This window comes from Rattus norvegicus, chromosome 11 (assembly GCF_021556685.1).
Source record: "Rattus norvegicus strain SHRSP/BbbUtx chromosome 11, alternate assembly SHRSP_T2T, whole genome shotgun sequence".
In the NCBI taxonomy this organism is placed as follows: Eukaryota; Metazoa; Chordata; class Mammalia; order Rodentia; family Muridae; genus Rattus; species Rattus norvegicus.
Window position 1 is genome coordinate 75,782,197 of NC_141544.1, and position 122,679 is coordinate 75,904,875.

The window sequence follows — 122,679 nt, forward strand, 5'->3', positions numbered from 1 at the left end:
ACTGGGGCTTAGGAGTTTAGCAATTTTGAGAGAATATAATTCAACCTAACACAGGCTGTATTTTCTAAGGGAGAAAGTAGTGGTTTGAAAATGGGACAGAATATGGGTACTTAAGACTATAGGGGGCAATCTTATCTCAGAAAGGATTTTAAAATATCTATAGAAAGATTCTAAATCACAGACGCTCTGCCTAGTGTGTAATATTAGGTACCAAATCTGTAGACATTTGAAACCAGTAGGTCCGGAGGAATTAGAAAGGACTCCTATAAAATCAAATGAACCTGTAAAACATGGAAACACAGAGGCGAACACAGATACGTAAACACTCATACGTGTGTGTGTGTGTGTGTGTGTGTGTGTGTGTGTGTGTGTGTGTGTAAACGCACTCGCACATCTTTGGAAAAGTCACAAGCTCATCAGACTATGTATATTTGACTAACTTCGTTTAGGATCAGTATGAAGAGTTCAATACTTGTGTACTAACCGTTGAAAACTCAGAATATTAAAATTTTTTTCCAAGTATGATTTTGGTTAACTGGGGTCACTGCCCCCAAACTCTACAACTTTGTGAATGTGTGTGTGTGTTTGTATGTATATGTGTATGTGTATGTGTATGTGTATGTGTATATACCCAAGAGGCTTAATGAGAAACAACGGGAATATCAGCCCAATCGAAAATGTTCACAGATTGGGGGCAGTTATACAGAGAAGGTAATGAGTCTGTGACTGTTTTACCTCCTATTTTTATATTAACTTCCATATGCTGTTTTCCTGGTGTAAGAATAAAAGCAGAGCCTGGGATCTATGAGACCTTAGAAGCGAGTGAGCCACGACTAAAGCCACCCCCAAAGCACCTAGGAAAGGCAGACTCCTTCATGTAAGGAAACTGCTCCGTGAAGGGACTGTCTTATCCTTTCTGAAAATTCCACTAGGTTCTAGCCACTTAAATATAAAGTGAATTATCTAAACTCATAGTGGAACTGAGAAAGGTATAAATAAATGAATATAAATTAATAGGCTTAAAGCTTACAAACTGGCTTATAAGGAACGGGGCAGGGGGGAGAAGACACACACCAGAACAGGAAGAACTGCAAGAAACAGAAGACTCACCATGTAAAGGAAACAAACGAACAAACAAACAAGAACAAAAAACAAAAACAAAATTTAAAAAGCACTCCTTTGTGTACGTAGTAGGACCTGTGTAGGCATAGACTAATGGACGGGCCTTTCCAAAACCTTTGTAATCCTCACACCAACTCTACGAGAGGTATTCCCACCACTCTTACTAAGAATGAGAACACCTCGGCTCTGCAAGGTTAGAGAAATTTGCCCAATCAAGGTCTTGGGGCAAAAAGTCAGAGTGTCTGATCTAGGACCCAGGGCCCCCTGGGAACAGCAACCTGGGCTGGAGAGGAACAGCTTCCATCCAGCCCCAGTTACACCTGCATCTCTCAGCAGGAGGACAATCACATTCGAGCCAGAGGAAGGCTGGAGTGGAAGGGGTGGAGAGTGCGGATGAAGATTATGGGGCGTCAAGGCCTAACAACAACTGTGTATGAGGAAAACAATTTTGTTGAAGAGGGCTATTTATAGGGATGTTTTTCCTCAGCAGTCCCTGCCCCCTCGCCTTTCTTTTGTGTTAAAAGGCGCCTGGCAGATTGGTAAAGGGTTACAAGCAGTGTACAGGAAACCGTGGAATACAATGAACGGGGCGGGGAAGAGCCCCACCCGCCTAAGAAAATCGTTTGCTCCAGTGTGGAGGGACCCTGGAGGGAGACAGATGGGGCTCGGAGCCCAGGCTCTGATCCTTCTATAGTTTTCTTTTTCCAAGTCAGAAAAAAAAAAAAAAAGGCAATGTGCCCAAAGGGTGCAGAATCCAATGAGAGAGGAAGTTGAGGGTGAAGGAGGTAACAGAACCAAAGTAGGTTTACAGAACTAAGTCAAAGAGGCAAGTGTCTATCCGAAGAACTCCCCCATTCAATGAAGAATGGTTCTCCTACTCTAAGACTCTGTCTAGTTTGAGAAGTCAAAGATATAGCAAAAGAGGACCAGACAACATCTTGAGACCCTCAGGATAGACCTGCCAAACTTCTGCGCCACTCTTTGTAGAACAGCCCAGCCATTTTTCTCTCTGGACCACAGATCAAAGGCTTCAGGCCAAACAGAGCCAAACTCAGAGTGGGAGCCCAAGGCGAGGTAGGCCCCGTGCAAGTTCAGATGTGGGCCGTGTAGGTTCCGATGTGGGCAGAACAGCACATCAGCACGGACATTTGGCTCTTCTGGCCTCTTGAAATCTCTTCTCAGTACTTGACTAAGAAGGGAGCGCCCCTGCGGCTCTTTGGCAGCTTCTGGTGTCCATATTGGTGTGGGACAAGTGAGTTCTGTGCTCGCTCAGTGTCTGAACTGCTGAAGACTCGTTTAATGCCAAACTGCGCATGGGTCAGATGTTGCAATGTTTTTTTCTTAAACATCCAGGGGAACACAGAAGAGCGTCAGGCCATTTAGCTTAAAACAAAACAAAACACAAACAAACAAAAACAGTAACAGTAGTCAATGTAAAGATACTAAAGAGTTAGTAAAATATTGGTGAGGACACTTTAACTTCTGAAATTATTTCCAATAGTATATGTAGATAACGCATCTTCCATGAGTCACCTTCTACCCGTTTTACATTTTACATTGTCAAAGAACACTTCTCCCTGAAAGTTCTGATACAGCCCTGGGTGTGCTAGGAGGAGGTTGAAATTTACCCTCACCAATGCCCAATTCTTAGGAATTTGATGTGGTCATTGACCCTACCTTTCTACATCTAGACTTCTAAAGTCTGCATGAGTGCGTGTGTGTAAGCATATGTGTGTATCTGTGTGCATGTGTGTGTGTGCACATGTGGGTAAGAGATAATAAGAGATCTTTTTTTGTTTTGTTTTTCATTTTCATTTTCATTCATTTATTCTCTCATATGTTATAGCCCAACCTTAGTTAATCCTCCCTCCCCACTCCCCCCATTGAAGGAAAACAGAAAACAGAAGGTCTCCCAGGGATAGCAAGGGATAGTGTCATATAGGGACAGAACATTTGTAACCTAGTCTTTTCTGACATTCCTCTTTCTTTCCACCCTTTCTATCCCCAAACTTCCTGGTTACTTACTTTTTCAGCACGGAAAGCAAAGCAACATGCATAGCTCTCGCCTTGAGTAATGCAGCTCTCTAAGTCTTGAATCCAAAAGAACTAGGCAGGCAGGCAGGCACACAGACTACTCCATACCACTTTTTTTTTCCTAAAGATGTATTTAAGTTTGTGAGCACACTGTTGCTGTCTTCAGACACACCAGGAGAGGGCATTGGATCCCATTACAGATGGTTGTGAGTCACCATGTAGTTTCGGGAATTGAACTTGGGACCTGTGGTAGAGCAGTCAGGGCCCTTAACTACTGAGCCATCTCTCCCGCCCCCTCCACACCGCCTTTGAGATGGGGGAGACCCTTTTATATCCCTTTACTCTCATTCTCAACACCACTCCAGTTTGCTCGTGGGAGTCCTGTTAGAAACAACACTGGCTTTCAGAGTCACGGAGATGGCAGAGTACTGGGTGACGGTAAGGAGGGAGTGCTGATTCCACTTCCGGTTCCGGTTTATTTTTTCTTATAGAGTTCTTTGCCTGTGCTTTATTAGGGAACGGTAGTGAGCCTTCTGCAGTTCGCACACCCACTAAGATGGTTTGGTCCCCCTCACCTGGACCTTCAGAGGCAACCATTTGTAACCTAAGTTTAAATGTCGTGCACCAGGAGTACTGTGATGGAGCCTGGACGCCAGCTTTCTGAAGTTGAGTCCCCACCCAAACCCCCTCACCCCCGGTCATCCTGGATTCTCTGTTGGCCTCAGAACCTTGGAGTATGGAGGACCAAGTGAGTCACAAGCCACTGTCCAAGAAGAACTTCCGTAGCAGTTGATCTCACCCTCAGATCCCGTCTGAGCACCTTTAAAACGGAGATGGCTGGAAGCAGGAAGAGAAGGAAGTAGGGAAGAAATGCATCCGGCTAGACGACGAGCCGACATTATAGGACCTGAGAACATGAAATTCAGGTCATGGGCAAAGAGTCTTAGGAGAGAGAGCACTGAGTTGGCCACCTGGAGACGAAGAGGGATGGTGAAGTTGCTGATATTCGGCCTAGCTTTGCGGGTGAACTGGCTAAAGGCTGTGACCTCGAGTGATGCTAAAGCCTCTCGATACGGGATGCCCGGTTCCTGCTTCCAAATGGCAGAGAAGATGGCCACGCCCCTTGGCAGCAAATAAAGTTGATGACGTTGTCGGTAGCCATCAGTCCTCGGTCGGTATAGGTAGGGGGAACATAAGCAACCACAGAACTATTCAAAGGTTGAGTCTCCATAAGCAAAAATACTTTTCCTGAAAATTCACACAGGGCATAACCTATGGCCAAATAGTTTATTTTCATTCCTTCAGTGAACATTCCTACCCTATCACCGAATAACCTTGCATCCTAGGAAAACTACAGTACAACAGAAAAATCCTGGGACCCAAATCTGATCACACACACACACACACACACACACACACACACACCATGGTCCTGCTTAAAGTAAGAGAGACACAGAGAGAGACCCTGAGAGCTCTTGCTGAAGTAAACCACTAAGCAAATGTTCACAGAGACCATTACAGTTCCACGAAGAGCTGATTCTCTAGAAATAAAAGGAAAAATAAGGCATAATATTAAGTAATTCAAGCAACTTACAGGATGCATAGGAATTGCCGCTGTGGCCATCTGAAACTATTGATAGATTTTTGAGTGAGCAAACCCATAAACAACAGCCCGTGCTTCAGGAGGACCCATCAGGCTTCCAGTATGTAGGAAGGAAGAGGTCAGAGGAGCTTAGATTAGCAAATGGTGTGGGGGTGGGGGGTGTCCTAACCACTGAGGAGTGGGTGTTTGCCACCAGGGAGGCAGAACCCCAATTGAGAGGCACTGTGAAGGGGACATCCTTTTAAGGCTGGCCTAGCTTGGAAGTAGGAGAGAAATCAGTGAGTCAGTGGTTACTTGACAGTGTTTCATCAAAATGGCTGAGTCTGTGGTGGTGTCACTGAGAGAGACGGGAAAGTGGAAGTAAGGAGGACTTGGGAACTGGGCACCGACTCCAGTGGCCCCAGAGACCAGATGGGTACAAAGGCTGAAAGACAGGCAGAGGTAGTTCCAAGGTAGAAGGCTCATCTCTAAAGCTGGCCATCATGTCTTAGCATCCACACTCCTTGCTGGGTGGGAACACACTTGTGGTATAACCAGAGCTTCCTTCCCTCACAACTGAAATCCAGATTTCTTATGGAGAAATAGCATAATTCTTTAGTGTTGGCTAATAATTTTTTTAAAAGAATATGTTCCAAACAAAACACATCTGTAGGCCAGATTTGTTAGGGCTGGCTATCAGGTTATGTCTGGACATAGAGAGAAGGTCAGAGTTCAGAGTTCATAAACTCCCATGATGACTTTTAAGGGGAGTCAGTAACTAAAATACCACACACAATACTTTTGCCAGCTATATGCTACCCTTAAAGCCTATATATGGATTTGAATATATTCAGGAAGTTTAATCTAATCTTCGAATCGTCAAGGCACAGGGTTTTAAGTGTTCAGTGTGTGCTGAGTACACACGAGTCAAGGAATTCCAACTAAGGGAAGGAAAAACATTCCGGCCTGAAAGCACACGCCTCAAGTTTTAAAACAACCTGGGAGACTGGCAAAATGTCAGAGCCCCTTAAATCTTGGTTTCTTTGCTCAAATCTCTTGCATTTAGCCAGGTCGCCGTGTGCGTGTGTGTGTGTGTGTGTGTGTGTGTGTGTGTGTGTGTGTGTGTGTCTGAACTTGAATTTGTAACTACAAATATAACTTCCCGGGAAGTGGTTACAACGCTGCACCTCTCTCTCGCCCCGAGGATATCCTAACCTCAGCGTGGGAGAGGAGACGTCTGGGCTTCAGGGACCGCAGACCCGGCAAAGAGAGGTGGGAGTGGCCAACGTAAAGGCTCTGTGGGTCAGGTTTCTGGAATCCCAGTCTTTGTTACTGTCACTACACTTAAGTGTTGGCGGAGGAGAAAGGCAGGCACTGAAATAGAAAGTGTCAGGACTGGGATGACAAGGAGGATAACTCCGTGAGCACCCATCCGAGCCCTCCCTGCGGAGTCCGGCGCCGCCTCCTCCTGCGCTGTGCAAAGAGCCGGTCTGGCGGCAGGAAGCAGGGCGGGCGGCCGCGGCTCCTCGTGAGGCCGATTTCCTCCGGGGCGGCCCTGGGCGATACTCTGGACTCGTAGAGCCACCTCGGGAGAGCGCGATCTCTCCCCCAGCCCGCGCAGCTCAACCCACCCACTTACTTCCTTCGACTACGCGCACACACGCACACACACACACACACACACACACACACACACACACACACACACACTCAGAGCTGCCAAAAATTTCCAACCTCCGCCCCCCTCCCGAGCTGACTTCCTTCCAGCGCTTCCTGAGCTGGACGATCCTGGGATTTGTAAGACAGGAAAAAAGGGACGGCGCGAGGGCGGGCGAGGGGACGGGATGCTCGCTGTTCGCGGTCCTCCAGCGGTCTGAAGGCAGAGCGCGGGCCTAGGGCGGAGCACACTCAGCCCCGGGGCGGTCCCCTAACCGCCGCGCCCCGGCCCGGGCTCCTCGCAAGGCTCAGCCGAGAAGCGCGGGGAGACTCCGCGGGAGCCCGAGTAGGGAGGTGACACCCGCCCGGGGCGGTGCACGGCCCGATCTGCGCGCCCATGCCGACCCCCGGCGCCGCTCTGCCCCGGTGACCCGACCCCGAAACCCTCAACAGCGGTGCGGAGTAAGAGAGCGCAGACGGAGGGGCAGCCTCTGTGGGGCTAACTCATGAAGAACAAGGGTGCCAAGCAGAAGCTGAAACGAAAGGGAGCCGCCAGTGCGTTTGGATGTGACCTGACGGAGTATCTGGAGAGCTCGGGACAGGATGGTAATGTACCCCCCTCCCCCCACCTTTTTTTCTGTTTAAGAGCGATGGATTTCTCTTGGGGTGTGCTGGATGCAGTTCACAAGTTAATGTGTTCCAGGCTTGTGCGCTCACTGTACTTTAATAGAAAAGAAAAAAGTACACGGGTCTTAACCATGCCGCCTCCACCCCACAGTGCAGGAGCTGGGTCTGTCCTTCCGACGTGTCACAGGAGCGGCTGATGAGCAGTGGTGTAGCTGTGGCGTTAACTGGTTATTCCTGAGGTTGAACTCCGGGAAGGAGGCTCGGCTCTTAAACTTTGGGTGTTGGAAGGGAAAGATGAGGTGTGACTGACGTAGGGCGGAATCATCATCGATAGGTTGCTCTGGTTATATCACCGTGACCATATTAAATGTGTCTCCTGTACTGTAGGGTTTCACTGGCTCACATCCCTTTTCATTAATGTGGTAGGAGGCAGTGGGGTGGGGGTGGGGTGGGGAATCCTGGCTGGGGGAGTGGTTGCACAAACAGTTTCTGTATTTCTGACTTGATGCCAGCTATACAGCATCTCCCCGGACCCCGACCCTGCCCCCCCTCCCCACCAGACCCTTTACCTTCTCGTGGCTTTCAGAGGGGCGCTTGGTGTGTCCTGCGACCAGTGTGTTGTAAAAAGGTCAGAGGGCCTCAGCTTTAAAATAGTTTAGGATACAGAAGTGTGTCTCCGTTTTCAAAGTCAGCTTGGAAAAAGAAATAGAGGAGCCAGCAGAAACAGTTTAAACATTTCTCGCGTGGGGAAGAATGAAAACAGCCTATGATGTGATAACACCATTGGAGGGCAAACGTTTTTAATATAGGAAAGGTGGGGAAATGGGGCATTAAATGACTCCTTTTGTAAAGTTGACTGGCTCTGCACTTAGCCGTGACCAAAAAAAAAAAAAAAAAAAAAAAAAAAAGCTTCTTTGGAAACTTCAGAGAAAGAGAAAAGATCACACTACACACATATCTATCATACATAGATATCTATCATTATACATAGATAAATACAACAAAGGAAAACGGAGGACTGTGTAGCTGCTCAGAATAATTCTGCCTCCGGGAAAACCCTCCCCAAAACAACTGGATTTGTCCATATCAAGTGTGCGTCCCAGAAACAGTGCAAGGCCTTTGTTTCACTCCCCCTTTTTGAAGACTCAGCACCCCTAGTAATTTGCAGTGGTGTGATATTCTGTGGTATTCGGGAGTCCAGAGTCTGCTGTGTCATTAGGACAAATGGCTTAGTATTTCAGAGCTTCAGGGAACCACTGGTTTTCAAATCCGACTCTGAAATTGAGGCATAACCAAAGTCAATTCATTTAAGTCTCAGCAACACTCGGGAGAGGTCTCTTTGAAGTAAAATCACTTGGACTGAGTTGCTTTGTTTTGTTTTGTGTTAAGCTTGACGGAGCCACAAGTGCACATCTTAACCACGATGGTTAAGAACAAATGTTTGTCTCCGCTTGCCTTTTACAGGGCTCTCTTCGTATTAACCAGTAGGTACCCTAGGCATGCTCCTGGGATACCACCTTCTGTGACGTTAGAGTTATTCTGAGTATTACACACACACACACACACACACACACACACACACACCACACACGGGCACAATCACACAGACACAAGCACACACACATATTCATAAAGGCACAATCACACAGACACAAGCACACACACACAGAGGCACAATCACATAGACACCAGCACACACACACACACACACACATACACACACACACACGGGCACAATCACACAGACACAAGCGCACACACACACACAGAGGCACAATCACACAGACACAAGCACACACACAGAGAGGCACAATCACATAGACACCAGCACACATACACACATACACACACACACATATACAGGCACAATCACACAGACAGGAGCACACACACACATATATACATAAAGGCACAATCACACAGACATAAGCACACACACACATATACATAAAGGCACAATCACATAGACACGAGCACACACACACAAAAGCTGTGAGAGTTGTAGAACGGGCTTGCTAGCCACGGCCCATTCTTATAAACTCCTAGGTTAAGGAAGAACCTGGAAGCCCCAAGGCTCTGGGAAAGAACTTCAGAAGAGCCCTCAGGCAGTGCCTCTTTCAAACCTGTTTTGTATGTCAAACTTCTGTGTGCTTCCCATCAGAAAGGATGAAAGGAAAGGATGTTCCATAGAAAAAGAGTGCTTGGAACTCCAGGCCTCTCATCCTGCCAAGGAGAGGAGGAAGCTAAGAGGAGAGCTCATCTACATAGGGACACAAGGCTCATCCATCACGAAGGATGGAGAGGACCCAGACCTCTTTCTGGTTCCTGTGTGTAAATCAACATTTTCCTTTAATGACCCCCACGCCCAGAGTGAAAGCAAACAGCTCTGCAACAGATCAGCAACCTTTAAGACTGGACGTACCTGAATAGAGTTTGGTTTTTAAATGAAAAGCATCTGGCAGTCTTGATGGCTGCACTGTCACTGTACAATGTGGAGATGAACCATAAATAATGAGCTGTTTATATAAACAAGGCTAAATAGGATTTCTGCCTCCACAAAGGGATAACTCATTGCTTTCCTGTGTGTATGTTATGATAATGACGATGATGATGGTGATGGTGGTGGTGGTGGTGATGATGGTGATGATGATAGAATTGATTAATGGTTTTCTCTAAATCCATGTAGAGACATATATTAGTTAACAGTCAAGACCAGGACTCTGAACTAGGTGAAAAGAGGTGAGGAGGGTACTGCCCTTTTGCCCACGACTTTGGGAGAGCATCTCAGGATGTTGGAGGTAGTAAATCAGAGTGGTAACCAGGAACCAGGAGTCTGGGAAGGACCTTTCAAGAATCATGTTCTGACCACGAAACTTTGGGGTCACAGGGCAGAGGGCACTGGATCTAGGTAGAAATGGAAGGGAAATGGATTTCAGTTTGGGAGCACAAGAATAAAGAGGAAGTGAGAGACGCCGTAAGGAGCAAGTCCAAGCTGGAGTGGAGGACCGGACGCTGGTGAGCACCAGCTATGCTAAGCTTGGGTCCTCTGGATCTGATGGGGAAGCTGCACCCTGGGTGAGAGCTCTAGGGGGAAACACACAGAATGGCTGTTAGCCACTTCTCTAATTCACCAAGCCCAGCCTTGCTACCTCTGATCAGACAAATCAGACAAGGCAGGGTGAACAAGGGAGAGATTTTTTTTTTCCAGTCTGAAGTGACTATTACTCATGTCCAGCCATCATGCTTAATCTGTGTGAAGCTGATGAAAGCTGAGCTGCCTTTTCATAGAAACGCACACGTACACACCAAATACACACAGTTCGGACAGTAGCCATACAGACGTCAGGTGCAGACCCTGCTGTGATCCCAGCAGCACAGAAGCCTGGCGTGACGACTTCCCACTTCTCCCCTCAACACCGCCCCACCCATGCGCTGTGGATCAAATGGGGATTCCCCAAAGGTAGCCTCCAACCCAGAGCTACCCAGCCTTGTTTCCCTTTCTTTGGCCACTTTTCTCTTGCTTGATAAGAAAAAACACCGGGGCTGGGGATTTAGCTCAGTGGTAGAGCACTTACCTAGAAAGCGCAAGGCCCTGGGTTCGGTCCCCAGCTCCGAAAAAAAGAACCAAAAAAAAAAAAAAGAAAAGAAAAAGAAAAAGAAAAAACACCATAAGAGCCTGTAAGGTGGCTGCTGGGGGACCTTTTCACTTCCCCAGGAGCAGAGTGTCTGCTGCTCCTTCTGAAGCTCTCACCGGGGGGGGGGGGGGGGGGGGGGGGGGGGGGGGGGGGGGGGGGACCGGCTAACTCTCACTTCCTGTTTGGGATCCCTTCCCTACCTCGGATGCAAGAAGGAGTCTGCTTTTCTCTTTCTTGTTTCTGATCACTGAATGTGAAGGTCATTTCTTGCAGCTTAAAAAAACGCCTTAGATCATTGTCACCTGTGGCACTAGTGTGTGAGTGAAGCCCGTGGAATGCGCGCATGGTCATTTCCTATCTCTCCCCATGAGCCTCTAGGTCTTCAAGGGGGACAGGGAGGATGATGGGACCAGGGGCCAGGGGGACAAGTAAGAGTTGCTAAGAGAGAAACTGTCTTGTCCTCTGGGCTGACCTCTTTAAGAGCTGAGACTTCCTTACCTTTCTGAGTCATAGGGAAATTTTATACTGGCCTGACCCTAGTGCCTTAACTGCGCTCAAATGATGGCGACAGATTTCAACCAGCTAGAAAGCTTACTAAAATGCTGTCGCCACTGCAGGTGGTAGCACACACCGATAGTCCTAGCACTTGGCAGGTTGAGGCAGAAGGATCGGGAGTTTGAGGCTACCCTGGACGACATGGACAAATCCTCTCTTCATCTCTCAGGGAAAAAAAAAGTCAGTGCAAGGCCCCCATCTCAGACCAACTGAATCCAGATCTCTCCCTGATGGTTTTTGGTACATGGGCAGGGTGGACAACCACTGCCTGCATGCAGTGCATCGTTTGTAGGCTATGCTCTTTGCATAAGTAGAATCCACTCCAAATGCTCCAAAAACCGTGTGATTCTTTTAATTGCTGAAGATTTTTTTATCGCCACCAGGCTGAAAAGATATATATCAATCAAAACAAAGGTTTACTTATAAGTATAATGTATATTTAATTTGAAAGGCCACAGAATGTTCGTAACAAATCACTGAGCAATGCAAGCATTCGTTCAGGATCAAGTCCTAGTGTTTCAAAGGATGTGGACGAGCGGTGGGAACAGCAGTCGATGCTTCATTTCATTTTACTTCCGAAGCTTTAATAGTCCCCTCACTTTGTTTGTTCGTTTCCTTTATTTATTAATTCGATAAACAAAATTCTATCCCGGCCGTGTTTCAGATGCAGTGGGAAAGAAAGATGGGCTCTGGGTATAAGAAATGCGTCGTCTAGGGGATGTGACCCAACCTACATACACCAGATGACTTTGAAGTCAGCCGCCAAGGCTAAAGGGGCAGCTGTAGGAGAGAATGTGAGTGCTTTGGTCTCCCCATTAAATAGACAAGATAGGGCACAGACACAAACAGAGCAAGGTCATAGCCAGAAGGCAAGTGCTTTTCTGTTTAAGATGTAGTACTGAATGGAGGACAGGGCTGTATCCTCCGCAGCTTGGTCTTTTCTGGCACATCATTCACTCACCTTCCCTACCTAATTCCTCACCAAGTGAGTCTGAGCTATAGAAAGTTCTAGAAGTTTTCCCCTAATCCAAGTCAGGGGACTTTGCTGGAGGCTTCCTGTTAAGGCTTCTGAACTCCCCTACCTAGAATCTCAACTTTTCTTTTCCCCAGATGACTGACCCTGGAGAAGTTTTGCTCCCTGCCTCTGGGCCTCAGTTGCTCCTCTTGTAATATAGAGGTAATAGGACGCATGAGCTAATATGGATAAAGCACCTATCTGGGGACACCCACATGCTAACATGTTACTGTCACAATAGCCTGAACTTACCCTACCACAACCACCAAGACTGATCGAGGCTCTCATGAGGAGAGGGCATTCATCCGTCACCCAGAGGGACTGGAAGCAGGATTGTTTGCCATGTTGGTGGAGAGTCTGGTTGATGTAGGGACTTCCCAGGTTTGCTGGGAAGACATCCTTGCACAGGCCAAATGCTCAACCTGAAACAACCGTGCTTTGGAAGATCTAAGAGCCCGGAATAATCCCAACACTCAGGAGGCTCAGGCACAAGGATAAACCTGGGACCCAGCCTGGGCTATACAGCAACTTTTAAAAGACCAGTAACAGCCAATCACTTCTCTGAGGGAGAAACCTGGTCTTTGTTGGGGAGACTGTGAAGACAGAACAGCGACCCGAGGGGCTTGAGCATAGAGAGGCATCTCCGACTTGGACTGCCAGGTTGAAACTGGAAGAGGCCAAAGGGGGAGTGGGGAGGGAGGCGTTACTAAGCCCAGAGCAAACTGCCTGGCCGACCCTCGCGCCAGCCGGGACTACTTTGTTTCTGGGTATAACAAACAGCCCACACAGAGAATGGAAACATCTACTTCCACCTACCACATGGCCCCATCTACAGGCTCTTCAGATCTCTGCCAAGAGCTCCTTGACCACAGGATCAGCTTCTCCCATGTCCACCCCTCTGGCAGACTCCCAGATGCCTTCCAGCTTCGGCTAGTTCCATGCTGTTCCCCACAAGGAAGCCCCTCCCCTCCCCTGACTACCTGGAACCAGAGAACCATCTGACTGACAGGGGAGAGCTTTGGGGTCACTCATAGACCCAAAGGAGTAGAGGGAAACAGACAGAGGAAGAGTGCATCGTACCCAAATAGAAACAAGTTCTTTAGCACCAACCAGACTTCGGTGTTGCAGTTTGAGGCCAGCCAGGAATATATAGCATCGGTGGGCTAGCCCTGGAAGCTTTCTTGTTAGGGGAGGAAACACTGAGAATTCCAAAGCTTGGTTGACCAAGACAATTCTCAAGCGCTTGCCGGGACAGTTTGTTCCCAGAGTTCGCCTCCCTAGGAAAAAGTCTTCCTCAGATTCGATGCTGTGTGTGGCTCCGAGCAGTGGGTGGAAGAAGTGGGTGGGATTGAAAGTTCCAAGACTCGGGCTGGGCATGGGAACCTTTAACAACCACCCACTCTGCCACTGGATATTGTAGTTTAATGTTTCTGGAAGAAAGTAGTGATAAAACCACCTGGTCGGGGCTTCCCATTGCTCATTCCTTCCAGAACAGGCTGCTGCCCACGCCGAGCTGCCTGTCCACTCTAGCTCAGGGGTCTCAGGATCCCACTTCCTTATTGTGGTTGCCATAGGCCAGTCTTGAAGCCAGGAACAGGGAATTAGTTCTTTTCCCACATATTGTGCGCCACACGTTTAAATCAAAAGCAGCATCCCTCTCCTGCTTCTCCCCCTCTCCAAGTTAATCTTAGGAGTGCATGTGCCGACCAGTTCTCGTAAGTATTTCTCCCAAGGCTCCAACACAAAGGCCATGCTTGAGTTGAACTGATCTTGGCACCTTGCTCTCAAAAGGCCGGCCTTAAGTGTGGTGTAAGGCGGGGCCACAGCCTGCTGGCACTCTAGGAGCCTGGATGGCCCCTGTTGAACTAATTAATGTTCCCTGAATGCAACCTTTGATAAAGGTTAAGATAAAGAACTCTGCTCCAGTGGAGGGGGTGGGGGAAGGCTGGAACAGTTGGGAGAAGAATGAACGATAGCACTTCATTATTTTAAGAAGCAAGATTTTATATAGAAAGACAAGAACGAGAGGCTACTAGGTAATTAAAGGAGGTGGGGGTGGGGTGGGGATGAGGGGAGGTTTCTTGGAAAAAAGAGAAAGGAGTCAGTGTGGAGTCTGAGCTCCAAACCAGACCATATTGCTCTCTTTATCATTAACAGGAGTGAACATCAATATTGTCTTTTTTTTTTTTTTATCTTGTGCCAGTCACTTTGTGCATACAAAGGAATATTTTCAGCCTCTTTAAAAACCGGGCATTTTCATAGTCACCCATTTTACAGAAGAGAACTGAGTTCTGGGAGGTTAAATTATTTACCAAGATTGTCCAAATGGGAAAGGAGAGATTTAAATCAGGATCTATCAGACACTCAAGCACACAGTCTTACACTGGAATCATATCTTCCAGGAGAAAATAATTCGTAATTTTGCACTTAGCCAGTTTTGTCTCTCGCAAAGCCTAAAAGATATGTTGTCTTTTGCTTTGCTTTCTCCTAGCCCAAACCAGAAATAGTCATAACAACTGGTGCCCAGAAAGCACTTTGTCCTCTGCAAGCCGATGTGTCCATTTGAGAGCGCGCGCGCGCGCACACACACACACACACACACACACACACACACACACACACACACCCCTATCCAAATCCACAAGCTAGGTTCCTCCTTGCCCGCTGCAACCCCAAACCTCTTCCCTCCGGAAATACCCATGGCCTTAGAGTCAGAGGCCCCCTATCCCTTGTCCATTCTGCCCACTGTCTGCACTGCTCCTAGCTGTGTGTAAGCACCTGACAAGCTCAGCTGAGGTAGCACTTACACATGTAGTAGGTCACGCCTGTCTGTGTGAGCCTATGGTGGGCACATGATCGTTGCTTGGTATCCAATTAGGACTTATCGTCTTTTCTAGGAGTGGTTGTTGGAGCCCTTTTAGGTATTTCGAGATGAGACCTCCATTCCTATGCTGTATTATCAGGAATCGCTAGTCCCAGATAGAAAACAACCCAGGCTTTGCATGCTACAGTAACTGCCTCTTAACCCCTTCACTCCTTGGTGTGAACCAACTGAGTTCAAGTCTCAGGCACTTTTTGTTCTAGTGCAAGCGTGGCTGGTACATTAGGCTCTGGTACCACACCCATGGCTTGATGCTGGCCCCGCATGCCTCTAGAGGGGAGATGGTTGAATGTTACTCATACCCCAGAAAAGCAACATATACCAGCTCTCACTGTTCCAGATGCTAGAACACAGCTGGGAAGAGCTGGCAGATAAATAAGTCAACAGTGCTTGGGAAAGGCCACTGCCAAAGGTCTCTTTGCCACATGAAGGTCTCTTTCCCTGGAGTTTTATGATTTTTTTTTCTGGTTCTTTTTTTCAGAGCTGGGGACCGAACCCAGGGCCTTGAGCTTCCTAGGCAAGCGCTCTACCACTGAGCTAAATCCCCAACCCAGTTTTATGATTTTTATGTTTTGTTTTGCTTTGCTTTTTAAAAGTATGTGTGTAGGCAACGGGTGCTAAGTAGGGAACCCATGATCTTGCACATGCTAAGCAAACACTGTAGAATCAACCTGCAGTCCCATATTTAGGTCTTTAATCAGAAACAACCTTGGTGGGGACTTTGAATCATAGCATCAAAGATTTAATAGAATGTCAGTGTGCTAGACCCTACTGCAATGGTTCTCAACCTGTGGGCCTTGGCCCCTTTGGGGATTTGAATGACCCTTTCACAGGGGTCACCTAAGACCATCGGAAAACATAGACACATACATTATGAGTCATAACAGTACCAAAATTACAGTTGTGGAATAGCTACGAAAATAACTCTATGATTGGGGGTCACCACAGCATAAGAAACCGTATTAAGATGTCATAGCGTTAGAAAGGTTGAGAGCCACTGGGCTTACAAAGGCGTTCTCAAGTTTGCCTTGGCCTACATGCGATCAACAGGCAAGAGTACAGCTTTCTAAAATGTACCAGGAAGAATGAGGTAAGGGGTAGAGTGAGTGTGCAAGCAGGGCGTGCTAACTGACACGTGAGGCAGCTGACTGACAGCTGTCGTCAGATAGAGAGGGTGATTTGTAGTTGGGAAAATTAAAAAAAAAAGTCATCTGAGGTGAGGAATAGCAGAGGGATATGTAGAGGGGCTGCCAGAGTCTAGAGGTGGGAAACTGAGACTCTGCCTGATGCTTGCGACTGGTGACAGGCTCTAAAGCCTGGGGAAGCTTAAACTCTGGAAAGGCAGCTGAGGCCCTGGGAGGACAGGAGCCTGGCTTCAGGGCAGGAGCAAGAACACAGCCTTCGGTGAGGACACAGCAGCTGGAAGGGTGAGACCTGCCACTGGTTTGGCTGGCTGTGCCTGAACCCTTTTCTTGTCCAGAAACAGAAAAAGAAGACATTTTACGGAAAGATAAGGTTTTTAAAATGTGTGTGTGTGTGTGTGTGTGTGTGTGTGTGTGTGTGTGTGTGTGTGTTCGTACATATGTTAACTGTGCAGGCTCTGGTAGCACCCACCTATAGTTTTAGTGCTCAAGATGCTGAGGGAGAGAGAAGATTTAGTTTTAAAGCCAGCTTGGACTAGAGAGTGAGTTTAAAGGCAGCTAGGAAGCCAGTCAGGGCTATATAACAAGACCCTGTCAAAAGAAAAAGGAGGGTAAAACAAACAAATAAACAATGAACAAACAAACAAGAGCCAACTAAGACCTAAGGAAAAAATAAAGGAATGAAGGAAAGAAAGGGGGGAATGAATAGCAAAAGTGAACAGTCCTGAGGAGCTAGATCTGTCAGGGAAGTACTTGCCATGCACGCAGGAGGTTTGATCCTCAGGACACGTGTTGTTGGGGATTTGTTTTGTTCAAAAAAAAAAGAAAAAAATTCCGGGTGTGGCTTCATGTGGCTCCCAATGGCTTGTCAGCCAGCCAGCCTACTTGGTGAGCTCCAGGCAAGTGACAGACCCTGTCTCAAAAACAAGATGGACAACTGAAAAATAGCTCCTGAATTTACATCTTCTGCCTTCCACGTGGCACACATGCACACACACACACACACACACACACACGTGGCACATGCACACACGCACACATACGTACACACATGCACACACACATGCACACACATATACACATACACATGCACACACACACATATACACACGTGGCACACACACGTGGCACACACGCACATGGCACACACACATGCACACACGTACCCTCACACACACGTGACGATGAACCTGCACAAATACAAAGGAGCACACACATACTCAGGAAAAGAGAAGATACTGCCCACCTGATTCTGTTCGTTTCTTTTTTAAGATTATTATTGTGAGTGTGCACAAAGAGGTCAGAGGATAACTCTTGGGAATTGGTTCTCCCCTTCCACCATGAAATCTGCTGATCAAATTGCCCTATTTAAAAAATAATTTGAATCTTTTTCTGAGACGTGGTTTTCCTCACTCCGGCTGGTGTGAATATATATCTTGCTGGCCTCTGCCTCCCAAATGCTGGGATTAAAGGCCTGCACCACCATACATGGCTAAAGTCTGTAGCTATATGGCATAAAAATATTCAACTTCAGCCTCGTCCTACTGTAGACAGTTCTACTCTTTGTCTATTTGACAAGTGAGGGCCAACTCAGACGGCCACTTACTAGTGTGCCCTAGCCAGGAAGTGGAGGAAGCGGACCCTTGCCATACCTGATGGAGAATCCCTTTCTCTCAGTGGTTTTGTTCGCTCTGGTCCCAAATAGCTGTGGCTTTGCTGGCCGTGGGCTACGCAGAGTTCCATTTTGCCATGTGCTGCCAAACTAGCTTCAAGTGGGATGTGAAATAACTTATAAAACCCAGACAACAGAGTTCCCACTCCCAGGTTTTCAAAGCAAACCATGTAGGTACCTAATGGCAACATTGGGAGAACGGCAAGCCCCCCCATAGCCCTAAGTAGCCCCTTCCACCACTTCTTAGCCATCTGTTTCCTGCATGCTGAGTGTTGCAGGGAAACAGTGATGTCAGCTCTTCCATAGAAAGCGGCACCTCCCTGTTGGTCCCTCCCCTTCAATGCACATTTTTGTTCCCCTTTCTGGCTTTTGTCTTGCTGCTTGCTTAGGGACTCGGGCGCTTGGCATCAGTCATTGGCTTTCTTAATAAGTTTTAGCTATTTAAGTTTCATTGTGGCCTTCGAAGTGCACACGTCTCTTCGGGTCCATATTTGGAAAATCCTTTGTTGTTTAGCTAATGGCTAGAAACAAGGGGCTTAGCGTTCATGGAGAGGGGCCATTTTGCTTTCTAGAGAAAGCAATGTTAAATGCAAGACTGTGGAGCCAGCAATGGAACCCTGCCTGGGTCCCCAGTGAGGCAGCTTGAAAATTTGTAGTGACTTGGGCACAGGACCTACAGCTTAAGGTCAGGAAACTACACCTATGACGTCATCTGCGAACATCCTGTATTCTCCCATCCGAAGCTGGACTTTTAAATGGGACGGATTCCACCTCCCTTTGCTTCGTGTCCTAAGAGACAATCTGGCTCCGAATGAAAGGGATAGTCTCTAGGGAAGGCATGAGTTTTGAAATATGAACCCGAAGAAGGGTTTTAAGCCATAATTTAAAAAACAGTTCTTTTAAGATTTAATTTAAAGACTGGGCACGGTGGTGCACACCTTTGATAGCATTTGGAAGGCAAAGGCAGGAGGATCTCTGTGAGTTCGAGGGCAGATTGGTCTACATACTGAGTTCCAGGACAGCCAGGACTACTCAGAGAGACCCTGACTCAAAAAGAAAAAAATAAAAAATAAAAATGAATGTTAACTAAAGATTACTCAAAATACACTTTTAGAAATACTTTTAAAATTCCATGTTTGGGTCCCTTAAAAACAGAATGAACATGGAATTAAGATTTAAATGGCTGTTTGCCCAGGTCCTGCAGGCCGTGGCTCCATGGAGATCACGTGATCCTGCCCATGGGTCCCGCAAGTTGCGGTAGGGACCAGTAGGAGCCATGCTGGCACCTCATGCCAGGATCTTCCTCAGAGACCTGCTTTCCAGGGCTTGTTTTGATGAGCGCCAGGTGAAGGGGCTGCTGGGAAAAGCGCTTAAGTGAAACCACGTGACTTTATAGTTCTCGGATCTCTTTTACTATTGCCCCCAATGTCAACAGGGGGTATGAATTTTTACTTTTTAAGTCAGAAGAGGGGAGGAAAAAAAACTTTAAAAACTTTTATGGGAACAGAGTGTCTGGAGTCGTTGAATTTTGTTTCCAACTTTATTTTGGAGGGAGCCTGGCAGTTTGCTTCCCTATGACGTCAGACTCTCCTTTGAGTCATTTTCAAGGGTGAAGGAACCAAGGCTGCCTTAGCGGAGTCGCAGAGGTGCGAGTGGCTGGCTGTCTTCAGCGTGGTATCAGGAAGTCATATCCCGGCTCAAGCTGGTCACTCAGAACCCGGTTCCAGAGTCATGGAAATTGAGAACGCCTCAGTCTCACATGTCTCTCATGGCTGCTTCTTTTCTTCTGTTAGATACCCACAATGACTTACTTTCTATGGCTGGCTGCATTTAAAAAAACCAACTTTAAGAATCTTATCTGTTGGTAAATATATCTGGGGTGGGAGCGTGACAAACTTCTCAAGTTTCGTATTTCTTTAGTAATCTCCCAAAGAAACAAGTCTTAAAACAAAACCCCAAATAAGGGTGGGGGTGTGCTGTGGTAAAAGTTTGTAATTACAGTGACGGCCATGCTGTTTCCCTCCAGGCTTTAGGAGAAGGGAAAATCTGAACACGAGGCCTGTGTCCATCTTTAATGGAATCGGGAGAAAGCCTCGGCAAGCGTCCCTTTGCATGTGCCTGTCTGCCTGTCCCCCAACATCAAAGTGGGCTGAACTCCCGGTCTAAGTGTGAAATAACCTGATGTAGAACAGACCCCCACACACAAGCTGAGGGGGCATGTGCTGTACTCTTTGGCAGATGGCAGAGTTTCCCAGCAAGCCCTATGCATGGTGGGTGTGTGTTCTCTGTGCTTCTAAGGGGGGACACGCATTCAAGGTGATCTAGACAGTGACCAGTTGTAAGTGCTCCGGGAGGCAAGTGAAACTGTCAAGGGTACTTACTGTGGTGAGCAAGGAAAAAGCAGCTTCAAGCATTGAGGTAGCCCTCCTGCCTGTAGTTCCTTCGGTTCATTTCCCGTTGCTGCCAAAACCCCTCACAAGAGACTTAGGGACATAGCAGTAGTCTACGGCACACTACCTTCCAGGTCTAGAAGTCCAGCACTAACCTCACCACACCACTGAGAAGTGTGTTCCTTTCTAGAAGAGCTGAGAAAGAATCCATTTCCTAACCTTTGCTCCTTGGAGAAGCTACTCACACTCCTTGGCTTCTGAACCCTTCTTCTTTAAAGCCAGTGACACAACTTGCCGACCACCAGGCTCCTCTTCCCATGGCTGGAAAGGGGTCTCCAATTCTAAAGGCCGTTGGAACTGAGCCTGTCTCTGTAACACTATCTCCCCCTCCATGGCTAAAAGGACTCCAGAAGCTAGAGCGCAGGGGTCTCTGAAAGGTATCAGATTCCTAACCAGCTTCTAAAAAGGCATGGCGCCGAGTGGACTCTTACCCAACAAATTCTAGGATCTTCCCCAACCCCATCACTGGTGCCTGTGTGATGTTAATCCATGTTTTAAGCTGTTAAAAACACCCTTCTATTGTGAATTCCTAGAAACAACAACAACCACACCTTGTTATGGTCTGGGTCTGTGGAACTGGATAGTCTCCTAGTTGTGTGCCTGCACCGGGTGCTGTACCTCTTGCTGCCTGACAGGGCTCTGCTCAGCCAGAGGTGCTGGGATTCCGGCTGCTCTCTCACTAGGCCTTGCACAGTGATGACTCACGTGCCTCCGAAAACAGCTCTGCGAGACGGGTTTTACACTTCTATTGGCACACACTGAGCACACGTATCTATGGAGTACAGTGATACAGTGCGAGATCTTACTACAACCGGCAGTGATCAGATCAGGGGTAGTGGCGTGTCTATCACCCGAAAGGTTGATCCGTTCTTTGTTTTAGAAACATCTGAAATTGTTCTACTGACTCTTTGAAATACATAGTTGATTATCGTCAAGGATAATTAGCCAACTGCGCCACGGAACACTAAGCGGGTCCTAACCAGCTGTACTACTCCACCCGATAACTGTCCTCTCTCGGACTCACATCTTTCTCAGCGTCCGGTCTTTCTACTTCCCTGAAACCAACTTCTTTAGCTTGAAACAATAAACAGTGTTTGTCTTTCTCTCCTGGGCATATTTGACATCGTATCCAGGTTAATCCTTATTGCCAAAGTGGCAGGATTTTTTCCTTTTATGGTGAAATAGTATTCCAGTGTGTGTGTGTGTGTGTGTGTGTGTGTGTGTGTGTGTGTGTATTCTTCAGCAGATAAGTGTCACACATACACACACAATACATATACACACATATATATGCATATGTACATATATACACATACATATATACACACATATATACATATACACACACACGTGTGTGTGTGTGTGTGTGTGTGTGTGTGTGTGTGAGAGAGGGGGGGATTCACCTGTTAACACCTAGCTTAGTACTATATCTTGGTTATTATGAGTAGTATGGTTCAATAAATGTAGCACTGTAGAAATTTCTTCTACATACTGACTCCACCACCACCACCCATATATATATATGTATGTATTATATATATATATATATATATATATATATATATGTAACCCCTGAACTGGAACTGCTGGGTCATATGGTAATTCTAGTCTATTCCTCTGAGAATTTCCATGCAGTTTTCCAGACTGACTATACGGTTTCCTTCCCACCAGCATTCTGAGACTTCCCCTCTCCGTATACCCACTGACATTGCTTATTTTTGCTTGTTTCATGGCAGTCATCCTAAGTGGGGTGAGATGGTAGCGTATGTGGCTTTGGTTCACATTTGCCTGATTTGTGATATTGAAGATTCTTGTATGCACTTTTAGCTCTTCGCCTCTCTTTGGAGATGCATATATTCCGGTTATTTGCACTTGGTTGTCTTTTGTTGTTCTTGTTTTGTCTTGTTTTGGGTTTTTGTCTGAGACAGGGTCTCATGTAGGCTCAAGCTCACCATGGAACCAAGACTGTGACCTTGGACTTGTGGTCCTCTTGCCTCTACCTCCCGGTGCCAGCATTGCAGGTGTCTCTGTGTCCAGCTGGTTCATTGTGGAGAATTGAACCCAAGGCCTCTCGCACTCAGACAAGTCCTCTGTCCACTGAGTCACGTCTCCAGCCCCGACTCAGGTCCTAATTAATAGGATTGTTCTACTGCTGTTTTTGGAGTGCCTTGTGTGTTCTGGATATTGACCCCTTTTCTAATGAGTGCTTTGCAAATATTTTCTCCTGTTCTGCATGGTGTATTTCCCTATGTTGAACACTTCCTTGCCGAGGTCTCCTCGGCTTTTGTCTTTGGATTCTGTGCTTTGGGGACCCTGTCTGAGAAATCCTTGACAAGCCTAATGTCCTAAGACCTCTGAGTCATTTTCTTCTAATTATTTCATAATGGGGCAAGGGAGATTCCACATTTGTCCTTAACCCATTTGGAGTTGATTTATTGTGAGGTGAGAGTTGTGAGGTGTCCCGTTGTTATGCATTTATGTTTCCAGTTGTCCCAGCACAACTGATGGAAGACTCTGGCTGTATAGTCTTGGTGCCTCTGCAAGAACTTAGCTGTCTATAAATCTGGATTATTTCTGGATCTGCATTCTGTCTTGTTACTTTGAGTATGTGGTTTGGGGGGTGTGTGTGTGATTATTTTTGATTTGATTTGTTTTTCATTTTTTTAAATGTCAAACATGCAGTTTTGGTCACTGTTGCTTGGAAGTATGGTTGGACGTAATAATGAAAAGTCGGTTTTATTCGTAGCCTCACTTCTTAGGCTTTAGTTATTTATGTATTTTGTAGTGGTAGAGATAGAATCCAAGGCACCGAGAAAGCCAGGAAAGTTCTCAATCACTGAGCTAGACCCAGTAGTTGTTTTTAATTATGGCAAAATGTGCATAACATAAAATATAGCATCTTTACCCTTTTGAAGTATACAGCTCAGCGATAGGGAACACATTCACATTCTTGCACAATGGCCACCAGGCCCAACTTCTGAATCACTTCACCTTCCCTCACTGAGCCCTGCCCCTGTTAAACGCTAACTCTCTGGCCGTCCCTCCCACAGACCCAGAATCCCCAGTCTAGTTTCCACCTTCAGGGGTGTGGCCCTAGAGACAGTACAGGTAGGGGAGGGAAATAGTTATCCATTTGTGGCTGTATTATTTAACTTACAAGGGCACTAGTTTTCAATGAGGAAAGAAAAGACCACATAAGTGGTACTTGGCAAATCTAAGTTCAAAGTTAGGCCCACGTCACTCTGTTTGACTGTGTGATCCCTTCTAAACTTCCCCTGTAGGCAGGTAGAACTAACAGCCAACGACAGTGGAGAACTTAATGTCCTGCCATTCAGGCAGCCCAGGTTCAGATGAAGGAGCCAAGAGAACAACATGGCTCTATGAGTGATACATGGAAAACCCCCAGCATTTAGGAGACTGAAGCAGGAAGATCTCAAGTTCTAGACGCTCCTGAGCTATGTAGATTATAGCAGATTCCAGGCCAGTCTGTCTGGGCAATAGGACCTCGTCTGGAGGGAACTGGTTAGACTTGACTTGGTAGGACCTCAGGGGAGAATAGTTGGAGATGCTGAAAGAGCATTCCAGGATCACCAGGTGGTGTACGAGAAAGGAGATTCTCAAATACTCAACCAGATGATTCACCTGGTTCAGACCTTGCCTTGATGAAGGAATTTATAGACCCACACTTAGAGAGCCTCTGAGTCCTCATGCCTAAGGTGAGCCTTACAGGCTCAAGGGCTCTGGGAGATTAAAGGCACCATCAATCATGTTCACCTCAGCGGGAAGTAAGTCTTCTAATCCGCTTCAGCCTTCCCAAAACAAACTTAAAATGTACTAAAGAGATGAACTTTGTAGAGCAGCAAAGTTACTACTGAAAGACAGACACTCGGGTGAAATGGAGTGGGGTGAGGTATCTGCCAAGTCTTAAAAACCCACCAGGCAGAAAGCGATAGGTAGAAAGGCCTGGCATGGAGAATCCAGACTCCTCACCTCTACATCCCAACGTTGCTATCCACTCTGATGCCCGCACAGGCCAGCTGGACACTCATTCCCACTCCCAAGGCTTCCGCCCTTGTAGAGACCTCTCCTGCCTCTCACCTCCCACAGCTGTCCACTAATTATTTCCTTCCTTGAGTCGCAGCAAATGAGCCCGTTGCAACTGTGACCATTGACTCCTTCTCTGCAGTAGGCCTGCAAGGTTAGTTTCTTCCTTGAGGCTCTAAGACAGAGGAGTCTATATCCATGTCCATCTTCTTGGAGCCATCCCTACGCCTTGACTTATGGCCCCATCATATCACTTGTGTTTGTCCCCTGCCTTCTTCCCTCAAATCTTCATCTCCCTCCTCCACTACATAGAAAGACCCCGTGGTCACAATAAAACCACTCAGGTTACCCAAGAGAACTACCTCATCTCAAGTGTGTTTAGTTGGTCACATGTACAAAGTCCCTTTTGCCATATAAGGCAGCAGCCAAGGATTCCAGAAATAAGGATGTAGACCTCTCCTAGGGGAAGGGGAGAATTACTCAACCAACCACAAACTTTTTTTCTCCTAGCACATATGGTCAGTTCCGTGATAACAGTAACTTGGTGTTATAGGTGCAGGATGAGAAGACCATCAAAAGTGACCAACGTTTGTGACACACTTACCATGCATCAACCACTGAGTCAGAAGGAACAGAGGAATGAACAAGCATTTTCTGTCCCTAAGGGAGAATCATAATCTCATCCCGAGCTGTTCTTCACACACATCCCATTCGGAAGTGGATAACATCAAGTCTGACTCAGAGGAGTGGAATGCTGTAAGAAGAGTGGTCTCTCCCTGAAGGGAAGATACTCTAGATTAGAGGCCCCGGGTACACAAAGGCATAGAGGTAGAACAGTCACTCCAGACCCACATTCTCAGGAGACCACTAGGGAGAAGGAACTTCCTTGCCTGGGCTATAATTGTAGGGACGGGTACCATGTGACCAAGAGTCTTCCAGGGAGAAGAGAACAGTTGGAACAAACCTGTCGCCTTGATCTCACATGATGAAGGACGAGTCTCAAAAGACCCACACTTTAAAACTACCATGTCCCTTTTGTGGTTTCTGTCATTGCTGCTGAGAAAGCATTGTCCCCAGTCAAGGAATAAACTTCTTTTGATTGGAGGGACGTCTGCCTCAAGCGATTAGAAAGCGGAGTTTCAAAGCTTGTCCCATGTATTTGATTTCACCCTGTCTTGTGGATGATAACCAGAAGGATGTTTAACTATTCAAATCCAAGTCTCCTTGGAGGTGGAAAGCTATGTACTTCCCTCGGTCTGCTTCCTGGTCAGCTCCTGTGCCATCCCCCATTTTGCCTTCCAGTGCTTTTAGAATTGTTGTCATGCCTTCATAAGCAAATACATACTGTTCTTTCTGACTTTTACCTCATTTAAGCTTGGCCTTCTGTACTCCTGGTCCACTCAGGTGGCTGTCCCCACCTCAAGGCAGTGTCCTTCCCCCCTTCCCTATCTTGGTCTCTTGGGAGACTTGAAGGTTCCTTGGAGGTAGACCCCTTAGTCCAGTGCCCACCTCCTCCTCTCCAACTTTAAAAACTCAAAGTAATTAAGCCTTACTTCACCAGAGGGCAGGTACTCAAAGCGTTTTTATCATGTGTTACTAAAATACAGAGCGCAGAAGGGCTCAAGATGGGGCATGATGGTCACGGGAGGGACCTCCAAAATAGCATTTACTCTAAAATCTCGTCACGGCTTTACCAAAATGGCTCTAGCTTTGTCTGTTTCACTTCCATCCCAGACTTCACACGTCTTGGTCCCCAGGGTATTCAAGGTTAGGTAATAAGACCTTTAAAATGTGAGCCCGGTGGCAGATCCTGAGGTCAACCGATGGTCTTTTCTCTTGAGGCATCATGGGACATCAGGCTCTTGAGCTTCCTGCCTCTTGGTGGGATTTGATTGCTTCCTCTCACACAGGATCCCACTCTCCCATTGTAAGGTCCTTACCAAGGTTGAGTCATTACTAGCACCATGCCCACGAACCTCCATAAATGGTCATCCAACTTCTTTATGAAGTTAGCCTGTTTCTAGTGTGTTCCGTTGTAGTAAACCAAAGACTAATGCAGCTCCTCTGGCAGCTCTTTCTGTGACTCCGTTGGCTTCTGGGTGAAATGTGGAGAATCTTTTTTTTTTTTTAAACATTTTTTTCAAAGATTTATTTTTATGTTTGTACACTGTAGCTGTCCTCAGACACACCAGAAGAGGGCATCAGATCCCATTACAGATGGTTGTGAGCCACCATGTGGTTGCTGGGATTTGAACTCAGGACCTCTGGAAGAGCAGTCAGTGCTCTTAACCACTGAGCCATCTCTCCAGCCCGTGGAGAATCTTGATACCTGAGGTAAACACCATGACCAAAAGCAACTTGCGACGCATTACTTCCACTTATGTGTCCCAGTCATCGTTCATCATTGTGAGGGGAACTCAAGGCAGAACCAGGAGGCAGGAACTGGATCCAAGACCATGGAGAAGCATTGCCTCCTGGCTTGCTCCCCATCACTTGAGCAGCCTTATTTCTTATAGCACCCAGGATCACCTGCCCAGGGGTGTAGCCAACCATAGTGAGCTGAGCCCACCCAAATCAATCACCAATTAAAAATAACGCACCACAGACTTTCTACAGGCCAAGAGTCCCTCTTTGGGGCTGGAGAGATGACTCCATGGTTAATAGCACTAGCTGCTCTTCTAGAGATCATGAGTTCAATTCCCAGAAACCACACGGTAGCTCACAACCATCTGCAATGAGATCTGATGCCCTCTTCTGGTGTGTCATTGACAGTGTGCTCATATACATAGATCAAATAAATCTTTAAGAATAAAAAAAGAGTCCCTCTTCTCAGATATGTCTCTAGTTTGTATCTAGTTGACATAAAGTTGGCCAGCACACATAAGGAAATATGCAGGATATAATTTTAATGACTCGAGAACACAAGCTACAGATGCCCACCATCCCATTTTCCTCTTGTAAAATTACTAAAGTCGTTGTAAAAAAAAAACTATCAAACAATATGAGAAGATTTGGAAAATATGGAGTCCCGTCTCACACAGTTGCCACTCCCTTGGTCAGTTACCCATCTGGGCTGATTTATGGAGCAGAACCTTTGCATTTCGGAAAGCCTCATGGTGCCTTCAAATGTCGCCGTTGTTAGCCACATCTAACTATTGAGCCGTGAATGGTGCCAGGGTTACTGAGGGAATGCATATAGTGCATGGGGCTGCTAGCCCTTGCGTTGTGCTGTGGGACAGATACTGTCCTTTGTGCTTATACTAAAAATATACATATAAAATGGCTGTCATCACCTCTTCACCAAGAAATTATAGGATGCTGTCGTAGTCAGAATGTCTAATGCTGCCATGAAACACCACGATCACAAAACAAGTTGGGGAGGGGAGAGTTTATTTGGCTTACACTTCCATATCAGTCGCTGTTCTTTGTCAAAGGAAGTCAGGACAGGAACTCAAACAGGGCAGGAAGCTGGAGGCAGGAGCTCATGCAGAGGCTACGAAAGGACGCTGCTTACTGGCTTGCTTGCTCCTCATGGCTTGCTCAGCCTGCTTCCTTATAGAGTCCAGGACCACCACACCAAGGGGTAGCACCATGCACAATGGGCTGACCTCCTCCCCACTGATCACTAAAAAATGCCCTGCAGCTGGATCTTCTGGAGATCCCTCCTCCCAGATGACTCTAGCTGTGTCAAGTTGAAATAAAACCAGGCAGCACAGATGCATATGTTTTGAAAGGTGCTGATTTCCAATAATCATAAATTTTGGAGAACTATCCGTGTTTACAATCGTAAGTTCATGTTATTTTGTTTTGTTTTGTTTTGTTTTACTACATGGAATTTTGCTGCACAGTTTTTTTTAAATCAAGTACCATTTTCCTATTATTAAAAATATAAAAGATTCTAAAGTGTATGAAAAAAAAAAAAGCAATCTCCCTCCTATCCCAAAATATATATCCTTCCTATTCCTCTTCCCCAAAACAATGATGGTTATTTTTTAAAGTGATATTTCCATGGCTACTCTGCATATATGGACAAGCAAATATAATTTTAATAAAAATATCACAATGTATTTAACTAGTTCTTTATTGTGGATCATTGTTTCATAAGTGTCCTTTAGACACCTTTCATTGACTAAATACAAATACATTGATCATTTATTGAGCGTGTCACGTGGACCATTTGTGCCAGTAATTTTTATTAGCTTTAGTTTATTGGCTATTTTTTTTCTTTGGTTCTTTTTTTCGGAGCTGGGGACCGAACCCAGGGCCTTGCGCTTCCTAGGTAAGCGCTCTACCACTGAGCTAAATCCCCAGCCCCAGTTTATTGGCTATTAATTTCTGTTTTGCTTTGCTTAGGATGGGGGTCAAATCTGCTATCCACATGCTTCAAATTATAGTTCGAACTTGGTTTTCAGGACTTATGACAGATGTTATCTAGTCAGTCAGGTGTTCTATGAGCCAGAGTCTAAGGGAAGAGGTCAAGGCAGGGGCTGAGGAACAGTTAGATGTATCCATGATATCTTGATCACCAGGTTATCTGAACTAACCGGGCTCCAACCACGGAGACCCGGGCAGTGTGACAAAAGCAGGTGAAAAGACTTGGCAGCTCAAACTGGAAGAATACACTGAAATTGAACGTCTCTGTCTTTAAGGGAATTGCAACCCTAGTGTGCATTAATATAGCATCACAGGATGTCCATACACAAAGATTCTTACATGGTCAAAATGAGAGTGTCTAAACAGACTGTGCTACTAAGCCCTTCAATGGCTTCCCGACATGCTCAGGACGAACCCTGACTCCATCTACACCAGACCTATCAGCCTCTCAGATACCTGCCTCTTCAGCAGCCTCCGTGGACAATGCTTCCCAGCTGAGTGTTAGCATTAGTCACACTGGAGCTCCATAGGTGTTCCCCTCACCTCCAGCCTCCATACATGCTCTTTCCCCTATGTGAACAGTCTCTACACCATTCTGTGGAACTCTGACTTGGGCCTCAATGACCCTTACAGACTTCAGCTTACACATCTCCAAGATGTCTTCTCTCACTGCTCTGAGGAAGAAGAAATGCCCAGGCCCAGGCTTTCCTGATTTTACCTTCACTCTTCCCCTAAGGTGGCTCTCCTCATTTCCTAACACTGACTGAGCAGAACATGCTCTCCTCCAACCTGCCCCCTACCTCATCTTAAACCCTCAAGAGGATCCTTGGTCAATTCCATGAGGCCAGAAACCATGTGTCCTGGCATCATTGCCTGATCAATACTTGGAAAAAGGCTTAGACATTGAGTAAGTGACTGGATCTAGAATAAGGCCATACTGTGTTGTGCCTGTGTGTCTGTGAGGTGAGGGTGGTAGAGGTGTCTCTGTGGACATTCAGGCCATGCGCATGCACCTGTATGCATCTGTGCAGATCCCTGTGGCAGCCGGAGGCTGGGGAAGAATCTACTGATGGAAGCCAGGCTGAGTCTTTTGCTGCATGTAATCGTATCCGATCTTAGGCTAGTAGCTAATGTGCTTCTCTGATTATCCGGGTTTTTTTTCTGGTGGCTTACACCTGAAAACAGTTCTTCCCTAGGGGAAAGAGTGGCACACCCACAGAGCCAGTGTGACTAGTGCTAACACTCAGGTAGAAATCCATTGAGGCTGTTGAGGAAGCAGGGAGCTGAGAGCAAAGGGCTGATGTGTCTGGAAGATTGAGATTTCAAGGTCATTGTGGGATACATAGTGAGACTCTCTAGACAAAACAAGCAAGATAACTAAAAAGAGGGCTGGAAACTAGATAATACATGCAAGACTTGGACTTTCTCTTCTTTTAAAGATTGATTGATTGATTGATTGATTGATTGATTGATGTGAATACCCTGCCACTGTCTTCAGGCACACCAGAAGAGGGCATCGGATCCCTTTACAGATGGTGGCGAGCCACCGTGTGGTTGTTGGGAATTGAACTCAGGACCTCTGGAAGAGCAGTCAGTGCTCTTTTTTTTTTTTTTTTTTTTTTTTTTTTTTGGTTCTTTTTTTCAGAGCTGGGGACCGAACCCAGGGCCTTGCGCTTCCTAGGTAAGCGCTCTACCACTGAGCTAAATCCCCAGCCCCGCAGTCAGTCAGTGCTCTTAACCGCTGAGCCGTCTCTCAAAACAGAAAGCAAGAGAGATGGCTCAGCGGTTAAGAGCACTGACTGTTCTTCCAGAGCTGCCCTAGAGTTTAGACTTTTGCTCAGGAAGCACTAACTGGCCCCAAAGGCTGTACTTTACTCCTGTGCTGTGAATGTGATGCCCCCCGAAAACACTGCCATCCCCACTGTGGAAGGAAATCCAAAGAGCTGCTTTCCCTACTGTAACCCCACACAAGCCTATACCTTCCCCAGCCTCGCCAGCTCCACCGTCTGCGCCAACAGGGCCTCTGAGTGTAACATCAGGTGTGCAGTCAGGGCAGCTGTGGGACCTCCTTCTTAACAGCGGGCTGGGGTTACCCTGCGCCAAGACAAACACAGACACAAGTGAGCGCGAAGCTAAATGTGGCGTTTTAGAGCTGAACGGATCCTCCTCCCTAGCTAGCCAAGCCTCTCCTTTAAGGCAACCTGGGGCCCTGGAGGGTGAAGTCATTTGCTTGAGAAGACGCAGCTGCCTTTTTGGCTGCCTGTTGGTGTTGGCCAGCAATTACAGGTCAGTGAGTTCCTCAGGAGGACCAGGGGTCTAGGGAGACCGGGCGTCGGAGGATGGCGCCTTTAGATAGAAAGGGGGTAGTTGTCAGCCTACCTCATAGCTTGAGAAAAAAAATGTTCCTTGTTTTAATTAGCCAGTTAAAAGGATGACATAATATTTAATGGGACCGAAATATATCCAAAACATACTAGGGTTTAAAAAAAAATAAAAGCTTACCCTACATAATGTAATTCCATTTTTACCAGATATATAAGGAGATCTACATACACACTGCCAATGCCTTCCTTTGGATGGATGCTTCTCTCTCCTGCGTACGTTGATGTGTTTGAGTGTTCCCTGAATTTGCTGTTACCCTTACCCAGGAGCACGAATAATGTAGAGTTTGAAACTTCACCAAAAGTCGTTTCCACCTTATCAAAGCATACCTAGTCCCCTAATTTAGTTCAACATAAAACTAAATGCATGCTGTGTGTGCGCTCCGGCACACGTGCTCGTGTTTGTGGAGGTCAGGGAGGGACACTGGGTGTCCTCTTCTGTCCTTGTTCCCTTGAGATGGGACCTTTCAGTGAAGCTGGAGCCGGCCGTTTTCCAGCTAGGTGTGCAGCCAGTGAGCCCCATCAGTCTTCCCGTTGTCACCCCCATCTCCCTACAGCTACCGCACTGAACTCCTTAGGTGGGTGCTAGAGTTCTCAACTCATGCTGTCATCATTTATATAGCAAGCACTCTTACTCAGCGAGCCATCGCCCAACCCAGAATTAGTCCAGCTTCCGTTATCCCAAAGTGATTTCTGACCTCTGTAGCAATACTCCTCAGGGAAGCCCTTGTCTATAAAAAGCCGAAGCCCAATTTTGGACTCCTATTTTTAAAAAACTATTAAATTTCCACTTGACTCCACAAACTCACGTCCCTCTCTGACTTAGCGGCAGAGAACAGATCCTCTCAGGTGCACGTGCCAAGTTCAAGTTCCAAAGACAAGGTCCTGGCCTGGGATGACGCCACAGAGACCCGGCATTCCTCCTGCTTGTCCTGTCCTTAGGCCCTTCCTAAGGCATTAGCCTGACTCATGGTCCCTAGAGACACCGCTCAGGACTCAGGGTAGAACAGTTTCAGAACTTTTGGCCCAGCACCCTCAAATCCCTGAGGATGAGAGGAGAGCTTTGAGATTGTAGCAGTACAAAAGCCTGTTTAGCTGGCTGTTCTTGCCAATAGCCAGCTCCTGACATTAGTAAGAGACTTGCACAATCCTTACAGAGTATAGGACAGAGATGATTGGATTCGTCAATAGGCCATCCAGGTTAATAGACGGCTGGAGAACAGGCCAACACGTTGTGGTAGGAGAAACAGAAGGAGAGGCCATTTGCAGACGATAGCCCTGAATCTCATTTGTTCTTCAAACTTCAACAAAGTAGGTGAGGCCGGTAATTATTAGACTCCATACACAAAGAGGACATCTGTTCCCCAAGGACACAGAGCTGGCAATACCAAATCCACGCCCTACATTCCCTCTCACAGGAGGGCGTAAGGTCTATCTATGTAGTGTGTGCATTTAAAGCCCTTGTAGGACCCAGAACATCTGTGTACTAGTCCCATGACTTTGACTTGGTTCCTCTCGCTCTATCTCAGCCTCGTCTTCCTCCTCTGCAAAAGGAGATAATGATCCCACGCCTCCGGAGGCCACAGGATCTGGCAAGACAAAGGCACAGAAATAAATACTGTGTCTCGAAAATCCTGAGTTGCAAAAGGAATATGAAACTCGAACGGTTTCTTCGGTTGCAGTGTGGAGGGGGGATGTTTGGGGGAGTAATTCTCTCCATGCAGAAATGTTATTTTAAGACTGGATAAACTTAATACGGCTCATAACAATCCAATACTCCCCGCCCCCCCAGGCCATTTCGCTAGGAAGCCAAACCTTCTATTTTCACACCCCTTGTTCTGGTTAGAGTAGACTCAGCTCCGAAGAGAAGTAATCATGTTTCCAAGAAAACGTAGAATTCTTGGCCTGTTGCCCTTCCTCTTGGCAACCCCTGACTTGCAATGGGCTTGAGTTAGGGGCTTGGAGGAATAGTTGCTGTGGGGCCCTGCTCTAATCTTAAGAAATTGGTTTTGCCTGTTTATGTTAAGGGATATTAAGGACACGTAATTTTATTTCTGAGGTAAGCTGGGCCACTAGAGAGCCCTGAAGGGAGGGCTTGAGGCTCCTTAGCCCACTTTGGCCGGTCAGCCCTGCTTGCCAGCATTCTTTGTTTTAGGCTTTGGAAAACATTTATCTAAACCAAATATTGCATGCTTTTCGTCAGAAGGTTCGGAGATCACCTCCTGCAAATCAGAAGTAAACCTTTTTGTGTGAAGGTCACCCACCCAGCCAGCCACTCACCTCCCAGCCCTTCCTGGTTTCCCTCTGCTCATCTCTTCAGTCATTTCCTTCTGGGGGGGGGGGTGTCTGCCACCCTCAGGTTCACATCCTGGAACTTCTTTTCCAGAGACACAGAGTCAATGATTCGTCAAAAACAAACAAACAAACAAACAAGCCACAGACAGCACCAGTCTAACATGCTAGCGTATGCTTGGTATGGTGCTTGGTATGGTAATAGAGATTTTATTTTCAATGGACACAGTAAAGAAATAAGGAGGAGTCATAGAGCTGGCATGATTCATTTTACTTTTACTGTTTTAGTGTGTGTGTGAGTGTATGTGTGTGTGTGTGTGAGTGTGTGTGAGTGTGTGTGAGTGAGTGTATGTGTGTGGGGGTGTGAGTGTGTGTGAGTGTGAGTGTGTGTGTGAGTGTGTGTATGTGAGTGTGTGTGTGTGAGTGAGTGTATGTGTGTGAGTGAGAGTGTATGTGTGGGTGTGTGTGAGTGTGAGTGTGTGTATGAGTGTGTGTGTGAGTGTGTGCATATGTGTTTGTGTGTGTATGTGAGTGTGTGTGTGAGTGAGTGTATGTGTGTGTGAGTGTGAGAGTGTGTGTGTATGAGTGAGTGTGTATATGTGTGTGAGTATGTGTGTGTGAGTGTGAGTATGTGTTTGTGTGTATATGAGTGAGTGTTGTGTTTGTGTGTGTGAGAGTGAGTGTGTTGAGAGTGTGTGTGAATGTGTGTGAGTGTGTGTGAGAGTGTGTGTATGAGTGAGTGTGTATATGTGTGTGAGTATGTGTGTAAGTGTGAGAGTATGTGTGAGTGTGTGTGAGAGTGTGAGAGTGTGTGAGTATGTGTTTGTGTGTGTTTGTGTGTGTGAGTGTGAGTGTGTGTGTGAGAGTGTATGTGAATGTGTGTGAGTGTGTGTGTATGAGTGTGTGTGTATGAGTGAGAGTGTGAGTATGTGTTTGTGTGTATGAGTAAGTGTGTGTGTTTGTGTGTGTGAGAGTGTGAGAGTGTGTGTGTGAGTGTGTGTGACTGTGTGTGAGTGTGTGTGTGAGTGTGTGTGAGTGTGTGAGTGTCTGTGTGTGTGTTTCAGGGTATGTGCTCCTAAGTGCAAGAACCCTGGAGGTCAGAGGTGACAGATCCTCTGGAGCTGAGGTTACAGGAAATTGTGAGCCAGTTAACGTGGATGCTGAGAAAGGAAGTTGTACCTTCTTTGAGAGCAGCATTGCTTCGCCACTGAGCCATCTCTCTGACCTCACACTTCTACAAGTATTTATTATTCCTTTATGTTTTCCCCCATCTCCTATTTCCCCTGATACTGGGAATGGAACCAGGGCTGTGCACATGCTGTGCACATGCTCGGCCACTGGGCTACATCCCCAGCCCTCTCTCCATGTTTATTTTTAATTTGAAATATAGTCTAAGTTGCCTAGGCTTGCCCTGAAGTCACTCTGTAGCCTACCACGGCTTTGAACGGGATGTGATCCTTCTGCATCAACCTCTGGATTAGGCCACATCATCATGCCCTAGAGAGAGAAGTGTCTCTTACGTGAACATTAATAACACAGAGTAACTTTTGTTACCAAAGATATGTCACAATGAATGTAAGAGGGAAGGCAAGAGCTAAGAAAGAACAGAGGGAAAGGAAAGGGGCAGGAAAAAAATTGAAATTGAAAACAGATACAGGGAATAAAAGTAACTTTAGAATGCTGGAAGAGGTCAGCCGCATGGGAGTCCTGCCCTTGTTAAAAGGCAGTTGGTATGATATACAGCAAGATTCTTCTCTAAACATCACTTACCTTTCTTATTTTTCTTTCATTTTACGTGTGTGTGTGTGTGTGTGTGTGTGTGTGTGTGTGTGTGTGTGATTTGAGGAGAGTGATTCCTGATGTTGTCTTATTTTTATGTTTGGTCTATGTACTCCAGGATGGCCTTGAACTCCTTTCTTGTCGTCCAGAGTGCTGAGATTGTAGGTGTCCACCCCAATGTCTGGCTGAACTTCAGTTTCTTCATGTGTAATATGAGGATTACTATGTTTTCTTGGGGGACTGGGGGAATAATTCAGTTGGTAAAGTACTTGCAGTGCAAGCAATGAAGATATAAATTCTATCCACAACACTACATTAAAAAAAACAGCACTGGGGAGGCAGACAAGTGGATTCCTGGGGCTCCCTAGCTGGTCAGCTAAGCCTAGCTGATGAATCCTAGATCCCAGTGATAAACCCTGACTTAAGAAACAAAGTGTACAGCTCCATAGAAACACCACCTGAGCTGGGTTGTGGTAGCACACAGCTTTAATCCCAGTGCTTGGGAAGCAGAGGCAGGCAGATCTCTTGAGTTCAAGGCCAGCCTGGTCTACACAGTGAGTTCCAGGACAACTAGATAGCCAGATCTACCTTTGGAAATCTAGTCTCAAACACAGAGAGAGAGGGGGGGAGGGAAGGGAAGGGGAGGGGAGGGGAGGGGAGGGGAGGGAGGGGAGGGAGGGGAGGGGAGGGAAGGGAAGGGAAGGGAAGGGAAGGGAAGGGAAGGGAAGGAAAGACCACTTGAAGTTGTCTTCTGGCCTCCGCCTACACACATGAACATGCATGCATGCCCATGTACATGGCAGACCTCACGGGGATGTTTTGAGGATGGCTTAAATCATGCATTGGATGGAGCTGCAGTTCACTGAGGAAGCACCACTTCCCCAGGTCAAGGCTGCCACCATTTTATCCACTGCTCTTTGAACAGTCTGAGGGATTAGGATCTGTTCCTCTCTCAACCTACTTTCCCTCCCTCCTTCCCTCCCTCCCCTTCCCTCCTTCCCCTCTTGCTTGCTCACTCTGTTCTGCTCTGCAACTAAACCCGGCTGCTTCTACAGTTTTAAATGCTAGGTCTCAATGGTTTGTCAATGGATAAAAATTCAAGATCATAATACATTATCTCCATTAGGACCCTTGGGCGTATAAAAGAATATTTTTAAAGACAATATTATTGAGCAAAGAGTTGAACTCTACTATTTCTGGAAAATGCCATTCAATAATTTGAATTTTTAGTTAAGTGAAACTGTACTCTGAAATCAAGGATCAGCTTGGTATACCTTGAACATTATCATAACTATCTAAGGAGATCTCTTATTTTCTTACCAAATAATTCTGCTCAACTTCTTGGAGGTGAAGAGGTAGCATCTCTCTCTCTCTCTCTCTCTCTCTCTCTCTCTCTCTCTCTCTCTCTCTCTCTCTCTCTCTCTCTCCTGGCTAAGAGAAATTTCCAAATTTTTAGAGACTTCAGCATTTAGTCCAAAATTGTGAGATCAACACTTTGCGGGGAGGGGGGCAGGTAGGGAATTGGTTCTAGAACCTTTTAATTCTTGTACGTTACTGAAGAGATATTGAAAAACAAATCTCAAAATTCTGAGTTTAACATTCAATTTCCCAAACATTCGAAGAGTGGGCTCGCTGGTATACCATAAGAGCAAGATTTCAATGAGGAATTTCTGGAGGGAAAATGTGAGAAGTGATACAAACAAGGTACACTACATTCCAACAACAGACAGACAGACACCCATCCCTTGCTCCAGTGACAGACAGACACACCCATTCCTTGCTCCAGTGACAGACAGACACCCATCCCTTGACTTGATCTTTTTTTTTCCACATTCAGGTCAGATGGCACCCTACCCCCCCCCCCACCAAAAAAAATGCCTTTTCAAAATAAGCAGTGCCTCTGGTCTAATCTGTCTTGGGACTCATTGTTAAAAATTCTTCCCTTGCACCGCTGCTGCCTTTGGTCCAATATCAAACAAACTTCAACAACTGGGGAGCAGATGTTTGACTAGAGAGAATTCCACAGCGGAACTCAAACGTATTCCCAAACAGAACAAGACACCAACCACAGAGATTGCTCTTCTGCTAGGATATCACAAGATAAAAGCACACCCCCTCCCCACGTACCCACACTCTCAAACCCCCTCCCTACCCCACCCCACCCCTGCTGCCCCAACTTCATTCCATATTTTCAAAATGTGATCTTCTGAGAATTGGTTGTAGATTTATTTGTTTTAGGACCAAGTCAGAAAATTCTTTAGTTTTGTGGAGCCCGGGTTAAGTTGGTATTTCCATTTTAAGCAAACAACTGATTGTTGTGATGATTCCTGTACCACCCTTCAAAATGTTTTTATGGAAGTTGTTAAGAAACCACCGCACACCGCAGCAGCAGAAGGTGTCTTAAGGAATCTGCGTTTCTCTGAATTCCACTAGAGGCTGGGTGGCAGACGAGACAGTTCCGGCCGTCTTACATACAAAGTCATATCCAATACAAAACATAAAAATATAAAGTGTAGAAGTTTCCTAGTGGGGACACCTCCTGGCTCCTGGAGGGTACCCTTTCCTTTCAAACGTATAAACTTGTGTATGGTTCCTGCTACCCCTGGTCATCTCTTTCAGTGATTGGGAAACAGTATAGGAAGAAAGAAGCAGGCAGCTGAGTAGAGTTGATTTTAGCTAACAACCTAGGGAGCCCTTCCGCTTTATCCCTGAAAGCAGAGTAGCCTTCAGTAGATGAAGGAGGCAGAATAATAAAGGAAAGATCTTTCCTTTTTTTTCTTTCTTTCTTTTTTTTTTTTTTTTCAGAGCTGAGGACCGAACCCAGGGCCTTGCGCTTTCTAGGCAAGCGCTCTACCACTGAGCTAAATCCCCAACCCCAGGAAAGATCTTTCATTCCTACATGTATGTATGTACACACACAGTACTCTCACACATACATACTCACACACACAAACACACACACACTCAAACACACACTCACATGCACACACACTCAAGCACACACTCACACTCAAACACACACACATACACACACTCACACACACATACACACACTCAAACACACACTTACACACAAATACATACACACACTCAAACACACACTCACACACACACACTCAAACATACATACACACACACACACACACACACACACACACACACACACACACGGGTAGAGAGAGAGGAAGGGGGAAAGGGAAAGGCAGACTGCCCCATGTTTGATGAACTCACTGTGAGAAGGGAAGTCAAGAATGGGATCTCCCTCTTTTTGTCTTCTTTTAAATTATATAGAATGGTTTCATTAATGGGGAAATAGCTCAAGTATTGCTTCTCTCACCCAGGAGAACTAAGGGAGGGGAACCCACTGAGAGTTCCTGAAACTTAAAAGAGAACTCTGTCTATGGCCTGGTAAATTCTACATGTACCCAGAGACTCCAGGACCTTGGTCCCACTTCTGCTGAAGTGCTGCACACGTTTTCCGAATTGTTATATGTAACGTTGGCTACTTAAAGGACATGCTCCCTTCTCCATACCCCATCAGAGCTTCACAAAAGCTGAGACAGTCCTTAAACCAGGGGAAATGTATTAAGCAGTATACATACTCCTGCTGCGACTCCGTGTGCAGACATTGAAGCCGTCCTGGTTTCTCCTTCCTCTCCCTTTAGAATAGCAGTAGGCCCTCAATATGGCGACCACTTGATTGGTAGGCTTTTTCTGACCTCCAATGGGCCTAACCATCACCTTACTTAGGTTGACATAAAAATTACTTGAATCTTGGGTTGGGCAGATAGTTAGGGTGATAAAGTGCTTGCTGTGGAAGGACGAGTACCTGGGTTCAGATCACCAGCACCCCTATAAAGCGCCAGCCACTACGTCTTTGCTCCGCACACTGGAGCAGCAGAGGCAGAGAGGTCCCTGCCGACTTCTTAGAAATATTCCGGTTTTTTTTTTTTTTCTTCAATCTTTTCCCCGTACGATCTTCTGGCTCAGCCTGGCCTTTCTTCCTTCCTTAAGTCACTTTTGTGATGTATTCTTTGTCCCCAAACGTTCCGTTCCAATCTCCTCTGTGCGTGAATCAGCATGTCCTGGGGATGAGGAATCCGCTAGGATCTCATTATTTCCTGTTTATGTGTTTAAAGCTCAAATGCTCTCCCGTGCTTGGCATACCTCGGCCCGCCCTTTCATGTATGCCTCTCGTGTCCCTCTTAATGTCCACGTACTCTTTTAGGTTATAAAAAGTGTCTAATTGATATAAAAATTGCTCGAGGACAAGTTCATTTTCCCCCAAGGGTTAATAAGGTTCCTTTCCAGCAGTGATTTCAAGTGATTTTCAAAATTTTTAATGAATCATGCTTTCCTCTTTTAATTAATACATGCTTATCTTGGATGTAAAACGCTTAAAAACACGTCATGGAAAGGAAAAAATTCAGGGCAATTATATCACTTATAAGTATAATGTGATATGGTTCTTTCTATTCCTGGGTATATGTGTGCATTCCATATATATATATATGTATATATATATGTGCACACACACACATATATACACATACATACATATATGGAATATATATGTGTATTCCATATATATATGTATATATGTGGGATATATATATATATGTATGTATGTGGTATATAACAAAGTGTAACTTATTATTTTGAATCTACATTTCTTTCCATTATGGTCTAAGTCATTTTTTTTTAAAATTAAGTTCTACATATAGCATTAAGGCCTTGTAATATTACATATAACATTATACATAATATAATTCACATTTCTCCCTGCTATTAGCTATTTCTCTGATAATTGTTTTAATATCATAAATAAGGCCACAGCAAATATTCTGTATGTGGCCCATTTGTTACAAGAGTTCTTTAGAATCAATTACCACGAGCAAAGTTACTGGATTTCAAGTTACATTACTAGTCGGAACTTTCCTGGCTATGGGTGAAAGAATTCTAGCATGAAAAAAGGCTGGGGTTGGGGAGGTTGTAGGGGTCGCTGACAGAGATAATTCCTTCTTAAATTAAGAGGTCTGGGATTAGGAAGATGGGACCGATTTATATTTTCCCTGTCCCTACAACGAGGTAACAGCATTTATCTTAGAGATAACTGAAGGTGCAAATGGCCCTCGGATTTTATAATCAAGGCTTTGTTAATGAACTAGCTCTGCCTGGTCCGTCAGCTTTGGATGCAATCCCTCTCCCAGGTCTAGCTCCCATACTGTCCTGCTTGCACCCAAAGGTTAGTTGTGGAAGCCTCCTTGTGCCAGGTGGCACCCAGCACCTCATCTTTGTCCTCACTACTGCTCAGCCCAGCCATCCCCCACGGCCCACTATAAAAGAACAGTTTCTGATGGAGAAGTGGCTGAGGTAGGAGGGCGGGTCCTGGATTGAGCTTCCCTTTCTTTCCCTGCTTCTGGGTCAAGAACCAGGAGAAGCCATGCGACCTGCAGAGTCTGTGGCTGTCGCCTCACAGCCTGCCGTGGGCCACGCCTCCTCAGCAAAGGCTTGGTTGGTTTATTTGATCCGACGCCACCACCCCAAGTTAAAGGAGAGGAGAAACCTGCCTGATGACACAGAGAGAGGGGGATGCGTCCTGATTTAAGGAAATTGTTTAGCTGTCTCATGGGACGTAGAGTGAACTGCAGGAGGAAAATGAAAGGAAACCACTGACGAGGGCTCGGGGGCTGAGGCTGGGGCCCAGGCAGTGAGCTAGCATACAGGTCGTTCCTGAGGACGACCGATAGTGTCAGTCTCCCAGCCACGAGTGTGTGTGCCAGGCAATGTTTCCTGGCACTTGGGGTGAGGATTCTTTTCACCGTGAAAGTGTTCAACCTCAGATTCTGTCTCCTCCACCCTTCCTTGAATGGAAACTGCATTTCTAGTTTATGTTCAGGCTCTATGCTGTTTCCTCTTCCTCTACCCTCTTGGGTTCTGGGAGGAAGTGAGACATGCGCTCACGAACCAAAGAAAAGTGAGCAGGGGGGCTCTGCTGCTTAATTTCTGTTTCAGGTTTCAGCGGGTGGGGCTCAAGAACGACCGTCCCCGCAGTCCCCTTTTGCCCAAACCCTAGCATCTGGTCGTCTGTACCTGAGGGTAATCCTAGACGAACACTCTGCCCTTTCAGGTTCCCATTTTTAGAATATGCCTTCAACTGTAGCCCTTGGCGCTATCTATAAGGTACCAGACGTTTTCAATTCGATCCTTCCTGGACTTTTGGATGACGGCTCTCAAATGCAGACCTATAGGCAATGGAGAGCAGTATGTGCTTACCTGACTGTAACCTCACAGTGTTAAATTAGGGTTGCCCTTCCATACAAAGAGCAGTTCCTAAACTGCCCATTCTGATACGAAATGGTGGTCATTGTCATTATTATTAGTTGATTTCTTTCTAAAAATAAAAAATAAAAAAAAAAGCTTTAGCAATCTTATGTGGATTTCCCCCCAAACCTTTCAAACTTGATTTATGAAACAAAAATGGTTTGAATACAGTTGCCTCATTCACCACCTGGTTCCTATGTGGGCGGAGGAAACTTTCTGTGCTTTCTCAGTTCTTTGGTTTAGATCATAGGTTCTTAAAACCCAGTCACATAACTGATGGGGGCAGGGGGCAGTGCAGAAACTCTGACAACAGTGAAAAGTTTCTGAACACACAGCATGCAAAACTTAACTCAAAATCAAGCAGGGAAGAGTCCAAAGTGTTTCTGGTAGCACACGTGTCACGTCATGGGATGTCATTGCAGCCCTGGTTCCGAACGTAGAGCCCGAAATGCTTACCCAGTGAGCACCACAGCAGTCAGAACCGACAAAGACAACCTGAAACACCTCACCTCAGATTCAAAAATGTTCGTTGTATGTGGTGGAGTGCAGTGTTTTTAACCAAACACAACACAATCTTCTGCTCGTGCAGAAATATAATGGTTTAGTTACCAGAAACAATGATTTTTTTCTATTTTTAATATTTTCCTACCATCATTCCTCAGTATGGAAGCGTCAGTGTATCACTGGACACATTGTCAAAATGCTTGATTTTAAAATAAAAAAATGCCAAATTGCTGACTTGCGTTTTATACAAAAAGTATGAAGGAATGTTTTACTCGGATTAGGACAGAATTTCCAATAACTTCTGAAATGAAGCTGTAAACACCTCTGCTATTCTTAACTACGTATTTACAAAGCACTGATGATTATGAAATCAGATATCAGTCAACCTGAAAAACATTGGAGAGGCTCTGTAGCCAGGAGCATTAAATATTCAGCCATGATGTAAATTTTCGTGCAAAAGCAAGCACACTCTCTGATTAGTAGGCAAGTTTGCTCCCACCTTTAGTAAGTGGTGAGATTATTTGTACCCAATAAATATTTTTAAATTATATTTAAATTAATTATTTTAAATATTTTTAAATTAATATTATTAATTAATAATTTAAATTATTATCAGCTGATGCTTAGTTTGTATGCCTGTTTTATATACTTAGGTATGCCTGGAGTCAAATAAAAAATTCTCAAGAAAACAATAGTTCAAGAAGACCCAGTCCAGATTAGAGCAGTACAATTAGAGCTATCCTGACTTCCAGTGTACAGCACCAAGTGGTGACCTTTTCTCCTGTACCAAGGACTGATTCCAGAGCTTCAAGCTTGCTAGCCAAGGGCTCTATCACTAAATTATATCCTCAGCTTTGAGAGGTAATTTTTTTTCTTTCTTTTTTTTTTTTTTTTCCGGAGCTGGGGATCGAACCCAGGGCTTTGCGCTCGATAGGCAAGCGCTCTACCGCTGAGCTAAATCCCCAATGAGAGGTAATTTTTAATGGACTACTGCTTTATAGAAAATTGAGATCCTTCTTTCAGTAAGCCAGGGACTTTTGATCTTTCAGTTAGCACATCACAGGACAATTACCTGTAAATGCTGTGCTTTTCCTTAAAAGGAAAACCCGGGTGATGTGGGTAAGCAGTCAGGACGACTCCTCAGTAGTGGCTAGGCGAGAGCTGCCATGGTGTCATTTTAAACTGGACCTCATTGGTTACTGTTGCTGAATATTCTTCTTGTGTTTGGTGCTAATTCAAGTCACTCTCAAGTCACACAATCACTTCCCACTAATAATGAGTGGACAAGAGTGACTATTGCATGGCGATACTCATGCCAATATGGAGACCACATGCATAGACTCCCTCTTTGGATGCTATGATAATATTTTGCCTAAAGTTCTTGCTTACATTTTGCAACAAGTATCTTAGGAGCATTGACCAAGAGTCCACCCAACCTTCCATGTCTTTTTACTCTCCACTTAGTAAAAATAAATAACGCGTTCATATACGGAACTTCCCAAGACCCTGTCTTCATGAGGTGAACTGGAAAGACCCTGCTGCTCCCTGTTACAGAGAAGATATTTAAGTGACTTGCCAGAGGCCTTACCACAGCCCGTGACTGTGTCTCCTCCCTCTGGTCACTGCTGCTGCTCTTTATTCTGTGAAGGCTTCTATGGGGCCAATCTCAGAGCCTCAGCCAGAAGAGGAAGGGTGGAGGGGAAGCCAGCTAATGGTGCCATATCCCTAAGACTCTAACGCAGGGGAAGAGTAAATGACGTGGCTTTGAGACAGGCTGTTTGACAGCCTGGGCGAACATGGGTGCGGAGAATCTGAGGGAAATGAGAAAGGAGCCGCTGGTCATTCCCAAACTTGATGTGAACATTGGAATCACCTGGAAAGTTTTGGCGGGGGAGAAACACCTCATTGCCCGGTTTCACCCAGACTGACTAAATTGGAATCTTAGAAAGTGGAAGAAGACATTGGGATTTTGAAGGTTTTCCTGGGCCTTTACGGGGCTGTGACATTCGATGATGTGGGCAGTCTTGGAGTTCATGGCCCATCTGATCCTTTGTGGATGTGTTACTATTGAGTTCTGGTTCTGTAGACAGGGTGAGAGCCACTGCCTCCTAAAGTTGGGCGGGGGAGGGGGGTTGGGGGAGGGGAGACTGCACACCGGGTGCTGTGCAGTCAGCAAAGAAGGAAGAATTTGGCTGGGCTTCATAAGGTGCCGGAGATCAGATGCAGAAGAACATTCTAGACTCTGTGGTAGGGTCAGAGTCCTGAGGGGTGGGGGCTTGCAAGGAGGGGACAATGGTTGCTCAGGCATAAATAAAGTGATCTGGGCTACCTGATTTAGCACTTGGCAGTGAAGTGCCTATTGTTTGGGGTACAGATGTGTTCTTTCCTCTTCAAGGTCCTGGTGTTCAGGGCGGGTGCTTCGGTTCTGTTTGTGATACATGGTGCTAAGCGCTCGGCAGGGCTTCAGAACATGGCTGGGTGTCATTTCTGCTGACCCCCCTGCCTGGTGTCTACTGGGGTGTGGTATTAAGCCTATCACCTCCTCAAGGGGCTCCGACTACTTAAACAAGATCTCAAGGGACTTACCCACCACAATTAAGTGACAGCACCCTCTTTCTCTTCCTCCCCTCCTCCCACACACTTCTCCCTGCGGGAATCTCCCCTCCAGAGCTCATTGTCATTAGCTCTATGCTGTATCCCGTGTACATTCACCTCAGCATCTTACTCGGTGCCACCTCCTCCATTAAATGCATCTCCATTTCCTGGGCAAGGGCGAATTTTGCTGGTGGTGCTTGATACAGTTGGTGTCAGCACAAGCAAAGTTCAACGTTCATGGACACGAGAATCCAAGACAGTCCGTCTTGCAACCGTTCCATCAAAGAAGAGGAAATTAAGACAGGATTCGGTCATTAGGGAGGAGCACTTGAAATAGCAAGTGTATAAAAATAAATTCCCTCTTCGTGGGTGGGGCGGAGATTTGCTTTTAAATGATCTGGGTTCGAAGCCCAGTGCATAACCAAAGAGCGGTGCTGCTTAAAAATTACTCAAGGCAAGCCTCACAAACCTCGTCAGTGATTAGTATTAAAATGATCTAAAATATAATTACGTCTCGAAGGAAGAGAAAAAGGTAAGGGCCACCAAACAGAGCAGGTTATCTTCAAAGGAGTCCTTAGGGGAAAGACAATGGAAAGGAAGAGGCGTTTCCCGTGGGAAGTTGACTGATGGACTGTGGCGCTGGGTATTGGGAACCCCTTGACTCTAGTTACTCATACATCATCCATTCCCACCTCTGCTTGGGCATCTCCAGTTCACCCCCTCACAAAGCTGACAGCTCCCTCATGAGCCGCTCCAAACACAGGCAAGGCCTTCCCTCTGTTGAACGGGTAACAGTACCCATAGATGAGTTGGGGGTGTTCAATCTACCCCACTGGAGAACTCATTCTCGGGGCAGCATCTGAAGAACCCTCTTCCCTCTCTGCCAGCCCACGTTAGCCACACAAGCTGGCTCTCAAAGCCAACCATCTCCGGTTTCTTGGGTTTTTCAGTATAGGAAAGGTTTACACTTGGCTTTTGTTCGTTTTTATTTTCTTTTGTCTTTGTTTTTTTGTTCTGCACTGGTTTGTGTTCAAAGTCAGTTGACCCTTTAACATTTCCAACTCCTCTGCAATGGCCAGTCGTCCGTACCGCTCTTTAATTGTGTCGCCCAGAAAAGCAGCCTGAACAGCACAGGGTGCCCCACTCCGTCAGTTTAGACCCTGTATTTCTGGTAATGCAGCCCCAATATGGATCAATATCTTCGTCAGCCGTATCTCATTCTGCATATTGTGTTCTCCTTAACTGCTGTCACCTTTCAGAGAGTCGTTTATACCCTCAGAGACGAGGACAGGGTGATGGCAAAAGTTGCATGACCGCTTTTATGACAATCAAAGATACACGAGGACAGTTTCAACCTGAACGCAAGTTTGCGCCAACATATAATGAATTGCAGGCTTTGGAAACAGTCAGCCCCACGTGGAAGAGGAGACAAAATTGCTGCTGTTCTTATTTATTAAAGGAGATAATAATACCCACTCTAAGATTTCTGTCAGGAAGATATGAAACCATGTGGGCAGTAACTGATATACAGTGGATGGGCGATTTAAACAGATGCCCTGGAAGATAATAATCACGGTTATCAATCCAAGAACACGCTATTGGGTAATTAAATTGCCAGTGCCGGGACCTTAACACGTGATCATATACTTAGGAAGGCATCTAAAGCATCCTACAGACAAGCAAGTGTGAGCCTAGAGTGCACAGCCTTAGGAGAATCCCTGAAACCAGACACTGGGGCCCTGTCAGTCCGTTGTCATTTAGGTCATGGTGACAGTTTCCAAGCTGGCCGTTCTATCTCCTCTACCCCACTGAGCCTCGTGTCGACCGAGCCTCTATATCAAGTGACCCCAGGTTGCTTTTGAACGGTTGCACGACCACAACCACACATACTTGCCATACAACGGCAACAGTGTTAGAGGGCAGCTGGAACCCTTGGGCTGCTTTCTGCAGTGGATCCACCCCTGGCCCAGCCTCTTCCCATCCCTTTCCTCTCTTCGGTGGGCCCAGAAGCCAGCTGTCCATGGCCTCCCTCCACAGAGTCTCCAGAGACAAAGGCCTCTCACAGGCCTCCCACCCCCGTGCAGCCGTATCCAAGGCTACCATCGGGGAACTTGGGAACAGGCCTTGGCTCTCAGACAGAGGATGCCCCGCGTACCCGCGCACAGAGCTGGCGCTCATTCCTCGGTGCCATGAAAGGACAGACTGTTCTGTGACTGACCATGAGCGGATGGAGAGGCGTCCCTGCACAGCGCGCTCCTTGGAGCACCGCCCAAGCGTCATTGTGCAAGGCCTCCCTGGTGCTAAAGAACGGGGTAAATGAAGACCCTGTCTGGGTACGCAGGCAGACACTGACCAGTTAAAGAGGAGAAGAGAATGCGGCTGTGTCTTCGCCGGGCGGCTTTTCCGCCATCGTCTGTGACTCAATGAACCAGTTGCTTCATATAATCAGCTGGGGCAGTAGATACTTCAATTATCCGATTATTCCAACTGATCCCGTGCCTCTAGCCAGTGTGGTGATGGGGGAAACGAGCAAGCAATGCTCAAAAGGAAGAAGTTCACTTCGGGGAAAATGAGGAGATAGGTTTCTTTGTTTCCCCTTGTGCGACTTCCTATCGTTAGAGGTTTCCAGAGATCTCAGAGAGGCGAAAGATGGTATAGCCCTTTCCACTCGTTGTGAGCCACTAAGCCTAATGGCTTCATGGGAAGGGCCGAGGCTATTCCCGGGTCCTGTGAGCACCCTATGGTTTGTGTTGCAGTGGCTGGAAGACAGGGTGCATTGAGATAGTACCACACGTTGTCTTCTGAGAGATGGGCCAGTATCTCCAGCCACCAGTCTTCTTGGCTATCTTTAGGGTCGTTTCATCATTGTTTAGTACAGATATTTATTTTCTATGATCACATAATAATAAACTCTAGTCAGAATCAGGAGTTCTAAAAGCATAACTGTCCGATGATGCTAAGTATGTCACCTCCCTCTCTCGGAACCCTTGCTTCCCTAGCTGTAAAAAGATAAAAATGAGGGGCTGGGGATTTAGCTCAGTGGTAGAGCGCTTACCTAGGAAGCGCAAGGCCCTGGGTTCGGTCCCCAGCTCCGAAAAAAAAAAAAAAAAAAAAAACCAAAAAAAAAAAAAAAAGATAAAAATGGAGACCATCTCTGATAACCATGCTTGTACAAAACACCGATGCCCTGGGAGAAGGGTTTCGGGCTTCTGGGTGTCTTATCTTTCACACACTTAGGGAGAAGTTGGACCTAAATGTGTATGCTGTGCGCACGTTCTGTGTAACAAATCCGTGGCCTGCGTTTTAATGCGTCTGTGGGTTGTGTGCCTTTGAGAGCATTAAAAGTAATCTCAGCTGTCAAACGCTCTCCCAGTTGGGCCCCGAAAGCTGCCATCCTTATCAATGGCTCCTTCACATCCACCCCGCCGCCGCCGAGCATTCCTCAGGAGGTGGCATGGCGGTGGGAGGAGCACAGTTGTTTATAATTCTTCAGATTAAAATGTCATTGGGCGCAACTCTGAAACTGCTGACATGTTTCGAATGTCCACTTCTAATAGCCTGCTCCTAACCAAACAAGCTAGACCACGGGGTCCTGGAGCCGCCCCAGGGTCCCTGCGCCGAATAATGGGACACTGTGTCTGCCCTCAGTCACATTTCTGCAGGGCTCCATACTTGACATGAGATAGCAGACGTACTTGTGTTTGTAAGGAAAGGGCAGCCAAAATGAGCCCTTTTGCTGTTTCCTTCTATGGTAGACCCCTGTGTCCATGACCGGTGCTCACAGCTGCCCAGATGTGCTCTGACCTTCAGAAAGATGAGAGAGAAGACAAAAAAAAAAAAAAAAAAGAGGGGGGGGAGAGTTAAGCAAAGTGACACTAACTACCTAAAGGCTTTACATTTTAAAAAGCACTTTATATAAAGTATTCTCATTTTAATCAAAACAGTGAATGAGCAGGGCTCTGACTCCATGCTGGGCTGAGGTACAAGTTTGGGAAGGTAAGCAACTCCCAGGGACTCCCAAATGCTAATTCTATGCTAATGACAGTGATCTGAGGTTTCCGAACTTACCAACAATGCTCCGGGATAGTCAGCCATCACAAACGACCATTTCGAAAAGCTCGCTATTTCTAGAATAGACTTTAACAGGGGCCAATGTCACAGGATCATAGACAACAGAGTTCTAGTAAGGGTTAATTGACTCTAAAGACACCTCACAGGGTAGCTGACTCTGGGACACATTCTAAAGTCAAGGGCCAACAGCTTTGCTCAGTCACATGTAGAGACACAGGATGCTGACCACCTCAATGCAGCCTCTGCCCTCATAGGAGTGCCACTTGACTGGGTCGAACAGCAGCTTCCTAACGCTGCCTTGAAGTTCCGTTTTGACCTGTGGAGTCACGGAGACTATAAGTTTCCTTAGTTCTATTTGAAACCCTCAAGTATCCGACATAGAACTTTGAATTCAGAATTTACTTTTCCAGGCTCCATAGCCTAGCGTCCTTAACCCTTCTCTACATGAGACTGTCTGTACATGGGTGGTTCTCAACCTGTGGCTTGTGACCTCTTTGGGATTGTACAAGCCCTTTCACAGGGGTCACATATCAGATGTCCTGCATATCAGATATTTATATTAAAATCCATAACAGTAGTGACATTACAGTTATGAATAGTAATGAAAATAACTTTATGGTTGGGGGGGGATCACCACAATGTAAGGTACCGTATTAAAGGGTCACAGTATTAGCAAGGTTGAGAACCACAGCCCTAAACAATCTGGTCTCCTATTGATTCTCCATTATTATAAAAGCTTCTTAAAGCAGTGGAAGGGATTATGAAGGCATTTCATACACACACACACATACACACACACACACACACACACACACACACACACACACACACACGTTTCAGACCCCATGTTTCTATTAATGTGGACTGACCGTTTTAGCTGTTTTAACTATTTCAGCCCAGCTGCTCACACTGAGGATTGTCCTGGTCTTGGTCTCTGAGTTTCTGGCAATGCTAGAAAAGAGGTCAAGGCCCTTCCATTAGGATGATGAGAACCTCCATTTACTCCTGTCCCTTCTGTATCATAGAAAGCAGGCCAAATGTTGCTTCCTTTAACCTAATAGGTGGACACGGTCTCCACAGAAGGACACAGGGGATGAATGGCACTTGCCTAAGGTTTTACAGAATCAGCCAGGGCCAACTTGGATAAGAGCCAGGTCCAGCAGATTGCAGGGCTCAAGCTGATTTCTGGGTTAGACTACAATGCCCTGATCAAAGGCATTGTTTGGTCAACATATTGGAAATCCATGACCCCAAACAACATACCCTGGTGTTCTTTCCTTTCTTCACAAAAGGAGGCTCTGAACTTCCACTAATATTAATGTCCTATTGACTGGGGAGATGGCTCACTGGCTAAAGAGCTACTGTGCAAGCATGAGGACCTGAGTTCAAATCTCCAGCAACCCACATACAAGCTAGGTACAGTGGCTTGAATCTGCAATGCAGTTCTGGGGAAATAGAGAAGATGGAGCCTCCGGGGCCCTGATGGACACCCAGTCTAGCCAATCATCTAGCTCGGGTTTAATGAGAAACTCTGTCTCAAAAAGATTAGGTAGAGGGGCTTGAGAGATGTTTCAACAGTTAGGAGCACTTGTCGCTCCTGCAGAAGGCCAGGTTCTATTCCCAGCATCCACATGATGGTCCATAACCATCTGTTCCAGTTCCAGGGGATCCAGTACCCTCTTCTGGCCTCTGTGGGCACTATGCACGCATGTGGTACACGCGTTCATATAGATAAAACACAGAACACTCATACACATAAAATAATAATACTTTTAAATGGTAGAGCAATCAAGGAAGATACCCAGTGTTGACCTCTGACCTCTTCAGTCTCATGCACAGTCGACGCACCTGCACATGTGTGTACAAACTGTATACAACTACACACCCCACACAAAACACTAATCCTATACTCTGGCACAATGGCTCCACATGCTACCCCACCCTTTGGGGTTTCTCTCTTCTGTTTGCATTTTCAGAAGAAGACCGAATTAGCAACTCCCATGAACAGGCTACCCACAATTTAAAGAGATAATTCCACGGTATTTTGAGTCATCCCCATTCAGAAGTACTAGAATTTGTGCGTCATATTTAGCTGGACTGCCTCTTTTTAGAAACACCATATTTTTTCTGGGCTTTCGTCTTACAACCAGTGATAACTTTAGTTTAGACAGGACCCATCCTTTGTCCATTGCCTGTGGTAGGCTCTTGGGGGGCAGCCCCAGTCTTTGGGATGCTTGCAACTTTTTCTGAGCTCTCTCCCTATGTTTAGGACAGTGAACATCTGACTTAGCAGATGAGGAAATGACCATAGGGAGTGACTGACGTGGGTTGACTAAGGATTTAGTCAGGAAGATGCTGCCTGCCGGCCCCTGTTCCTTGCTCTCCCACACGATGACTCTTTAGTGGGGCTTTGACCGCTGACATTCACTTGTAAGAAGTGGTTCGTTATTTAGTGAGAACTGTGGTACTTGGATAAAACTGAAACAGTCCTCCCATGCTGTTTATGGAATGAAGAGCCGGCAGGGATAGAAGAGAGTCATGCTGTGGGCGGTTTAAAGGACCGCTTGGTGCTTGCTCCCGATTACCCCTGACAGAGTCACTGCTCAACCCTGGCGCATGGGCACTGCAGCATCGAGGGAGGGTGTACCCGGAAATGTGCTAGACAATGCCTCTGTCCTTTTAAACATGAGGAAGGATGGAGCCAGGCCCCAGAGGAGTGACTGATGCCGCAGGCTAGCGAAACCCATTGCCCTTCCGGCATCTTGCTGGTCTCCCTGACTAGTGTCCCTGACACCTTGTCTCCTGGTTTCCCTTCACCTCCTGTTTGGCTTGCTGTCTTGGCCCCCTCTTCAGCCCCCACCCTCCCCTTGTGGCCTGGCCCCTTGACAAGGCTTCTGACTGACCAGAAAATGTGTGACTGCTGGTTCCTTTGGCCGGGCTCCCTAGACCCTGGCAAGCTCTGTCCCGGCTTCAGACTCTCAACAGGAACCTAGGCATTGCTTCTGGAAACATCCAAACAGTAGCTCTCATCTCACTGACGATACCCTTGACAGAGGCTAGATTTTGCTGTGATTAAGATCCCTGTCCTCAGAACTGTGCTGTTCCCTTGAAGTCACAACTCTTGGGACCTGCCAGCCACTCATCTCTAGGTAGGGTGACCATGTAACTTGCCACCATATTGGGGAACACTCAGAATGGAAAGGGGTGCTTATAGCAATCTCCTACAGCACTGCAGACAAACAAGAACTGACCACTAGGGGACTGGCCCAGGTTACACTTACAAGCACAGGTTTTCAAGTCAGCCAGGTTGATTTCCTGTTTTAAACAGCAGCTGTATTCCACATTCACTGCAAACCAAGCCTAGGCCACGTACAATGCTTCTTACTACAGGCGTGCATTATTTGTGTAACCCTTACAGTAATCTTTTTTTTATACTGTAGCCTCTATTCTACAGAGGAAACAGAGGCTCCGAGAAAATAACTTTCTTGATAGTGATTTTTGAATGTCCCTAACATAAAAAAATGCATATATTTAATGCCAGGTGTGCCTGTTACTTAGATCACCACCTATTGCCAACATGAGTGGAGATGTCACAATGGGCCTCATAAATATGCACAAAAACTGCATATCCAGTAAAAGGAAAATAGTTGTGTCATTTTGATCTGTATGTGTGCGTGTGCCTGTGTGCAGGCCACAGTGGCACAGCCAGAAGATATCCTGAAAGAATTAGTTTTCTCCTTCCATCATGTGAATCCTTGCTTGGTCCTCCTCTTGCACCACATGGGTCCGAGAGATCAAAATTGGGTCCTCAGGCTTAGTAGTGAGCAACTGAGCCATCTCAGCCATCCAGAAAATAGATTTTTAAATGGATTCAACAAATGTTTATTGAGGACCTATTATTTCCCCAACTGAGATAACCTGAACAACAAGAGGAAGTGTGTGCTATAAATAAAATTTTCACTTAAATAAAAAAAGTAAGTTTTGTTTGTTTGTTTGTTTGTTGTTTGAGACAGGGCTGCTCTAGGTGGCCCTGGCTATCCTGGAACTCGAGCAGTCAAACAGGCTGGCCTCGAACTCACAGAGATCCACCTGCCTCTGCCTCCTGAGTACTGAGATCAAGGGTGCGTGCTACCACCGCTCAGCTTTAAAAAGTAATTTGAAGAAACACCTAGTGAGTAATGGGTCTTTATCTTCCAATCCTCCCTTTTGGGCTCTCACCAGTGTGTTAATGGAATCAATAAAAAATCAAACCTTCAGTAAAAGGCAACAGACACCACCCCAAATTAAAGACTTATTCTTTAGAAGAACATTTGTATGTTGATTGCTTGGGATTTGAAACGCATTTTTCCCATGGTTTAAAAACTAAAAACAAAACAAAAAAAAAAAAAAAGCAAAAATTTAAAGTAGTAGTTAGGCTCCAAACCCAGCTCACAATAGTTCATGTAGACTATAATTTCACTGAGGTTTGCCCCTTTGTGCCATATTAAACTAGAACAGGAAGTAGAAACTATGAGTTCCTATCCCAGTTCTTCCAGTGAGCCACTGTGTGACTCGAGGCCAGCTATTTAACCTCTGAGGCATGGACTTTTCAAAGACCATGTCTAGCTTCCAAAATTTGCAAGAATCATAGCTGACGATGTACATAAAAGTTCTCTTAAAATAGCATTTAGGATTGGGGCTGTAGTTCAATTGGTAGAATATTTACCCAGTGAGCAATAAAGTCCTGAACGTGGTTTCCAGCTCCCCATAAAACCCGGCATGGTGGTGCATTCTTGTAAACCTGGCATCTAAGAGTTTGGGGTAGGAGGGTCAGAAGTTTAATGTCATCCTCAGCTATAAAACCAGCCTGGGATGAATGAAATAGTGTCTCAAAAAAAAAAAGAAAAGAAAAACAATAATAGTGCTTAGGATAACATAGAAACTGTCCACCATCTATGACATTGCCCAAAAGAACGTGTCTTAGTTAGGGTTTTACTGCTGTGAGCAGACACCATGACCAAGGCAACTCTTGGTTTAGTCCATTATCATCAAGGCAGAAGCATGGCAGCATCCAGGCAGAAGTCTCAGCACAACATCTTCATCTGAAGGCTGCTAGTGGAAGACTGACTTCCAGGCAGCTAGGATGAGGGTCTTAAGCCCACGCCCACAGTGACACACCTACCCCAACAAGGCCACACCTCCTAATAGTGCCACTCCCCGGGCTAAGCATATACAAACCATCACAGAAAGTAAGATTTCTAAGAACCCTAATCCGAATCCCTATGGTAGAGCAATATACTCCCCTAGACCAATGGGGTAGGGGGAGTGGATGGATAGCCAGAATAACGCAGGGTTGGGAAACTCCAAGAAAATGTAGCCTTCCTGGGTAGGGGAGGTGAGTTTGGGCAAAGAGGGACTCAGAGAGGAAAAGGGCTTATGAAGGAAGACCCATGGACACCACAGCACTCCACAGCAGTGGCCCGGAAGTGGGGCTCCAGATTCTAAAGGAAGGGCATTGGTCTGTGGTCCAAGGGTGAGACAGTTCTGGCGCATGATCTCTATGGTTACAGAAAGCGGAGCCCTGAGTGCTTCGGAACTGGGAAGAAAAGCAAGCATCCCTACCAGCGTCCTGCTCCCAGGTCCTGAGCACGGGCTCATGAGCTGCCCAAGAGAGCCAGATCCTAGGTTAAGTGCACTTACAAACAGTGGCGTCTGGGTAAAACAACAGAAGAGTCAAGGGCTCTCACCCCTCCCCTTTCCAGGCGGGCGCTCGCTCTTTTCCCCCATTATGCAAATAGTTTCTTCTCTCGTCCCATCATTAGACGGAGCTGTGATAATTATGGTAGTTCACGATGTGAAAGCTGACAGTCTCCCCACACACCTGAACTAAATACACACTTGTCTGTGAGGAAGTTGAATTTGGCAGTGCAAACAGCTAGGAAAGGCTCCGTTTTCCTTAGTCACCATGCACCTCTAATCCAACAATGACCTTGACAAACTATTCCCTGTCTCCAAACTACTTTGTTAGTCTTAACTTCAAACAGTTGCGCCGTTAGCTACTGTTGCTTTTAAAAGAAGTTCAGTTGGATATAATTTGCATATAATATAACATGTCCCCTTTAAAGTGGACATGGTAGTGGTCTAGCTGCACAGGCCCTGACTGAAGGTCATTTCAGAACGTTTTCCTGACCCTCACAGTGATTCCGTTCCTGACTTTCTGTATACTCCAGCCCAAGTGGCTACCAATATCCTCTCCATCTCTGTAGACTTCTGGACATATCACATGAATGACCTTATGGGGTAATTTGGATGTAACTTCTTACACATAACATAGTATTTTCAAAATCCATTCGTGCCTAAGCATCGGATCTCGAGTCCTTTTTAGAGCAAGTTGTACTCTACGGTGTGGGTAGATCAGAGGTTTATCATCAGATGAACATTTGAGTTTTTCTACTTTTACCATTAACATTCATGATAATGTTTTGTACGAGTGGTTGGTTTCCTTTTGTTGGAGTTTTGTTTTTCTGGGGTCCTCCGGAGCTATGGATCAAATCTGAGACCTTGTCCTTGCTAGGCAAGCACCCTACCCCTTGTCCTGAGTGTATGTTCTTATTTCTCTTGCATGGTCATACCTAGGAATGGAATTGCTACTCCTATGTTAAAACCAGGCTAGTATTTTTTAAGGCCCATGAATTTTAGTAACATATGCCTAGATAACATCAGCACAGTGACTATTTTTCACCAGTATCTGCATGATAAGCGGACTTGATAAGTAGACTCTTACGGTTTATTCTATAATAAGTTTTGCAATGTTTTTGGCTATGATTCGGAAGACCTAAGTTACAGGCCGCCCTGATACACGTGGACTCATTTTAACTGCGTGTTCACTCATCCTGGCGTAAACAGCTGGACTTCGCTGCAGGTATGCTCTGCGAACCCCTGCCTCTCCATTTTATTCACTCAAATGGTGATTGTGAGATTAGCCAAACCAGCACAGTGATGATAACCAGAGAGGAGAAGCAGAACATGCAGTGGCGTGGAACAGGTCCTTAAGCCAAAACTTTAAAATAATGAAATAATACAAACTTAAAGATACTATATCTTTATTTCACAAGTGCACATTCTACTTCACGTGTGAATTATTTTGCTGAATCGGCATAACTTTAAAATAGAATGTTAGGGCTGGAGAGATAACTCAGCAGGGAAAGGCATTGTCACAGAAGTCCACCAACCCGAAGTCCATCCATGGGACCCACAAAGAGGGAGATGGAGTGATCCAACAACACAAAGTTGCCCTCTGACCTCACACGTGCACTGTGGAAACAATACCCACACATGCATGTCAGACACGTACATACTATAATAATGTATTAATTAATTAAAGTAAAATTGCATTATTTATTAACCAGTTACTATTTTGACATGCTTATAACTGAACATAACTCCATTCCACAGAGAGAGCAGCATTACAGATTGGCCTGCTCTAGCTGGGCATGGTTCCTTCACTTTTAATCCCAGCATTTGGGAAGTAAAAGTCGAGGATCAGGAGTTCAAAGCCAGCCTTAGCTATGCAACAAGTTCAAGGGCTGTGGGAGACCCGCTTCAAACAAACAGAGAGTAAACCAATGGCTTGTTCTGCATGACAGATGTTCTAGGCCAACACTGTATACAAACATGTACAAACCAAACAAGTTATTTTTGGAACTGTTTTTTGCACTGAATAAACCTGAATTGGAAGGCAAGAAAGAGGCTGGAATTTCTGGCAAGGAAAGTTAGGAAGAACCTGGGTTATGAGGCTGAGGGAGCACTGGATGCTCCAAGAGCTTGAATAAGAGGGTGAATCCAGGCTTGAGTCTGGAGTAGAGAGCAGCTTGGGATTCCTGGATGACAAAGCACCCTGGCAGTGGAGAGCTCAGAGTTCATACACGCTTAGCATGAGTGGAGACAGCAGAAGATCGCAGTCCAAAATGTGGTTATAAGACTGGCCAAGAAGGACAGGCATCCAAGAAGAGCTTGCTGACAGGAGTCTGATATAGCTGTCTCCTGAGAGGCTCTACCAGAGCCTTAGCCACACAGATGAGGATGCTTGCAGCTAACCATCGGACTGAGCACAGGGACCACAATGGAGGAGTTAGAGAAAGGACTGAAGGAGCTGAAGGGGTTTAGAACCCCATAGGAAGAACAACAATATCAACCAACCAGACACCCCACAGAGCTCCCAGGGAATAAGCCACCAAGCAAAGAGTACACATGGAGGGACCAATGGTTCCAGTCTCATATGTAGCAGAAAATGGCCTTGTTGGGCATCAAGGGGAGGAGAGGCCCTTGGTCCTGTGAAGGCTTGATGCTCAAGTGCAGGGGAGTGTCAGGTCAGGGAGTGGGAGGGGTGGGAGGAGGGGCACCCTCATAGAAGCAGGGGGAGGGGGAAACAGGGAACATTTTTAATGTAAACACTTAAAATATCCAATAAGGAGAAAGGACAGGCATCAGCACCTTCTGCTCTCTTTCAGGGTGGTAGTTATGAAGACGGAGAGGGAACGGGCTGAAACGATCTCGTAGATTAAGCACAGCGAAGATGTCAATTTTTCCTTAAACTGACCTACTTGTTCAATACGTTTTTTTTTCTTTTTTGCAAATAAACACAATCTTATCCTATGATTCGTGTAGAAAAAAAACCCACCAGCAGTGAAGTAATTAGAACCATCTTAGATATGAAGAATAAAATATGGAGGACCACTCTTCTCAACCCAGTGTGTAGCCATGTCTAAACACGGTGCCGTATTAGCTAACGGTAGGCATGTGGATCAGTGGAGCGCAGTGAAAATCCTTGAAACGGCTCCCACGCTGGTTCCTCCAATTTCACAGGAGTATATGAGCGACGCTGTGTAAGAAGGAGTCACTTTCCAAGGAACGGTTCTAAGGAAATTTGCATCCATGGATTAAAATGAGGCTTGAGGCTGGGCATGGTGAGACAAACCTGTGATTTAGAACTTGTGGGGCGTAGGGGGTAGAGACGAGGATCAGGAGCTCAAGGCCATCCTTAAAGACAGAGAAAGTTTGGGGTTAGACCTAGCTCCATGAGACCCTGTCTGAAAACAAAGCAAAAAAAAAAAAAAAAAAAGTATAGCTTACACTTTATAAAGAGTGAGATTAAAAGTGATTACAGATTTTTTTAAAGATCTTATTGTCGTCATAGTAAACAATGTCAGCGTGTCTCTCTGTGGGAGTGCGCACTTGCATGCAGGTACTGGAAGAGGTCAGAAAAACGCGTTGTAGTCCCTGGTGTACTTACAGGAGGCTGTGAGCTGCCATTGTGGGTGCTGGGAACAATGTGAGTGTGTGGCCCTAACTACTGAGCCGCCCACCCCCCCCCGCCCTGAAAAGTGAATGTAGACTTAAATATAAAGTGCAAAAAACATAAACGTCTTTAAAAATATTTTTTAAAAAAATTCTTTGGGATCTATGGCTAGGGAAAGAAATTCTTAAGAGTTGGCACCAAAAGCATCATCTACAAACAGAACCCTGATACACCCGGCTTCGCTGGAGGTTAAAAAAAAAATTGTTCAGCCAAAGACTCTGCGACGAGATGAAAAGACCATCTGCAGGGCAGGAGAAAATGTATGTAAACCACAAACCTTGACATCGAACAAAAAGGGAGAGAGCGACCCCGTTAGAGAACACACAAACGACGTGAGCAGAAGGAGGGTTTCCAGATGAGACGCTCAGGGAAAGACGTTAGCACCGTCCACCACTCAAAAAAAAAAAAAATTAACTCCACAGCGAGACACGTCTTACAGTATTTTTAGTTTGGTTGAGCCATACATTGTAGCACGTGCGTGGTGTGTCTGGTATGTAGGAATTAGTAATTTTCCAGTAAAAGAGCTGAGCTGACTTTTAAAACCAAGAGAGGGAGGGGCTCAGCTGTTAGGGGCTACTCTGACTCTGGTGGCTGTGGCTCGAGGTAACTTACTTTCTTTTCATTTTTTTATATAAATTATGAGCTCTAGTAGCATCCTACAGCTGGTGGTCGGGATCTCCCAGTGTATCTCTTCCCCAAACACCTAATTTCAGAAAGGTTTAGTGACTGGTGAGAGAGCATTTAGTGTAGGGTGGACAGAGCCTAGGCCAGGCCTCAGCTCTGTGGTGGGACAAGGAAGCTATTTGGCTGACAGTTTCTGTGAGAACCAGAATTCTTAGTGTATAGGGTGCCGTGGGGATTGCACCAAACACCATGGATCGGCCACAACCATCCAGATGTTCATTGCTCATCTCGGACACCTCTCCCTACAAACGCCAAGGGTGCGGTCTTCAGGGACAGGTTAAATGCATCTAATTTTGTTTAATTTTGTTGACCATATGGCCAATAATATCTAGGATAGTCTCAAATATATTATCCTCCTGCTACTGTGTGTCTGGGTATGAATTTTGATCGTTTTTCAAAAATACAAGATCGCTTTTCTGCCCCATTTCCTCCCTGTTCCTTTAGCTGCTGAGGCCTTTCTCCATGTGCGAATGGCCTGAGAAAGTCCCTGACAGGGTCTATAAATGCTTGCTGAAAGAAAAAAGTGTTTTGATTTTGTAAAAAGACTGCGGAACTGAGAATCAGAAGACTTAGGTATTATTTTAGCCGGGAATCTGTTTGGGATCAGAGGCAGACAAGGAGTGAGAAAGCCAGGCACATACATACCAGCAGCATTTGGAGAGACTGGACTAAAATAATTACCTACCAAGCAACTACTGTATTCTAGGCGCCGTGACCAGAACAGTGGTTCAGTTAGCAATTATAGAGTAAATGGACATCAGTAGCAAGGTGCAAAGGAGCAAGAATGGATCAAGAGAGGAGGCTACGTCAGGGTGGTAAGGGAAGGAGCATCTAATTGTGGAACATGGGAGAGCTGCACAGAGGACCTGGCATTCACAGTCTCTTAAGCTGCTGCCAGTTGATGATGGTGGCGGCAGTGGTGATAGTGATGATGATGATGACAGTGACAATGATGATGGTGATGATGATGACAGTGATGATGGTGATAACAGTGGCGATGATGATGGTGGTGGTGGTAGTGGTGGTGACGATGACAATGATGATGTTGTTGATGATGATGATGATGATGATGATGATGATGGGGTGGCAATCGTGATGGCATCGAACCTGTGACTTGTCAGTCACTGTTTAGAGTATTTTGCCTGTTACCTCATTTAATCTGCTCAGCAATGGTAGGGGATAGTTACGTTTCTTGTTTAACAGATGAGGCCACTAAGGCACTAAGACGTCAAGAGCTTTACTCTAGGTCACACAGATAGCAAGAACAAATATTCTCAGATTAGCTCCGTCAACCTTTGAAACCTGCTTTGGACGATGAGCAAGGAGTTCCATCCACTGAGAAAGGCGTGACTCTCAGTCCTTCAGGTATATTCCTATGTGTACTTGAAGCATGAGCAGTGCCTTTTAATTTTTTTTAATTTTATAAAATTTATTATTTAAAAAATCTTGCAAATAAATAAAAACATCACAAGCTAAAATTGACCAGACCCAAAGTCTGCACAACTCAATTGACTTCTATGTGGATCAAGCATCCGGAACAGAAACCATGAAGCCTCACGTTAAATATGACACATTCAGAACTGAGTACACGCTATGCATTTATCCACTACCAAACTCATTCAAAAAATCTATAACAAAATTAGAATTAGAAGAACAATTAGCTTCATGCCTAATTGTTTCCTAACGTGTGACCATCACCTGCATTCAGTCCTTCCCTGTCTACTTATATTTAGCTTTTCTTGACATGCCTTTTAAGAGACCACTCTTCTGTGCCCCATTGAGAGGGACATGTCAGGCACGGGTGAAAAGTCCATCGCTAGTGTCATGAGACGACCAAAAGTCTGTGTGCAACCCAGCCCTGCAACTCTCCGGGACCTCCCCGGGGTCTTCTCACTTTCTGTCAAGAGACTGGGAAGTTGTAAACACCCGTGGAATGTTGATCAAAGCCGGCCCAGACCTGATGTCACAGCTTGGAACCAACCCGGTCCCACTGCTCCTTTCTCAAGATGGTAGGCTTTTGCCTTTCATGTTCATAGTCACACTTCTTCAAAGTAGATCCTCTGTTTCCCACCCCGATGTCACTGTCTTAGAAGTGTGTGTGTGTGTGTGTGTGTGTGTGTGTGTGTGTAACAGAATGTGCACAAACTGTTCTAGCTTTGAAAGAGCAGCTGTAACCGAGGCCACAGGGATTTAGGAAGCTCCCCATCTTCATCCAGCCCTAGTTAAAAACCAGAGTGAGGTCACTCGTGTGTAAATGGAAACACACCAAGAAAAAATGAATACCAAATGTACGGTAAGATCAAAAGAAGGAATAAGTTTCTCAATGGGATACGCAGAACTGTGCAGAGACCATCTATAGTCACCGCTGTTTTCACATAACGTGTCTCTGTAAAATCCTGAAAACTGGAAGGGCCAGCCAGAGGCTCTGGGTTAAGAATCCCAAAAGGGTGATTTCCACCCCTCAAAACTGTAGTGAATCCTGATTTACACAGGAAAGTGTTAAACACTGTAATGAGTGAAGTAGACAGGGACATCAGCTGTGGTGCAGAAGCTGCAAGGAAAACATGGAGAACGCCAGATACTGTCCCAGAAGTAGCACACGTGAAGCATCTCATCCCGAAAATACTCTGACAGCCGTGCATGATGGTAACACATGAAACCCCACACCTGAGAAGCTGAGGCAGGAGGACTGTCTCCAAAAACATTACTTTGATGAATTTTCAAAAGCCAAAGCGTGACTGGCAAGATGGCTCAGAAGGTAAAGCACTTGTTGCTAAGCCTGATGACCTGAATTTGAGTCCCCAGGACACACATGGTGGAAGGAAACAGTCAACCCCCAAAAGTTACCCCCTGACCTCTACAGGCCCAATGTGTGCATAGCCATGCATTTGCAGATGCACCACACACACACACACACACACACACACACACACACACACACACACTAATTAATAATGAAGTGTTTTAAGTGAAAATGTGTGGATACTATCTAGCCAACTATTCTTTTGATAATGACTGTCTCATGAGCCTACAGAGGTCAGCATGCCTCGCTGGGTCTGTTTATATTCATTTGTACATTCAATCATGCATCCATTCAAGGAATTCTTACTGATTACTTAATCAGTACCAGAGTGGGTAGTAGGAAGGGGCAGAATGGTAGGCTGTTCTGAGTGAGATTAGCAGTCAGAGAGACAGCCTTAAAGCCATGCTGTCCCACACTCATACTCACACTTCCACATGACTGCCGCACAGAAGCCTCTGTGACTTCTCTGATAGTCACAGGTGCCATACAGTTTGCACTGTGGGCTCATCTGACAGTAATTATCGAAAGGATGATTGATTAGGTGTGTGTGTGTGTGTGTGTGTGTGTGTGTGTGTGTGTGTGAAGTCTGTCTCTCACACACTTAGGCCAAGCTTAGAACATAATTAATATTTCAAGGGGGAAAAAGAGGAAGGAAAGTGCTTGAAAATGTAAATTCCTGCAACTTAGAGATAGCTCGGTAAATTCCTCAACCCTTTTTCTAGGTGTCCATCTACACACTCCTAAGATCAAACACATGCCTGGTAGCCAAGAAGAAACAGGAGCACGGAGTATGCTGGGACAGGTGGAGGTGGGGCTCTCATGGGGAGAGAAAGCATGCATAGGATGGCAAGGCTGTCTTCATTCTTGACTTCTCTGCTCCTGGAGACCTAGCTGAGGATAGCTTCCCCTTCTCTGGATGGGAGGGAGATGAATGCCTGCTCAGTGAACAATCACACGCATGCACACATGCACACACGCATGCACACCAGTCCTTGTGTCTGCCACTCTCTATTCAGTAATTTGGGGAAGGAGCTAAGTCATCGAGAGAAAGCGCACAGGTTTGGGGCTGGCCTATAGAGCAACTGAGGTCCAGTTTTAGATTTGGGAGGGTGAGGCTTCCTGAGGGCACCCCTCCTGGGCTATAGGCAGCCAAATAGGAGGAGAACTCAGATACAGGGACATAGTTAGGACAGGAATGCTGGATACCCAACGACATTTGAAATTCAGGTAGACAAGAAGTCTTGTTTTAACGGAGGGTCCATGCAACATTGGGGTGAGGCTAAAACTAACAGTTACTTATTGTTTATGTTAAAACCAAACCGAGTTGTATAATGGCACCCGTACTCAGAAAGGGAATGAGGGACTAACCTCCATGATCCTGCGTTTCTGTCTGAGACCATATGAGCCATAGCATCTCCGGCCAGCCCATTGACCTGATAGCCTACATACTCACCCCATTGTGGCAGAATCTTTCATGAAGCCCTTTGTGGAGACATGAAGACCCTCCTCGTGTAGGACAGGTGCAGTGTGCGAGGGACACCGAGAGAAGCACTTAATAGGAAGTTATCTCACTGGGATTCTAAGGCACTGTTTTTGTTATTATTAATATTAATTAATTAAAAATAGATTCCTTTCTCATACAATATATTCTGTTTACAGTTTCCCTTCCCTTTACTCCTCCCAGTTCTTCCCCCATATCCTCCCCTCTAGATCCACTCCTTTTATGACTCTTATTAGAAAAGAGATGATAACAACCACACAAGACAAAATAAAATATAACAAGAAAAAACAAAAGCCATCATGTCTGGGCTGAACTAGGCAAACCAACAGAGAAAAGAGCCCCCAAAGCAGGCACGAGAACCAGAGACCCACTTGTTCACACACTTAGGAATCCCATAAAATATTAAGCTGAAACTAGAATACGTATTTAGAGGGCCTGGTGCAGACCCGCATAGGCCCTGAGCTTGCTGCTTCAGTCTCTGTGAGCTCATGAGCGCCCTTGCCCAGTTGATTCACAGGGCCTCGTTCTCCTGGTGTCCTCCATCCCCTCTGGCTTTTACAATCTTTCCATCCCCTCTTCTACAGGATTCCCTGAGCTCTGAGGAGAGAGATTTGGAAGAAACATCCATTTTAGAGCTGTGTGTTCCAAAATGATAATGATCTCTCTCTCTCTCTCTCTCTCTCTCTCTCTCTCTCTCTCTCTCTCTCTCTCTCTCTTTCTCTTCCCCTCCCCCAATGATGTCTGATGTGAACTAACACTCTGTTTTAAGCATTTTCCCCAAATCCCACAACCATACTTAGGTTTTATCATTGACTCCAGTTTACAAATGAACAAACCAAACCTTCTTAGTAAAGTGACCACATAATTCCTTTACTCCAAATGAGAAACGTTTTAAAGTGAAAGAAAGCTATTGTAAACTGGACCTTCCCCTGCACAGTAGGATGATAGTATTCTCCCTGCAGAATACATGCCTGGTCTCCCTTGTAGGAAGGGTTAAAACACAGGCAGACTGGCTCCAGGATTCATCTATGTAACTAGAAACCAGAGAAAGACTTATGTACTTATTCCCACAAGACACAAGGCCCCGTGAAGATGAGGACTCCAGCTCTACTCCTGGCTATGTCCTTGGTACCTGGTACTCGGTCCCTGGGCACAGAGTAGGCACCAAGAAGTACTGGATGAGTAAATGAAACTGGGAAGCCTTTAGGAGAGGCTGGGCTATGACCATGGTTTCTCTGATGCAGGGACCTGAGCAGCAACCTTTTTCCCTTGCTGTCTCCTTCTCAGATGCTTAGAGAACATTACAGAAGTTCACCAAGTGGACTCAGCACACGGTTGCAAATCCCAAGACAAACACCAGTGGCTTCGTGTCTTGAGTCAGATCATAAAAGCTGTCAGGCCTTGTCCATCTCTCCTATTGCCTACTCTCCCTAGTCAGATCCTGTAGGTAGAGAATGGGTCACACTCCTGGTGCCTGTCGAGTCAGTCCCCTTGAGCCTCCACTGGGTCCTTGGCCTGGGAATGCTCCTCCATCTTCCCTATGGAGCTGATGGCCAAAAATGTCTCTCAGCTCTCCTCTGCAGGCCTCAGTGTGCTTTCACTGCACTTAGCCTGAGGCCACTCCTTCCCAGCTGTGACCACACCCTTAGAGCCTACTACTCCCATCTCTGTGCGGGAAAAGTTAAGCCTTGGACAATTCATTGCAAGCCTACACCCTCTTCAAACAGGAATCACCAAATCCTTACAAAAATAAACGAACCTCTCCTCTTCGCATGGGATCAGGAGACTGCATATTTACAGAGAGGCAGTCTCTGGCGGCCCTCTCCCTTTCCTCTGCAGAAAGATGTCATTAAATCCGATGACTCTGGCCCACAGCTACAGAATGAACAAGGGCTCTCTGCCTGGCATTTTTGTTCTACCCAGCATTTAGCTACCATGCAATTGAACTGACCTGCCTGCATGCCGGTCATGTGCAGTGTCTCATAAGGTACAACTTTGAACCGCAGGAGGCTGGCACAACGCCTTACATGTGGGTGATCAGATAAACTTGATTAATTTGACTTGACCGCTAAGGGAGGGGTCTAAGTTTGAACACCCTGAATTACATCTGCCATCAAAGCGTGTGTTAGTTTCGTCACAAAGAAGCCTACTGGGTAGTTTAAGCCTTGATTCTGAAAATTAGAGAGAAAGGAAATCTGAAGCACTTGGCAAACTACTCTTGACCAGTTCAGTCTCTCTCTAGCTCCAGGCTTTGCTGCTGGTTGAGCTGGGTGGCCTTGGTTGGAGTCCTGAACTTCCTGGGGCCTCAGGTTGCCTGGCACAGAGTCAAGCATGTTTAACAAAGCCCCTTCCAAGTCCTAATCGTTCAGCCTTAATCCTAAACATATCTGGCAAAAATCATGTGTGAAGATAGCCCTGACATCAGAGAAATAAGAGCAGCCAAGGAGGGAGCAGACGAGGGGCTCTTGGTGTGGGCCTCTGGGTGGGGTGTTAGTCCTCAGAGGATACAAATGATGTTTGAGCTGCTAATCTTCAGGACAGAAGCCTGAATGTCACCGTCCCTTGTGGTTTTAACAAACCACAGATTGCTCTAAGTGTTTGCCTGCTTTTCCATGAGAGATAAAGGGCTGTCTGCTGAGGTGCAGGGGAGGCCCCTCTGCGGGAGCACAGTGTGAGAACCAGTTAGTGATCCGGAAAGGGGGAGGGATGCGGTCTGCAAAGCCCACTCGTAGCCCTCAGCTCCATTCCCTGGGGACACAAAGCCCGGACTCAGATGACCCAGGCTCTCCTGATGTGCACCATAAGAGAATGCTCCAAATCTTCAGGAGTGTCCAGGGAGTGGAGTTGCTTTGAAAAACGACTTTCTCTGAAGTGGGTGGACTAGCCTTAGGGTTGGCGTCTCTCACATAGGTTTTAAAGAACACAGTCCCAGTATCTGCTGGGGCGCTTTCAGTCTGGGAGAGGGGCGAGAGGGTCTTCAGGGTCCCACGTGTAAGTTGAGAGAGTGATGTCGAGGGAAGGATCGAGAAGATCTCTGCTACCTCAAACACAGACAGATCTGTGTCTTCAAAAGCTTAGAGTAGCAACTGACCCACTTCTCCTTTCATGCTGTACATACATGCATAAATACATACATATACACATGCTTGCATATATACATGCATATACACATGCCTGCATATATGCATGCATAAATACATACATATACACATGCCTGCATGTATAGATACATGCATAAATACATACATATACACATGCCTGCATATATATACATGCATATGTACATAAATATATACGTGCCTACATATATACATGCATGTATACGTGCCTGCACATATAAATAATGCATATATACATACATCTATACATGCCTGTATACAAACACACACACACACACACATACACACACTCATTATTTAAAGAAGATCTTTCTCCAAGGGTGTTCCTAACACTTTTCAGAGGACTCTTTCTTAGTTTGTGTTTTCTGTCAGCTCCCAGGAGACCGTTTTGTACATGAATATGGAGAAGTTCCCCGAGGCTGGTCTAAGACACAGGTTCTTGACAGATCTCCCTGCCTCTTACAAGCTGTTCTGAATAGCTCCTGTTGGAAGCCCCACCTAAGTCCTGTGGTAAACTGCATGGCGGCAGACACATCTCTTCAGTCACAAACACTGAAGCGGTTTCATTGCTAAGTAATACAGTGGATGAGATCGGGTGACTTTTTTCTTATATCTGTCTGTAGTTTTTTTGTCTACTAATTACCTGCAGTCCTTGTACAATAATAATGTTTTAATATTTTTATTACATTTTATTTACTTGGGGCTTGGAGGGTTTGTAGGTCAGAGGACACCTTGTGGTAGTTGGTTCTGGGCCTTCGTGGACGGAACTTCGGTCATCAGGGTTGGTGGCAGGTGCCTTAACCCACTAGACTGGCCAGCCTCTAAGAATAACTGTTTAAAAATATTAAATAAAATAAGTGTATAGAGCAGCCAGTGTTTTCAATCACTGGGCGAGCTTGTGCAAGACATAAATCGTCTGAAAAAGGGTTACATGCGGCAGGATGTGCCCTTGTTTTTAGCAGGAAAAAGGAGCCTTGTAACAACAGGAAGCGCTGGGAGGCCTCAGTACCAAGGCTTCCAAGCAAAGCTGTTCTAGAAACAATGGCTGCCTGTGGCTCAGGAATATTGGGCAGGAAATGAAAAGATGCTGGGGTGGGGGTGGGAGCGCGGAGGAGCTGACAAGCTGCTACCTGGAGGATCTTCCCGTGGACTTAGCCTACTCATCAGAATCAAGTCGCATTCTCTGAATTCTCCCCATCCCCCATTGGCAAACCCCATGATAGGAAAGCTACTGCCTGCCGTGGCAGGAGCCCACAGTGCCACGGATCTGGAAACCACCAGGAAGCTGCACCGCCCAGGAAACCAGAGGGTCCAATGAGCGGGAGACCCGTAGGGTGACATCAGAAGAGGGCAGAACCGTAGATGAACTAAGAGCCGTAGACAGCCAAGTCCCTGGAGGACTCCGACTTTAGCAGAGTAAATTTAGCGTCGAGGTTAGTGGGAGTCCAGCCATACCAAAGCAGATACATTTAAACCTTCTGAAGTTGAAACTCACGTTTTATTTAACGAAACTTTCCGCTCCTGTGGGTGGGGTGAGTTGGAGAGTCACGACGAATGCAAATGAGAAACAAAAACAGAGCAAGCCAACAAGCATTTCTGTCCTGCCTAGTCCAGGAAGACCTTGATGTAAACCACCAGGAGCAAGAACCCAAACATTTGCAGGTGGACTCGGCTCCGTGTTCTGACCCAGCTTCTTCCAGCCTCATTCCGGAAGCTGATGGATCTTGGGACAGGAGTTCAGAAAGGAACACTGGTCCTCATTCCATTCCAGAAATGGCTCCCAGCACAGATAAAAGTCTGAGGGTGGGAGTCGCTTATGGCCTGGGAGCTGTGCTGCCTCACGGTGCTGTCACGAGAGTTTCCTATCACAATTCAAAGGAGTGACTTACTCTCCTCAGAGATCTAAATCTGATGGCTGTGGGGCAGGAAAAGTTGGGCTTCTTAATTCCTCATCTAAGCTTCTGACTCCTCACTTAGATGGGAAATCTCCCCCATGTCGTTCTTTTTCAGTTCTGCTCATCCTTAGCCTACGCCGATGCCTACGCTTATTGAAATCTATTGAAAAGTCAAAGACCTTTAGATACCCCAATGCTACCTCTGGCCCTTTGGTCTACCATACTCTTCCCGCGTAAAAATAAGAGTAGCTGGGAGATGACTTGGGGCTGAGTGCTTCCTGGCAAGCATTGATCCACAGAATTCAGGTGAAGGTCCGACTTGGTGGCAAATGTCTGTAGCCCAGCACCGAGGGCCAAACCCGAGCCTATCAGGAGGTACCACCAGCAAGTATGGCTGAAACAGCAAGGTCCAAGCTCAGTGCAAGACCCTGTCTCAAAAAATTAGAGAATTTAGAGAAATGATTTGCGAACATCCCCAAATCAACCTCTGTCCTCTACAGGAGACCACACATGCAAAGGTAGCCTTGATCTCTGCTCCCAGGTAAGTCCTCTGAAAATACCATCCGGGTAACAATGTTCTCCTTTGTCAGCAAGCTCCAAGGCTTCCCCAGAGGATGGCCCATCCAGGCGACTCTGGTTTAGACCTGCAACTGCCTTCTAGGATAGACTCTGAAAGAACAGGACACACACACGGACACATACACATGGACACACATACACACAGACACACAGATACACATGGACACACACACATGGACACACGGACACACAGACACACAGATACACACAGACACACACAGACATACACAAAAATACTCACACGGACACACACAGCTGTACACATAGACACACAGGGAAACACAGGCACACAGACACACACACAGACACACACGGACACACGGACATACACACAGACACAGACACACACACGGATACACACACACCCGTACACACAGACACACATACAGACACGCACGCACACGCACACACACACACACACACACACACACACGGATACACAGGCACACACACTTTTTAAAAAGCCTGCCAACATAGGGGTTTTTTTGTTTGTTGGTTGGTTTTGTTTTGTTTTTAGAAAATGAAAATAGCAATGACTTCTTTCCATGATACCAAATTAAATAAAATAATAGCAAAGCTCTTGGTTCCATGTGCATTTGGTCATCTGTGCCTCAGGCCATCTGGGGACATATAAATTACCGTGGCCTGGGCACACAGTCAAAGAGAAAGCAACTTCATTATTCTCACTTTAAGATGCCTGGTATCAGTGAAGCACATACATACCTATACACACAGACACACACGGAAACACAGACACACACACACAGACACACACAGATTGATTTTATTTGCCTCTCATTGGCTTCCTGGGTTTACACCCCTCCTCTCCCAAGGACGTTTTGTCTGGAAGGAGACATGGCCACCTTCTTTGTTCACTGCTCATCCGGGGATTCCACTCGAAGGCTCCCTGGAAAGCTGATAGCAAGAAAACTACCTGTCCAGTAAATACATATCTTTGGAGACAGAATCTCCCAGGCTAGACTTGTACTTAACATGGAGACAAAAATAATCTGGTGCTTCTATCGCTCAACTGCTGGGATTTCAGGCACGAGCCATCAGGCCTTGCTTATGAAGTGCTGGAAATCAAATCCAGGCCTTCGGGTATGCTGGGCAAGCCCCGACCAGCTGAGCCACGTCCTTGGTCCCTGCAAGGCTCTAGCTCAGAATAAGCGTGCTCTGTTAGCAGTGAAGCTGGAGTTGTGTGCATTTTAAAATCATCTGTTCTTGCTCACAGATTGGGCCTGGAAATGGACTTGAGGTTGAGCGTGCTACATCCTGGAGCCACCCCCAGCCTGTCAGGACAGCCAGCCTTAGAGATCCCTTACATTTCCTTTAAGAGTGCAGCCTTACTCTCAGACAGATAGTGGGGCGGGGGAGTATTCAAATTACACTCAGTCTAGCAGCCTCCAGTGGCAACAGACAGACAGACAGAAATCCTCAGATGAGGCTTCTGTGTGCAGGGTAAACTAGGCCGGTCCAAGGCCCTAAGCGGGGCACTGCCTGTAGCCACAACACACCACGTGTGTGCCCAGCACCGTGCTCACACCCACCCCCAATGCACACACCCAGAGGTGCCCTGGGCGGTCCCATCTGCCCCTAAAGGCAGCTGCAGATCTCTCCTGGGAGCTGCCTGGATTGGAACTGACTCTGGAGAGGCCACAGGGCACTTCTGCAAGGAGGGATACTGTTATCGAGGAGGTGTTTAGCAAGACTTACCTGGATGTAGAGATCAAGATAGAACGCAATCTTCCCTGGCCATCGGTTTAAAAACTCCCCTATTAACCTGCCTTCCACAGACAGGTCTAGGCAGCATTCCTGGGATTCACCACATTATTTCTCCCTTTCTACCTTGTTTATTCCATTCTCTGTTCACCCTGCACCGAGTGTTTATTATGTGCCAAACACTCAGCAAGAAGCACTCTTCAGACACGTGGTGTACATCCCTTCGCTTCAAATCACTCCTGCTCCAGGGTCAGAATTCCACTGCATGGCTTTGATGAGTCCCCACCCCACCCCCACCCCCACTGCCCTTATTTAATCCACCGTCTTACAACACAGTAAACTCTAAGGACGAGGATCCAGGCTCCGCACTCTCTAACATGGTCCCTCTCACACAGCTGGACTTCCTTAAATGTACCTTTTTTTTTTTTATGTACTTGACCAAACCCTAAAATCCCTGGCTATACCCCACCACCATGAGCAGTCTTTGTTTTTAAAAAAAAAAAAGTCATAATTTTTTGTGGCTGCCTAGGGCCCTTAATGTGTTTTCCCTGGATGTTTTCCTTCATGTTGCTCAATACCTCTGAGGTTTAAGGGTCCTCGTTTGTGTAATAGGCTGAAAACTACTCTATAGGCTGGTTAGAAGTGGTGAGCGGCGATGGATGGAAAAAAAGGGGGGAGGGTTTAGAGTCACCTTATCAAGGACCATGCAGCATCTGAGAGTTGGGGGAAATGAGGGGAGACCACCTGGTCTCTGAGCTCTAGGAACAGGCTCCTGACTTGAGTCTTTTGGGAGCCTGGGCTGCCAGCAGGTTAGGCAAACACTTCTGTTTAATGAGGGCAGTTGCCTCACGGGCTGGCTGGAAAGGGCGGAAAGGGCGTCTGCAAACATTACGTTACCTCACTGTTCTCAGGAACCCCTCCAGCTTCTTCTAATTCAGCTTGCTCTTCAAGACCCTGTTTTAGAAAGCACTGTTCCTTCAGAGAACAGAGAAAAACAAAGAGTCATTTGAGCCACCATCTACAGGTGGTCACCGATAGTTAACACTCCAGAGGGTCTTCCTCTTTGCCGTTTTATATAGGAAACAAGGTAGGCGTTGTCTTTGGTTAGTTGGTTGGCTTCGGTTTGTTCGTGGTAGAGTCTAAGCTGTTTCTCATATTCCAGTCCATCCTTGACCTCCCAATCCTCCTGCCTCCAGCTTGAATTACGGGGTCATACTACCACACCCAGCTCGGGAAGTATTTTTCATTTTTTAAAAGCCACTTATATTCTTTTGTAACCTTTTCAAAGACAATTTAAGTGGTTATTAAGTGGAATGTTTAACACCTAGGCAGGCCCGTGGTCATGAACTTTTTGTCATTGCGGCAACCAAGGGTAAGGGACCAGTCTGCTGTCCTCCTTAGACAAATGCCACGGCTAACAGGCCCTGTCCCGAAGAGAGAGTGTAGTAGGCCTGGGCCTTTCCCTGTTCTGCATTGCACCACAGTGATGTCATAGAAAAGGCTCGGCTGTGGCATCACCAGAGCTGGAGTTGGAGCCCAGCTCAGCACTGAGAGGCTTTGCGATGTGGGCCAGCCTGCCTAGCCTCTCTAGAACCAGCTTTCATGTTTCAAAACAGATGAACTGTATCTGTTTGTTGGGCTGGCTCTGCTTGTAGACTAGAAAGTAAGTCTGAAAAACAGACCAAAAGCCACCCGAAGCAGAGGCTTGTGTGGAAAATGTCTCCTCTGAAGGTCCCCCATCTCAGTCACAGTTAGAAATGGAGACAGCAGGGACAGACAGTACCTAGTACCTGCTGCTGGACAGGTCAGGCTCACAGTCGACTTTTTCATTCCATTTATGAAAGCATTTAAAGGTAATGTATGCTGCAGGAATGTATTTTCCCAGTTCTAGCTCTCTAGACCAGGCTGTCTTTGAACTCACAGAGATCTGCCCACTTCTGACGTTCAAGGGCTGGGATGAAAGATAGGACCCACCACTCCAGGCTTAGTGAGATTTTCCTTAAAAATCTTATATTATTAAACAAAATGTCATAATTAATAACTGAGTACTTGTTATGTACATAAGAATATCTGTAGGGTAAATTCCTAGAAGGGGAGCCACTGAGCCAAAGAGTGGGTGGATTTGTCATTTTGCTAGTCTCACATTTCCCTGCAGTCTGCTCTGCCCCCAGTCATGTGTGACAAAGCTGCCCTTCCCTTCCCTAAGGTATAACATGCATAGTTTGGCATAAGACTTAGCAAACCTCTGCCAATCCGAGAACCGAAGTTACTTACATGTGCATACGTGTATAAAAAGTTGTATGAATGACTATAATTTGTAGTTGGACTGCGCTTGGTAGTCTCTCTAAAGAGTGCCACGAAGGCAGAAGGCACTGGAAAGGTAAACTCACACAGGAAGCTCTGCCCAAAGAAGGCATCAGAGCCCAGTTAGGCAGGTGGAGGAGTTCCCCACGGAGGGGGAGGTAATAGACCAAGGCGGGGGTGTGCCCTCGGCACCCCACACGGGAAAGTGCCGAGGGCAGCAGTTCCCAAGAAGCTAGAACCTAGCCTGTATCTCACTATGTAGCCCAGGCTGGCCTCCGATTCATAGCAATCCCCCTGCCTCAGCCTCCTGAGTACTGAGGCCAGAAGCATAAGCTTCCACACCCAATCTATACACATTCTAGTTCTTTAAGCGCTGAGTGTGGATGGCTGCTAAAAGCAAGTCCTAAGGCGACTTCTAGAAAAGCCTTGGGTGGAATCATGGCTGAGATTCCAAAGGACAATGAACCTCTGCCTCTGTGTGTCCTGATCTATGACAAGCGGCAGTTTGCCTTGGCGCCATCGTCTTCTGTGCACGTGGTGGTGGAGAACCAAAGCACAGAGACAACATAAATCAGAGATAAATTCTCTTCCCGATATCAAAAACACAAACAACAACAAAACTCAGATAATTGGACCTCACCCGAGTTTAAAACTTCTCTGCCTGAAAGAATACCGTATGTAGAAGGATTGCCCAGGACAAATTGAGTTTTTAAATTTTATGTCACTAAATATGTGCCTTTGTGTGCCAGCTTAGGATGATTTTATTTAGTTTAGTTTAGTTTTCGGTTGTTTTGTTTGGCTTGGTTTGGTTTGGTTGATTGTTTTTGAGACAGAGTCTTACTATGCAGCCCTGACTGTCCTGGAATTCTTTATGTAGACCAGGTTGGCCATGGTTGCACAGAGATCTGCCTGCCTGGGCCTTCCCAGTTTTGGAATTAAAGGCATGTACCACCGTGCCTGGAAAGACATTGATTTTAAAATAAGATAAATGAATTTTTAAAAATTAAGATACTCCATGCTCCTGAGGTCATGCATCTTGGAGGAAATCCTGCACCCACTACTTTATTAAACTAGCAAAATCTCTAACCATTTGTCCTTTTACCCACCCATAAGCATAGTCTTTACCCCTTGTGGTGGCTTGAATAGGTATGGTCTCCACAGATTCATGTGTGTGAATGCTTGGTCATAGGAAGTGGCACTGTTAGGTGGTGAGGTCTTGTTGGAGGAAATGTACCACTGGGGGTGGGAGAGGGGGACAGGCTTTGATGTCATATATATGCTCAAGCTCTGCCCGGTGTGAGACACAGTCTCCTCCTGCTGCCTGTGGATCAAGCTGTGGAACTGTTGGCTCCTCCATGTCTGCCTGCACACCGCCATGCTTCCCACTGTGTGGATAATGAGCTAAACCTCTGAAGCTGCAAGCCAGCCCCAAGGAAATACTTTCTTTGTAAGAGTTAGCATGGTCATGGTGTCTCTTCACAGCCATCAAACCCTAAGACACCCCCTCATCAAGGAACTTTCTCTTTGTAACAGGCAGAAATCGCTGCAGAAAACCATAGCCAATCATAATGCAAGGTTGTGGAGCCCCGTCCGAATGATACAGCTACAAGACATTGCTGCACCTAAGGCTCAGAGAGCACTGTGAATGAGAGCATCAGAAAGTCTGCAGTGATGTTGTATCTCCCTGCAGTGTTAGAGGCTGTACCTGTATATGTATTGCCTAGAAGAAAGACAACACCAATAGACACACCAAAGTAGATGAAGGGAGGACCACAAGACTTCAATGGCTACCTAGACAACTTCAGGCAACTAAGGAAGGCTGAGAGTGGCAGAAATAAACTTCTCCAGGGAAGAGCGCACCAATCAGCTATCCAATGCCAAATGGTCAGCCCTGAAACCAAATGTATGAATGACATTATACACACTGATAGGTTATTTTTAGGAATATATGTGTGTATACATATATGCATGTAAAGATACATAATAGGAAAAAAAGGCCATGAATTTGAAAAAGAACAAGGAGGGGTTTAAGGGAAGGTCTGGAAGGAAGAAGGGGAAGGGGACAATGATGTAATTATATTGTAACTTCTAAAATTTGAAATTAAAAAAAAAACAAAACTTAAGTATAAAGACAGCCCAACTGCTTAGAAGAAAACATTTGCCAAAAAAACAGATGTGATGAGAGTCTTGAATCCTGACTATTTCAAGAACTATTATGATAGCACAAAAAAGACAAGCAATTCCACTAAAAGTTGAGTAGAGAGACAGTCTCCAGAGAAACTACACGAATGGCCAATCATCCCAGGAAGAGATGCTAAGCACCACTAGCAGTCAGCAAAACGCAAATCAAAACCACAGTAAATACCAGTGTATCCCCAGGAGGCTGACCATAAGAACAGACAGACAATAACGAGTGTTGACAAGGGCGTGGAGTGATCGGAATCCTCCTAGATTGGCCAGTGGGAGCTGTTTTGAAGAAGAGTTTGGCAGGTCCCCAAGAGGGAAATGTAGGGTTACCCTCCCACTCCTGGATTTATAGCCAAAAAATAAAAAATCTTTCTGTCCATACCAAATACACACACACACACACACACACACACACACTCTCATACACACACACACACTCATACACACACACTCACACAGACACACACTCACACATACTCACATACACTCACACACACAGACACACTCACACAGACACAGATACACACTCACACATACACACTCTCACACACACTCATACACACACACTCTCACAGTCACACACTCACAGACACACACTCACACACAGACAAACACGCACACACACAGACACACTCACGCAGACACAGATACACACTCACACAGACACACTCACACACACATACTCATACACACAGACATACTCATACACACACAGACACACACTCACATACACACAGATACACACTCACACATACACACTCATGCACACATACTCACACTCATACACACACACATTCACACACTCACACTCACACAGACACACACACACACACACACAGACACACACACACACACACACACACACACACACGGAGGAATTTTCTTTGTTCGTAATAAGTCAAAGAGTGGGAACAGCTGAATTTTCCACCAAGAGGTCAGTGGATGAACAAAATGAAGAATTTGTTTAGAACAATATTCAGCCATGGAAAGGAACGCCGTGCCAATGCATGCTGCGATGTAAATGGATCTGGCGAGGATTTTGCTAAGTAAAGGAAGCCCATCAGGAGACCATACATGGTTAAGATTCCATGTTTCTAAAACATCTGAAACAGGGAAACCCATGGAAATAGAGACCTGGACAAGGGCTTCAGAGGAGGAACGTGGGTAGTAACTAAGAGTCAATATTGGTTTTTTGAGGGGAGTGGGCAATGAAATGTTCTATAACAGATAGTGTGACAGTTCTTAGGTTGTAAATGTATGTCCAAAGGCCCACTTAAAACTGTGCACTTTAAAAGCGACGGGGTCTTGGGTAGATGGGAGCAAGCAGTATGTTTGTGTGTACATGCGTGCGTGTGTGAGTGTGTACATGCGTGCATGTCTGCATGCCACGTCTGTAAGGGTGCCCACAGAGGCCAGAAAATGGTGTCAGATCCCCGAGAGCTGGAGTTGCAGGTAGTCGTGAACCATTCAGTATTTGTGCTGGGAACCAAACTCAGGATCTTTGGAAAAGCATTAAGTTCTAAGTGATTGCTAAGCCATCCCCCCACACTCTAAGCTAAACCCTTGGTGGCCCCAACAACACACTTATTCACCACCCTTTACATGAAAATCAGGAATAAGGACCCAAAGATGGATAGGAGACAAGAACAGGGAAGGGTATGCCTGTGCCTCTAAAAGACAAAGACAATTTAAGGTGCTCTGAAAGGATATAGCCTTGACAATCCAACAGTGACCAAACACAACTGTGCTGTCTTGCATCCACCCCAGACCCGACTACTAGGAAACTGAGGCAGGTCAGAGTCACGGCTTCTTGGGGGACTCAGAAAGCTTTGACTGTGGGCCTCTTCTGCCTAAACCCTTGGAGGAGTCAGAGCTCTGAGAGGCTCACCAAACGGTTCATCAGGACACAAGCGTGGAGACACGGGACCCTCTAGCACTATGTAAGCGGGGCGTGTGAAAGGCTTTCCCTTCTGTCAGAAGCCATCTGAGAAAAGCTTTGTGCTGATTAGAAGTTAACATTCAAGATTGCTGATCCAGGGAAAACAAAAGCAAACCAGAGAAAGGGAGTTGGAGAGAAGCGCCCACGAAACGGCTCAGAGAGATGATAATATCAGATTGTAGCCAGCAACTGTGTGAACCTGGGTGGGAGATCAAACTCTTGTGACTTCAACCTCCAGAGTCACCCACACACACACTCCATGTCTGTGTTGACAAGGAGACCTTCCATTTATCTGTAGCCACTCAGCTCGTGCCTATCAGGATCCTACCATGATCAGAATCAGAATCCAAAACTGCCCTTGATGTAGCTAGACTCTAGAAACAACAGTCCAAGGAATCCTAAGACTTGGAGACTAAACTCTTACTGGAGATTTTTGGCGCTCTTGTGTGTGTGTGTGTGTGTGTGTGTATGCATGTGTGTGTGTGTATGTGAATGCCTGCATGCCATGTCTGTGAGGGTGATCACAGAGACCAGAAGCCAGTGTCAGATCCCCGAGAGCTGGTGTCACAGGTGGTTGTGAGCCGTTCAATATGAATGCTCGGAACCAAACTCAGGGTCTCTGGAAAAACTGTGAGTTCTAAGCAGTCGCTTAGCCTTCTCTCCAGCCTCAAGACAAAATGTTCAGAAACCTGGGCAACACCACACCCCAATACTGTCTCTCTTCAAGCCTTGGTTGTCTCAAGTGTCACCTCAGATTGGCAGACAACACAGAACTTGCTTAGAAGGTAAATTCCTTGCCTCCACCTCCACCTACCTTCCTCCTGCCCTGGAATAAGCATTCAGTGTGGCAAGATCCCCTTGATGTGTGCATGCATCTGCACTTCACAAGCTCTGTGCTAGGCTGGTGGCTTTTCAGCTATGGTGGATGGGGGACACGCTAGGGAGCACACTTGCCTCGGCTAAGTGAGGAGATAGAGTGACTCCTGTCCTGCTGCTGAAAGGAAGGGAGATCTGCACCTTCCCACCTGGTCCAAGATGAGACCCCAGAAGATTTGGGACAAGTATGGGACAGGGGATATGCTCTCTTTCTGTGAGGAGTTACAATAATTCTTCCCTCTCGTGCAGAGCTGTAAATGAGGATTCCCCGTATATTTCCCCACCTCTAAAATATCCGATGCTTTTGTGCCTCACAGAGACACCTAAAATCACAGAGACCTCCCAGAAGCAGGATTGATACCTCTCAAAGAGGAACAACAGCAGTTCCAAAGAGCAGAGATGAGTTTTGACAACTCATTTGGATAGAAGAGCTAAGCTCTGTTATCAGCAACAGCAACAACAAAAGTTATAAATTCAAGTGTTGCATCAGCCACAAAAACAGAAACAACGGCTGCCAGTGCAGAATACTGCTAATATCCAGGATCTGGGCTCAATGTTTCCAGGGATACTCTCAGCCCTAGCATGAGGTTAATGTCACCACTGTCTTCGTTATGTATTTTAATCCCAGACCACAAAGGCAGTTTGGCATCTAAGTCTTCGCTCTCAGCCGTCTGCCACCACACGTGACAAGTTACAGAAGAGCTTTGGTGGGGTGGGAAGAGTCGACTGTTGGTTTACACCACAGAAATTTCGTGTGTGTGTGTGTGTGTGTGGTGTGTGTGTGTGTGTGTGTGTGTGTGTGTGTGTGTGTGTGTGTTTAAGCACTGGCACTGTATCTCTCTTCAGAGCAAGACGCACAGACTTAAAGGTTCCTCTGCAATACAACACATTCAACTGTAGCCTTTCTGGTCCAAGATGGGAGGGGGATGTGGGAGCCTGGCCTGCTCCTAGACCCCACCCCCACCCGCTATTCACACAGGAAGTGGATCCACCTCTGTGGTCTCCAGCCTCTGATATTTCCAACGCAAAACCCACTCCCTGACCTCTTTGTACCTGAGTTAACTGAAAGGTTCTCCCCACTTCCCGTCTTGCAGGATAAGTCATGGGCAAAATAAGGCTATCTTGCCGAAGGGAGAGGCTCCTGGTATGTGTTAGCTTTTGAGGGATGGGCAGGATATTTTTAAGTGTGATGAATTTGATTAAATGCCTAACTTAGAATTATTTCAAAGCTGAAAGGGAAAGAAGAGGCTTTGGAAGCGCTGTCGTGGGGAATTAGATAGAGTGGGATTGTAGCTTCCTGATAGTTCTTGCCTTGCATCCGGGCCTCCCTGGGTTAGATCCTGCAGCACCCAGTAACAGTAATGAGACTGTTGAAGCCAAATACTTTGTGTGTAGGTAGAATGCTGGATCTGAACATCTACCCAGACAAAGGTTCAGTCTAAGCCGGATGCAATGGTATTTGCCTAAGCCCAGTACATGGGAAACTTGGCAACTTCGAAGCTAACCTGGGCTATACATCACACCCCTATCTCAAAATGAGAGTCTGCCCAGTATGGACTTGCATTCAGGAGTATTTCGTGTGTAATGAGCATAAATGACTTGGCGTTAGCCCAATTCAAGGAAGGACTGGTGTGTGTTGGGAGTCTGTCACAGCACTGACCAATCCTTAGCTCGTGGAGGGCCTGTGCCATCCCTTGGTAACCAGGAGCCACAAATGACTTTAGTCTGAGGGTTGGGCTGTCCCACTGTAAGTCAGCATTCACTGCACTGTCACAAGAGGACCTCAGAAGATTGGTCAAGGGATGCCAGTAGCAAATGACTTAATGTTCCCTCTGTGCATCTGAAAGACATGTGTCATTCTGTCACTCTGGCAATGCCCCAGGAGAGACACACCTCCAGAGCTCTGAACCCTGGGAGGGTGGGCATGTAAGAGTCGGTGTTAGAGCCTTTTGTAAATGACCCATTTAAATAGTGACTAGAAGGAAGGTCTGGGGGGAATCTCACCTTTCAAAGGAGGGCATGTATCCCTTACTAACAGATAACAATCCTGTGAATATTTAAATTGTTAAAGACACCCTTAAGACAGATGAAGACTAGGGGTGGGGTGTTATTTTCTTTGTTTGTATGTTTGTTTGAAATAGGGTCTCATAGCCCAGGCTATCCTCAAACTTACTACATAACTAAGGTTGACGCTGAGCTCCCCAGTGCTCAGATTACAAATGCGTACCCACTATGCCTACCACACCCCAAACATACTTTTTTTTTTAAAGGATTTCAAAGTACTTTTGACTTTTTAAGGTTTATTTTATTTAAACTTTGTAAATTATATTTAAAAATAAATAAGTTACTAATTAATAAATAAAGTAAATAATAAGTAAAATGTATTTTTATTTAAATCTTTTAAAGGTATTTAAAACATTATCGAGGGGTTGGGGATTTAGCTCAGTGGTAGAGTGCTTGCCTAGCAAGCGCAAGGCCCTGGGTTCGGTCCCCAGCTCCGAAAAAAAAGAAAAGAAAAAAAAAAAAAAACATTATCGAGTCTCTAAGGAACATTGCCTACCACTTACAAGCAATTGCTAACGGTTGTAGCTCTTCTTGGTCCATTGTATTTGAACTTGCCTGGATTGTTAGGGCGTCTTTCTAGGACAGATTTACATTTAATGCTTGGCCGTTTTCCTCTTCTTGTACACAGTTCCATATGTGCTGAAGAGCTGTGCTGAATTTATAGAGACTCACGGCATTGTGGATGGGATCTATCGCCTCTCGGGTGTCACTTCAAACATCCAGCGGCTACGGTAAGCTAAAATAAGAGCCCAGAAGCCTCCAGTGAGCCTTCCCTCGTTCTGTCTGTCTCTGCTGGCAGTTTTTTGGGAGTACTGGAAACCTGAAAGATGGCCTCTGTGAGGTGTAGCTGCCTGGCAGTTCTAACTCTAATCCGGAGGCTCCCTCCCGGCCTGGTAGAATTCTGTCCAATGAAAATGGCTTTTTCTTTGTCTTGGGCAGGGTTTATGCTTCATTGATGGATTGGATTTACCTCACGTGATCTAAATTACAAGTTAGGGAACATGTTTTTCTAAACCCCAGCCAGACTAGGGTCCCTTTCATACTGTTCAGAATTCTGAGGCCCTTGGGAGATTTGCTTTGGATTCACGCTTGATATTTCAGATGGCTGAGAAATTATAAGTCTGCCTAATTGTACATTTCTCTAATCGATGCTGACATTTTTAAGTTACTGGAAGCCGGTGGTGTGGCTCCTCAGGTAAAGACGCTTGCTGGGCAAACTCAATGATCTGAGTTCGAACCATGAGCCTACATAAGCAGAAGGAGAGAACAGACTCCACAAAGTTTTCCTGTGACCTCCATATAGAATCGATGGCAAGTGTGGCCCAACTCCCCACACCCTAGTAATTTTTAAAATAAATGGCATGTGAGTAATATGTAATAGTGCAGATTTATCATAAACATTTTAAGAAATTCCTATTTCATTAAAAAAGACAATAATCAGCCAAAGGTGGTTCAGTAGGCCTTTAATCCTAGCTCTTGGTAGGCAGAGGCAGGCAGATCTATGTGAGTTTGAGGCCAGCCTGGTTTACAGACCGAGTTCTAGGAACAGCCAGGGCTGTTACATGTAAAAACCCTCTCTTGACAAACCAAACAAACAAAAAAAGAAACGTTAAATAAAAGTATATGTATAAAGTGTATACAGACTATGTATATATTGAAACACATATTGTGTATGTATTGAAATATACATGTATTTTTCTGTGATTAAGGCAATAAGTTTATGTATTTTGTCTATCATAATTCCAAAAGAACATTTAGTGGTTTAAAAAGCATGTTTACTATGTTTTTTGAGACATGGTCTTACTCTGTAGCCCAGGCTAGCCTGGAACTTAGGGCAAGCCTCCTGGCTCTCTAGAACACTCTTACTGTAAAGTCAGTATATAATTGGGTTATGTTATATGAATTATATATTATATAATTCAAGGTTTTGTCTTCTACCTTCTATTTGGCCCATCTTCTCCAGATCGCACGTGTAATTAAATTGTAATAAATGATAAAACATTTTTTATGGATGTTTAAAAAAATAATTGGTTTATTACAAGTTCCTTCTCTGTGTAGCTTTAGCCGTCCTGGAACCCACACTGTAAACCAGACTGACCTTAACTTCACCGAGACCCACCTGCTCCTGCCTCACGAGAGCTAAGGACTAAAGGCATGCGCCACCACACCCAGCTACTTAGGTGGTTTGTTTTTTGAAGACAGGTTCTCAGTCTCCCTGACTAGCTTTGAACTCGCAGCTCCTTCCCCACAGGTGGTAACCACCGTACATGGCACGAGGAACTCTTATGATTTCACTGACAACATTTTTTTTTTCCCGAGGATCAACACTTGGCCTCGAGCTTGCAAGCCAAGTGTTCCTCACTGAACTTGACTCTTAGGTCTGAAGTCCATGGCACGGTAGCTGCCATCCAGAAAGACGCTTAGGTAGGGGGGGAATCTTTTTCCTTTAAAGAGTGCCTTTAAAATCTGGGCAAAATAAATGAATAAATTCTAGGCTCTTCTCTCCTGCTCTCGGAGAAAAACACATGCACGTGTGTCCACAGATTCGTGGGACACCTCTCTTCTCGAGCCCTGTGAGTGACCTTGAGGCACTTACAGTATTGGAGAGTTTTCCACTCTTCTTTGAAGAAATGAAACCAGAGTAGAGAGAGGCAGCAGAAAATGTTGAGTCTCAGAGTCTTGTGGGGTTTATCACTAACTGACCGAGGAGTACACTTAGGAGCTGAACTTCTACATTAAAACTAAAACTTATCATTTAAAAGCCATCTTTGTAGTTTGCAAGTATGTGCAGTTCGAGGCAGTGCATTCGTGTGAGGAAATATTTTCTGATTTGACGTCAAACCTTCATGGAGCTGGTGGTACAGGCCTGTGACCCCAGCACTCAGGAGACTGAAGAAGTAATGATGTCATTCAAGACCAACCTGGCCTCCACACTGAGACCCTGTTTCAATCAACATGGAGCAAAGGGAAAGAAAGGAAATAGCATAGATGCCTAACCTAGAGCCAGATGGTCTTGGTGTCCCTGGAATCCCACTGTGGACTGACCGCATTCACATGCTCAAGTGACATGTAAGAGTCACCACTAAGCCACCTAGAAAAATGACGCACTAAGCGTTAGAGAGATAGTCGAGGTAGGTCCTCAAACTTTGGGTTTGAGTATCTGGTTAAATCGAGTTTGAGACATGACTCCGGAGACATGGGATAAGACTTGACACTGTCCCCACCTCCCCACCTCCCCCTACTTCCCAGTTTGGACTCTCACCGCTTAAAAACAACAACAACCAAAAAGAGTTTCATTTTGAGTTAGGCTTTGGAAAAGCTGAAATCTCAGTGGACGTTTTGTTGGCAGACATTTTCTATCTACCCAGTGCCCGTGAGCAAGACACAGATACGGTGATGTGGGGACCTCTGGTCACAAATGAGTTTTCTGACCTCACGTCACAACCATCTTCCAAGCAAGCATTAGCCTGCAAAAGCGGTGTCTGTCCAGTGGTCTCCTAGTGCCTGGAGTAGAACGGAGGTCGAGATCACTGGCAAATCAGCAGCGAAGGTTCCTCTCACGCCTGTGCCTCCAAGCAGCTGCCGACGTGGGCCCTGTGTTGCCTGGGATTGTTATGTCTCCGTCTCTGTTGTTCCAGGCAAGAGTTCGGCTCAGATCAATGCCCAGATCTGACAAGGGAGGTGTACCTTCAAGACATCCACTGTGTGGGCTCCCTGTGCAAGCTGTACTTCAGGGAGCTGCCCAACCCCCTCCTGACCTACGAGCTCTATGAGAAATTCACGGTGAGTGTTTGGATTTCTATTGTGGTTAGCGGGTGGGATGCATGGACCGGCCAAGGGCAGTTTCAACACTGAAATAACAATAACACGACTGGACAGCTGGTTGGCATTATCTTAGCATGGTGGTGGGGGGAAGACGGCAAGGGAAGGAGAGTGGTCGGACTGTTTGCGTACTGCTTCTTCCTTGAATTCTCAGAATGATGCTGTTTGTTTTGAGAGCTGGGCTAAATTATTTCTGTGCTTATTCAACTGAATGTGCCTCATTGTTCAGGGAGAAAACCGAGAACCGAAGAAGTAAAGTGGCTGGCCCAAGGTCACACAGCAGAGGCAGGGCAGGAATCTCAGGCCTCTGATGCTTGCTGTACATCACGATGGTCCGTTTTCAAAAAGAGTGTTCTTTCCGTGTTTGCCTGGGGGCTTGGGGAACAGACCGGTAGGTAGAAGAGAGAGATAGAACCGCCCCCCCCAACCCACCCCAAACATCAAAAGACTAGGTCAGAAAGCTAAAAAGAGAAGAAAATAAACCCAACAAAGCACCTGGTTCTGGGGAAGAGCAGAAGGGACATGCCACACCAATGGGCTGCTGATGTAAGAGTGGAATAGCTGCATGGTTACCAAACGAGGCGAGAGGTGAGAGGAAAAGAGACTGCGGTGCAAAACACATGGTTAAAGCAAATGTTAAAGTCAGGCTTGACAAGGTCCAAGCTCATGGGGTGTGTGTGTGTGTGTGTGTGTGTGTGTGTGTGTGTGTGTGTGTGTGTGTGTTTGTGTGTGTGTACACATGGAAGTAAGTGTGGGTATAGAATAGGAAAATAGCTCATAGACCCAGAAAGGAGGAAGGGAAGTGAGGGTGGACAGCAGGACACATGTGATATGATTGTAGAAAGAGGCTTTGGTGGGTGAAGGGACAAAGGAACTCAGGCAGAGGGAAAGAGGGGAGGAGACTCGGCAAGAACATATTTTTTTTTTGAAAACGTTATAATAAAGCTAATCCAAGCATATTAATTAAAATTTTTAATAGATCTAAATCAGGACTGCCCAGCATTATAGATTATAGAATGTGTAAATTAATGGAGAAGCACAAGGAGAGAAGAGTGGGGTTGCCTAAAATACTTGATCGCAGATTCAGAGGAGAACGGGGAAGGTACAGGGAACCTGCAAGGCCAGTGCCTAGCTGGAGGGCAGGGGTCAGGACCGTTTGAATTAGCAGCACAGATAGAAAACACCAGATCTGGGTTCCAGTCTCGCACCAGAACATTTCTCAATATCCTCTAATAAACTTTGACTGTGTGAAAAGTTCTTCCATTCAAACTCAAGCAGAATTAAAGGAATAATTACTCTTAAGAGTTGAGCTTGGAACCTAACAATGGATTTAAGTGTTTTCAATGATATAGGAGCCAAGTCACAGCAATAACTGAAAAGAAAAAACAAAACAGGATAAATAAATGTACATTAAGAAAGGCTTGGGAGGCTGGGCCACCACCCAAAGAGCATACACAGGCTGGTCCAAGGCCCAGGCACATGTGTAGCAGAGGACTGGTTTGTGTGGCCTCAGTGGGAGAGGATGGGCCTAATCCTATAGAGACTTGATGTTCCCAGAGAAGAGAGAGAGGGGAAGCAACCTCTCAGAGGCAAAGGAAGGGGACAGGGAGGGGGCAACATTTGGGATGTAAATAAGTGAAATAATTAATTTAAAATAAAATAATAATGAAAAAGAAGTGCTTGGGAAGGGTGGAGGGATTGTTTAGTCACTGTAGTTCCAGTTCCAGGAGTCTTGACACCCTCTGGCCTCCATGGGCACCCTGCACATTTAGTGCACATAAACTCAATTTCATACATATCAATAAAAATAAATCTTAAAAGAAGGAAAGGCAGACTGAGGTGATGAGGGGACTCAGATGCCCAGACAACCTAAGCTCAAGTTCAGTCTTTGGGGCCACCATGGTAGAGGAAGAGAACCGACCCCCACAGTTTGACTTCTGACCTTCACACATATAGGAACAAGGGCACAGGGATAATCTAAAAGTAGGAGGGGAAATGACACATAACTATATACTAAAAAAGTCTTGGGGGGCTGGAGAGATGGCTCAGCGGTTAAGAGCACCGACTGCTCTTCCAAAGGTCCTGAGTTCAGTTCCCACCATCTGTAATGGGATCCGATACCCTCGTCTGGTGTGTCTGAAGGCAGCGACAGTGTACTCGTATACATAAAATAAACAATCTTTTAAAAAAGAAAGAAAGAAAGAAAAGAAAGTCTTGGGAGAGTTAGAATGTGGAGACACACACACATACCCCACAGATAACTTTTTAAGGAAAAGAATTAATTTTTAAAAGGCTTTAGTGTTTATTTTGCTGATATAACTGTAGTATTAGCTCTTTTGTGTAATAGTTTTCACACCCTTGCCCACAGACTTCATTGAATTTCAGTGAAAAATAATCCAAAGCACACAGACCCTCAATCATAACCGCCGGTCACTGCACCAACCTGCAGCTGCTGGTGCAGAGCTGTGGGCAGCTAGAGGAATTCTTGACAAAAAAAACTTCAGAAATGGTTTCTTCCTAATTCTGTCAACAACAGCCTTGGGTCACAACGCCTGCTACCCCCAACCCCCACTCCTATCCTTGTGGTGTTCTCGGGGGGGGGGGGGGGGGCTGGAAAAAAAATAAAAGTCGAGAAAAAAGCTGGGAGACGATATTTGTCAACTTTCATCTAATGGAAGAAAATGACCTAAATTCAGGCGGTTTATTGACGCCAAAAAGTAAAACGGGCGGGGCTGGGGATTTAGCTCAGTGGTAGAGTGCTTACCTAGGAAGCGCAAGGCCCTGGGTTCGGTCCCCAGCTCCGGAAAAAAAAGAACCAAAAAAAAAAAAAAAAAAAAAGTAAAACGGGGATGCTTTGTTTTGGTTACAGAAGTAGGGCCTACTGATGTTAACTCTGTCACAGACTCTGCCTGCAGCCATGATTGTGATGGCCTAAGCAAACGTGGGGCACAGGAAAACAGCTCTGTTGCACTGTGACACTGTGTTTGACTCACCAGCAAAGCTGAAGTCAAATACTGCCGCTTAGAACAACAAGATTAAAAATATTAGTGGAACAATAATATTAACAATGATAACAGCGGCCTCATAACTGAGTGACTTCTCTGTTATCAACTCAAATAGCATCTCACAATCTGGGCAGCAGTGGCACACAGCAGCATCCGGGAGGCCAACGCAGGTGGATCTCTGTGAGTTTGAGGCCAGCCTGGTCTACAGAGCAACTTCTGGGATAGTCAGGGCTACAGAGAGAAACCATGCCTCAAAAAAATCTAAAGAAAACAAACAAAACAAACAAGATCAATAGGATCTCATTTAGTACCTTGTGAAGTAGGTGTCGGTGTCATTCACACGCCAATGGGTTCTGCTCCTCGGTGGAGATGAAGATTAAAATTCTGCTCACAACTACCCCCCCACACTCACACACACACACACACACACACACACACACACACACACAGTGTGGGTTCTGAAGTCATCAGCTATTAAGATATCATAAGAGGAGACACCAAAGACGAGGTCCAGAAGCGGTATTGAGAGTTGGCTAAGGACAAAGAAAACCAAGCTGTCTTCCTACCATTGAGCAGGCCAGGTCGAAGGATGTCCTCACAGCAAAAGCATAGGGGAAAAAAATAAGGAAAAAATAACAAAAGACAGATTTAACAAACAAATATTCCCCTTGGGCCAGAGAGATGGCTCAGGAGTTAAGAACACTGGCCTCTCCTCCAGGGGACCCGCATGATGGTTCACAACCATCTGTTACTCCAGTTCCAGGGCATTCGACATACTTTTCTGACCTCAGGCACTGGGCACCCATGTGGTGTGCAGACATATATGTGGCAAAAGCAAGCTTAGTACTGGGAGGTGAAGAGAAAGGATGGAGAATTCAGGACCAGCTGCAGCTGTGAAGTGGGTGGCCAGGCAGGACTACATGAGACCGTCTGTTAAAAATACACCATTCTTTAAAAAAAAAAATGACAGAGACCGTTATTCCACAATTACAGAGAACTACTGCTTATCAATAAAAAAGAAAGCCACAGAGCGCCACATTGAATAAAGGAGCACAAGACTTAGACAATTCAGAGAAACAAAATTGTGTAAAAGCTACTAGAAAGATACACTTGCATGTTAGGTTTTTTTTTTTTTCTTTTTCTTTTTTTCGGAGCTGGGGACCGAACCCAGGGCCTTGCGTTTGCTAGGCAAGCGCTCTACCACTGAGCTAAATCCCCAACCCCTCATGTTAGGTTTTTAAAGATTTGTTTCCATTTATGTGTATGAGTGTGAGCCTGCATGGGTTTATGGGCATCATATATGTGTAGATGCCCAAGAGCCAGCAGAGGTCGTTAGATCCCTGGACCTGAAGCTACAGGTGGTCATGAGTTGCCATGTCCCTGCTGGCAACCAAGTCTGTAAGTGCATTGCCAGATGAGCTGCTTCTCGGTCACTTAAAAATAAATTTAAGGGCTGGAGAGATGGCTCAGCTGTTAAGAGCCACCGACTGCTCTTTCAGAGGTCCTGAGTTCAATTCCCAGCAACCACATGGTGCCTCACAACCATCTGTAATGGGATCCGATGCCCTCTTCTGATGTGTCAGCACAGTGTACTCAGATAAATAAAATAATAAATAATTCTTTAAAAAATAAATAAATTTAAATATTACAGCTCACGGGAGCAAGCCTGTGAGAGGACCCACTCTTCATAATCTACTGGAGATATAACTTAGATAGGCATCCCATTATGATCAAGGTTCTAGAAACGTTATGTTCTTTAATCTAAAAACTCTGAGACTCAATCTTAGAGTAATTGATGTATAACTAGATTCACTATGGAATTATACAGAACATCCAAATTTTGGAGAATAGCTGCATCTCTACCATCAAAAATAAATATATGATAAATCTATTGCTTTGAAACTATGGCCAGAAAAAGGGGCGTGTTTTTTGAACGAGAGTTACTGGCACAGTATGCAATTACATGGGAAGAGAGCAGTCTGAGTGAATGCATAGGAAGGCATCAGGTGCTCGTATTGGAGGCGGGGAGGCCTGGGGGAGGCATCTTCTTTTCTGTTTCATGGCTAAGTAGATTGAGACTGGTGCCTTCTAAGTTGTAGAATAAACGGAATTTTTTTTTTCAATTTTCAAGTTATTAGTTTCCGTTATGGCTATAACAAAATACCACAAACTGTCTGTCCTGGTTTCATTTCCTGTTGCTATGACAAAATACCCTGACAAAACCAGTTTAGAACTGGAGGGATAGCTCTGAGGTTAAGAGTACCATCTGCCTTTTCCGAGGACCTAAGTTCGATTCCTAACCCTCACTTGGCCACTCAAGGGCCCTTAAGGCCACAGTTTAACTAGGGGCTCTGATGCCCTCTTCTGGCTTCCCTGGGCACTGCATGCAAGTGGCACAGACACATGCAAGCAAAATACCCATGCACATTAAAAAAAAAGAAGAAAGAAACCTTAGATGCTTTCCGAAAGGCCCCGGATAGAAAGGTCCCGGATAGAAAGGTATTGCTTGCCTCTCCCAGCTCCCCCAGGGTCATGTGGAGCTCTCTTCTGACTGTGTTTACCTCTGTGCCTTGTAAAGACAGCTGTAAACTGCATGTGGTGATGACCTGGAGAATCTAGGATCATCCCCTTAACGTAACTTAATCCTGAACTTAATCACAGCTACAGAGACCACCCCCCTTTTCTCTCAAATAAGGCAGCATTTCCATGTTCTAGGACACATGTTTCTGTATGATTAGAAGCAATTATTCAATGTACTTTGTTCTGCAGAGAAAAATGCAACATTCATTTTAGGAAAAATTCAAATTTCCTTCTCATTGATCCAGTTAAAATTACTAAACTGAAATGAAAGTTCCTAATTTGGAGTTGCTAGGGAATTGGTGGTTTAATTATTCATTGCATTAGTTTTAAGATCATTTCCGGAAGTCAGGGGTTACATTCCCCTGTGTGTGCAAACACAGAAGGGTCTTGGGTGTCTTTCTCTCACTCTCCCCTTATTCCCTTGAGACAGTCTCTCACTGAGCATTGGACCAGGTGCACTAGCAAGGGAGATCCAGGGAGACACGGTCTTCACCCATCTCCATTCCACAGTGACAGGCTTATAAGCATGTTGGCCATTTTGAGGTTTTACATGGCGTCTGGGGATCTTCTAAACCATCTCCACAGCGCCTCCCCCACCCTTGAAGTCCTTTCTTTATGTATCAATCTCCTTTGTTGAATTAAAAGCTACCTAAGGGGTTGGGGATTTTGCTCAGTGGTAGAGAGCTTCCCTAGAAAGCACAAAGCCCTGGGTTTGGTCCTCAGCTCCGAACAAAAGAAAGAAAACAAAAAGGCTAGCTAAGGTCAGGCAGTGGGGACTCACAACTTTATTTTCAGAGGCAGAGGCAGGTAGATCCCTGAGTTAGAGGCTAACCTGGTCTATATAGCAAGTTCTAGGACAGCCAAGGCTACACAAAGAAACCCTGTCTTCAAAAACCAAAACCAAACAAACAAAAAAGCTACCTAAGACCAGGATGGTGCTTATTTTATTTACTCATTATTGCGTTTCTTCCCTCTAGCTATGAGAAAATATTGGAATGGTTACTAAGCAAACGTTTGCTCACAAGTTTGTTGATTCACATAAGTCACCAAACTGTCGCTTGGGGCAAATTAGCAACTCACATGGGCAAGGAGGTTAAGAGCTCAAGATGGGAGGAGTTGGAAGGCAAGTGCTTGCCAGAGACTAGAGAGGTGGCCGGCAGTGTGTGTGAGCCGGTTTTAGAGGACCTGTGTTAGGCAGCTCACAACCACTTGTAACTCCAGCTCCTAGGGGACCCAACACCTCTGACCCCTACACACACACACACACACACACACACACACACACACACACACACACACACACACGATTAAAAACAAAATGGGGGAGAAATGGATCAGCAGTTAAGAGCACTTACTGCTCTTACAAAGGACTTGAGTTTGGTTCCCAGCACCAAAAGGTCACCACCATCTATAACTTCAGTTGCATGCCCTTAAACACCTCCATGCAGGAGACACATATAATCCATGCAAACACACATACATGCACACACACACAAATAAAAATAAATCGTTTAAGATGTCTTTTCAAAAAGAAGAAAGACCCATGTCCAGAGAAGCCTTTAATCGTGGGGAAATCAAACTAATGGACCACCCTGTTGGAGATCCAAGGTTGAGGAGTGAACCCTCCGCAAGACACTGTTCACCATAATGGAGAGTGCTCCTAGGGTGGCAGTGTCCTCTAGGTGTGGCTCACTTGTGGCTGTCTGCCATTTTCAAACAGAAAGCAAACTATTGACTCTCTCACTTGTTTATTTCATTCAACAGCTGTTAGGACCTTCCACAGCTGGAAGGCATAGTTCAGGGCCCAGAGATTTAACGGGTGAACAAGACAGAAACAATCCTTATTCGCTGAAGGTTCTCCTTAACCAGGAGAGAGAGACCGGGGTGGGGATAAACCCTTGAAATATACCAATATCTCATGAGAGCTGTTAATAAACGCCATGAAGAGAAATAGCCCAGGGCTGGAGAGATATGGATGGACACAAACTGCTATTTTAGGGCCACCAGAATTCTCTCCACGAGGCAGAATCTGAACAGATAGGGATGAAGTGAAGGCACAGATTAGAGCAGTATCTGCTGAAGTGGGTGACAAAGGCCCTGGTTGGGAGTGGGGGAGAGGCTGAGCTGAGAGGACCTGGAGAGACTAGTGCCTAGCATGGGACAAGCATGGTGGCAATGATGGGAGATGGGAGAGAGGGATCACAGGACCCAATAGAGATTGCATCCATGGGTGTAACGAGAATGCACCCACGAAGACTTTCTAGAAGCCACACAGTAGTCAATCCCCCAGAGACTGGAGATCTGTAGTTCTGAGGAAAATTAGCCTTTTTCTTTCTTTTTTTTTTTCTGATCATTACTTTTTAAAATCTAGCTCTGGCATTGAATAATTTAATAAGAGCTGGAGAGATGGCTCAGTGGTTAAGACCCAGAGGTCCTGAGTTCAAATCCCATCAACTACATGGTGGCTCACAACCATCTGTAAATGAGATCTGAGGCCCTCTTCTGGTGTGTCTGAAGACAGCTACAGTGTACTTATATATAATAAATAAATAAATCTTTAAAAAATAAATATCAGGAGAGGGGGAAAGTGGTTTATAATAAGTTTTAAGTGATTGATAAAGCTTAAAGGCATTGGTCCTGACAACTTGACTTCTATCCCTAAGAGCCAGTGGTTCTCAGCCTCCCTAATGCCATACTCTGATACAGTCCTTCATGTTGTGGTGACTCCCACCCCAAATTATTTTTTTTTGCTACTGTTATGATCTGCTGTCTTAATTGGAGAACATTTGATGGGACCAGACTCCTCCTAGAGAAAAATGAGGATTTAAGCCAAACTTGGTGTAACCCTTCCATGATACCAGCTGGAGGGAGAGGTTGAGGCAGGAAGATTGTGAGTTCAAGGCCAGCCTTTACATAGAAAGACCCTGTCTGGTCAAGTAATTGAGTGAGAAGAAAAAGAATTGGGGTGTGGTAGAAAGAGACTAAGGGAAGAAAAAGCAGTTCTCACTGGGCTTACCAAGCATCAGGAGTTAACCTGCCCCTTGACTTCAGAGACCCAACAATGACTAAGCTGCTTCCTAAAATATTAAAGGAACTTTCCATGAGGGCTGCTATCTCCACCTGCACTCTCATTCCTCAAATTCATCTTTCTGTTTTCCATTGTTGTTATTGGCGAGGGCCAGGACATTTAGATCGAGGCACCTTTTATAAGGCGGGGAACAGCGCAAAGCGCTGCAGACTTTGGTCCTGGCTATGCAGGGACAGCCCTGAGCCCTCCCTGTGTGCATTGTGTGAGAACAAACTAAGAGCATCCAAGTTATATCTGCAGCCCTGGCTGCCTGGAGGGGTCACCCTCCCTTCCCCTGCGAGCTTCTCCCTGACTGCTGGCAGTGTGGACCCTGCGATTCTGTTCCCTAAATAATGCTCCAGGAAAGAGATATAGGTGTGAGGCTCCTTCATGGAGTGCTCACGCGCCCCTGCCCCTGGATCTTGTGTATCTATAAAAGCAAAGAAGGCAGCAGTTGCTAATGCTTGCTCCGTTTACAGCAGGCACACCCACCAGAAGAGTGAGATCCGAGGCTATGGCACTCCAACACACATTTCCCTCTTCTTAGGAAAGGGTAACCCAGGGGCTGGAGAGATGGCTTAGCCGTTAAGAGCATTGGGTGCTCTTACAGAGGTCCTGAGTTCAAATCCCACGCAACCACATGGTGGCTCACAACCATCTATAATGAGATCTGATGCCCTCTTCTGGTGTGTCTGGAAGACAGCTACGTGTACTTATATATAATAAGATAAATAAATCTTTTAAAAATTACAAAAGGAAAGGGTAACCCAAATTTCCCACATCGAGGTATCTGACTGCCATTTTAAAATAGTGGGCATATACAGACTGGATAGACAAATACAAAGGTGATAGGTAGATAGATAGATAGATAGATAGATAGATAGATAGATAGATAGATGATAGATACATAGATACACACATAGATAGATAGATACATACATACATACATACATAGATGATAGATGCATAGATAGATACATAGATACATAGATAAATAGATACATACATAGATAGATAGATACATAGATAGATAAATAGATAGATACATAGATACATAGCTAGATAGATACATACATAGATAGATACATAGATAGATACATAGATAGATAAATAGATAGATACATAGATAGATAGATAGATAGATAGATAGATAGATAGATGATAGATAGACAGATGACAGACATATGTAAATATTTTTACTTCCATTGAAAAGAGGGTGAGATATGAGAGCTGGGGGATGACTCAGTGGGTAAGAGAACTCGATGCATAAGCCGCAGACCTGCATGCTGGTTCTCATCGCCCACACAAAAACTAGATGACCTCATGGGCTCCCATGATGCAGGAGACATCAGGATCTCTCTGGGTAACTGTCAAGCTCCAGGCTCAATGGGAGACCCTGCTTCAAAGGGAACCCATACACAGGAAGACAAGAGACATACTTCTCTGGCTGGTGCACTCGTGTGCAACAGAATCAAAAGGCCATAATGAAACCTGTCACTCGGATGCTTACTTCAAATTTAAATTTAAAAGCAAGTTAAGTAAATGGTGGAGCAGGAACACGTTGACACATACATTGTCAACATAGGAGTGGTGTGGGATCAGGGGCAAGAGGAGTAGGGAGACCCAGGCAGGACCAAACCTTAGAATCCTTTTAAGCCAGAACATACACAGCAGATATGGTTGAGAGAAGGGCCCAGCAGAAAGTGGGTGTCCCCCAAAGTTAACAGACTTCTGCCTTCAGTGAGTAGTGGCTAAAAGCTGTCATTGATAAGAGTATAACCACAAATGTTGTTGTTGGGCTTTTGTTTGCTTTATGGTACCGGGGACTCGACCCAAAGCCTCTTATGTGGTAAGCAAGTGCTTTGTCCCTGAGCTAGGGCCACACTCCCTTTCAAAGTTTTAAGACAAGACGGTAGGATGGCTCAGTGGTTAAAGGTGCTTGCAGCCAAGCTCAGTGACCTGAGTTTGATCCTTGGGATCCACATTATGGGAAGAGAGAACCAACCCCTGCAAGCTGTTCTCGACCTTCACATATACGCCACGTATAAACACACTCGCACGCAAGGAATAATAATAAACGTAATGATTTTTGAAGGAGGATCTTGATATAAACTCACTCCATAGCCCAGGCAAGCCTTGAATTCACTGTCTTCCTGCTTTGTCCTTCTAAGAAGATGCAGTCGCTATGGAACCACAGTGCATTGCAAGGTACTCTGTTTGATTATTTGTTCCGTTGGGCTGGAAATCCAGCCCAGGGCCTTGTGCACGCTCAGCCAATGTTCTTACCGCTGAGCCACACCCAGTACTCCATAATGGAAGGATAATCCAGAAATGCCAACCAACAAAGGACTGTGGGTGAATGGTGTGTGAAGCCCCCAGATTTGAATCTTGTTTTTTGCTTAAATTGCAGCCAGCTTATCTATCAAAGTAGTTCAAGAACAGGAGACAGCTCGCCATGCCGCACTGAGTCAGGAAACAGAAGGCTTGTGATAAGCTTGATTACTCCTTTTTTTAATTCGGCACAGGACCGCAGCCTCTGGAATGTCAGTGTCCATATTTAGGGTGCATCTCCTCGCTTCCATTAACCTAATCTAGATAGTCCTTTGCAGACAGGCCGAAAGACGTGTCTCCTCGGTGATTTTAGAATCCCGTCAGGTTGACTTGTCAATGTTAATCATCACACACAGGCTGGGTATATTCTCAAGATAGGAAACAGGGCTGGAATTGAAGAATTGTTGGGGATGCTGGTGTCACGCGGCAGCCTAGGGCTATCAAGAGATGGACATGAGCCAGCCTGTCATCACATTGTCCTCACAGAGTTCCTGCCTCCCCTGCAAGGCCCTGGACTGATGGGAACAAAATGCCCACCCTCGATATAAGCAGATATCAAATCAGGGCAAGGCCACCAGATCCTGGGGACAAAACTCTTGTCCCTGATAAGAGAGGCAGGTCTTCTCTGCTCCTTGGCAGCCGAAACAGGTAGCAACTGAGGACTAGGAGTCATGTAATAGTCACAGGCTAGGTGACAAGTATGTAGCTGTTCACACCCAAAGGGGCTGAGTTGACGTGGGCCCCCATGACATTACTGTCTTGTGCTACCTCTCTGAATGCAAGTGTCTAGGACTCTGTGCCATGAAGGACACCTTTCAACCCTGAACATTCTTTCCTCAGACACCTAACAACATCTGAGGGCACACAGAGACCCACCCACTCCTGTGTGCACACAGGGTGAAGGCACTTGACTCTGAAACTCAGAAAGGGCGTCTGGCTTGCTGCTGGCACAGACAGCAGTGCTTCTGGAACAGGATCTGCAGGCGCAGTTGTAAGGCTGGAAGATCTGAGTCCTGAACACGTACCTGCAGGAAGGGTCCTGGCTCCTGGATGCTCACTGGGTACTTCATGTTCTTCTCCGCAGGAAGCGGTGTCTCACTGTCCGGAAGAAGGCCAGCTGGCCCGAATCCAGAATGTTATCCAGGAGCTCCCCCCACCCCATTATAGGTAAGAAAGAAACTCAGACTCAGTGCGGTCAAGCATCCAAGAGGCGGAGAGGGGTGACAACTGAAGCCAATGGGTGGTGGCTTTCCTGGAGGCGTTTGGAAATTAATGAACAGTCAGTGTTGTCGGGAAGAGCGGGTGTCGAACCAGGGATGTTGGTTGGCAAGAACAACCTGCTTCCACTTGCAGGGTACCCATCAGAGCGCCAAAGAAAGCCATCACAACCACACAAGTCAGCCTCATAGTGACAGCCTTGGTTCATAACCTGAATTATACTATAAATAAACCTTTGGAAACCCAGGTTTCCAAACCTTAAACCTGGGGGTGACTATGGTTCGTGAGCACCATTATCTCCACTGACTCCTTAAGACATCATCCCCATCCTTTCTATTCTCACGGATTATCAGGAAATGGTGCTTTTAGCAGAATTCAATTTGGTACTATAAAGAACTCCCTGAAGTGAACAAATGTTCATTTATGAAACAGGCCCATCGCAGGACCTGAGTTAGCCTGTAGCTAGACAGTTATCCCCTAAGAATCGAGATGAGAACCTATTTGAGGATTGTGAGAAAGTGAATTTTCCCAGGGTGGAAAAGAAGAAGGTGTCACTAAGCGCTCAGGGCCTGCGGCCTGTGATTCTCTGTCCCTGGACTCACCGTTTCAGCTGACATCTTACAGTGCTAACATTTGTCCCCATCCTGAGCCAGTGGCTCTGACACCTGTCCTCAACCTGAGTCAGTGGCCCTGGAGTCAAAAAAGTTACCTTCATCAATCTTGATCTCTTCCGAGTGTTCCTTCAAAGTTCGTAACATAAGGACTTCTTGATCCCAATTTGGGTATGAACTCCAAGTGGCAGACTTCACCTAGTCACGGACATCACTTACTTTGGCAAAAATCGATCAAACAAATGAACTCTTTCAGGACCTTGGAATACCTGATTCGACACCTGGCCCACATCGCCTCATTCAGTAGCAAGACCAACATGCACGCCAGGAACCTGGCCCTGGTGTGGGCCCCAAACCTCCTCAGGTAACTACCACCCCGTGGGCTCAGAGCAGCTCACACGTAGAAGCAAAGGCTGGGTGCTTCAGAGGTAAAGCCCTGGAAGACATGGCTAAGTGATCTCTTGATGGGCACGTATAGCTTAAAACTGCCTTTAAGATCTTGAGCTCTTGGCCTGCTCACTTGGAAACTCTGGTTCCAAAGGCATTTGCGGCTAAAGGTGTGAATCTCTGTGTTACCACTTCTTGAAAAGGCCTTTTTTGAGCTCTGAAGTTCATTGGCTTTTCTTGGCTGTGGTGATGGCTATAGCTTGAATCAGCTGCTTCGTGGAAATCACAAGCAATGACTTGACCCATGGGACCACTGGGTAAAGATGGGAGGGAATCCCATGAAGTAAAAAGAAGTCAGTTCTGTCCGTCGATGGGCAGTGTTTACAGTCTTATAACATAGACTGCATGACCGTGATCTAGTCTATCCAGTGGGTTGGGCTTTACCATGGTTGGGAGATTCTCTCTGATTGGTCATGAGACATTAAAGCCTGCGAAAGGCTCACGGGCCACCCTCACCACCTCTTGTGGTGCGACAGACTCATTCTGAATATGTTTCTTCCGTGCAGGAGTAAAAAAATCGAAGCTACTATTTGCAACGGAGATGCAGCGTTCCTGGCAGTCCGGGTCCAGCAGGTGGTGATTGAGTTCATACTGAATCACGCTGATCAAATCTTCAACGGTGGTGCTCCGGGGGCTCTGCAGCAGGATGGTAATGGCTCCCCACCCCCTGGCATATCCCCTGCAAGCTTAGCTTCCGTTATTGCCCTACCCATAGAGCTCCCAGATAAGGGAGTACAGAAATAGAAGCAGGGAAAGTAGTCATCCCAGGTCAGGCTCGACTACACAGAGCCTGAGGCCAGCCTGCGCTGCTACGTGAGTCGCTGTCTCAAACAAGTATTGATAAGCGAGGAGAGGTCTGGCTTTAATTCTGAGTATTGTATTACATACCGACGACTGTGTGTTGGTATCTGTGTCATGATGGGGCAGACTCCAGCCACCATGACAGTGTTAGATGCGTATCTGTACGATGCAGCGATCGGTGCACTTGTCTGCCAATTTAGCATGTTTCAGATCAGGTGCATATATGTTCTCTCCGTGGAATGGAGGCCTGAGACAGCGTCCCCTTCCTAGTGAGCTCTTTATCATGTAAAGGTAAGGGCAGCATTCTTTCTCCTTTGGTTGCACTCCGGTTTTCACAGGAGCCCTATGGTTTTAGAAGAGGCTTATGTCTTCCCCCTTGAAGTCATTGGTGAACAGAGGCTGCATGTCCACACTCACGTGTAGATCTGGAACATGTGCTCTATGCGACCGTTTCCTGAGTACTTTATCCTGCCCTGTATCAGACAGGAAGCTTACAATAAAAAAAAATGAGTGCGTTTGTACGAGTGTGGCTCATGGCAGAGCGAACCCTGGGAGTGAACTGGTTTGTGGTGTTTGACCTTCTATGAGCTTCACTTATAAAACATCAGAAATCTGGTCAATCAGAATTGCCCCGGTGACCATTTGGGTTTTTTTGTTTGTTTGTTTGTTTGTTTGTTTCTTTTTTTTTTTTTTTTTTTTTGGAGCTGAGGATCGAACCCAGGGCCTTGTGCTTGCTAGGCAAGCGCTCTACCACTGAGCTAAATCCCCAACCCAACCATTTGTTTTTAAGAGTGGTTTTCCACTATAAGGGTCTGTCACCATTGGTGGGCTGATGGTGGCCTTGTGGAAACACAGGTTACTGAGCCCCATCCCTGGACTCTCCGATCTAAACAGTCTAGAGTGTGACTGGAAAAAAAAAAAAAAAAAAAAAAAAAAAGGTGTGCTTCTAAGAAGTTCCCCTCTGATGTCAGTGCAGTTTGTGAGAGAGCACACAGAGAGAGTTTGCTTTCCATCGCTGTGATAAACACCATGACCACAAGCAACTTGAGGAGGAGAGGGTTTATTTCATCCTACAGCTTACTAGCCTTCACGAAGGGAAGTTGGGGAAAAAAGTCAAGGCAGGAACCTGCAAGCAGCAACTGAAGTAGAGACCCCTGGAGGAGTGCTGTTTATTGGCTTGCTCCTCATGGCTCTCTGAGCTTGTCTTCTTGTACCCAAAACCAAATACCTAGGGGTGGTACCATCCACAATGGGCTGGGCTCTCCCACATCACTCACCAATCACTCACGAAAGTGCCCCAGATACTAGGTACCAGTACCTCTCTCCCGTGCATTTGTAATGATCAAAATGTCCTCAGGGGGGTGCTAGAGAGGTTGCTCAGTGGTTAGAAGCGCTGGCTGCTCTTCCTAAGCCCACAACTGCCTGTAACTCCAGCTCCAGGGCACCTGATACCTTCCTCTGAGGGCAGCTATACACACATAGACACAGACACAGGCACATATACATACATACATACATACATACATACATACATACATACATACATACATACATATGTATATGTATATGTGTGTGTGTGTGTGTGTGTGTGTGTGTGTGTGTGTGTACTATTTTTTAAATCTAGAAAATAAGATGCCCTCATAGCCAGGCACTGTAGAGGTGAGTCCAGGAGGATCATGAGTTCAAAGTCATCCTTGGTTATGTAGCAAGTTCAATGCCAGTCTGGGTTACATGAGACCTTATCTCAAAAACAAAAACAAAAACAAAAACAAAAAACTAAAAAAATAAATACATAAATAAATAAAAATTCTCCAGATGTTGCCAAATATCCTTTAGTAGAACAAGGGGAAATTGCCTCAAGTTAAGAACCATTGGCAGAGAAGGAAGAGCTTTGCCCATTAACCATGCATTCATCACTTCCGTCCTAAAAGGAATACCACAGAGGAAGGGCAACTGACTACAAGACAAGTACATACTGAGGAAAGAGACGCCTCTCTCTGTGAGAATAACACAGTATATTAGTGATCTGTCCCTCCAGAGACAGAAGCCTAGGAAAAGTAGACTCCAGCCAACCATGGCCTTAGAGCATGTTTTCCTCAGTTGTGGGGGTAAAAGGCAGCCTCCTACTTCATTTTAGCTGAGTTAAGCCCAGTTCTTATCTGACCAAAGCACTTAGCAGAATTTTCAGGATTAAGAACCATTGCTGTAACTCTGGATCACAGTAAGTGCTCAATAAATATTTGTGGAATGAATGAATGAGTCTATCAACAGTCACTCCACGGAAAGGACAGAAAGTAATTACTTCCTGGTGCCCCTCAATGCCCTCCACCCACCATGGGCAGGAAAACGGAAAGTTTCCTGTGTACAACCTCTGCCCCAGACTCCCTAAGCCACAGTTGGCATGCAGCCTCTTGCCGAGGAGTTCAGTGGAAAGGCTGTAGATGAGAGATCAGACTGGGCCTAGAGCTCGGATATGCTCCCAAGCCAAACTCTTTCCTTTGGTTTACAGAAAGCCGCACTATCACAAAGAGCCTGACCTTGCCAGCCCTGTCCCTGCCCATGAAGTTGGTGAGCCTGGAGGAGGCTCAGGCCCGAAGCTTGGCGACAAACCACCCTGCTCGAAAAGAAAGACGGGAGAACAGCCTGCCCGAGATCGTCCCTTCCATGGGCACGCCCTTCCACACAGTCCTTGAGTTACCGGACAACAAGTAATTGCCATTCTTACAGAACTCTGAAGGATTTGGGGGTGGGGGGAGACAAAGGAGTGAGATGTCCAGTCTCAGGGCCATGAGTGATGACAGTATGGGTTGGGATACAGCTCTGAGTGGGTACAAAGAAATTTTCGAGTCTCCACGATTTTCAACATCCTCAAATAGTGATGGCCTCCTCCCACTGCCCCAGACATACTGTGAGTTCTTATCTCCTACCACAGACCCAGGTGAGTTATGAGTCTCTCCTTCCATCAAGTAGACAAAACAAGCCTGGAGTTTACACATGTGATTTGCCAACGAGTGCTTGCCTCCTTCCCCGTGACCTCCACCCCCCACAGGACATTGCAAAAGGCATGGAAATCAGCCTATGCCAGAATACAAGTTGGCAAATGGGACACTCTTGTCAGAGGGCCCCTGCTGGCAGCACTTGGGGATGATACTTCTGACTTCCTTACTTCTCCTCAACCTTCCAGAGACCACACACACACACACACACACACACACACACACACTCCTTTTTGTGTCATCTGTATGCAGACTTACATGTGTCCATGAGGACATGCGTGTGCAGGTCTGTAGGAGGCCAGGAAGCAACTTGTTCCTCAGGAGCAAAACACATGGTCCATCATGGGCCTGGGGCTTATAGAGTAGGCTGCTGGGTAATCCATGAGCTCAAGGGATTCGAATCTTTGTCTTCCGGTCACTGGGACTACATGCATGTACCCCTTTGCTCAGCTTCTTTACATGAGATACCAGATCCAACTCAGGTCTTCATGCTAAGTGGCAAGCAATGTATTGACTTGAAGCATCTGTCCAATCTTCCTCCCCTATAAAACAAATCATCATTAGTACCCACGAGGTATCTTCTTTATTTCTTCTTCTACTACAACCATAGTCTTTACCCACTCACCTCATCATGAAAGAAGGTAGGAACTGGAGCGAGAGTCCTAACCCTTCAGCAGGTAGTAGGTGAAGGTGCCTTTTCATTGGATGGAGTCATCCTTTCTGTTTAGTAGTTGACTCCTGTCCCCAAGACAACAAGCTGTTTCGAGAGGAAGATGTCTGCTACCCTGGATAACTAGAGGAGGCTTGTGATAGGGATAGCATGTCTCAACTTCCCCGGGAAAGTTCCCTGGCTGTGTTCTGAAGAGAAGGGTCTTTGCATTCACATGTTTGATCACCTAGTGAATTCCCAGACAGGCTAAAGTCAGGTAAAGCTTGGAGTTTAAAGGGAAACTTTTAGAAATATCAGAGTCATTCATGACTCTGTTTCCTAGAGCAAACGGATTGTACCCTCTTAGAACTAAATACACTGCCCTTCTCTCTAAAGCCACACAGAATAAGACTCCTTCCCAGGGATGAAGGGTGCTTCAGAGAGACCATCTCCTGCATTTTCTCTGCTTTCACACACAGCACCACACCAGCTTAATATATGCAACTCTGTGCGATACACCCTAAGGCTAAGGAAGTCCTCAGACGACTGTCAAGCCAAGTCTGATAGAAACCAACAAGTATGCAGACTTGTCTCCAACTGATTGCAAAGATGTGCTAAAGCTTTTAGAAAAAAAGGCTCCTGGTGAGAACCATGGGTTACAAGGTTTCAACCTGAACTTCATGCCAGAGCCTGGCTGTGTGGATCTGAAGCAGGAGTCGCCTCTGTGGTGCCCCCTGGTGGTACCAGGTTCTCATGAGCCAGCCCAATGCTATGTTACCAACCCTCATCCCCATACCCATAGCCAAACAGCCTGGTAGAAGGCTGGGCAAGAGGTATGCTGACCCTTATTTGTTTCTTACAATGACCACTGATGCCAGCCGGCAAGCCACACCTTTTCACAGCAGCGCCAAAACAGACAGACACTTCTGCTGCTTTATGAGTCCTTGCGTTGCTTAGACGCGTCCTAGCCATATGGCCCCCAGGCAGAAAGCACAGTCCTGAGGTCTGTGGTCTTAAATGTTTAAAAGGTCTATAGTGTTAAATGTTTAAAATATCTACGGTCTTAATCTTTGTTTGTTTGTTTGAGGCAGGTCTCACTACATGGCCCTGGCTGTTCTAAAACTCACTCTGTAGACCAGGCTGGCCTCAGACTCAGAAATCTGCTTCCCTGGTGCTGGAATTAATGGCCTGTGCCACCACTTCTGGCTTGATTACTTCTCTTTCTTTAAAAAAAAAATTCAGCATGTTTGAAGAAGCAGGACCACAGTGCTTCATAGATGTTCTGCCAGATCTCAGAACTGTGTGTTTGCTTGTGAGCTCTGGCTGTCCCACTGACTACTGTCTGTTTGCCTCCCACCCCTGCCTTTGATAAATGACAAACCTTGGCTGTAGTTCTGAAGAAAGGGGTCTTTGCATTAATGTGTTTGATCACCTTGGGGCATCCCAAGATAGGCTAAAATCAGGTACAACTTGGATTTTAGAGGGGAAACTTCTAGAAATATCAGAGCCCCTCATGACTGAGACTCTAGTTGTAATGTTCTTTCTCAATTTTGCAGTCGCCCTCGAAACAGCGAGGTAGAGATGTTCAAGCCAGCCTGGTCTGCTTCAGACCCTGTCTCAAAACAAAACACTGCCTTGAAACGATTTGCTCCACTAACACACGTGTTTGGCTCGGTTGTTCTAGGAGAAAGCTTTCCAGCAAATCAAAGAAGTGGAAATCAATATTTAACCTGGGTCGTTCTGGATCGGACTCGAAATCCAAGCTGAGCAGAAATGGGAGTGTGTTCGTGAGAGGCCAGAGGCTGTCGGGTGAGAATCCGTGCCAAGCTTACTATGCACTCGTGTGTCCTTAGCCCAGCTTCACGTTTGATCACTGCAGATGAACCAGACCAGAATGGAAAGTTTCAGATTTACTCCAGCTTTCTTTTTTAAGATGATGAAGAAGATGATGTTTTTAGCCAATGTCTATACCATCCATAAAACCCCCAAGGCTAGCATCTTTCACAACAGTTATCAAAAACGAAAATATAATTTTAATACTATTACTTGATTTGTATACCTTAAAATTCACACTTAACCAGTTGTTCCCACTCACGTCCTTTTTCTGGTCCAAGTCCAAACCTGGAATTCATATTTCATTTGCTTGTCATCTATCCTCAGTCTCCTCCAAGGGAGAACCGTACTTCAGTTTCTCTGAACATGATACTTTGGAGAACATCGGCTTTTGTTCTGTAAACCTATCTCTATGTGGGCGTGTCTGGGGCTTACCTGTGGTTAGATTGAAGTTAGGAGGTTTCCAGACAATCTACAAAGGCTGTGCTCTGCCTGCCTCTGGGTGCATGATGCCACCCGCTTCCTGTGTGTGACGTTGGTTACGGTTACTTGGTTAAAGCACCACGTGTCACATAGTCCAACAGCATTTGTCAGGTCTTTCCTGCAATGGTCGTTTCCCCAAGTAGCTATCTTCTATTAGTTGGAATGCGGCTGTAAAGAAAGCCTGTACCTTCAACCTTGAGAGTTGTGATTGTAAGTGGGGGTTCTTCCCCATGGGTTTATTCCTGAGCAAACAAAAAAATTGATAAAAAGAGGAATCAAGAAAATGGGACGACTCTACTACTAAATCCAATCGATGCATCCTGAATATTGTGCCAGGAAAGGAAGAACAAGAAAAACTTCCTCAATGACTTAGTGCCCAGTGTGAATGCACAAATACAAGGATCAAATCTTGTCTGGATCCTACTCTGTCTATCGGTCTGTCTGTCTGTCCGTCTGTCTGTCTGTTTTCTAAAAGCCACAAAGAGAACTTTGAGAGCAAATAGGAAACTTAGGGTATGTACTGGCCACTAGGTGACTTTGAGGGATTATTAAATTGTATAGTGTGTGTTTGCTCTTATGAGGTATTTACAATGAAATGTCAAAAGTGTCAAGACTCGCTTTCAAGTGTTTTGAGGAGGCATAGGTATGGAACAGACAGATCCAATACCCAGAAAGACGCCAACAACTGTTGAAACTAGGTGGTGGGTTTAGAAAAGTCTATGACATTTATGAATGTGTGAAATATTCAGCTAGTGTTGGAAGGAAATGGGTTCCTGTAGGAGAAATGAGAGGTAATGTGTCTAAATTCTTTGTGCAGGCTAAGTGATAATGTTATGACAAGGGGCAGAAAATAGACATACGAGACACCTGAGTTGTGTTTGCATGGTGCATGATGAAGGATGAATGGTGGACAGCAGCCACAGCAATTTTGACGATAAGTAAAAGTAAATCCAGTTCAGCGACAGAGAAGGCATCTGGTAACAACCCAGTGGCCCTGTCTTCATTGCACTGTGCCTTCCTCAACTGTTCCGTCCCCGTTCTGTCAGCACCGTTCTGGATGGGCTTCCTTGACTGTGTCTATTAAAGGCAGTTTTTCCCTTTGAGCATTACTGTCCCCAAAGGCAGAAAAAATGTCATTTCTGGTGGCTTGCTCACCGGACATTCTCATCAGTGTCCTGCCTTTCGTCTTCCCTGGTCTCGGTAGCTATCACTGGATCACAGGACCCGACTGATTGACATGGGTTCCAAACCAATGATTGGCACCGGGAAGGGAAATTAAACCTCAGAAGTGCAAGAGCTCTGTGAAGAGGGCAAAGGGGAAGGGATTCTGTGTATTTGTCTGTGGACAGTTGTGAGGTAGACACACCTTTCATAAAATGCAAAACTAGCCCAAGTGACAAGGACAGAGTAGCAAAGGATGGCAGACGTGATACAAACAAGAAATCAGGACTCTCCGTGGACAACCGGGAGCAAGAGTGAGCACCTGACAGGAAACTGCTAGTCTGTGACGAGAGACTGCCTAGGCACATCAAAGAGGGGATTTGTTACAGAACAGAAGAGGCCAGGAATAAAAAGACAGAACCCAAGAGAGAGCAAAGCAGATGAACCAAGAGGCAATAAAAGCCATGCTTTGCTCTTGAATTAGGAAGAGTCCTGCTACCCCCAGGTGATCTTTCAAAAGGCACAAATCCAAGGTGCTGGACTAAATGGTGGCTGAGTTCATGGGGTGCCTGTGCTCCGCAAAGCGGAGTGTCTCAGGGTCACCCAGAGAGTGGCTCGCATGGCAAGAGCTGTCAGTGATTTTTAAAAGACTCCCTAAGCAGATCTGCCACCCAGTCAGGGTCGAAAGCTACTCGGTTAGGCTCTTAGAAACTAGTGACTGTAAATAAAACCCAGGCAGCCAAACTGTGGTGGGATGTAGGAACAAAAATGAGAAAACCTCAGATGGCAATACATGTGGCTCCTGGTGACCGTGACTGTTGCTAGAGTGGCTGTTACTAGAATGATTGTTGCCTGAGTGGCTGTTGCCAGAGTGACTGTTGCCTGAGTAGCTGTTGCCAGAGTGACTGTTGCCAGAGTGACTGTTGGCTGAGTGACTGTTGCCAGAGTGACTGTGGCTAGAGTGACTATTGCCTAGGTGGCTGTTGCCAGAGTAACTGCTTTAGAACTCTAGAAACTAAAACTGACGTGTTGCTAATAGGCATTATTCTAACAAATATAACAAAATCTGTACTCAAAGATAGGCCGAGGAAGTCTGTAACATAACCTCCCAGTGTAGTCTTCACAGGTGGCACATAGGTTTGCAATAATTCTCTCTCTCTCTCTCTCTCTCTCTCTCTCTCTCTCTCTCTCTCTCTCTCTCTCTCTGTGTGTGTGTGTGTGTGTGTGTGTGTGTGTGTGTGTGTGTGTATGTGTGTGTATAAGAAAGGGGGAGGGGTTGGGGATTTAGCTCAGTGGTAGAGCGCTTGCCTAGCAAGCGCAAGGCCCTGGATTCGATCCCCAGCTCTGAAAAAAAAAGAATAGAAAGAAAAAAAAAAAGAAAAAAAGGGGGAATCACACATGGAAACAATACGTTACAATCTCCATGACAAAGGGCACTTTATAAGTTTTGTACGTGCGTGTGGAGTATGTTTGGATGTGCACACATATGCATTGCAAGTACAGGTACCCACACATATGGAGGCAAGAGGTTAATGTCAGGTGTCTTTTTCTACTGCCTTTCACCTTGTTCTGTTTGAGACTTGGTTGCTCACTAAACAATTTTAGCTAGGCTGGATAACCAGAAATCCCCACCCTCAACAGACACACATGTATACACGCACATGCACACATATGTGAACACACACACACACACACACACACACACACACACACACACACACACACCACACCATGCAATCCATCTCTACCTCCCTGCCACTAGGATTTCAGACACATGCTGCTAGTCTTGGCTTTTATGTGGATGCTGGGAATCCAAACTCAGGCCCTCCTGTTGCAGAGCGAACACTTTACCTATTGAACCATTTCCCAAGCCACCTTGGGGCATTTTAAAAATTGATTAACTGTGAATCGTATTGGGAGTTTATTGGATTAGCAGCAGAGAGGAAGACATGTTTAAGCACGTTTAGAAAGCTCAACAGATCAGAAGGGGTAAGGAAAAAAATGAGGTAGTCGCTGAACACAGATGCATAAACCTTGAACCAAATTCCAGACACTGGTTTCAATTTAAGTTTGTTTTATATCAAAATAAACTCCTGAGCAGAAGAAGCCATGGGGCTGGAGGCTTTTCCTTTGAGTGAAGGAGTCATCAGACTGAACCAAGACCACAAAGGTTCCCAGAAGACTCTTGGATGAGAGCTGAGGCGAAGCTCGGTAGAGTTCTTATCTGGTATGCAGGAGGCCCAAGGTTCAACCCTCCAACATTGCACAAACTTGGCATGGTAACACTTGCCTGGGATCTCAGCCCTTAGGAGGTGGAGACAGAAGAATCCGGATCTTAAGGCCATCCTCAGCTATATAGTCCAAAGACCGCCTGCTTTACATAAGAGTCTATTTTTTTAAAAACAACATAGGACTGTTGGGGTCACCTCCAGGAGGCCAGATCAACACCTCAGGCAAAAATATCCTCAGAGCATAAGCATGAGCCAACAGACCCTAAGCATTTAGTTACTGCAGAGAGAAGATGCCTTGAGATGCTTAGAGCTATTGAGTAAAGCTGAAGAGCTTGAATGGAGCCGGCGGGCTGACTCAGGGTTACCAGGAAATCACTTGGACCCTGCCCCTTAAGGTCAACAAGTGGAAATCAGAGTCCAGAAACAGAGAGACACAGGGAACGAAGGCAAAGAACATCTCAGAACACAGAGGGAGGGACACCATCCAGGCAGCTTCAGGATAATAAATCAGTTTATGACCCTGTACAAACAACGGCTCCTGGAGGGTAAGACTCTTGGCATGCTATTGAGAGTGAAGAGGTTGGAGGCAGTCAGTGCCCTTAGTGAGCTTGAGAGGAGCCACAGTCCATCCTCCTTCCGTGGGAGTCACAGAGAATCCCCAAGCGCAGGAGGCTAAGGGCCTAAGTCTGAACCTCTTAGGAGAGGGGAGTTTAGACTAAGGGGAGAAAAGGGGAGAATTTTTTTAAAAAATAATAAAAACAGGCATGAGTTATTTCCCAATTTGAGTTAATGCCAACTCTGACTGAGGAACAAGTTCCCTTCTTCCCCTGCAGTATGCTCTAGCTGATCCTAACAGTCATAAGCAGTGTGTGTTGTTTGGTTTGGTTTGGTTTGGTTTGGTTTGGTTTGGTTTGGTTTGGTTTGGTGAGACAGGTCATCACTATGTAGCCCTAGCTGATCTGGAACCCACTACGTGCTATTTTCACTAGAGTATTTATTCCAGTTTAGAACAACACAATTATTTTGTAGTCGTTTCTCGTTTAATCTTAACAACTCTATTGTCTTTTATACTCTGCTGGGCATCGTGGCACATGCCTTTAATCTCAGCACTCAGGAGGCAGAGGCTGGCGGATATCTGAGTTCGAGGCCAGCCTACACAGAGAAATCCTGTCTCAAAATACCAAACACACACACACACACACACACACACACACACACAAAAGAGAAGTGGAGGGAGGAAGGAGGAAAGAGAGAAAGAAAGAGAGGGGGGAGGGAGAGAAGGAGGGAGAGAGAGGAAGGAAGGAAGGAAAAAAAGAAGGAAAGAAAGAAAGAAAGGAAAGAAGAAAGAAAGGAAGAAAGGAAGGAAGGAAGGAAAAAAGAAAGGAAAGAAAAGAAAAAGGGAAAGACAGAAAAGTATAATCCAAGAAAGGCTGCACATCTGAGACTACACAGTCGCAAACTGGCAAGGGTGAGAATGAAACCCGATCTAAATCTGGAGTCACCTGAATGGTGTTAGTCTTAAACTCCTTAGTTTCTAAGTTCTCTTGTTCCTCCTATCAGCCTTGACATGGAAGGAATATCTGTCCCAATCCTGCTTCCTTTGCTGTAAGAGAGTCCCTGAAGCTGTATAACTTTATGAAGAAGAGTAGTTTCTAGTTCTACAGGTCGTGCTGGCAACTCCTTGACTTCTGGTGAGATTCTTGGGCTGCTTCATTGGGGAGCAGAAAAAGAATGGAGACACATAAGGGAGAATGGAGAAAGAAGGACAGACTCTCCCACAGATCTCCAATCCCATCAAGAAAGTCTAAGCTATTTGTGAGCCCCTGCCCCGGAACCCAGCTCCTCCCAGCCCTGGGGTACTGAAGAGCTAAGCTTCCGACCTATGGACAGACATCTTTGGGTCGAACTCAAGAATTAAATTCTTAACTCATTCAGATTTACACTTTCTCCAGGCCCCGTCTATGGAACCCTACAACGATACATAAAGTATACCAGGTGCATAGTCTGTGTTCAAACAAACCTAGATTTGGTAGAGATCTCGTCATTGGTGAGGTTGGTGAGTGAAATCACATGAGGGACAAACAGTCTACAGATTCCATGGAGCACAGCCCCTGGGGAAACATTGATGATGACACTCCAGGTCTTTTCCCTTGATGTCCCAGGTTCCTGGTGCTGCTAGATATGGTTGCAACCAACAATCCTGCTCTCCAGTCTACCAGATAAGACAGGTTGCTCAGGCAGGTGCCATGGAGTCTACCCCATGAATTTATCTTGAGTACTTTCTGAAAGTTATGTTTATGATTTTATTGCTTTGTGTGTATGGATGTTTGCCTGAATGTATGTCTGTGCACCATGTCTGGCCCTGGGAGGCCAGAAGAGGGCATCAGATCCCTTGGGCTGGAGTTACAGACCATTATGAGATGACATATGGGTGCTGGGAGTCAAACCCAAGATTGTTTGGAAGAACAGAGCTCTAACCACTAAGCGATTGTTCCAACTCCTTGAACACTTTTTGTACAATTAAACTGAATTCAGGACTTTTCACTTGACAAAATTACAATTTACCTTTATTTGTAAAATATTAATAAAACCTATCTCTGCCCTCTTGTCATAAGGTCCGTCCCCATTAGGAGAGATACATAGAGTGGTGTGGGGGCAATTTTGTAAGGAAATAATGTATCACTACATGAAAAAGTTTTCTGGAAATTCTTCTCATAGGCTTATAGCCTATTGTTCTGCATGCTTCTTTTTAATCTGCATTCATTAGGGATATTTTTTTTCTCTTATCTTTAGTGGAAAAGGCTACTATTCGACCAGCTAAAAGCATGGACTCACTGTGTTCAGTACCCGTGGAAGGTGAGTTAATGCTTTGTTTGTTTGCAACCAAGGCCACTTATAAAGGAAAGAGTTTAGTTAAGGACTTGCTTACAGTTTCAGATAGTCCATTAACACCATGGTGGAGAACATGATGGCACCCAGGCAGGCATGGTACTGGAGAAGTTGCTGAGAGCTTTATATCCTGGTTCACAGGCAGGGTGTGGGGGAGGAGAGGCTGGACCTATTGGGGGCTTTTGAAACCTCAAAACCCACCCTTAATTACCTACCTCCTCCATCAAGGCCACACCTCCTAATCCTTCCCGAACAGTTCCACCAACAGGGACTAAGCATGCAAATAAATGAGCTTATGGGGGTGGGGGAGGCAATTCTCTTTCCAACCATCACAGTAAGATTCTACAACTATTGCCCAGCTGCTTACCTGCAGTTAGGATTATACACGATCACGTAGCCCCAGACCACTCCTTGGCTCATCGCCCCAAAGTATCTAGAACCTCTTCCTTTTTACAGCCTTCGTTTAGCCAACAGAGGAGGCCACCGAGAGTTTTCATTCAAAATTGGACCACATTAAAGGTCAGAAAGCAAAAAAAACAAAAACAAAAACAAAAAAACAACAACAAAAACCCAAATAAACAAACAAACAAACAAAAAAAAAAAAAAAACCCTAAGACAGAGAACCTGGACAGATAGAGGCTAACACTGGTTTATGCCAGGATGATTGTGTCTGGAATCTGTGAGTTTCCTGGCCATGAGCTTCACGGTGCTTTTAAACTTATAGGCTTGTTCATGCCAGTAAACACTGGTGCTTTGGGATTTCTATTGCACTGATAAAACACCACTACAGAAAGCAACTTGGGAAGGAAAGTGTTTATCTTAGAACTGTCTCCGGGAAGTCAGGGCAGGAACCTGAAGCAGGAGCCTGGAGTCAGAGTCCATGGAGGAATGCTGCTTACTAGCTTGCTCCTCCTGGTTTGCTTGCACAGCCTGCTTTCTTATGCAACCCAAGACCACCTGCCCAGAGTGGCACCACCCACAGTGAGCTGGTCTCTCCCACATCAATCACTAAATTAAGAATATACCCCACAGGCTTGCCTCTGGGCAGTCTGGTGGAGGCATTTTCTCAATAGAGGTTCCCTTCCCCAAACATGTCTCCTTCATGCCAAAACCAACCAGCATTAATTGTGTATCAACTAAGTAGTCCCTATTGAAATAGGTTGCATATGAGTTGATAGCCATTGCCAAACAACAGGGATTCACATTTGTTCTAGAAGCTCTATCCTTGCTGGACAATTGCTAGTATCTCGTCTACTTTTTTGTTAAGCAACCATCAGGCCCAGATACAAGGAAAGAGGCTCTTCAATCTGCGTCCACAGGATACTAACCACTGCTTGCGCTTCTTCACCAGGGAAAGAAAACAAAGGAAATTTCAATCGAACAGTCACCACTGGTGGATTTTTCATCCCAGCCACAAAAATGCACGCGAGCAGCACCGGCAGCTCCTGTGACCTCAGCAAGGAGGGCGAATGGAGTCAGGAGGGGATGCCAGCCGGGGCTGAGGGGGGCTGTGAGGTGGGCGGTCAGATCCGGCCCCTGCCTGAGCAGCTGAAGGTGTTCCGCCCCATCGGAGACCCTGAGAGCGAGCAGTCAGCCCCAAAGCTTCTGGGGATGTTCTACACCTCCAGCGACAGTCCTGGCAAATCCGTCTTCACAAGCAGCCTCTTCCAGATGGAACCCTCGCCGCGCCACCAGCGGAAGGCGCTCAACATCTCCGAGCCCTTCGCGGTGTCTGTGCCACTCCGTGTGTCCGCTGTCATCAGTACCAACAGCACCCCGTGCAGGACACCCCCCAAAGAGCTACAGTCCCTCTCCAGCCTAGAAGAGTTTTCTTTCCAAGGTTCAGAGAGTGGAGGATGGCCAGAAGAAGAGAAGCCTCTGGGAGCTGAGCCTTTTCCAGGTAAAACGGGCCGAAGGGTCTCCCTCCATTACAAGAGAGAACATGAGGTTTGATCTGGCTTAAATAGCATTTGCAGGGCAATGTGGTGAAGTGGTAGGGATGGTGGGCTCTAGGGCCAGAATGGCTGTTATGAACCTTGCTCTGCTGTGGATTTTCACCAAGTTAATAACCTGTGCCTTAGCATCTTAATTTTTAAAATGCTGATATCAACAACCACGCCTTATTTGTACGTTTGTGTCAACATTTGGGTAATACATGCAAAGATCTCAGAGCAGTGCCCAATACATAGGAAGTACTCAGGAAACGTTACTATTTTATTACCACACAAAATGTCTTCTGCTTTCTATTGCTGTGAAGAGACACCATGACCACAGCAACTCTTATAAAGGACAGCATTTAACTGAGCCGGCTCACAGTTTCACAGGTTTAGTCAATTATCATCGGGACAGCATACAGGTACACATGATGCTGGGGAAGGAGCTGAGAGTTCTACATCTTGATCCGCAGACAGTAGGACACTGCCACACTAGGCTTAGCCTGAGCATAGGAGACCACAAAGCCTTCCTACACAGTGACACACTTCTTCCAACAAGGCCACACCTACTTCAAGAAGGGCACACACCCTAATAATGCCATTTCCCATGGGCCAAGTGTTCACACACACGTGTCTGTGGGGCCATTCCTATTTAAACCACTGCCTACTGTGAGAAGTCAAGAGGGGAGAGGTCATGGGATGGCGAGCTGGAATTGAGGGATCTGCGTTTCTGGATATATTTTCTATTCATCCATCCCTCCTCATTTTTACCTCTGCAAAAAAACAGAGCTGGCAAACCCAGCCACGGTAAGTTCTTCCATAGGTTTGATCATAGCCATCCCAGAGTGGGTCTGCTTTGGTCACACACAAGGCTCACAGAGTCTCTGCTGTGTCCAGAGTGAGCGAGAGTTTCTGTTGTTGATCTAGGATTCTCCTCTTGTAGCCAGGCTGCTCTCCAACCAAGAATCCCACTGCCTCAGCCTCCCAAATGCTTGGATTACAAGACCCTTTTGACCAACAGTCCAACTTAACCCACCTACAATGGGATATGGAGAACCCCACCTGAGAGGTTTACTGTCAGTCAAACCAACAGAATGCTTCTATCTCGATTAACATCAATGCTTTTCAGTACCTCCTCTGTTACTGGGCATAACCTAAGTGTCCTATGTGTATAGTCTCACTTCTCGTGACAACTTTCTGAGGTACAGATTGTCTCCATTTGCTCATAAAGGAATACATAATTTCCCCTAAAATTCTTAACAAACAAGTGGGGGCGGGGGGCACCAAACACTGCAGTTCCTATCAGTCCCAGATCTGAACCAAGGTATACCTTGTTGGTGTTGCCTGGCATGACAGTCACTCAGTGTTCAGAGCCAAGACTGCCATGAAGTTGAGCAGTGCCACACAGGTGAGCACGCCCAGAAGCATCTGAGATTCACTATCCATTTGACTTCGAATTCACTTGGCTGTTGTGTGTTCGGAGGCCTTTCACGGTTGCCAAAGCTTCCACAACCTTCACATTCAGTTACATGACCTCACATGGGCACGTCATCCTGTTTAAAAAGGCTGTGCTGTAAGGTACCAATAGGACTCATCTCTTCCAATGTTGTGACAACCAAAAATCTTTCCAGAAATTGCCAGTGTCCCCAGGGGGCCGGGGAAAATCTGGAGCAAAATGGTTCCCAGTTGAGAACCAACAGAGCGGATGATTTCTTGGGTCTGAGGCAGGAACATTGTCAGGAGAAACCATAAAGAATGAGGGGGGCAGTGAGTTGAGAGAATTCCCCCATTCCTGTAAAGCAAGGTTGGGAGGCAGGGCAGTGACAAGGTGGTCCTGTGGCATCCGATCCCATTACAGATGGTTGTGAGCCACCACGTGGTTGCTGGGATTTGAACTCAGGACCTTTGGAAAAACAGTCAGTACTCTTAACTGCTGAGCCATCTCTCCAGGCCCCTCAAATCCTCCTTGAAATGAACCTTTATACTGACCACTCACATTCTCCTCCCAGGTTCTGTTCCTAAAAAGGCAGCTACCGAGGACACCAAGCCAGAACATGAAGCCCCGGGGAGAGCAGAATGTAACCAAAGCCTTCCCCTAGACCCAGGTACCCCACTGGAGAAGAAAACCTTGGATATATCCCTGGGCTCTCAACTGTCAAAGGAACCAGAGAAGTGGCCAAATGCAGAGAAGGCGATGGAAGAGAGCCAGGGTGCCAGCCAGACGAAGCTCAGCACTCCACAAGAGAGCCCCAGGGCGCGGACCAAGCCAGTGCTCCTTCATGAGATGGTAAGGTAGACTCCGCCCCTCCCAGCCACAAAGGGTACAATTTAAAGTAGATTTTAAAAACAGGTTAAGGTTTTCTGCAAGAGAAACCTAATCTATTGAATCAATGAATTGATTGAGATTCATGTGTTTCTGATTAAATTAATTACTTTTATATGTGTGATTGCAGCGGCGTGTGTGTGTAGAGGTTAGAGGACAGCTCTGGAGTCTGTTCTTGCCGTGTTAAGGCAGCATTCCCTTTTCTTGGTTCTGTGGGCACTATGTACTGCAGGCTGACCAGCCCCCAGGCTTCTAAGCGGGCTCCCTCTTGCTACCTCCTGTCTCACCACAGGACTCCTCGGGGTTACAGACTTGCACCGCCACCTCGAACTTTGAACTTGGGTTCCAGGGACGGAGCTCACAGGATCCCAAGGCTAACACGTCTACCCGCTGAGCCATCTCCCTAGGCCCCTAGGAATTTTTGATGAGTCTTTAGTGGTCTCGCTGAGCAGCCAGGAATGATAACACACGCCTATCACTAGAGAGATGGAAACTGGAGGGACATGAGTTCAAGGCCATTGAGGACAATCTGGGATGTACGAGAGACCCTGTCTCAAACGAGACAAAACAAAAACAAAACCTACATCTCAGCCTGGGGTTTCTTAGTGGCAGGCCTCTGAGAAGCCCCGCCACAATGGGAAGAAACCATCCAGCTCGGATTCCTAAGGCAAACACAACTCAAATATTTCTGGCCCCAGAACCACTGACATGTCTCTATGCACTGGCATTGGGCCCAGAAGCCGCACAAAGGCAGGTGGTTATATCACAGTCCCAAGTATGGCGGCCATGCATGAGCCCCATTTTCTGTCCTGGTGCTTGTCCATAGCTGTCTATAAAATCTGAGAGGTTTTCAGGCTCTAGTCTGTGTTTTTAGAGACGTTCAACCCTGACACCAAAGCTCACAAACCTTGTCCACCCTTTAGGGGTGGAATTTTCCGAGGGTGGTTTTATGAGATGTCTTTACGGAGAAGGTGTGAGGAGGTTTTCTGGGGACACATGTGCTGAGGGCTAAGGAAGCCTTCAGCATTTTAACTTGCTTCCAGAAGACGCCAAGAGGACCGTGTGCTGGGAGTTAGGGCAAAGCTGATGTGAAGCGTGTCCTTGGGAAGGCTTGAGCAAGGGTTTGGGCGTGTTTTCATTGGCAGGGATTCGTTGGTGGTTGACTCTGGTGAGGAGAGCCCAACGCAAGCCGCATTACTTTGAGGAAGATAATGTTAGGGCTGGAAGAACGAGGGTGAGTTCAGGTTAACAAGTAAAGGAATCAGTTCATTCCTTCATTGAACATACGTCCCAGATCCCACTCTGTGATAAACAGTGTTTAATTTGAACACTAGGGTCACTGCAGTGCCAAGATTATTGCCACTGTCCCCGCCTTTTGGGCTGCCAGCCTCACAGGGAAAAGCCAACATCCAGGGCAAAGTGAAAGAATGGAATAATAAGGGAACGAAATAGTCTTTTCTTTCTTTCTTTCTTCCTTCTTCCTTCCTTCCTTTCTGTTCTCTCATACAGTATATCTTGTTGTTTTTTTTTTTTTTGTTTTTTTTTTTTCCGGAGCTGAGGACCAAACACAGGGCCTTGAGCTTGCTAGGCAAGCGCTCTACCACTGAGCTAAATTCCCAACCCCTACATACAGTATGTCTTGACCAAAGATGATTCCCCTACTTCCATTCCTTCCAGCCCCTCCCCTGACCTCCCTTGTCCCCTTAACAAGGTCCATTCTTCTTTTTCCCTTCAAAAAAAGGAAGGGGGGTGGGGGCTGGAGGGATAGCTCAGCGGTTAAGAGCATTGGCTGTTTCCAAAGGTCCCGAGTTCAATTCCCAGCAACCACACAGTGACTCATAACCATCTGTAATGAGATCTAGTGCCCTCTTCTGGTGTGCCTGAAGACAACTACAGTGTACTCATATAAATAAAAATTAATTAAAAAAAAATTTTAAAGAAAGACCAAGTGAGCAGGCCTCCCAGGGATATCAACTGAACATAGCATTGCAAGTTACAATAAGACTAGGCACATCCCCTCATATCAACGCTGAATGAGACCATCCAGTAGTAGGAAGGGGGTCTTAAACATGGGAAGAAGAGTCAGAGACATGGCCACTCCCACTGTTGGGAGTCCCACAAGAGCATCAAGCTACACAACCATAAGATATGCAGATGACCTAGCTCAGACCCGTGCAGGTTCTGGACTGTCGCTTCATTCCCTGCAAGCCTCTCTGAGCCTTGCTTATTTGCTTCTGTGGGTCGTGCATAACCATGATTCCTGTAAGAAATCAAGAACTCTAACTGCTGAGTGAAGTAAAGAAACGAGAAAAAAGTCAAGTGGACAAAGCAGAACTAGTCATTCAAAAAATGCACTGAAGTGAAGTCCAATTGCTCCTGGCCAGGTAATACTGGAGAGCTAAAAAGAAATAAAAGGAGAAATGGGGGCTAGAGGCGTAGCACGCACACCTTCACGCACAAGACCCGAGGTTTAACCCTCAGCACTCCAGAACCAGAGCCAGGTGAAGAGATGAGAAGTCCTCCCAGAAAGACTCCACGCCTCCAGAGGTTAAAGACATTCCCTGAGATGCTTCTCCTTACAAGGGAATCACACCATGTCGAAAGAAAGGCAAGGGATGCATTACACGGGACTGGAAGGTTGGGGACTTAGCTTATGGGCTGAGCAGTTGCTGGAACATACAGCAGCTTGTGCTTAGAACTGGCTGAGGAGCTCAGGCTCTACAGTGGGCAGGAGTGGGTCTCCGTCCTATCCACACCTCTGTGATTCAGGTAATTAGTTTAATCCATTCAACTAGCCCAGTATTGTCTCCCAGGGCACTGAAAAAGTTAAACAGGAAGACCTATGTCTGGCATATGGTGGGCATTCAGACACCATGGCTATTACCGAAGCTGCCTCCTTTATCCCTCAGAGTACTGGCAACTACTCCCGTTTCCTTGGCGCTCACTGGCCTCTTGGCAGACAAAAGTATCCAGAGTTCTGAGCTCAGAAGTAACTAATTCTTCTTGCTGTTTTTCAGGATGAGGATGACTTGGCTCAGGCCTTGATCTGGCCTGAAATTCAACAAGAACTGAAAATCATCGAATCAGAGGAGGAGTTCTCGTCATTGCCACCCCCTGCTCAGAAGACAAGCCCAATGACTGAGTCAAGTCCGGCCCCATTTCCCTCCCCAGAGGCCCCTGAGAGCTTGCCCAGTAGCTCCGCCCCTCTGGAGGTGTGGACTAGGGACTCAGCCAATCAGAGCATACAGGAGACTGCCATCCTCACCAACAGAGAGAAGCTGGAGCCAGTCTGCAGCCTCCTTGAGTCAGAGTCTGAGCAGGCGGTCAGCCCAGACCCGTCCACTCTAGCACCACTGGAAATACTTCTGTTTGAGAAGGTGTCTTCTCCAGCTAGGATAGAGATAGGAGGCCCAGGAAATCTCTCCCCGCCACTTCCTCCTGCTCCTCCTCCCCCAACTCCTCTGGAGGAGGAGCCTCAAGTCTTGCTGTCACACGAAGGTCCTGACAGAGAAGACGCATCCAGGGATTCCAGGACAGATCTCTACACAGAGCAGCCAAACTCCGAAGACAGCCCTGGAATCCCTAGGCTCTGTCAGAGAGAGGAGGCTATTGCAAGCCCAAATGAGAAGCAAGATGCAAAGCAGGCTGTTCCCGAGAGCAAAGACCCTGGTCTTCCAAGCCCAACAAAGGAGGTTGAAGTCATCCCACAAGAAGAGGGAGATGCTTCCCATTCAGCCCAAGAGCCTTCAGACTGTGACGAAGATGACACTGTGATAGACACTGCCCAGCATGGCCTGGAGATGGTAGAACCATGGGAGGAGCCCCAGTGGGTGACCAGTCCCCTTCATTCTCCCACCCTGAAAGAAATTCAGGAGTCCCAGACGCAAGGTTCCCAGGGCCACCGGTTAGAGAGGAGACTTCGCCACAGGCCCAGCCTTCGCCAGAGCCATTCTCTAGACAGCAAAACCACTGGACAGAGCCACTGGGCTCTTGAGGCTCCCTTCTCCAGCAGTTGTGCCAGTCTTGAAACAGAGAGGAATTATGAGCCTCTGCAGACACCATCAGCCAGAATTAAAATTGCTGGATTGGAAGAGAAAGCCCTAAAAGCCTTCAGAGAGTTCTCTGGCCTGAAAGGGTTAGAGGTTCTTCCCAGCCAGAAGGGATCATCCGGTATACAGCCCAAACCAGTAGAAACCAACTTCATCAGTTTGACAGAGGGAAAGGAGCAGGGACCACAACTGGAATTTAGCAACCCTCAGATTAAACACAACGATGTTCCCGGGCCAGATAGCAGCGAGGGGAGTTCACCTGGGGCTCAAGACAGCACCTCACCTGGGGAACACCCCCTAAAGTTACAGCTTAAGAGCACTGAGTGTGGGCCCTCGAAAGGGAAACACCGGCCGTCTTCCCTCAACCTGGACTCTGCCATTCCCATCGCCGACCTTTTCCGCGTTGAGAATGGGGCTTCCTTTAGTTCACCTGGAATAGAGCTCTCTGAACTAGGGGACACCAAGGTCATCTGGATGAGCTCCTCACAAGGTAAAGCAGCCCCCTGGAGTTCTCAGGACACACAGGACCTGGGCATCGTTGCCCATGCCCTGACAGGCCGCCGGAATTCGGCTCCTGTGAGCGTGTCAGCTGTGAGAACCTCTTTCATGGTCAAAATGTGCCAGGCCAAGGCAGTCCCTGTCATCCCACCCAAGATTCAATACACACAGATCCCACAGCCCCTGCCCTCTCAGAACACAGGGGAAGGAGGGGCTCAGCCTCCGGAAAGGAACCAGGAAGAACCTGGTTCAACCCCTGAGACCCCTCAGAAACCCACCAAAGATGACTCTCCCTCCTCCCTGGGAAGCCCAGAGGAAGAGCAACCAAAGCAAGAGCAAGGAGCCTCTGCATCCCGGAGGAAGGCCAGCACCACGTCCTGCGTGGCTGAGGGGTCCTTCTGCTCTGCAGAACCAGGGCCATCCACTCTGGTCTCCTCACAGGATGCAATGGGGCAGTGCAGAAAGCGCACATCAGAGACAGAGCCATCAGAAGACAACCTTCTTTCTTCAAAACTGGAGCGAGCATCTGGGGGTCCAAAACCTACCCACAGGCCAAGGCCAGGAAGACCTCAGAGCCTAATCTTATTCCCCATCATGGACCACCTACCTTCCTCACCCACAGTGATAGATTCCAAGGTCCTGCTGTCCCCTATCAGAAGCCCTTCTCAGACAGTGTCCCCTGGCCTTCTCTGTGGAGAGTTGGCTGAAAACACGTGGGTCACGCCAGAAGGGGTTACGCTTAGGAATAAAATGACCATCCCTAAGAACGGCCAAAGGCTAGAGACTTCAACAAGCTGTTTTTACCAGCCCCAGCGGAGATCCGTGATTCTGGATGGAAGGAGTGGGCGGCAGATAGAATGAGACCAGCTGAGCCTGCTGCTGTTGTCCGTAAACGTTACCAGGTTCATCTGGTCCTTACAGGATCAACTGGCCATTCTCCAGGCACAAGCCATCGAAATCTGGGCTTATATTTGCCTCTGACCACCTCCTCTCTCCCTCTCCCACCCCCTCTCCTTTGTCTCTGACCATGCATGAGTCCATTTGCAAGAAGAGCAGTCAAGACAAGGACCGGAAAGTGAGGTTTAAGGAAGTCCACATGAGCAAGTGGGGAAGAGGATGGAATGCTCACCTCCGATGGACATTGGGGCTCATCTTCGAGTCAGACCCTCCATGACCATTTTACTGCCAAGAGCTGGCTAGGATAGTAGCCCTTAAAAGAAAGAATTTTTTTTTTCTTTTTGTTGCCTGAGTCAGAAAAATCTTCCCGTTTTGAACGAAGGCTTCTTCGTGCTTTTTTATGCTCTTTAAAGCATGTGTTCTTTTAGAGCAGTTTTTTTAATAAGCTTTGTCAGAGTGTATTTACTTCCCCCCAAATAGCAGCAGATCTGAGAATGCAAACTAACATGCACTTGAGATCTCCAGGAGGGGGAACTTCCTTGTGCTCTTTCCCTGGGATTGCTGCAAGCCCTGTCCAAGGTGAACGAACCGTGAAGCAGCCCAGAAAGTCAGAATGTGTACTCAAGAGCAAAGGCCCAGACTGGTCCCACCTACAAATGCTTCTTGGTGCCAGCTTTTTTGTGACTCCACCTGCCACTGCTAGGCAGGCTGAGTACTGAGCTGAGGACTACAAGGTATGCAGGGATGATGGGTCTGCTTTCTTAATAGTGCCAGACAGAATCCAAGTGCCGCATGTCATAGAGGAAAGCAGGCTTGCTACAGACCTGATGTGTCTAAGTTGGCCAAGCATTAGGAGAAGGAAAACTCTAGCTCATTCTACAGCACTCATCTGGGCCCAGCAGGATGGGTAAAGAGGCAAGGAGGAGCCCCATCTGTCACTGTCCTCAGAAGTACACTGCCTTTAGCCAGCGGCCCCCTCCCTTTCTCCTCTCGCCGTTGCTCAAGGGCAGATTTGAGACACCTCTGTCTTCATTCCCCCATGTCCACCATCCACTCAAGTGCTCAGACTTGCTCTGACTCTTGTCTGGACACAAGCAGATGCAATAAACCAATCTGATGTCCCTTAACACCCGCTGAAAGGTTTTTCTGGTGCTTCCCTCACAAAGGTTTAATGGGGCACGTCTCAGATTCCAGCCTGGCTCAACTCTGTCCAGAATTTGTCACTGCACAAGTTTCTCTGAAGACTAGCGGTATCTCTGGGTTGACCCCACAAAGCCAGCACCGGACTGGCTGTGGGGCTAAGCTGAAGTCATCTCCAGGGGGAATGTAGAAACATGCTCTACTGCAGCTCTCATGCTCTCGATTCCTTCCCTGATAGGATTTGAAGTCTTGCCCTTGTTTTCTTAAGCCAATGCCTGGGGCAGGGATACCTAGAGTCAACTAATGAGAGTGAGCCCACAAGAGAAGCAAGGGGAACCATCAATAGGCCTTCAGTTTTTGCTTTATTAGTTGAGGAAAGCACTGGACCAACAAAAACAGAGATGTCAACCAACAAGTCTTAGGACACACAGCATTTCCCCCTAGTCACGAAAGGTGAGGAAATATGGTATGGCGAGATGAAAGTGGCCATGTTCTGGAGATTTGAAAAGTGCATCCCTTCCTTATCAAGAAATATGGTGGACAAGCTTGGTGTTGGGCTCAGTGTACCCATATGCCTTGATAAGGACTCACTGCACTCAGAATGTGAGAGGAAAAGAGCCAAGTACCCAACAAAATACTGAGTCTACTTAATGATTGTTCTGTTTCCTAATACTTCTAGGATGTATTTTTATCGGCAGGGAGACAGAGAAGCAATTATTTACACACTGACAGGTGATTTAAATTCTGAGAGCTGATTCCAAAATGACTGCCTCGTTCCCCTTAGACACCATTCATTTATGACATCACCTTCAGGAGAACAGACATGCTGGTGTCTCGATGACCCACTGTCACCTGTTTGGAAATGTTCCTTACTTCAGTTTTTCTCAGCCAGTCAATCCAGAAGGGTTTGAGATCTTTACCATCTCAGTGCCCTGCCTCTCAGTGTGCTCCTCTATCAACTGTCACATGGTCATAAATGTTGTGGGCTGGGTGAGCCTGGTGCTTATAAAATCTCATTTTATGACAAAGAAATTGTCCCTCAGCATGCTGGGGGTCACCATTTGGCCAGCTTGGGGCTCTCATGCTGGATCCCTGAGCATGGCCAAGTGAGAATCACCCTGCTTGCTTCCATCCAGGGTCAGGGAGCAGTACTATTGTTGTCAAGACCTGCTGATGTGCCAAAAAGATCAAGAGAGCCAGTCTTCTGAGCAACTGCCAGTCCACAAAACGGGGTAGCTCACTTCAAAGACCAAAGTTCAAACAGAACGCGTACATGTACACTTTCTTGGCATATTGTCTTTGCTTAAGATAATAACCCATATTTATTTGCAAAACAGTCCTCCCAGACTATTTTTTTCCCTTTTGCCAAAATGGACTGGAGAGAGAGCATTTGGTTTTTATTCTCTTCTCTTGGGATATGAAAAGACCTAACCAAGACTAAGACCTCGTTATGAGATACTAGCTTACTCGAAACCTTAAAATTCAAAGTATTGCCCAAGTGAAATTTCTGGATTCTGGAGACACTAAAAATGTAAATGTCAGCATCTTCACCAAGTATTTACCCAAAGCTTGGGAGTAGGGCACCGGGTAGCTTAGCTACACACTGTTGAGTGAGGTCTCACAGAGAGAAGAGGGACAAATCAAGCAGCCTCAAACACCCGAGAGCAGGGTGAGACCCACCATTAGACACCACGCAAAGGCAAAAGAGCAGCAACTAGCACCATCAGTGGGACTGCTGTCAGTATTCAAATGACCTACTAATTTTAAACAATCTAATTAAGCAGAACTGCAAGTCCAATAAACTGTATCAGTGAAACACATGGGAGTTGAGAACTTTGTTTTCAAAGATCGAAGAGAAGATGAACTAAGTATTTCTGATGGATGGGTTTGCATGGCTCTCACTGGTTGTCAGGACTAACTGTTGGCTAGAAACCAAGAAGGATCCGATTCCACACACCTTAAGAAAGGA

At 46.1% G+C, this 122,679-nt stretch overlaps 1 protein-coding gene across 1 annotated transcript; it reads left to right on the plus strand.

The window, feature by feature from the left end:
* The first annotated feature begins 6,681 nt into the window (after positions 1-6,681).
* On the plus strand, positions 6,682-119,594 carry Arhgap31 (Rho GTPase activating protein 31). The gene is made up of 12 exons (NM_001105879.1): positions 6,682-7,000; positions 80,374-80,476; positions 83,384-83,528; positions 95,635-95,717; positions 96,636-96,743; positions 97,333-97,475; positions 100,137-100,335; positions 102,957-103,081; positions 109,774-109,836; positions 111,221-111,769; positions 113,813-114,090; positions 117,144-119,594. Exons 1-12 carry the CDS (start codon positions 6,901-6,903, stop codon positions 119,532-119,534), a joined length of 4,287 nt encoding a protein of 1,428 aa, NP_001099349.1. The 5' UTR covers positions 6,682-6,900; the 3' UTR covers positions 119,535-119,594.
* The last annotated feature ends 3,085 nt before the right edge of the window (positions 119,595-122,679 follow it).

What these genes read in the sequence shown, in the direction of transcription:
- Arhgap31 (NM_001105879.1), top strand. Translation starts at nt 6,901, where the DNA reads ATGAAGAACAAGGGTGCCAAGCAGAAGCTGAAACGAAAGGGAGCCGCC. An exon ending in AGCTCTATGAGAAATTCACG is followed by an intron (nt 83,529 to 95,634) that starts GTGAGTGTTTGG and finishes TCTTCTCCGCAG; the next exon opens with GAAGCGGTGTCTCACTGTCC. An exon ending in TGGGCCCCAAACCTCCTCAG is followed by an intron (nt 96,744 to 97,332) that starts GTAACTACCACC and finishes TCTTCCGTGCAG; the next exon opens with GAGTAAAAAAATCGAAGCTA.